The sequence below is a fragment of the Nesoenas mayeri genome (genome assembly GCF_963082525.1).
Source record: "Nesoenas mayeri genome assembly, chromosome: 3".
NCBI lineage: Eukaryota > Metazoa > Chordata > Aves > Columbiformes > Columbidae > Nesoenas > Nesoenas mayeri.
The window spans coordinates 7,217,278-7,361,456 of NC_137544.1; the positions used below are offsets into that span (position 1 = coordinate 7,217,278).

Sequence of the window (144,179 nt, forward strand, 5' to 3'; positions counted from 1 at the left end):
AGAGAGCACAGGGTCTATCTGCAAAGGGACAGCTTGATGGGTTTGGGGTATTTGAAGCTCTGTGTGGGAGGGAAAGATAGGAAGTCTGGAGAAGACATCAAGAAAGTGAAGACATAGAAATAACCAAGACTATAGCCAGACTGGGCATGTGGTTCTGAAAAATGGCTATGGAAAACTTCTTGGTTTGAACTGATGGAAAAGAGGGCACATTCTGTCAGGCAGAGAAGCTGCTTCCTCCTGTCTCATAGGTGAAAGAGGAGGACACTGAAGAAATAGTTGAATTCTTTATCGATTTTTTTCTGCCAAAAGATATGACTGCAGCCTCCAAAATTTGGTTAATTGCCAGGAAGGGAAAAAAAAAAAAAGTTAAAACTCTAAGAACAGATCTGCTACTCTGAATTTCTATCAATCTTTTTGTTGGCTGGTGTTGGCATTATACATGTAGGAAAGGAATGAGTTTTTCCCTGCCTTCTGCAGTTGTAGGTTTAGAAATACTCTGAGGATTGTGCAGTCTTTCAGAGTTGTTCTCTTTTAAGATGTACTCTGAGAAAATGATTAAGACCGCAAACTTCCAGCCATGTATTGAGAGATATTAGCAAGCACCTTTGAAATAAAATGCTGCATAACCTTGAAACTCTCTATTCTGAAAATGCTAGAGCCTGGAGAGATTTTCCAGAATAGCAGTTCTGTACTGCCACAGGTGCACATTTTATTGCGTAGCCCCAAGAAACAGATGTTTAGCAGTATTTTTCAGGGATTTGGCCAAATCTGTTTCTGCTGACCTCTGCTGACATCATTACCTTCAAACCCAAATACTTATTCCTTAAGTATTATGACTTTGAGCTGACACAAGAAAGCATTGGCTTCCCAAAATCTCATGGCCCTTTGGCACAGAAGAAATGAAACAAACCAGATAAAATTTGAGCTCGTCCACACACACACTCAAGGGATTATATTTTGTCAACTACTCAGAACAGACTGTGATCTGTACAGCACAACAGAGCACAGTCAGAGATTACCTTATCTGTGGACAGAAGAAATACAAACCTGATGTATATAAGTCCTAAGCTTCACATTTACAGTGATAGTTACTCCATCATTATCTTTGATGTTATTTCCTGGGCAAGAAAACCCCCTAGATACAAATTTTCAAGACTATCTAAAAATCAGGAAAAACAGGCTCCAGCATCACATGAGCTGAAAAAAAAAGCACTTCAACAAATTCTAAATTGCTTGGAGTTGTTTCCTTAATCTTATCCTCTGTACCCAGAAACATTTTTTCTTTTAACCAAAAGCCAAGAAGTTATGATATGACTGCTTCTTTGCATTGCTTAATTTCACTTTTAGCTTTATAGTTTCGTTGTTGTTTTTCTCAACCAAGAACAAAGCAAATCCCATTTGCAACTAGTATTTATTACTGCCTTAGAAGGAATTAAACATCCAGATACTTAGAGTTCAATAAACTCCTCAAATCCCATGTGAACAAAATGAACAAAGCTCATAAGCACATGCCTCTCTCCCACAGATACCAGTGAGGTATGAGCCTGTGCTTGAAAGATATGAACAAAAGTGGGAATATTTATGCTTGTAAAGCTATGCTGGGTGTAGAGATACCAGCATTACTTGTGTAAGATCTGTGTAAAGCTACTAGATTGTGCAAGATCTGTGTAAAGCTACTAAAGTGGCATAGTTGTGTTGGTGTGGTGTTACGTGGTAGCCTTATTATTGAGCAGGAGTAACTAGCTCCAGCATGATGCCATGCTTGCAAAGCTGCCTAGTCTTCTTATCATTAAAGCACTGCTCAATGTAGAAATACTCTATGCAAGGCTATGGATTTGTACAGATTTTGAATTTGGTAAATATATTCCCTTGCACACTGTAGGATCAGTCTTGCCAAAAGCAACAGCTGTGTTGTGAGACTGAGCTCTTCTACTTGCCCCTTCAGCTTGAGAGGATGGAAGAGTTTCCACACTGCATTGTTGATTAAGCTTTTAAAATGCCATGGATTTGGAAATAAAGGAGTAGTGATGCAAAGAGTGTGTTGCCTTGGCTCGTATCTGCCATCTTCTCAGTGCTCTTGTATTTAGTTCACCTGAATCGCACAAAGCAAGAGCATCTATCAGATAAAAGTAAAGGGCTTCTGCCCTGGATCCTGAACTTAGTGTTTTTGTGTTCCTCTGCCAGGAATTAACTGGGTTTTCAGTCTGTTCAGTTCAAGAATAGAAGAGATTTTAATGGTTCTGAATGAAAATGTAGTAGCTGCCTAATATCAGCACAAACTCACACAGTAGATAACATCCAGAATAGACATGACCTCCCTGTCTATCATAGCTCAAGAAGAGTTATTGGATTCCAATTTAATGTGATAAAATGTCATCACAAACATGAAATTCTAAAGCCATCACTCAATGATTATAATTAGCCCATGGCAAATTGCTCTGAATACTAAAGCAACTATAAAAAGTGAAAACTCTCTTAATTAGCAAAGATGCAGAAAATGTGTGAGACTGATTCACAGCTGCCAAGACTTCAATTAACCTGGCCCAGATTGAGATGATTAGGAGGGCAGCTCCAATTGTGTAAAGGATGTAAAAACTGCTAGCACGGTATTGGGTCTCGTATTTTTCCATCCCTGGACCTTTTCTTCAGTGCTGCCTTCGGGCACATCATCTGTTAACATAAAATCATTTCCTGAGCTGCCTGCTGAAAACCAGACCTAAATCCAGCAAGCCCTGATGATAATCTACAAACCTTTTCAGATTTTAACTCTTTCAATGACTATGATCTGTAGAGCAATTTTTCTCCCTGGGTGTTACACAGTCCTGTCCAAGCTCTTGTTCAATACCATTTCAGAGAATTCTAGACCAAAAGAATTGGTAAAATTACCATCCCAGTCTAATAAAATGCAAGAAAAAGTTTCTTTCCATATTGTGTGATCTTGTGGACACAACACCTCACGCTGGGTCTCTGATCATTACATTGTAGTTGAAAAGCTGCTTATCCTGGACTGATCTTACACCTGACAAATTCAGCAACTGCTTGTGGTTGACTTCAGCAAGGGAAGATCATGATACCTCCTTCAGATTCAGACCACAGAAGTACTGACCTGTCCTGTCCTGCAAACCCAGAGTGCCGCAATGTGTGTGGGAGACAGTTTAATTTAGTTTTAACAGCAATAGCATAGTTACTACTGATAATTTGGGCAACAGGGATTTCTGATTTTCAATCATGCAGACACTTAGCTTCTCAGAAATGTTTTGTTTGCATCCTGTACTCTAAAACTCAGATACGTCTATATGAGCTTCAGTCACATCTCTGTGATGTGCCTTAGGAAAGAGCACTAGATAATTGTATTATTTGAGATCTGAAATGGAGAAACACCCATCAGCACAACTGCAGTATTCCTAGGCAAAATGCACATTACATTTAGAAATCTAAAAGTGATCATGAATGTGATGGGCAGAGGAAAATATCCTAAATGTTTTTTCCAGTCTCTAATGCTTCTATGAATACATGCACCCACAATCAACCAGGATATAGCTCAGTTCATTGTAGATTATGGGTTCTTATAGTACCATCACTAATAATGTTTCTGAAACACCTCATTTGCTCTAAGAAACTATGCCAAACTTTTGAGTTGCAGGACCATATACATATTTTTGTCACATGATAACATGAGCTCCTAGAAATTTCAAATGCAAACAACCACTGCATCATTTTTCTGTACACTGCCATGAAGACACCACTTGTCTTTCACACTGTGCATTGATTTCTGAGGTATGTGGGAGAGAGCCAACAACTCAGAACACATCTAAGTTCCATCAATCAACACACTACGAACATCCATACAGATCCAGTGTTGAGAGTACAATGTAGTTATTTTCAGGAATAACAACGATGCAAATGGACATTTTTTGGGCAGAACTGAAAGTAAAAAGTCAAGCTGCATTATAAAAAAGAATCAATTAAAAATCTCATTAATTAGTGACAGTTTAACTTTAGTAGGTTCAAAATTAGGTATTTATGTTTTCTTTCATATTTGAATCCATGCTACCTTTTATTTCTCACAATATATTGATCTGCATTTACTTTTACTTTTCAAAAAATTACAAATTAAAATAACTGGAACTATATTATTGTCATCATTTTTAGACAAGAACTGGCTGAAATTCTGGAATGGAAATTGCAGTTTTCAGCAAGAATTGAGGAAAGACTAGAAATAAGCTCCTGCAAAAGACTAGAACTCAGGTTGGAACAACTGTCTTTATCACTGGAGGGCAGTAGAAGTACCAATATAAGCTAACATAGCAAACCCCCTCTATTCTCAACTAAGTGACTTTCTCTACCAGAACAGTAATTGCTGCTTCTTGATAGTGACCAGCTACAAACAGGAGATCCTATGGACAGCAGGTCAGACCTATCACTGAAAGACAGAAAGACAGTTCTCTTGTCATCGATTTTTCTTTATCATCAGAATTTCCCAGACCTGACCTGTGTTGGGAGAGAGAGAAACTTTCCTTGGTTGGAGATCTTCCGCAAGCTAAATTTGCCTGCAAAATTTGTACGGAGCTTTTCTCTGATTTTAGTAGAAATATAGTTGCAGAAGCCCTCATCATGTTATGGCCACTACCAAACTTGAATGTAGTCTCAAGCCTTTGTGGCATCTCTCTTATAGCCAGGCACACGATACCCTTGTTTCTTGGAGCTCAGTGGAGTTTAAGGCCTTGGTGGCTGAAAGAGACTCTAATTGTTTTATTTGTAACATGCAAAGAAAACTTGTCAAACTTTTCTACGCCCTTGACAATGAAGAATACAATTTCCTACCACAGTTCTAGACTACCTTTTCTTAATCGTAACAATTTATGAAGTTTCTGGACTAGGCATTCCTTATAAAAAATGAATTAAAAAAAGAGGAACATTAATTCTTTGGGGAACCTCTGTTACTTTGGGTCAAATCTGCATCCTCTCTCATGAAAGTGAAACTAGCACAGGATCAACGTGAGCAGAAGTGGCAGCATCTAGCTCAGGCCAAGAGAAATAATGTTGACTTCTGGTTTCATGTAAAACCAGAGCCTCTGAGGCAACAGTAGCTCTCTGCTTCATTCATTTTCGCTGCTGTGAACATCTAGTCCCAAGCAAGACTGTAAAGTTAGCTATGATATAATCAAGGAAAATTCTATTATATTTGCCCTTCAAATAAATCTGACAGAAGAAGAATGGACAAAAATGTGTCCATTATATCAAAGCAATTAAATAAAGCAAAAACTGCAAATGGAAGAAAATGAAAGTCTTGCGGCAATGTTAATAAATTGATTGGTTAAACATTTCTGATAATGACATATTTAAGTCAGATACAAACTTTAGGACAAAGTTCCCATTAGGTAGGGAAGTGCACTTCCTTTGCAGCTGTATGATTCAGACAAACTTGTATCAACTGAGATTCTTAGCTGTATATGCAGGAATCATTCTGATAAGCTAATTAACTTAGTTTCCAGAGGAGCCTCTGCAATGGATTTACAAGACGGCTTTTGACGTGGGATCAGCACAGATATGTATTTTGTAGGGTATAGTATTTGGTAGTCCTGAATATCTAGGGAGAAACTTGGTCAATTGCTGTAGTATGACTAATGATTTTCAACTAGAGATGTACAATTTTAATGACAAATAATATTTCAACTGAAGTAATTTCATGACTTCTTGCAATTTGATTGAACAACCTCAGTGTTATTCTACTAGCACATGTTTTTGCACTCAGTATTACCCATTTTTGACAGTGGAGATGATTTGCATCTCAGAAACACAGTTACCAGTTCACCATATGAGATGACAACTAACCACTTTCCTTTGACCAAGGAGCCTTTCCTCAGCAACACCTAGCAGAGGCAGTTTTATAGCAGTATCCTTTTTTTCGGAACTCACCTGGGGAAATGGTGATTGATTTAGAAACAGAAAATAAGTGTATCTGTGGAAAATAGCCGGACAAAAAGGGACAGGCCTACATCCTAGATCAGGCGCCCTCTCCAATATGACTAACAAGGTTGTGTTCTCTGATCCTGTACCATAGTCTCCTTTCCATTTGAAAGGAAACCAAGTCCAAGGATAAGGACAGAGTCTTAATCCAGTAGGGTTCTGCTAGACAGGATACTGAGGACCAGGACTTCAGGATACAGTCAGATACTTCAAGGCAAATCCCAAAGGTTACCATTTGCACTGGATGGATGCAGAGGGATTTCTGCATGTGGAATACATTATTTGATGCGTCCCTCTAAGCTCACAATCTGCTCAAGGATCTGAGAGATGCTTATGCTGCTACCTTCATTATCAATACCAAGACAGGTGTGATAGCACAGAGACGGAGTCAGACCTCATAGTCATGGGGCAGCGCTGAGTGTGACATGGGCACGTTGCCTCAGGCTTCCCAGAAACGGTTAGAGAAAACCTGAGAAAACCATACCCCAGAGAAAATCTGTGCCTTTCCATTGAAAAGGCTTGAACCCCTAACTCTGCTACAGAAGGAAGAGGAGCTGAGACCTACCAGGCTTGTGGAGAAGAGGAGACAAGGCTGGATGTGAAAGCGCGAGAGAATTTGGTGAGAAATGAGCTATTGATATGAGCAGTTGGTGAAGAAAGGAAATAAGTTATGTCCTATAGAGGCCATTGTCTAGTCAGCTCTGTCTGGGAAATTTAAACGTTTGGTTGTATTTAGCGTAGCTTCATGGCAGCTGTAAATTGTCTGGCGATAGCCTGTGAGGGACAATATGCCAGCTGAGGGTTGCCAATTGCTCTGATCTTTTCTTCCCAAGCCCTGAGATTCCCTGAACCACTTGTGAGGAAGGAGGTGCCAACTCATAGTGCTACCTGAGGTTTTAGCACCACATCTTCTCTTAAAAGAAACTCTGTTTTTTTTCCTCTAAAACTAAATGTAAGGGAACAGGCACGTGACAAAATGGTCATGTAATATGCATTAATACTGAGTATCTTTTTGTTAAAGAAAGGGAAAATTCTAATATTTAAGAGTAATATATTTTATTGAAGATTTCAGTCTTTCAAAGACATAAGGATTTGGTATAGAATTTCAAGCTCAGTAAAAGGCTCTTATACAAATATGCTCATGGTATAACCTTGAAAAATATTAACAGTTTTCAGCAACAAGGGAGCTTTATGAGGGAGGATAACCAATGTTGACTTATGCAGTTTATTCATAGCATAGTAAAGTTGCCTACACCTGAGAAATTCCAGTAATTAAACACCTAATGCTAAATTCATACAAAGAAAAGTTAAGCAAATTCTGCAACTTAAAAGGAGATAGAAAAGTTGACCACTATGAGCTAAAAAGAAAGAACAAACAATATGTTAAATTAGGGTGCAAATGGACATAAATAACAGTTGGAAAAGAAGACCTTCATCTTCCCTACAGTACTTGCTTAATTCAGTCCTTTTTGTAGTGACTCTTGGCTGCTCACAATGTGTTGTTTGTAATGCTCCAATCACCCAGCTGCCACCCTGGAGCCCTAACAACCCACCTTAAGCCCCCAACGAATAAAGTGAAAAGTCAAAGTGATTACTGCCCATCACCTGAAAATTATTTATCAACATTTTCATTTCAGTGAGCTGAGATCCCTCAGAGGGATTAGTCTAACCCCACTTTAGAAGTGTGCTCTCAAGCATATGAACTCGTTATCCTGGGCTGTTCACCAGATCTGGTAGCTGCCATCATGCATTTAACATCAGGCATGCAAGGGCCCTCATCTTAAAGTGTCTGTCTCAGCTAGAGGAATTGCAGTACCTATTTATCTCCTTTGACTACAGTAGCCAGGAGGGGATTTCTTTGATATGTGATTTTTACAGGTCACTTTCTATCTGGTTGTGTGCTTCTGCAAAGTATTGGCTACAGACATCACATGGGAAGACTTATTTCATGAAAAGACATTGTTTGTCATTAGAGTCTTAAATGCTTATAGAGCCTGGGTTTCTATTGAGACTATGTTTCAGGGCACAGTATTTAAAAAAAAAAAATGTTTTAAGGAAGAGAGGTCAGTTATACTGAACCTTTTTAAGGATGTTGACAAAATGTCTGATTTAAGACCCTCTGTCTCCTTCTCAGATTAGAATGTCTGCTTATCACGGTCCTCAAACTGGCAAAGACTTACGGGCATATATTTATATATACATCCTGATGACTTCACTGAAGCCAATGGGATTATTCACAATGTTTATGGCTTGGCAATTGCACCTGTTTCTGCTGGAGTGGTGACTTGATTTCTTTTCCTGGTGTACATAAGTGTCCCTCACCAAATGCAGCCCAAGGATATATATATCATTATTCTCCACTTCTGCCCCATTCATGTCACCATTCACATTTACTTTAATTAAAAAGCAGCAGATGATGCCAAGGCAAGTTTTACACTAGACACAAAGCCAGCTTTTCTTTTTTTCTTTTTTTTTTTTTTTTTAATTGGTGAAGCTGAATTTAACTTCATCAAACAATTCCTCTCTTATCCGTAACAGAGGCATATCCAGCCCTTCTCCAGAGTATCACTTGATAGAAATAATGAATTACATTAAATGAAAAGTTCCAATTTTTCTTTTAAAAATGAGCTTTAACGTCATAAAATACTGTATTCTCATTCTGAGTCAAATATCTTCTTGTTATTTTTCAAGGAAAATGCTCAGCAAGGCTTTGTTCTTGCCTGAGTGTTGTATGACTGTAACAAATCACTAAAATGTCCCTGAGATGTCTCACATCAGGGAAATTGAAACCCTGAAAAATATATGGACTTGGCACAAGCTTTGTACATATTGTGAAATTGCTACTATAATTGTAGTATTTAGTATGTTATGGGTAAAAAAGGACTTTTAAGGCCTCTTTTTCTGCAAAGCTGATATTTAACTTGAAGCACAGAGATAAGTATATTCTTGTTCAGCTCAATCCTCTAACATGCATTTAAATTTAAAGGTGTCCCAAGCCATGAGACTTAAGAATTTGATTAAACTAAATCATTTACTGGAGTGTTTTGGCAGATTAAGATCTTCAGAAATAAAACAGAGTATGAATATAGGCTGCATTGGTGTCTGAAGTTATAACTTCGCTAGTAAATAAAGCAATGTCAAGGGTTGCTCTGTGTCCCTGAAAGAGGCTGGCATGGTCTGTCAATATCTGTACTATTAAACATTCCTGTAGTTTAAAAAACAGGTAACTGTAGACAAGCTGTTTGATGGGAATGCCCCCTGTGCCATGCCAGCACCTGGACTGTGTCCAGGAATTGCTGGGGAGAGACCTGGTTTTCTGGACCAAAGCTGTGCAAGGGTCTTCCTTAGATATTTAATAGTTTCGAAGATTAAATTCCAATACCTGTGTCACTATAAAACCTGGAATCACCTCTAAAAGTAACTGCCTTGTTCTTAAGAGGTTGTACCCTAAGTTCTATGTTCCACTGGCTTTATCATGCCCAGGACACAACTTTCATGGTGCTGATCAGTAGCACTTTATTTTTACACACGTGGCTCTCTGAGGTAGTGAGAAGATAATAAATTCTTGTTCAGGGCTACATACTTTCACGATTTAGGCTTTCACAGCTAAATGAACCCACTCTGAAGTTCTCACACAAGCACAATAACTGCAGCTAGGTTGACACTCTTTGCTTTTCGACATCATGGCTGAAAATCAATCTGATTGCAGAACTGAATTTTGCAACTACTTCTTATTTTTCTGTAGAGGCAAAATCACACATCCCACAAATCCTACATATTTAGTATTTGGGCCTACACGTTGGGAATAAAGGTCTTTGCATAGGTACATACTAACACTTCTGCTGTGCCAGAGGTTGCAAAATCTCCTTTGACATGGAGTTCAAACAAATGGGATTTCCTACAAGGGAAAGTCTGCTTCTGGTAGACAGGATGCTTTTGTGGCTCAGAATTATCTTCGGTGTGATAAGTGTGAAAAAAGTTCCGTTCTTATTGATGAAAGGAAATAAGATCAAAGAAGTATCATGCCAGAATTACAAGAGAAATAGAAATGAAGATGTTTTGGACCAAGATTTCTCTATTCATGGAGACTTTTACTGTCTATTCAATTGACATTCCTACTCAAACTCCCATGTAAAAGAATATATATATCCATGACTGAATCTGAAATAATTCATCTCTTATTCTCAAGTGGCTTATTGGAATGAAAGCGATGCTTTTCGTACTTTATGGAAGAACTCCATACAACATTCAAAACACAGCTGGGAAAGTGAGAAGCAGTTTTGCAGCAGAGGGGTACTACACTGCCTTACCCTGGGATATATTCCTTCTCCAGCAGAAGCTGTGTTAATGTTTTCATGATTTTATTACATAAGCAGGGTAGACTCTGATGTGTGCTCAGGAAGACTATACAGATGATATTGCCAAAATGGTCACATTGCAGGTAATGGGGAGACCATTACCAGTCTACATTAGAAATACTGCCTGGAGTACCCAGGAGGCTGATGCAGAGGGGTTGAAGTTAAGCATTAATAGGACACTGTTGAGGTGAAATTAATTTTTCTCTAGTTAAGGCTGTATCAGCATTTTCAGCAGAATAGTTGTTTCCAGAGGCTTGTATAATTCAGCCTGGAAAATGTGCTCTGAACAGAAACTTGGCACAAAATGTTCCAAGCAGGGGCAATATTTTCTTTTTGAGGGCATGAAGAAATAGCCATTTATTTTTGTTTCCGAGAAAGAAAAGAAGTGAAAAAGTAGGCATTTCTATTACAAAAGTGTGCTGAAAATAAGAAATGGCTATAGCAAAAAGACCTAGAAAGAGCAGAAGTTTATGAGAGAAAAAGTAAAGAAAAATGAAAATTTAGGCTTAATTATTTTCAGAGTTTTCTTACAGACACTTTCCTGTCTGCAAGAAGGTTTTAGCTATTTGAGTGCTGTTATAAATTAGCTAGTTCTGTACCAGAGTCTGCACTTTGATGCATCCAAGCATCTTCCATTTATTTCAACAGAGTTATGCTCTTAGAGTTTTCAAAAATAAATAGGAAAATTTTGAAGGGGTTGAAAGCACACACAGAAGATTAAAGTACAAAATAAGTTGAGCTGCAAAGGAAAGATAGCCTCAGGGAATGGGAGAGAAAAACTTAATTTTCTTTAGTGAAGAAGCAGGAAGAAAATGGTATAGAGTGTTGTGGACACATTTTAGGTAAACCCACATCAACCCTGTGGTTAAACATTGACTTTTCACACCACTGTGGCTAGGATGAACCTCTAAGTTTCACCTTGGGTCCTTCACTTTTAAGCCATGGAGGATACAGAAAACTTGGAGAAAAGAAAGCCTTGAGGATTAAACGCAAGAACTTCTGGAAAACTTTCTTTTACCTGACGGATGTGTCAGAAGCAGCAGCTGCAATTCTCCAGTTTCGGGTGGGTGAGTTGATATGTGGAGCTCTGTAGTGAGAAATGTTCTCTCAAAGAACACCTCTAAAAAACCCCTCAAAATCTTGGTCAGAGGTGTGTGCGTGTGAGCTGCTGTGTTCACCAATTTCAGATTACTCCTTGGGAAATTATGAATGCTGGCACTAAGTGGTAGGTAGGTACCTCCGTGCATCTCCAGGAGATTGTGATGCTGCTACTAGTAAGAAAGAAGAGAGCAAACTACGGGATTATGCACCGTCTGTGTTTGCAGCCTGGTGTGCACCTTCCATTTCTTGTTCATGGCTTCCTCAGGTAAGGAAGCAGCTCTGAATCTCTTCCCCAAGGGCGTGTGAAACCCAAGATGGAATCATTTCCTTGCTGTACATGGGAAACAGGTCACGGAGTGGCCCATACTGAGGTGGGGGAATCTGCTCTAACTTGGTCTGTGGCATTGCTTTATGCAAGGCTACAGGGAAAAGAAGCCTTTTGTGATGAGCTTCTCTCCATATTCATTTTCCTTCCCTGTCCAAATGCCTTCTTGTTTGTGTAAGATGGTATGGAAGAAGAATCAAAGTTTTGACTGTCTATAATGTGATTACACTACCCTCCATACAACATTTTGCAACTGGTTTCCACTTTACCTGCATCTTCTGAAACAGCCGAAACGTCATTTTGTTTTTTTAATTTAGAGCCTTGCTGGAGGATACGCTGCCTCTTTGTGAAGTATCCTTTTTCGCCAACAGTACAACGTCTGTTTCTCACTAACTGCCTAACTTCCTTTCAGTATTTCCTAGGACATCAAATGAGAGCTTGAGGTACTCAAAAACCTAGTGTTGCAGTGAAAAACAACTTATTAAAGTTTATAATTACAGAAAAATTAATCAAAGAGGCTTAGCATGGTACTTGCATAAAGACAATAAGCCAAGCTCTTGTCATAGTGAAATATGGAATAACTCCATTGAAATAAATCTTAATTATGCTAGAGTCGCTACTCAGAGTGACTTAATTAAGAGTAGAGCAGTGAGAGCCTTTTGGGAAAAAAGAACACTGATTACACAACTATTTTACTTCATATTTCTTCTTTATCCCTCTTGTTCTTTTCCTGCTCACTGGAGAAAATTTCAAGACTATTGTTGTTCAAGTGAATTTGAATATTGATATCAGCATGTGACATGTTACACCCTAAATAGAAATTGTTTGAAGTTAAAGGTTGAGAATGATAACCCTGAAGATAATCTCTTTAAACTATGCATGCAAGGTACCATGCATCCATACTTATCTTGGCCATAAAGTTTGTTGCTTTGTTAAGCAATAAATTTATGAAACATCAGGTACTGGTCTACAGAGGTGAAGACTTAATTCTAATTAAAAAAAAAAAAAGCAGAGGAACAGATTAATTAAGGTTAAAAGAACCTGTATGGAAAAATGTAAAGTAAAAAATTACAGAAAGAAAATATATCTTCACTGCAGACTTCAGAATGCAGCATGCAACAATGGCTATAGAGTATAGACAGATATATTGTTCAACAAGCATATCAATAACATAAGAGGTTCATTTGTCATGATTGCACTTCTCACCAGATAGAAAGCATGCAAAGCCAGATATGTCATGGCAATAAATCTGTTGACTTCAACAGAGTTATCTCAACAGTGAATTCATTCCAATATACTTTGAGGGAATGAAACCAAACCAAGTAGGAAAATGCTCACAGGGTTCTTGGCAGCTTATATAGACCATATATAAAACCAGACATGAATATACACAATATCCCAAGGGACTTATGATAACTGTAAAAAAAAAGTATAATGAAGATCCAACACGCAGCATGTATCAGAGTGCCAAATCGCTGTGTGTGAGCTGTGACCTTTTTTCATAGGTACCTATGTAGCGCCATTTGAGCTGAACAGGTGCTGCAAAAAAGGGTAGAATTTATAGAAATGGACTGAAACCCAAAAAGAGCAAAAGAAGGAGAAGGAATTAAAAATTATAGACTCCCAGCCCCCAAAGGAGTTCAGTGTGAACCAAATTATAGAAGAAAATAATTTATTTTTTTCAGCTTGAGATGAAAGTATTCCTTGGTTCACAGAGACTGGTGCAGGACTAATGGCTGCAATGGTTTTCCCTGGTAGATCTGGAAAAAGGTTGATAAATAAAGTAATCAAATGACATCCATGAAAGGTCTGGTTTGTTTTCTGCTCCACTCCCATATTGACATAGAAATAAAAAACTTCTATTCCCAGAGCGTAATCTATATATCTGGTGTCTGGTATATACAAGTGCTACTGTGCATGCATGATATCAAGAGACATCTCGTCATACTCTAGTTCATTTGTGTGAGCCCACCCTCAACATTAATATCTTCTGATTTCTTAGTTCACCATTTTCTGCTATGAGAATTCCAGTGGCAATTTTTAAACAATCTGTTCTGCATAAAAGCTCATAACCAAACATAAAATTTGAGCTGAGTTGCTCCTAGGAATTATCCCTAAAATAGATGTTGGGAGGCAAGTTTCTAAGCTTTTCTTCCTTCCTCTTTCACTTGATATTCGGTCATTTTAAGTGGGGTTAATCTCACCAAATCTGGATGAGTCTGCGTTGCTGATGTCTGTGTCTGAACTAAGCGCGCTGAGATTCCTTTATCATCAATGGACAGGAATATGCATTTTTTAAGGTGTGATTCATTTACTCCTGATGCACAGCTGTAAAATGTGTGAGAAGTGTCTACCCCTCTCCTGTGGCCATAAAGGGAGCTCAGATATAAATATCTACTTTGTCAATGTCCAAAGTTAGATGAGATGAATCCTGGTTTTGATGGCTTTGGAAAAAGCTGCTTTCCTCAATATAATGCGTGACAGAGATCCCTGGTATAGATTTGGGCAGTACAAGAAAAGACCAGCAACTTCTCCTGTGATCCATGGAGCAGATGTGAAAATGGGCACCTCCAGAAATGATACCCAAGGGTCACAGTTGTGCTGCAACAAGCCCGGTTTTGTATAGACTGTGGAGGAAATGTAAGAAGAGGTATGGAAAGCTTAATATTCATAAACAACCGTTCTAAAAAGGATGGATATTGCACAATGTCTTCAAGATGCAAATCAAGGTCAGTAAATACTTCCCAACTAGAGACATGCATCTGAGCCATAACCCAACATTAAAACATCCAAGTCTTACTAAACTATTTAGATCTCAGTTTTGCAGCTCGTCCTTGAATGTCTTGGAACCAACCAATAACCTTGATCTAGCTACACCTGAAATTTAGATCTGGATTCAAACTTTGGAAGCTTTATCTATCTAGAAAGTTTGTCTTTCTCTAAAACCTGTTGCTTGCAAAAGGTCCCTCAAATAATCAAGATCTTTGACCACTCCTAAAACACAGAGGTCATTTTTGGCAAATGATAATGGCAAAGTACAGAAAGTACAGAGTATATGTGGCACTGCATTCCTTGGAAACAGAAGCAGCTAATGAACATTAGAACTGGTGTTCAAAAGGCTTTTTGTGCTGCAGGTGAATTTTCTCTGACTCTCCCTAACCATGAAAGAGTAGGAGGAGCTGAGATGTGTCACATAACAGAGAATCAACTTCTTGTAGAGAGCTTTTTAGTAAAACGTATGTACACACCCTCATCAGCAGACTCTGCACATTGAGACTGAGATAAACAGCCACAAATAGACATGTATACACATTTTGGAAGGCAAACAGCTTTCAGACATCTTGTAAAGGTACCCACAAGTAATACAAAGTAGACATAAACACTCCATGTAGTGACATCTTTACATAGTGTCCTCATGGGTACTATATATTCAGGAAGACATTGCTCATGTAGGTGATGATATATCATATTCCAGAGTTTAGAAAGCAAGCCCTTTTAACATACTGAAGGGGAGATGGGCATGGCAAGCTCCAGCGCAGAACTAGGCCAAGAGCAAACTGAAATGGCTAGATCTGTTTTCATCCCTCCTCTTGGGCTACTAAGCTGTATAGTTTACAAAGCAGAGAAAGTCATTCATAGTTCTTTACAGTACAATTTCTAGTGTCACATAGTAACTGTGGATTTACTGCACTCTTCTGTGAAATTTCAACTGCCATAACAAAGCTTTATGTTGCAGACGATCAACACTCAAGTATAATCATAATAAAGACATTTCATTTTTCCCTCCCCTTCCCACAGGGGACTGATATGTCTTTTTAGAACCAGGGGTTGATTCAGCCCCCTGCAAACATTAACAAGATATTTTTTTCTGTGTGTGGCAAATATTTGACTGACATTTTGCTTAAAGAAGGGGAAAATCCCACTTTCTGCAGCATATTGCAGAGACCAGCAAACATATCCCTTTGTCCACTGGACTCAATATAATGATAATACAGTGCGGGTGCTCCAGAGCTCATTCAGCAGCTCCATGATCACATTATGTCTATGATACGCAATCTATCATTATGTTTAAAGCATCGGTTTGATTAATATTCAGTATTTAATGTCAACACTGAGAAATTAGAATTCGAAAGTGTTACACTGCAGGAACTGCAAATATTGCTGCAGTGATAATGGTCTGGGTTAGTTCTGTGAGATCTGTTAGTTCAAGGGGAATTTTGTAATTCAGAAATATCCAGACGTGTGTATGGTATTGAGTACCAGCTGTGACCTCTTGGCATAAAGGTCAGGTGTCACATTTAAAGAAACAAAACATAACATTTCCAAATGGTTATGCTTATTTCTTCTCCTATATAAACAGTACCTCTACCCTTTAGCAGTATAGCTTTGCCATCCATACTCACAATAACACTCTAATTGTGGTGTTACAGTTATACATGGCATACTAGAATTGGGAAGTACTTTGGCTTAGTTTGTTTTAAACATTTACTTCCCAAGTGCATAGGTTTTATCTTAACCAACTTGCTCAAAAAAATAAGGAAAATATATCATGGCATTTTTTCATCTCTTGGTCTTGTTCCCTTTTCTCATTTGAAATGTTTTTTTTTCTTTTCCACAGACAATTTTATCAAGCAAATCTGCCCTTTTCCCTACTGTTTACTCTTTTTTTCACCTTCACTTCAGTCCTACATACAACAGATCAAACAACTACCATTAGAGCTACAGGCTGAGATTCAGGAGCACTTAATGGTCAACAGACTCTTCCCTGGTGGGGCATGAGGATTCAAAGGAAACAACTGAGATTATTTTTACTTTCATTATTTCTGTTAAAAAAAAGTTTGCACCTTGATGTGTCATGAATACCCCTTCTTGATCTTCCTTTGCCTTGTCAGACCTGGCCAGCACAAGCAGCTGAGATCTTTGCTCTAGTTTCCCTGCATCTCTGTGCAACACTTTTTTAAAAAGAGAATAAACTATTATTTTTTCTAAGCCTTTCAGACTGCTGTAACGTGATCAGGATTCTCCTGAATCTCTATGCATTCAATCTCTTCTCGTTCCTTCCTTTTGGCCCGTTTCTTTTTCTTGTGGTGCTTTTTGGAAGGTGGGAAGAAGGTTAGAAAGACGGGCAAAATAACAAAACAGTGCAGAAGTGTGCAACTGCCGGCAAGCAGCAAGCATTTGAACAGTGTGAAGGTCAAGTTTGAAGGCACAAAGAGAAGGGGGACCAACCCAATAAGAAAAGAGGAAACGTTCTGCAAAATGGCTGTCCCATGCTCTTCAAGGGAGTTCTTTATACACTGAGTTCGGGTGTGCTCAGTAGCTAGTACAAATGTATAAAGCAGGGGTGCACAGTGATCTATGGCAAAATTCAAAGTGTAGATAAGGCACAGTATAGAAATGCAATCCATGTCTACATTCCATAAGGTCATCAAGCCAAGGACACCCAGCTCTATCGAGGTGACACTGAGAATTAACCAGAAATTTCCCAGAGGATGGATAACCAGGAAAAAGGTCAGTATTAACACCAGGAGGATGCCGAAACCAGAAATCAAGACAGGCATAGTTACTGATAAACCATAGTGGTCCATGAAAACAAAGGTAGGATTGAACACAATGAACTTGATGCTCTGGATAAGAGAGAGTGGCCTCAGCTTCTCCAACAATTCTACTGCCTCTCTCTGTGTGTTTTCACTAGTCCTGGCCACCAGGTACAAACGAGAAGCAATTATGTTGTTCTCATCTCCAGCTTTGGAGAAAATAATGTCGTTTTTGAAGTGCTGGAATTCTGGCTTTTTTAAAAAGGAGCTCTGGAGGATGCTGATAAAATCACTTTTGTTGGTTGCACTGATGTTAACAACTCGAAGATACTGGTAAAACTGTTCAATCCAGGACACTGTGTTGAACCCCTGGCTTAGTGTTTTTAGGTCTTCTTGCACAGTGCCATTCCAGTACTCCAGAGGTTCATAAATGTAGAAACCTATCACTGGGCTGTAGTTACTGAAATACTTTTGCTGTATGAGGGCATAGGAGACGCTTGGAGACTCACTGGCAAGGAGGTTGATAATGTTGGCTCCATCATTAATCTGTAAGCACCCCATAAAGGAGAAAGAGGCATAGATGAGATACAGTATCACCACAAACGGCTTGACGTAGATGTTGGTAATCCACTCATTGTAATGCTCTCGGAGGAAATGCTGGATGAAGTGATGCTGGTATGGGTTGGTCTCATGATGAGAAGTATGCCGGTGGCCATCATTCATCATGGTCTGGAACCACACAGGTTTCCGGTCCAGGTATTCTGCTGAAGGGATTTTACAGCAGAAGATGCTGTGATAACGGTTCTGCTCCAACTGGCCAGCAAAGACCAGGCAGGAGCCAAAGAAGGAGAAGATATAGAAGTAATTTAACAAGATGGAGACACACATGTTCTCGCAAAAGACTTTTACAGCTTCAATGTTAGTGAAAGGGCTTGCCCCCATACCGAAGGCTATGAAATACAAGGAGCTTGTCATTGTATAGGAGACCATGACATCTGAGTAGGCATCTGCTACTCTGTCTTTGAATGGCAGATTCTCTCTCGTTCGACGCCATCCTGAAAGAAGTTCAAACACTCCTTTGGTTCCATGACCTGAAATGAGAAAACAAATTATATACATGTCCATATATAAAGTGGGTCCCATCATCCTCCAGGTTTTTCTTCCTGTAGCAGGCAAAACATTTTGGCAGCTAAGTTTAGTTATAATCTTGTCACTAGTTAAACAAACACAACATTGTGAACTGCCTGTCTAAAGCTAGATACCTGAATTTATATGCAGATGCTTAAATTAACAGCCCAATATTCTGAGACTCTCCATGCTCAGTAATGAAATGGTAAAATACCTACTAACTTGCACTCATTGATTGTAATGGACATAGAATTAGTTCCCAAATGGACAGCCTATATAAGACAAAGGAGAACAGTAAGTTTAGTTCAAGTCTGCGGTTCATTCTTGAAATTCTTTGTGACATCCACTACACCTTTCAATGCTTAAGGTATTTTGTGTGAAACACTAATGCAACTAATAACGTTTTCTTCCAGAGAGTATAAATTAAAGTCATTATTTGAGAAATGAGGAGGTGCGACCAAGAAATGGGCACCTTGGTTCTTCATGCTGGACAAAGGAAAAAAATATACTCCCATTAAGTACAAACAGCCAGTATAATTTCTATTATGATTGTCTACCTACGGAATGAAATTGGAACTTCTCAGTGGCAGTGCACAAGTTTCCACACTGACATGCTGGTGATAATGAAAGAGAGTACAGTACTGGCTAAATCACTGGTCCACATCAATTTTCTAGAAAAGTTACGTGTTTTTTTCATTATTATGTCTCCCTGTCTTTTTCTCTGTCCTATCCAGATCTCCTTTTAAGAAGGAATTCTCTGAACTTACACGAGAGGACATTTAGAAAAGAGCCAGATGTGATCAGTGCTCCATGACAGGTTCTTACTTTGTGTTCCATCCTGAGAAACATGTTTGGGTTATGATTTTTTAATAAATCAAAGTCTAATACAAACCTACTTTCATTTTACTCATTATAGTCACAGTCTGGGAAGTCTACAGCTATTAAACTTTGGAACAGAGTGATAAAGTTGAAACTAAACTCACTGGAAAAAGTAGTAAAAGTTACTCATTATATACATATTTGTATAATTTATATGTTGAGAATATTTATACACACATTAGAATAGACTTTATAGTTCTTTTTTATTTTATAGATCTATTTGGCATTAGAGATTTTCAGTTTGGGGGGAAATATAAAAAACTAACATTAAAAAACATAGCTAAAAGGGTTTGGATTTGAAATAAAAATTTTGGTCAAAAATTAAAACCACAGATTTAGACTTGAATGAGAAAGTGGAAGATTTTCCGTACTTTGAATCAAGCCCTAACGAAATTCTGCACAGCGTAAGGAAACACACTACTCAGCAGAGAAAGAAGTAGAAGCAGACTGCAGATGCTTGTGCCTCTGTTTGTGTGCCTTTGCTCTGCAGTAGGAGACTTGTATGTAACAAAACTTGCACAAAGGTAATTTTCTTGTCATAAAACCAGAAATACGACAACAGGAGATTTGCAAATAATGAAGTATGTAATACTGAAAAAAATGTCTTTTGAGTTTGTCTTCTGATTTAAATTGTTTGGATTCATATAGCTGCTTATATTGCCCAAAGCAGACTCCTGGCAGCCATTCTAGACAAGGAAAATTACAGCATAAACTGTCAAGTTCTGTGAATGTTACCTGTTTTACTGCAAATCAGTGTCCCCAGTGCAAGATAAACATACAGTATTACAGAAGTCTTGCAGTTAGCAAAGAGTCTGTGTGGAAATGCTGCTCAGTTATGAATCAGCATCTTGACTCAGGAGGGACCTTGAATTCCCTGGTAAGTTTAGGGTGAGTCTGTTCAAATTCTCAAGGCATGTCTGTCTTGCATGCTGTCAATTTTGGACCATTAGGCAGAAAGAACTGGCTCCTTGGACTGAGAAAAGCTGCAGAATCCAGTGACTTGGATGCAATTTTATATTATGCCTAAAGCAAGTGTGCAAATACCCTGCAGGGTGTGGATGAGGCTGGCTGGTCACCACTTACAGTGCCCACCTCCTGGCATGGCTTAATTTAATGTTATAGGAGCTGTGTTCCATTCTCTTTTAGGGACTGTAGAGTACGAAGATCTGCCTCAGATATCTGTGCTCACTCTCTCTCCATCTACCGATTGATTTTGGATAGTTTTTTTCCAGATGTTTCTGACAAAGGTCCCTTTGATGTTTGATTTTGCCACTTAAAACTTGTTCGTATCTCATATGCTAATAACACCCCTCTTTCCAAGGCAGCTCTGTGCCTTCTCTTCCAGCTTTAGGCACCCCTCTTCTTTCTCTCTCTCCCTCTCTTTGTTTTCTTTTCTTATGAGGAAGGCTGAGGCGATGAGTGCAGGATTTCTGCTCTCATTGCTGTTGTCATTCTTCCCATCTCCCCACCCCATCAAGACTTTTCCACTGAGAACAACATGATCTCACTGAGTGGAGATGCTGTTCTTAAATCTCATTTTCCTCTCTACCTCCCCACTCTCCCAGTATAATTTCATTACTTGCTGAATGAAAGAAGAACTGGCTTTTATTTGTTTCAGATTCCCAGCCAGTATAACTTTATGGGTGAATTAAGCAAAAAATAAACACCTTGGTCGGTAAGCAGAGTCTTTAATAAAACCTGTTCTTTGTCCCTGGGATTTCCCATATGAACAATCTCAGCATCCCTCACCCTTATGGCACATCTCCTTGACCACATGTCCGCAGCTGGGTCTGTGTTCCCTATTTGTCTATCCAAGATTTATATGCTAATTTACCATCTGGATGTTACCAATTATATATAAAACAGGTGAGTCCTGCCCTTTACCTCCTCTAGGAGATATTAACCTGGGATTTTTCCCCTTTCTAAGCATCAATTTCCACAAAGCTTCCAGGACTGCAGTAGTGTCTGAGATTTCTATCCCTCTCCTAGATGTAACTGAAATGGGTCCATTATTTTCAGACTGTTATATGTGCAAAAGTATAATAAAAGTATATAAAAGAATAAATGTGGTAGGCTCTTGCTAGGAATCAAAACAAAAAGTGACTGGCAAAATCAAAGGAAAAATAAAAGATTTTGAAAATGTTAAAACAGTGTGGATCATTGTAATATTTTAAAATTGAAAATTTAGCAAAAGCAGTCCTTTTGCAGAAATGGCTTAATTTATGATGGACTGACACTTTTCAAAGAACCCTTAGGTGAATCAATGCTCCACCAATTCTATCAATAGTTTACAATAATATTAACTTTTCTCTGCTTATTCTAAAGTCTCATTTATGTGCCCACCTGAAAGGATATGTTCTCAACTGTGTTTTTATTATGGTTTTATTGTTATTAATCTATACATTTTAGTGTATCACATTCTCAGTGACTACTATATGAGTGCATTTAATCTTAGGGTAGGTACATAAAGGTGATAGAAAGGGGTTTTATAGTGAAACATATATGCATGCAAAGACTACCCAAGAGCATATATTGATGTGTATGTACTAAATTGTGTTAATACTGAAAATTAAAATACTGTAATTAAAATCTAGACTGTTTTTCTAATAGAACAGGTAGTATCTTAAAATATATTGATATTTATAACATCTTTAAGTCTGAAAACTGGCACTAATTTTCTTATGAACAGAAATGTAAAACTTCAGCTGTATCTCACAAATACAAGAACTGGGGAATACAATGTGGTAATTCCCTTGCTGCCACAGGAATAAATCTTTCCCTGACTGGTTTTGCTACATCATTATTCTTATACCAAGTTTTCCAGTCTGCCTCTGTTGTTCTTCCCACATAAGCAGGTCCATTCCCCTTTCCCACCAAGGACACAAATCCATTTTTTTCAGGATTGGACAGAAAGCAATATTTCACTGTCCTTTCTGATGAGTCAGACACCACAGTCACTCTGTAAGTTCTGTTCCTTCAGCTTCATCACTAATGTCACTGACAACACTGACAGTGGAGTTAAGTTCACTGAGCAGTTCTAGGAAGGTTCACAGGGCCTTTGGCTCTGGGTCAAAACTGCCAAGTTTCTCTGGCACTAACATGACATGAACGAAGTACAGCAATATTTTATTTGTCAGACAAGCAATGGCCTATGACTACTTAAGAAGAAAGGAGACAAGATAATTTTTTATTCCATTACTTATGAAGTTAGGAGAGCAAATAAGGGTGGCTGCAGAGCAGACTGAAATTTAGAATGTTTTTTCTCCCTTAATTTTCAAAACAAAAGTTTAATTATGAGCAGATATTTAAAATAAGTTTGATGAGGATAGGGATAAAAGTGTGAAGAGTGAAATAACAGATTAAAGACCACTTGATTCCATTAAATTTATTCAGGTTGGAAGAACCTGGAGAAATGAATCCATTAAAAGCTGAAGCAAAGTAACCTCTGAACTATTATTCTAACTATTAGAACCTCAGAGAATGAATATAGATGGGGTGGTCCAAGAAAAACGGAAAGGACAAACAAAGTATCTATCTTCAAAAAGGAAAAAGAAGACCTGTAGAACTTAATGTCCATCAGCTTAGTTCCTATCTCAAAAGAAAATAGTATAAGCAATTGCATACCAATTTACCATCACCAAGAGGACAGGAAAATGATCAGAACAAACTGATATCAATTTATCAAAAACAAATAATCTCAAGTCAACCTAATTCTTTGCTTTGAAAAGTAACTAGTCTAATGCAAAGAAAGAGGAGCAGATATGCTATCTGTCTCAGTAAGGCTTTTAATATCTTTATACTGAGCTTAGTAAGTTTTTTAATACTATTGCACTTAGTATTCTGACAAAAATTTGAGGAAATACTGTCTAGAGGAAAACATAGGAAATATGTATTCAACTGATTGTGTACATACAGAGTATTTTTCCAATGTTCTATCAATTTTCACAGTGAGATTGCATCAAAAGTCCATCTTGGGCCTGGTTCTTTTTCATATTTTCCATTAATGATTTGCACACTTAAGGAATTTGTGTGTGAAGATAAACTGGAGGTCAAATCCGCTACAGAGCAGGACTTTAAACTTGGAGGAGTCGTCAGGAATCAATAAGATGACATGCAGTGAATATGGATAGAAGGCACTTTGAGGAAATCAAATTTTAAAAAAGCATAATAAGGAATAACAGCTGAAGGAGAAGTGAGACAGAAGATTGCTTAGAGGATGTGTGGAACTTCAAATATTCTGTTACAACATATAAAAATAAGCTGAATTAATGATAATAACAAAAATTTGGAGGTAACAAATTTTGCCTACTCTGATATGATGGAGGAATACACTGGAACACTCTTTTGAAATGGGGAATGATATTTTCACATAATCATAGAATCATGGTTTGTGTTGGAATGGACCTTTAAAGATCATCTAGTTCCAGTCCTCCTTGCTGTGGCCATTAGAAAAAAAAGGAAAAATTGGTCTGATTGGGGAATGGAAGCCGCAAACAATAGCGTGTTTGTGAAATATGAAAAGCACAAAGAAAAGATGAATGAGTTGGCCTTTTTTTCCCCTACAGACCACAATGCCAATGAGGACTCAATAACATTCAACATGAAAAAGTTATTATGAAAAAGACAGCAATCGATTCTTTCTCCTTTCTTCTTGGGATGAGGAAAAGGAATCATTGCTGTCCTTTGCAGAAAAAATTTAGGGTAGATCTCAGGAAAAACAAAGCTTTCTTTCTGTAAGGTTCATTACACACTGGAACACACTATCTAAGGAGGCCATGAAGTCTTTTTCGTTGCAAGTTTTAAGAAAAATTCTATTTTATTAGTAAAAATTGAGATGGTAGGTACATCCTGTCTTAGTGCTGTGTGGTAGATTCTACCCAGATTCTTAAGATCTCTTACACCTCTTCTTTTGTACCACCATACCTAATTTTAACTTAAGATGTTTAGGGTTACTTAAACATGAAAATGAGTCTACCTTTTGTGTTGTCTTAACCAAATCATGTCTGTTCAGCATCCTTCTGTTCCTTCTGCTACAACTTGTCAACCTCTTGGGACAGGAATTTGATCTGCATTTATTACTCAATATTGACTGGGACTTCAGTGTGTAGCCACTAGGTACTGCTGGAAGGAGGGGCTGGGAAATACCAGTTTTTGTAAACTTGCTAGGAAGGAACACCGTCATTTTTTGGGTCAAGACATATGAAAGAGGGTTTGCTGCTACAGGTCATAACACTCAGTGTGGTGATATCTGTGTTGTCTATACTACATTTCAAATCAAAACTGTAATGGATACTGTAATGGGGTTTTCAATCAGAGGGGAAAAAAACACATGGTTTTTAATCATAGAAAAAAAGTCTTAGGAGTAAGTGCCGTAGCACAACTTTACTCAACATTTCTGCACTAGGAAACCCAAGAATTACATTCAGTTTTCATTAACAGCCACACTTGTACTCCTGTAATGTATATACAGGATGCCAGGACAGCTTTCTTTGAAAAAGAAGTGGTGCGCAGTAAGTTTATTTTTACATTAAAATTCTTTGCTGTGACTCTACAGGGAAATGATCTTTCCATTATTTTGCATAGATAAACAACCTATAACTCCTTGAGGGGGGAATCACATTTTTTTTTTCCCCCTGGATACAGACAAACAGGGTACATGGATATTTTTTTTCTTCCTTTGAGCTGGAGAGGCCAGTTCATCTCCTGGAAAGATTGGGCTTGCTTTATCTAATCAGTGTCCCATGACATCAGAGGCCATGGCCGTTAGTAGTATATTGACACAATCTCTTTCGTTTTTACTAAACACATGATTTTTATCTCATTTGAGACATCACATTTTGTAATATTAATAACATCTAAACAGATAAATTAAGTAATTTAAAGGTATATTCTCCTGTGATGACATGGCATACACATTTTTTTCTCTAACCAGATTTATGAAGACATGTTGTTAGAGAGGTTTACACCCTGCTGTGCCTTTCTATCTTGAAAATAATTCAGGGTAGAATTGCTCTTTAAAGCAACAGATCCTTATCATAATAAACTGGCTAATTTACAGAGCTGTGTTCTATAATTGGACTGTTTTACCAAGTGCAATGAAGACTCAGCCACCTGAACTATGTGCCTTTAGCAACCAGGACCTCAGGGAAATCTCCAGTGCTACACAAGGGATTTTGGTATTGTTAGATTTTGGCACTTTTGATAAATGCAGTAAATACATTTAAAGCTAGCACAAATATAGTAAATGAAGTCAGTTATGCCTAGTAGATATTTCAGTTTACTTGGAAATATTTCTGCCAGCCTATGGCAAATTTGGTGGAATGAACATATTACTGTATTTCAGCTCCTAGGTTTCGTTGTATCCCCATTACAATGTGAATCCCATTATGAAATGACAGCACATCATGGAATACTCCTATTAACCATACAGACTATAACTGTTGCCTTCATGTGTGCTCCAAGTGATTCCATTTGTTTCTGCTTGCATGAGCACTCTAAAAGCCTTTTAAATAATTCTGGGAATATCTAATGAGACTGAAACATAAGAGTCAGTCTCCTCATGGGCCTTTCAATGGAGCCTGGCAGATAGCAACCCAGTGAGTATTTGAGGTTGAAAAGCAATGAGGAGAGAGGCAAAGGTTTGATTCTATCTGGTGTTTGCTGTACAAGGGTATTTCAAAAGAGCCCAGCATCAGCCTAACATTCCTCCAATAAAATATCGCAAAGTTCTCAACTACAGCCATAGCTGTGGTAGCTGATGTCCCTGCAGTAACTACAGCAGGAGATACTGGCTGCTTTATCCTCAGGTTACCTGTTTGCATGAATCTCCCGATGAAAATGCCACTCTCTTTTTACCTGGTAAAAAGGGGGATGAGGCAACTGGTTTAGCCTAGAAGCCTGACTTTTAGACTGCTAAATTTATGTGAGATTAACCATATTTTCTGTCCCCATCCTGGTTTCTTAAATTGCAGAATGATGTCTATACAGAAAAATATGCCTTTGGAAGAAGAAAACAAGGTAATGGTGTACCAGTCATAATGGACCCCTCCTCAGTTTCCAAGATCCTAAGGATCCTACAGATCCAAAATCCTAAGGAACACCAATCTGTAAATTACATAATGCTAATCTGTTGGAAACTCAGATGAAAAGGAATGGTTCACTTGCTCTTTTGGTCTCCTTTCATATGCTCCCTTCAGCTAATCAGCTCCACAGTCCTTGACAGCACCCTCACTCTATCCTTCCCCATACACCTCAAAAATAAATGTTGTCCTAGACAACATAAAGAAGCTCAGACATGAGCAAGCATCTATGGGAACTGGGCTAAATCTCATGGTGATCATCTACTTACACGTCACATCCCTTCAGCACGTCCTCAGTCTTTCATCAGTTTCTGTTTCTCATTTTTCAGACTCTCCAAAGCAAACACTATTACCCTTGTTTGCGCAGAGACCAGTGTAATGGGACCTTGATCTTGATTTAAATTAAGAATAATTAAGGCTAACATGAATTTGGCATCTCTGATATTGAATCTTATCCAGTTTTGCATCCTTCATATTGAAAAGGCCTTCCCAGAGCTTTATCATAAGCAGCCCTGGGTGGAAGCCCAGAGTTGAGCACGAGCCAAAGGCCTGCTAGTCCAGACACAAACATGTTTCTAACTGAACCATAGTGACACTACTTCATATTCAAGGTTTGTTTGCTGCAGTTCATTTTTAAGGTCAAACTTTACAATTTTTCATGCCTAGAATCTCTTTTTTTTTGTTAGAAGGAACTGAAATATTAAATAACAACCCTCCCACCCCATGCATTAAAACAGAGCTGAACATGGAGAACATTTCAATGGATGTGATTACTCATCAGGCTGCACACCTCATTATGTGAGATTTATGTTTGAGCTAACGTATACTGCTTGCAAATTGTATATAAAGTTGGAATCCTGCTTAGTTTTCTGCTGTGCTTAGCAGTGAATTAAAATGCTTTTTGCTGTTTCTCATCTAAGCCTTTTAATGAACATTGCAAACAAGGACAACACATGGAAATTGCTATTCATCGATAGGAGTTTAAGTGACATATAGAAGACAAGGGAATGAATTTAGATTAAGCTATTAATGAATATATTATATATTCATTTATGCTAAAAGCATAGGATGGATTTGTGACACTGATCAGAACACACTTGTTTTATCACCTGGATTTGATAATTCAGTAACTTCCAAAAGAAAATCAGATGAATAAGGTACTATTGAGTTTCAAGAAACAAAAATGCTTTGGTCAGGTGTGGATTCTGACATCCAGAATAAATATTCTATACTTGAATCATTATAGAAACAATGAGTTTGGTCATTTGCTGCTTTCTGGCATAGAGAACACAATTATGAATTCTTCAAAGAGAAGCGACAGAACAGTTAAGTTTTGTTTGTGTAAGGATACGCATCCAAAAAATGACTGGTGCATCTGTAAGCCTGAGCAAACGAAGAGAATACATGAGTGTTTAAAGAGAGTGGGATAAGTTCCTAGAGTAACCCCATGAGGGAAGTGTACAACATTTTCAGTGGTGGAACCCAGTTATGTAAGGGGAAAACTTTTACCTTTCAGTGACAAGATGCATTTGTCTCCCATCTGCATTTTCTAAAGTGCAGGATGCCAAAGTATAACAGGCAACAAGCAGCTTTCTCCAATGAAATCAGTTGTCTGTCCAACCCACCTTCCCTTGCTTGAACAGCTGGAAGGTCTCCTGGACAAAGCTTTGTGGGGCTTTATCTCCCTTTGAAAGGGATTTAGGCTGCCTGATAGAAGAGATTTCTTATATGTTCCCAAAGCCAGATGGGGCACTATCTTTTCACATTGGCTGAAGATCTGGTCCTGTGGTTAACTCAGTTTGTGGAGTAGGTAATTACACTATAGAGCAGAAGTACTGCATCTTGGCTGAAGTAACTCATTTTCAATTGCTTCCCTAGTACCAGGTTCTAGCTGAGAAAAGCAGGGCTAATTTTTATCTTGATAGTTAATGCAATCAAATCCCTTTCTCTTCTCATAATTTGGATCTGGAAATTACTCTAGCTCTTCACTCGGCCACTGGGGTTTCCATCTAAACTACTTATCTTGATGTAGAAGCACACCTTGTCTGCAATGAAAAGATAGCTCCAAACCGAAGGGAATTAACCCATCTGCTGACAGAGTGATATTTTTAACAGTGCTGTTAGCTTAGAATTTGCTGACATTTGTTTACTTCAGAAAAGGGATGGGAAGCAGAGCAGGAGGCAACATTAACCTTTCACTTCTGTTTGCTGGGAGTGAAGAAAATACAGAGGACTGACTCAGCAATTTGAAAAATAGGTATTAAATCTCCCTTTCCCTTTCCAAAAAGCCCAGGTTCTGCATTGCACAAGGCTGTGGAAGGAAGCTGCTCAGCTGCCCTTGCTAAGCCCAAGATGCTGCTAGGGAAGGAGGTGTTGGGTGTTCTGAAGCACAGGGCTGCCCCTGCCCCACCATCCCATCAGTGGGACTGGTCAGGGGGGGAATCATCCTCCAGTTCAGCTGCAAAACACATGCAGCTGCCAAGCAGCTGATACAGTGGCGTGGCTGCTGCCCTACATTGTGATACATGAGCTGTGCTGCTCAGACAGTAACATTATAGGGGAGCAAAAGCCCAGCTTGTCCCTATAAATTTTCCCTGGAGATCCCAGGCTGCTGATCTAAAATGTGTAGGTTACATATATAACTTTTATCAAAGAATAGCGCCAGGGAATGCTGTGCATGCAGGAATTCATTCAGCTGAGCTGCCAAATTGTTATTTTAATCCTCAGCATGCCTCTGCATGGACAAAAGCCCATTCTTGGACTTAAGAGTTTCCTCTCATTAAACAAAGAGTAAAAAACAAAATGAACCAAAGAGAGAGAAATTACTTATCGAAGTGACTGGAATAAAACCCTACTCCTTACTTTTCATTATGCAGCTCTGTTGAAAAGTTATAACTGCACCATATTGATGCAATGCCTACTGCTCCATGACTCTCAGTTAGACACATATCAAAATGATTCAAAACCTTATAACACTAATATGGACCTTTCAAGAGGTTAGGAGGACTTGCATGCATTCATGGGGGAAAACTGCATGGAAATGGGTCATTTAATTCAGAGACAACACATTTGGATGAGGAAGCCACTAAGCCAAGAAGCAGCTGAAGCCTGCAGAAATGTTTTGGGAAAGTGTGAGTTTATGCTTGACCTATTGAAATCCTCATTTTTAAAGCACTTTCCATCGGCCACTATCAGAAATGGGATACTGAGCTAGATAAACCTTTTGGCCCAAAAAAGTCTGAATGCTTTTACATCCCCATGTATGCATGGGGCTGACTTCATTAAAATCCACATGCACATGAAGAATGAATTAAAGCTATGCAACTCTTCCTGCTCCTAATTCTGTCATGTAAGTTTTTGACTTTATTAATTTTAGTCTTATATTAATATAATTTATAAACTTTACTTTGAATGGATATAAATACTTGCCTTATTCACTGCATGGTCTCAGGTCTTATTTACCCTCACTATTTGTACACAGCACAAATCGATTATTTTGCCATGGGTTGATACAGCAGTGCATGCATCAGTTCCCACATGTACTACATACATTAATGAATATCATGACCTCTGTGAGATTGTTATAGGCATTACCTCAATTTTATGGTAGGGAAATTGAAGCAAAAAGAAATCTAATTTTAAAAAATCACCAGGATCCATCAGTGAGTACTTAGCCTTGAGCAGATCTTGCTGTTCTCATATAACACAGGATATTTATTGCAATTGATATCCTTAAAGCCTGGTATATCAATCAATATATGCATATACCGTACTTTGACTATTCATATCTTGAGTTTTAGACCAAGAAACATAAGAAACAAACCATGCAAACTAACAGACATCTGTTAAAATATTTTGCCTTCCCAATTTGGAAGATAGCACACTTGCTGCATTTTCCACAAGCCCTAGACTCCTTCCCTTGTTGCTTTTCAGCCTTTTCAAGAGGCATGGCTGTCACCAACAAAGGTCTGCTTCCCTGCATAGCCCTGATTCACCCCCCAAATCCCTGGCCAAGGGAACCTGTGAAGAGCTGGAATTACACCAAGCAGCTCCTTCCCAGTTTTGTGGTGCATGGCCTCATCTTCAAGCTGCTTCTCATAAAACCTGGTGAAATGGTTGTAAATAAAGCACAAGATGAGCTTTCTTTTCATGACAAAACTCCCACAGATATGCCCAGAGTTGGCATTAAAAATATGGGCAGGCTGGCTTGTGCAGGACTTGAAAAAAAAACCTTTCCCTGTTATCAGCATTTAGCAGCTCATTAATGCATATGAAACCCGACCTTTAGCCGTCTGTCCCAGGGGGGTATAATTAAGCTTTTCACTTAATTCTTATTCTGGCTAAACTCACTGTGGCCTTAAAACTGTATACAAGAAAAAATTATGGTTTGGGGAGGGAAGGGAGCTTTTTGGTAAGAATACCAGAAGCAGTGAGCCAGTTGGCTGCCCACCCTTTTCCCATTATTATTTTGAATATCCATAATTTCAGGTATGAATAATTGTGAACATTAAATTAGACTGAATGTGTATTTCCCTAGCACCTCAAGGAGGAAGACAGTGGTAGGAGTACTGAAGAGGGAATGCTTTGTCTGATGAATCTTTTGTTGTGCATCAGTCCCTATAGAGGTCATTGGAGATTCCTAATCTACATCCAGTCTAATGAATTACATATTTCTAGGGTCGATTTTGTGTTACTGTGGCCAGGTGGTGCAATCTGAGCATTTCTATGTTATTTTACTTCTTTAGCCTCCAAAATACAATAGCCACATCCAAACCCTAATTTGCACCTGGGAATTTATTGAGAAAGTGCCATGGACAGGGAAAAATCATGTCAGGGAGTGTGCAAACAGTTTAATACTGAATAAGCAGCTACAAAGCCGGCCGTGCTCTGTTTTCTAGTAAAGACTTCAGACAAAGGGTGATGCTGCTCTGACACTGTACATGCACAAGAATCACATAGATGCTTAATTTCTTAGTTCTGCTGAGTTGACTTTCATGTTTATATCTATAAACATTGGTGAGGGGTCTTAATCCCTTTGTGAACAGGGAGAAAACACAGTATATCATTATTCTGTAGAGATGGATAGATGGGTTGGACATACTTACAGCTATACTGCTGGAAGGCCGAGGGGCTGCCTTGCTTTATACAATAGAATCATAGAATCACAGAATCATTTTGACTGGAAGAGACCTTCAAGATCATTGAGTCCAACCATTAACCTAACTCTGGCACTAAACCATGTCCCTAAGAACCTCATCTATACATCGTTTTAACACCTCCAGGGATGGTGACTCCACCACTTCCCTGGGATAACTGACACAATACCATGTCGCTAGTACCAGCTTTAGGACCAAACCCTCAGCTGTTCTGAGACCATCACCACTACCTGACTTTACTGTGTGCATTCATTAATTTCTCTGACCATGAAGAAACAGCTGAGTTTTTCGCGATAATAGGAACTGTAGAGATGATCTCTGCCTCTCTTTTCGTCTGAGGTGCTGATTCAGGCATCCTTCTCTAGAAAGTCTGACAAACAGGAGATTATCCCTTATAAGAAGCACAGTACTGTGAAAGAAAAAGGAAGAATGAGGAAACCGTTCAATCAGACTCCTTCAACCCTTTTAGTTTTAGTCCTTTAGATAAATTTTAAAATGTTGCATTTTGAGTCATTGCAGTATGTGTCAGGCAGAGATAACCTGAGCCCAGGCTACAGACCACATTTAATTGCTTGGTAGCTGTAACTGAGAGATGTAAAAAAGTTGGAGAAACAACCTGTTAGTCTATTAACAAAAGAAGGTTTTGCTTGCTAAACTGAGAAGAAAGAAAACTATAATCTACACCAGAAGCAAGGAGCTGACTGTTCTCAATGGATCACTGATCTCACGGCATGGTTTTTTTTATTACTTTTATGTTAGCAAAGCTTTGTGAGTAGCACTTCATAATGTGCTAGCAGTACATTGAATTTACTCAGAAAGGCAAATAACAATAAATATAAAATGAAAAAACTGTATCTATAAATCACTACAATTTAAATGTGGGACAGAATGTAAAATTATGTTTTGTTTTAAAAGGAGATTTAAAGATTGTTTGCCTCCTTCCAGAACCTATCCATCAGTTTATTTTAGATGATTGCTTCTGAGAGTGTTGCCCATTCATCCAAACTATGACATCACAAATTGCTGTTTCCTCTCAGTTTTAAAAAACTAAAAGTGATTTCAGATATTGTTATGAGTTATCACCATGAGACTGAGCCAGAAGTTTGTACAGTTTCAGTCTATATCTCCCAAGCTGATAAATGATTGTTATAATGGTGTTTTCTTTCATAAGGCTCCAACTGCTCTGTACAAACTTAAAAAGATTACTAAGTAGAAACTAAAGAGCTAGGGTAAAAATTAAAAATATATCAGCAAGGAATATTAAAATTCACTTTCTTGCATTATCTGGGGTCTGTAAGATGTACCCTATGTCTTTCAAAGTGTATTTTTCAAGAGATGCAGTAAGTTACTGAAACAAATGTTTACCCATAAAAAATTTAATACGTAATGTGCATGTTGAAACCTCTTTTTGGACACAATCTTATTGTTACACATGTGAACATATTATGAAATACATATATATATATAAATACATATAAATGCATATATATATATATAATTAAATAGGAAGAGGAAAGCTTCACGTAGCCACGTTCTCACTAAATATGGAGTTCTGCTGCTCTAGCAGAAACCTTGTGCTGTTTTCTTAGGATTTACAACAGCACCTGGGATTCCTCTAACAGCTGCAACTTCTGGTGTCCCAGGACTGTGCAAGAATCCTGACCCTCGGCTGAGCAAAGCAAAATTTTCTACACCCTTACTCTGCAAAGAAAGCCCCCACGTTCTGATACCAGACTACCAGGAGAGCGGGAAAAAGCCATAAATATTACTTTATTTTTCCCTCTTCTCTTCCTCTTTGCCAGTCACAGAAATTTAAAGCAAATGTCGTGGTGAATTCTGCTACAAGACTTTCACCCTACTGAACCTTCTCCTGGGCAGTTTAACTGACTTGTAAACACTTCTCATGCTTCTGGATAAATTCCATGAAATCAGAATTATCTTCTTTCTAATTAGCAACTTTTTACTGACTTAAAAATTATCTATGGAATGTAAGATGTCTCCTTCTTCTAATATATCTTTTTTTTTTCCTGAATGTTGGTAAAGCAGTAAACCAATCATCAGCTGCTACGATTTAAGCTGATAATGACCCATCACATAAAAAGCTTATTAGTTTTATAGGATACTACTCTCAATGATGGAGATTGATCTCACTGAGTAGAGATTACGGGTTTCCTCAGTGCCTCCTCCCAGGGCAAGGCAGGAATGGAGTTTTCCTCCTACTTACTCTGTCCCATAAAGCCTGACAACTGGCCAGCATGCCCACAGTAGCCTGACAGTGATTGCCCTGAGTGACTCACCACGTCACAGAAGGAGAGGTGGAGGCTTGTGGGGTAAGGATGGGATTTGGGTAAAGACTTTGGGGAGATATTCTGTGAGTGAACAACTGAAAAAAAGGTTATATTTAATCTGTTAGAGTCAACACATTGCTAATTTTGCTGCTGCGGCCACTCTTGCTGTTGCCAGTGTTATAGAAAAACAGCTACTGCTGGAGGCGACCCTCCCCTGGAAGAGAATCATTGAATCATTGAACGTCCTGAGTTGCAAGGGACCCACAAGGATCACTGAGTTCAACTCCTGTCCCCGCATAGGACAATCCCAAAATTCACATGTGTTTCAGGACGTTGTCCAGTCTCTCCTTGAACACTGTCAGGCTTGGGCCCCCTCTTGGGGAGCCTGTTCCAGTGTCCAGCACTCTCTGGGTGAAGAACCTTTTCCTCATGTCCAACCTAAACCTCCCCTGGCACATCTTCCTGCCATTCCCTCGGGTTCTCTTACTGGTCACCAGAGAGCAGAGCTCAGCCCTGCCTCTCCTCCTCCCCTTGTGAGGAAGCTGTGGCCACCATGAGCTCTCCCTTCAGTCTCCTCTTCTCCAGGCTGAACCAACCCAGTGACTTTAGCTGCTCCTCATATGGCTTCCCCTCTAAACCCTTCACCAACTTTATGTGCCTCTTCTGGACACTCTCCAGAAGCTTAGTATCTTTTATATCCTGTAGTGCCCAGAACTGCACATAGTGCTTCAGGTGAGGCCGCACCAGTGCAGAACAGAGCGGGACAGTCCCCTCCCTTGCCAGGCTGGCAATGCTGTGCTTCACACACCCCAGGACATGGTTGCCCTCTTGGCTGCCATCAATGATTTGGACAAGGGAACAGAGTGTACTATTAGCAAGTTTGCAGATGACACAAAGCTGGGAGGAGTGGCCGACACGCCAGAAGGCTGTGCTGCCATCCAGAGACCTGGACAGTCTGGAGAGATGGGCAGGGAAAAATTTAATGAAATATAACAAGGGAAAGTGTAGAATCTTGCATCTGGGTAGGAACAACCCCAGGTTCCAGTATAAATTGGGGAATGACCTATTATAGTGCAGCGTAGGGGAAAGGGACCTGGAGGTCCTGGTGGACAGCAGGATGACCATGAGCCAGCACTGGGCCCTTGTGGCCAAGAAGGGTGATGGCATCCTGGGGTATATTAGGAGGGGGTAGAGGTTCTCCTTCCCCTCTACTCTGTCCTGGTGATACCACATCTGGAATATTGTGTCCAGTTCCGGGCCCCTCAGTTCCAGAAGGACAGGGAACTACTGGAGAGAGTCCAGCACAGGGCAACTACGATGATTAAGGGAGTGGAGCATCTCCCGTGTGAGGAAAGGCTGAGGGAGCTGCGTCTCTTTAGCTTGGAGAAGAGGAGACTGAGGGGTGACCTTATTAATGTTTACAAATATATAAAGGGTGAGTGTCACAAGGATGGAGCCAGGCTCTTCTCAGTGACAATCAACAATAGGACAAGGGGTAATGGATTCAAATTGGAACACAAGAAGTTCCACTTAAATTTGAGACGAAACTTCTTCTCAGTAAGGGTATCAAAACACTGGAACAGGCTGCCCAGGGGGGCTGTGGAGTCTCCTACTCTGCAGACATTCAAGACCTGCCTGAACACATTCCTGTGTAGCCTCATCTAAGTGTTCCTGCTCTGGCAGGGGGATTGGATTAGATGACCTCCTGAGGTCCCTTCCAATTCCTAACATTCTGTGACACTGTTGGCTCATGTTCAACTTGCCGTCAACCAGAACCCCCGGATCCCTCTTCGCAGAACTGTTCTCCAGCATCTCATCCCCCAGTCTGTATGTACAGCCAGGGTTGCCATGTCCTAGATGCAAAATCTGGTACTGATCAGCTCCAACCTGTGTCACTGTCACAGGCTGCAATGGTGTAGGTCATCCCCCTGACCATGGGATGTCAGGGCTGGCTTGCACTCCTCTCCCAGACTACTTATTTCTGCTTCTCTGTTTTCTGTGGGGGTTAGAGAAGGCTCACTTGCCCTTGCAGGGACACAGAAGGTAAGTTATATAGTGATATTTCTGGAACAATTTATGAGAAGCAAGAACATGGCTGACGTTGTTGATACGGTGACAAAAGTAAGATATAAGGGAAAGAACTGGAAGTGTTCTGGCATGGGCACTTAATGGACCTTGGAAGACTTTGGAGCACTGTGGGAAAAAGTAGAGAAGAGAAAGTACTTGGATAGGGTGGGACACAGGGAGAGTTAGGCATGTTGTGAGAAGGTGTGGGGTTGCAGGAGGCCACAGTCATTGCCATCTCTGTGTGTGGTGATTTGAAGATGTTCTGCCGCGCATCATGCTGAGATGTCCCAATGCCATAGTCATCAAGCCCTACTTATTGCAAACTGCTTTACAGCAGAACAAATATTTCCAAACTAGAGTGCATCTGACAAAGCTTTTCTCTATTTAGACTTCTGATTATTTGCAGTCCAGCTTGCTTCAGTCCTCCAACTGTCTCTATAGATAGTGCCGTCCACATTGAATGAAGAATTCAATATGATTCAATCTATGCTGTTAAAGAAATGAAATCAGGTTCCATTTCCTGGTCCAGAGGCCAGCTGCGGGACCTGGTCAGAGCCTTAATACTAAACTTCTCTTCTTAGATTGAATACCTATCTCTAAATAATTCTTGACTCCCAATCTACGTCTAATACTTGGTTAGGGAAACGTGAGTTGTCCCTGATCAAAAGCATGCCAGGGACTCTGTACAGAGAATGGGGATCCACTGTCCTGCCCTGCCTGTCTTCTGGCACAGTGTTTTTACTAATATAGTTGCAGCCTGAAGATCATCCCAAGGTTATCACAAAAAAGTTTTGGTTAGAAAAGACCTTTAAAATCATCAAGTCCAACTGTCAACATAACACTGTCAAGTTCACCTCTAAACCACATCCTTAAGAACCTCATCTTGTTCCACATAGACATCCTGAGCAGATCTCTTTCTCTCAGTTGATCCATCTCTCTTTCCTGTGTAACTTTATGTATTTATCTGAGGTGTCTAATCATCCTAAGCTCCCCTGGTAACCAGAGAGAAAGGAAAATGCACTAGCTTGTCTATCTGGAGATCTATAGATGTCTGCCTCCTTCAGTTGACTTAGAGGGACCTCAAGAAGACAGCTTCAGTTGTAGACAACTCACTTATGCCAAGTGGGATGAGTCCAGGTGTGTGTAAATAAAGACCAAGATTACCTCCTCAGAATTGTCTCATTGACTGAGGTAGGGACTTGTACTGAAGCCAAGGAGGCAGCTGGCAACGCTGGATTTCCACACCATGAAGTGGTCAAGCAGATTGTCACATTTTGGCTGTTGCGCATTGGGGTTGTCTCCAAGGAGTATTCTGAGACCTTATAAAAATATGTGTTGATATGAAGAGAAAGTTGTCATGCACTTGAGTTATTACTGCTAGGAGGTCTGCTTGCTCCATGCCAACAGCTAGAAGAGATGTCCTTGCATAGTAAAGAGAGCAATATCTGATTAGCGGGGAATAAAACCCTGGCGTCAGCAGATCATACAAATATTATGGTTGCAAGCTGCCAAGAAGCTTGTCATCAATTAATTTTCTTGCAAACCATTCCACAGAAAATTCTTCTTTGCCTTTGGCACTAGCAGAACAATGACAGCAGATTTTATTACTTCTGGAACAGGAGAATGGCAGCTGGTTTGTCCAAGCAGACTTGCCAGCAGCCCAGATGAAGGCAGGGTGTGTTCCTATATTTCCTCTCTTCTTCCTGGGCTCTCAGGTATGAACTGAGTAAAAGAGTAAACAAAATGCTCATTCTCACTATTGACTCTTTTATCTCTTTTTATCTTTCTTTTGGCACAGGCAATTGTGAGATCTTTCTCAACTTCTTTTCACAGATTTGCTTGTTCAGGTGTAACTTTCTTCTTCTGTGGCATCTACTCGCTGGTGGCAGGGTGCTCAGTGACACATGCCCATGTCCCCTGACACTTGATGACTGCAGTGATTCCTGTAGTGTGGCAGGAAACCCAGTCCCAGCTTTGCTGTGAACAATTGCATTTCTGTGACCCCAGTTTCGTCTGCAAATGCAAAGAGCTTAGTGCTGGTCAGTTGGCCCTGAGCTTGCCTTAAACAAAAGACAAATTTCTGTAGGAAATCACAAGTTCTTGGTCAAAAGAAGTGACAATTTTAAGTTCTTGGGCTACAAGGGTGAAGAACACAAACTGTAAAATACAAGTATAGAAGTTACTGAAGACAAGGTTCTTGTTTTGGCTATTTCACTTTTGTTAGCTGGAGAATTTGTTCACACAGTATTTTACCTCATAAATACCTTGAAGAAGGACCTTGCAGACATTTTATAACCTATACAGGCACAGTTTCACTTGAATACCTACTCAAAGATGCAGCTAATCAAAATAAGCTATCTGCAAACCTTTTTATTGTGGTTATATTTAGTAATTTTTGTCTCTGCTTTTGCAGTATCCCATCATGTCTCAATAATCCTTCTTATCCACCTCTTATTTTTTACTGATAAAGATGAGTTACTTTTGCATTGTTGGTAAATGTTCATCATTCACAAGAGTGTTTTGGGCTTATTAGAGAGTAGATTTGGAATTATGAGGAATCTTGGTGGGAAAATTTTTCTATCATTCTTTCAGGCAGCTGATTGAATCTTGCCATTATATTTTACTGTGTTTGCTGTCTTGTACCATAAAGGTTGGATTTGGTTTGCTATAAATTTATAGAGTAGAAATGTAACCAACTAACATTTTTTGTAGGAACACATTGTTCTTTGTCCCCCTGTTCTTAGGAGTTGGCTTTAAAGATGCCTTTTAAATGAATAAACCAAGTGAGATGAGACAAAGAGGGAGAACAGAAAATGACGGTCTTGTTTGGGGATTATGTCACTCATCTGGGACCAAATCCAGTGACATCTCAATTCCATCACTGATTCAACAAATATTGTCCAGGCAGACTAATGGTGCCTAGATAGGCGCTGTCTCACTGAGCCTGTGCTGGACGATGAACCAAGTGGGCACTGATGCTCTCAGGCAGACAACAGAATTAACCCTGGACCTGGATCTAAGCAACTGTAGGTGCTCTTTCCATTGATCTACTGGCAGGAAAGAGATGCTTTTCATCATTTGTTAAACACTTCTTGTCTAAAAAAGTGCTTTGATTCAGGTGGAACTGAGCATTTTATATAAAAGTATTTTTTTTTCAGCATTTTGGCAAGAAAAGAGTGGTGAGTTAGATGCAGGTTTTTTAGACTGAGACTTCCCACCTTGATCCTGAATTTTACAAATCCATGAAGAAGTTGTCTTACAGAAAATCCTTTGGTGTTTAAATGTAAGTTGATAGACTTCAAAGAAACTTTGAAAAGAACTTCAAATAAATATTTAGAGGACTGTAAGAAGAACCCAAATATTTATCTATCAGAAAACAGCCCCAGTAAACATTAACTTTCACATGAATTTTAGATGCTCTACTTCATGCTCTCCCAACTTCTTACATGCTCTGCTTGTTCACATTCATTTTCCAGTCCATAATTAAGCAAAACAGGAAACAACCAGCCTGATACTCCCTCAGTTCCCACTCCCAGCTATTTTCTCTGCAATGTTGTACATAGTAAGCCCTGATACTTCTTGTTTAATCTTCAAAGACACCAAGCCAAAGATAGGCACCTGAGCTTTCTCTTAAGATAAAAACCCCTATTATTTGGATCTTAAGATAGGTGGAATGGATCATCCTCTGAGGACACCTGCCTCACATCACTGACTATTGAAGGAGTCTAGAAACCTAATTTTCAGATTGCTAACTGTAGGTGAGATAACATAGAGATTTTAGGCACTCATAACACTAAAAATGCAATTTAAAAAGTATGTAGACATCTAAACTGACTGTTAAACATCTAAGTAATTTCTCCATCTATCTCAAAAGCATTTAAAAAATCCTGCTATGTATGCACGTGTAGACATCTTAATATTTGTCATTTTTCCCTTAGACACTTCTGAAATTTGATTTATGCTTCACTTCACAAATACCACCCTATCAATTTTCCTGAGAATTATTCCAAACTAAAAATGCTGAGAAAATACTGGCAATCTATATACTTAGAAAAATGAGTGCATCATGATTATTTAGTATTTATAAATCTTTCTAGCTGCTGAAAAATTTACTAGAAGCAAACATAATTTGGTGCAGGTTTCATGTAATGAAGTACTATGATTAGGAGTCCATACTAAAAGTCCACCATGATAGTATCAGGGAGAAAAAAAAAAGAAAACAATTGAACACTGTAGACATTTAACTTATATAATCTTTTGCACAAAAAGCATTAACAGCAAAGCCTTAGGCTTTGAAGAATACTAGCCAATAATTTTCATACTAAATCCTAATGACTTTGGACCTTCACAAATCGTTTTATTGAAGACTTCTTTTTGCTTTAAAAGGCTTTTGCATGTGGTGTTGTTTCTGTAACCCAAGAGACTGATCCATATCTCTTTTACATCAGTGTAGTTTAATGATCTCTGCATTCTGAGTAAGAATATAAGTGTTGGGGAAATCAGGCTGATAGCATCAATGCCAAATGTGATTAACTGAGAAATACTGACCATGATAGACACAGATGTAGAACGGGGATGATCCCCAAGGACATGAATAATTTCTCATAGTAGCAATACTTCCATTACAAATTCTAGTATATATGCCTCATATCACTCTTGCCAAGGTATGACAATTACTGCAGAGTGTCAATTAACAAAATGACATTTTCCTAGGAAAGGTACCACACATTAAAAGATGCATTTGCCACATGCAATACATAAAAAGCACATGAAGAGAGACTAATGATCTGGCATCCATTATTTATAGGAAAATGAAAATAAATACAAATATCACTAAAATATATTGCTTTATATGCCTTTATATTAAGTTTATGCTTCTGCTCCATCAGGAAAGGATATCATATTGCTGGATGTGACCTGTTCTTGACAAATACATGTTAACTGTTTCTTGTCACCTGATTATCTTGTCAGTCTTTGCAAAGTGATTGTTCAACAATCTTCTCTGTCTTTGCAGCTTTCACAGTTAGGTTGCCTGGTTTATAAGTTTCTGGATCCTTTTTTTCTCATCCTCTGGGACCTGCTCTGGCCTCTTCAAGTTCTAAGAAAATAACTGCTAAAATTTACAAGATTATTTCAGATAGTTTGTTGAATGTTTGGAAAATAAATTTAATCAGACTCTATTGTGTTGGAGACATATATCTTACCTGACAATGTCTGGTTGACCAAAATCTGAATTGATTCAGATACCTAAACATAGATGTCCAGGACTTGAGTATTCAGGATATTTGAACATGGCTGAGAGGATTCATGCTCTTAGAAAATTGAACTGTGTCCTGAAAGAGGAATTTATTTGATTTAGACACCCGCAGAAAGGGGGAGGATTCAGATCCAGCTTCAGGTACATAAATTTCATTATCTGCAGTGTAGGTATGCACCTAGGAGGTAAGTATTAATGCAGTGGAAGACTTTTCAATAGTCAGTAAAATGTATAAAAATATTCAGCACATGCTGAAGTGGACAAATATATTTGATTAACTGAAAAGCATTCTTGACTATGTTTGCTTACTAGTGATGAAACGCAGTTATGCAAACATAGACATTCACTGACATTTCAGATACCTTTGAGCATCTGACACATAGACAAAGGTATGGCAGAATGAAACAGGATCTCTTGTCCTTTTCATTTGGCAGCTGAAGGCTAGACAGAGTCTATCCTGAGACTTCTTAAATAGTACAAGGTACCTTTATTTAAGCAGCCGAATTCCACCTTTGACCTCTGTTGATACAATGGGAACCAAGAAAGCCTTATTTTATTCAAATGTCCCTGGACAGGCATCTCATGCCATTGAAGATATCCTAGGGTAGACAGCCTGCTGGATTTCTACCTGTTATTGAAGAAAAGCATGTTTTTCCCATAGGTCTCTAAAATTATGTCCCTTAGCATCATTCAGGCAGCAGTAGACATTGTTGTCTAAGCAACTGAATCAACTTCCTTTATGTAAAATATGTAAACATTTACTATTTCTAAGTATAATTATTACAGTAATATTATTCCTACATAGGGAAAGCTTATCTTTTGCAATAATCTTACTGTACCACTTACTTAAAATTATGGTGGCACTAGCGAAAGCCTGGTGGTAACCATACAGGTCTTGCATGTTGCTCCTAAGAGCCCAAGCTGGCTTTTAATCATCTTGTCACTCTCTTTTAATGGCTGTATTTTCAGACTGATCTAGATATTTTGATAGTGTTACAGTTGGTGGCATTCTTATTCCACCTATTCCACTGAGATCAAGTATGAGTTGTCCAAACATACCCATGGTTACACTGGAACACTTGCTGCTCATCTACCAATGTGTAATATTGTGGAACTCCAGATTTATCCTCTTCTCAGCTTAAAAAATACGCTGTAAGCTTAGCTCTATGTTGTTGTGATCACTTCATGTCCTTATATAAAGTGATCAGAAATAAAGGATGTAGAAATTCTCAGTTCCTTTGGTCTGCTTTGACTTCAGTTATTTGCTAGTGATCATTTTAATGCTCGTTTCCCATTGATTGTATCTCTTATATTCACATATACTTAGGTTACTCAGCAAATATTTCCCTTTATCTGCACCAGCTGTCATTCATTCTCACTATATTATGACCTTCTTTGATAGCTTCTAAATCTCTTTTTATATTTTATTGAAAATGGAAACAGGATAACTTGGAGCTAGATCCAACATGCACTGAGGTATTTTCTTTGACACTGCCTCTGCTAAGTCTGCTACAGGTTGTTGAAACCCAAATTCTTAAGGCTGTGGGGTACTTCTATATCAATACATTAAGCAACACCCTGGAATGGGCACTGCAAATGTATTTGCCATATTTCTGGTTGCCAGAGGGTTTCCTGGCATAGGTTTGGTCAGGGCCAAGTAGCATTCTCACAAATAGTTCCCAGGCACAGTTTAAGATGTATTATAGACCAGGAAGCATTCCCAATAGGAAATTTGGGTACAGTCACTCTCTTTTGAAAGTTAGGAGAACTGAAACTTATGGATGTTATCAGATAATGCCAACTGGCCTCCAGGGTGGAAAATAAACAGTGGCACAGTCTTGGTAATTGACAAAGATACAGCCATTACTTCCAGTGGTTATTGGGTGCCTAAAACCTTAAGAGAATGGGAATTCAAGCTACAAATTAATTAATTATTTATTTATTTATTTATTTATTTATTTATTTATTTATTTATTTTTGCCCTCTTTGCTACATACAGATTCTAATTAGAATCAAATAGACTATTTTCTTCCTTGGAATTTCATGCATTTACAGAACATCTGGAGTCAGGTACATCTGGAAACAGGTAACTGAGCTGGCTGTTCAGACTCTTCTTAGTCTACGAAAGAGGAATATTTTCAGGGAACAATTCTTTTCTGTCTAAGAGGACATTTAAATCAGGACAGATGAATTGGCCCAGCAGTGCATATTTCATCCATTTGATTGCAAAGGAAACCAACTCAGACAGCTAGCTATACTGTGCATGGCTAAGGTTGTGACAGTTGAAACCCACCCTTTATTTCTGGCTTCTGTGACTTTCAGGATTTCAATTTTGCCTTCTAATTTACTTTTTACAAAGATTTTACTGCACAGCAAATGTTAGTTGCCATCATAATGCTGAAACCAAGAGATTTAAACCAAAAGAAACAAGCTCAAGATCAGCCTGTTGTGTTGCCTTTCTGGTTTTCTGTGGTAATAATGTTTTCTTCTGTGTAATTAATTTTTTGTCTTAATTAAACAAACAAACAAACAAAAGTTCTTCATCTAGTTACTTGATTTCTTTCCTGTTTATCTAGTTTCCATTTTGCACAGAAATGATGATCAAGGGACATTTTATCTGTACTCCTTTAGGATTTTTCCTCTAACTTCTGTCTTAATGATTTTATGTTTCAGAGTCTGCCTAACAATTCTAAAGCCTTCTAAATTATTCTTTTCTGTAGATGAAGACCAAAGAGTTGCAACAAATTAATAAACTTCTCCTTGGAGTAGTAAATTCAATCATGTATTAATAAACACTCACTCTCAATTCGCTCCTTGCCTTCAAGCTCCTGAATATTTCTCCCCTATTAGTTAACAGAGATTCCCAAACTGTCTTAATTCAATTGCTTGTTCAGATGGTCTGACTAAATAATTAACACAGTTCAGTAATTGTGTTAACATTTTCTCCCTGTAACTGACTTATAGAGGTGTCTTATGAATAAAAAACCCTCTGATCTTTCCTTAATCTTCTAAGGTGCACCCTAACCTTATTCATGGGATAAGATATCCAAACACTTTTGAAATTCTGAGTTTTTGTTATATTCAATTTCTGTCCTGGACTGAGTGACATTTCCTCTGTGACTTTAGATATTTATTTTATTCGTGTGTTTTGCCTGCAAGTTGTGAAATGTACAAATAGTAAACAGCTTTTCAAGCTTATGCACAGCCCCTTGGCTGAATTTAAAAAGCAAGTGAATACTTCTGCAAAGAGACTAAATATTCTGCAACGGATAAACCATTAAAATGGAGGAAAGGATGCAAATGTCATCTAATACCTAACTTTGCTTCCTCTGGTTCATTTTCCCACTTTCTCAACACCTTTTCTTCCCTTGCTGGCCATAATTCTTCTCCAATGTCAAGAAAAGGTCTTCATGATTGCTACCATACGGATATCATGGTCTAGCAATGAAACTGTATGTAACTCCTGCACAGGGTGCCAGACAACACCAAAGCACCACTGCAGTTTTCCAACATCAGATTATCCTCTATAGCAAAAGCCCAATGTAAAGTTCTTTGCCCATGAGGTAAACCTTTCCAACTTATATATCACATATTCCAACATTTATCAGACTGGCATTAGGAGCCCTGGAATGTTTTGAGTCGCAGACCTGGAACCAGACTGGATTTTTTTCAACAATTGAATTGTTGGAATTGTTTTGCCGTCAGGAAGCATTCACAGAAATAAAAGCCTTCTTCCTGGAAGATCCTGCTCAGAGTCTTATCTTCATCATCAGGTCTACCATGAGAGACATGACATTGGACAGGGACTTATGTCATCTCCATGTGTAAATTAAATACTTAGGAAGAGGAAAATACATATGATAAATAGATGACAATGACTACAGAAAGCACCAAGTGTACAAGCAGATAAAGTAGATAAGAAGTTAATATTGACAACAGTAGTCATCAACCAGGAAACAGTAGTGTGGTGTTTTTGTTGCTGTTATTTTTGAGTTTTTTTTGTTTTTAACTTTGTCATGTTCTGGTTTATGCCATATTAAACAACTGTGGGGGAAAGAACTAGATCTTTTGTTTCCAGAAGACTGAAATGATCCAAAGGCTCACTGTTTGATGGGGACAGTCTTGAACATGCTTGGAAGTCACTCTCAACAGCACTAGCAGTTACCAAGTTTCATAAATGGTGTTTCTTCAACCAGCCCACTCATAGGCAGTGTTCTGCCACCTGCATTTTCCCATCATTGTAACTCAGGGAAAATTAATACATTTGGCCTTTTTCCTCAAAAGTTAAGAATGATTTTTTCCCCTCCACACTTTTGTCCTGAATCTTGCCTTTCAGCTTGCAGAATTAATTTTCTCAGTGCAATACATTCTTAGAAAAGCAGAATAAGGATGATTGTCAGTGCAAGAACAAATTTTTTGTGCAATATGATGATTTTCCGAGGTGACTTTTTTAAAAAAAGTATTGTATACCCTATAATAAAAACAGTATCTATCTTAACCAGTTTGTCTGGAAGTCAAGTTTTTCAATCATTGTTCAGCAAGAATTTTCTGTGAGGTCAGCAAGCATTGACAGAGTTGTGCACGCACCAGGAAGAACAAAAAGAGTAAACATAACTTGAAAAGTTTAATTCAGAAAATGCAGGCTTTACTTGATTTGTAACTGTGGAACAAGAGATCAAAGAACATTATTTTCTTCTCCCTATCTTTCCAAAGATGAGATGGAGATACGAAATAACATAATTTTTCACATCTCCAAGCATTGACTTTGATCTAAACCTGTTGTTCACATTGGAGACAAATTTACAGCACCTTATAGTCGTTGTGTGGTTTAACATGAGTTCAAATAAGAAAAGGTCACACATTTACCGGAGAGGTTGAAGCTTGAGAGAAGAAGAAACAAAAGATGTCCTACCAATATCATGGTACAACCCTCTGTATGCATTGTGTCACATGAGGCAGGCAAAGCTTTGCAGCTTCTCTTGTGCTTTTTGCTTTTCTATCTCTATTGGATCAGATTGCCAACATTGTTTAAAAAGAGAGCATGAGGAAGCCCCAAAGCATTTCTCTCAGATATAATGCCAGAAAAACATATTGCAAGCTCTAATAAAAATGGGTTTAGAAAACATGCTTTTTGGATTTAAACGTCTTTTTATTTCACTTTGTGTTTCTCCTGCAAAATGGATCTAGTCATATTGAGCAAGAAGGTCTATATTGAAAACTAAAGAAGGATACCACTCATCAGTTCATTTTTCTTTCTGATGAGGTTACATTCTTGCACAGTGAAGTGTCTCAAATTCAGAAAGAACTCAAATTACCATGAGATACCATTTTTAACAATGGACCATTAACTTTGAAAAGGCATTTGGCAGTAAGTGTATTTTGTTAAAATATTGTCCACAGACACCTGTCAGGATTAGAAATGCATTAGCATAGGTTCTTTATAGCTCAAAGACTATAATATATGTTATTTGAAGAGATTCAAATGCAGGGGAAGAAGTTATATTCTATGACATTAATCTAAACAAAAATCCAATTGCAAAAATAACCAAGATTATTCAGCTGCAGTGTAGTGGTGGTGACACCAGTAATGCTTTCAGTTCAGAAATGTGAGGGTGTAGTGAACACAAAGAGCCTGAAGCGTGAAGAAATGTCAGCCCACTTTTTTTTTCTTATGCAAGATATCTAAACAGATGCAGGTGAACACAGTAGATACGTTTCCACAAAATTAGCTACATACTCACTGCAGATCTCATTCAAAATAAGACTGCACAGTATTTCAAGAAGCCGTGCTTGTAAAAAATGTTCAGAATATCAGAGTTAGTGAGAAAGAAACAAGTTATTTTTTATCAGAAAGTTCATTTTTGGTTAAGTTTTTGTAGGGATGTCTTCATTTCTTTACTGTTTCAGGTAGCTGGAACTTTTAACCAATTACAGATAACTAGAAACCATCAGATGTGTAGCAGTCAAAATGTGCTAGTTTTGCCTAAAAACAAGTGTTTGCTGGAAAGCAGAGTCAACGGTTGTCTTTTGTTTTTGTCAAATAAGCATTACCTCAGGGGGGAAAAACACGTACTTTCACACAGAAATTCTTTAGATGAGAATGCTTTCAATGAATTATTTTCTGATAAGTTTTACTTTAGAAGGAAAAAGTGAGGAAACATAAATGCAAATCTCAAAACCAGGCTTGCATAAATGCCATAATGAAGAATGACTTTATGTCACACTTTGTCAGCTACTGCCTTGTGGTTTCAGAGAACCTAGAAATGTCTAGAAATGGAGATGCCTCTTCTGCAGTAATGGATCATTCCATAGCAAAGATAACATTATGGACACCAAGGGTTGTTGGGGGTCATCTTCCCTATCTTCAGCCACAAAGAAAGGAACCCAGTCCAAAATTATCATCTCTGCTCACTCTTTGGTCACTGGAGAGAGAAAAGAGACCCTCCAGGTACCTAAGATAGGTATCTCTGCCAACTGAGAAATATTAAAAAGTGATTTGATTATAATAATTATGGTTTTTTTATTTTAAAATAATATTCAAAGACTTAATTGTACTAGACAATACACAGGATATAAAGAGATTGTTTTCCCTCCAGTTCCCCAGCCTCTTTCTCATAATGACTGATCTTCTTAAAGAGATTAATCTCTCAAAAGACTCTTTTTGAGGATGGATGTGTGGGTGAGATCTGAAATTTTTAAGTATCACAAACCTTGCAATTCAGAGTCTGAAAAAAATGAATAGTGAGTGTTTCAAGAGAGACCTTTGTAAATGTTTGGATGTGAAACAAAGCTGTCTATCTCAGTAGTTAATATTTTTGACTTGTCAAGATATTCCAACAAAGCTTTGAAATTCCATGTACATTTTTCACTATAGAACCTGATTTCACTATAGTCACCTGATTTTCCTTATAATCTTTCATGGGGCTGTTCAGACATACTGACTAAGAGTTCAAAACATAATAGTGAAGTAACTGAAGCTCTATGGAAAAAAATAAGGAATTTAGATTATTTTTTTGAATTAGAAAAGGAAGTCAAGATGGCGTTAAACACAGAGCTACAAGCCAAAACTGCATAAAAAATGCTAAGGTTTTTCTAAAACATCACTACCACTTTAAGTTCCCCATTCTGAGTGCCTGTGAAGTGTGACATTACCTAAATATACTGCACATCGTAAAATGGGAACATCACTCTACACTCTAGGCTAGAATTTCCCATTCAGGAAAATACTTAAGCATGTACTTAATTGATTGGATTTAAATGTATGTTTAAAGCTGAGTATGAACAGAAATGGAGTTATGTCTGTGCTTAAATACTTTTCTAAATTGCCATCTCAATTATAGTGCCTTAAACACAAGTACATCTGCTAAAATTTCTTAAATTACTTTGGATTCACTTCTGTATAAATGACCTCCATTGGTTCAGCTCCATTTTATACGAAGTAGATCTCTAGTCATCTAAGAAACAACACCAAGGATGAGGCTGTCCTGATGGGAATTAGGGAAGTGGTGATTTTTATCTGTCTCAGCCCTGAGGAAATATAAATTCACTGTCAGCTATAGTAATTCTCCACAGAATTCTTCAAACATGCCCATGGTGGAAAATGGAGGGAAAACATTACTGAGAAACATCCTAGAGGAAACCCAAATTATTTTCAAGCACATTTAAAACTGTTTGGGGTTTGGTTTGTTTTAAAGACCCCTGAGAATAAAAACATTCAGTATATAGATTGGTTACTGGAAAAAGCTCTTCTTTTGTTTTTTTAAATATATTGGATTTAGCTTGCTTATGAGACGTTTGCTATGTTCCCTGTTCTTCTTTTGAGCCCACAGGGATTTTTCAACCTCGTTAAAATGTGCCATCTGCTAGAGACATCCGTTATAAAATTACAACAACATAAATTTATATGCCTGCTTTATTCTTTGGAGGAACACCAACACCTTGAAGTTTAAAGAAAGTAGCATGCTTTCACAAAGTGAATTTCTTCAGTTTTTTTTCCCCTGTTATCAAAATACACAAATAAGACAAGTTCTCACTACTACTAAATAGAGAAAATAATTTCCCTTGTGATTCAGCTAATTTTATATAATTACTCCCATCGCACTTTCCAGTCCAAAATGGTATAAAGAAAAAAAAAAGGCAAGAAGATATAGATATTCTCAACTGCATAAAATATTGTACCTTTACTAATATTCTTATTCAGTGATATGACAGTCAAAGGCTTGTGCTATACTGCATTAAGGAAGACATTTCGCCGAAGCATTGCTCTTGCAGGACCACAGATGTGTCAAGGTATATTTTATTTCATTGCATTAGCATATTCTTCCATGAGGGATAGATAACACCAGATCCACCACAGGGTGTTGGAGAACATAAGCCTACAGAGTTAACTGGAAGTATTCCTATTCACTCAAATAGCTAATCTATAGATTTTTTTTTCCTTTTGGCAAAAACTGGTGACAAAGAAATAGATTAAAGTGATAAATCATGGAATATTCCCTGGTGGTGGTGAATGATGCTGGATGCAATTACCACAGAAGTCTACTGCAAAGCTTAGATGAGATTTTGCTCTCATATTTTAGCCTCCCAGGCTCCGGCTTCATTCCTTGCAGCTGCCCACGTGATTCAGGAATTAAAAAATAGAGCAAATAAAGTTTTAGAGAGACTGAAAAATAAAAGACCATCTTGAGTTTACCAGGAATGGTGAGGGCTCTGTCTCTTTGTAAAGGAAATAATCTCTTTTCAACCTGTGTACTCTTAGCATGTCCTATAACAATGCAAAACTCCACAGAATTATATTCATGGACAGAAGAAATCACAATGAAAATAACAACCTAATAACAAAAAGGAAGACAAGATCCAGATACTTGTGTAAGTATTGATGGAGTAATTAATGGTTGTTACTGTTGAAAAGGATCAGATCAAGCAGGTATGTTTTTGTATTTTGTTACTTCAAAGAATATGGAATATGGCATTCAGTTTTTGATTTCTCTGCCTAGCTTCATCCTACCTAATTTTAGGCAATTAAAAGATACCTACACTAGCAGATTGTTACACCAGGCTTCCTCATAATCACTAGGAAGAGAGATGCTACTGAGATCAGAAACACCTGCTGGAGATCCCTCTTTCCCTTTGGCTATAGAAAGTGCCTTGGGCAAGCCAGCATCTCAGCTGAGTGCCTCAAATTAGGATAGAGCAGTGGGAGCCTCAGGCTGCACCAAAGAAAAATGTCAAATAGATCTTTTGATGCACTTCCAGGAAACTAATCATGAGTTGAAGAAAGGAGTCTAATTCAGAGGCAGTTCCTGGCAACTTTCTGTCTCCAGAACCCAGTCAAGGAGGAAGTTTCTATATCACACTCTGATGAAAATAAAAAATAAGGCAAAAGGAATGCAGTAATAAATACCAGAAGGGAATGTACACCAAGGAAAGAAAAATATCTGGTCATATCAACTTTACACTGGTGAATCAATTTCAATTTTTTTCCACGTGCTATGATTCAGTATTTCTTCTAAGAGGTGGTTTTCTGTTTGAGTAAGGACTGTGTAATCACTAGAGGAACGAGGTGTAATTCTGCACAAGTAGGAATGAATGAGAAATGAGCTTAAAACAGAGAGACAAAATGCTCTTCCGAGCACGGACTACGTTGTCATGATAGTGCCATCCCAGCACACAGTGCTCTCCAGCCTCCTTCATGTCCTCTACAACCCAAGGACTGCAGGGAAGATGCTTGTTGCAACACACGATGGAATTGGAGAAACATCTAAATGGTGATGACAATGGTAGGCTTTTTTCAATATGTGGGTGTTGGCTGTTGGTATTACAGGCTATGAGGTTGTTGCAGAGCTTGGAACATGTGTTCCCACCTCCATCTTGCTAGAACATTTTTTCATCTCTATCTTTTGGAACATCATGGCCAGTCCCTAAGCAAACTCTCTTTTTATTTTCCTTTGGCCTCATTCTTTTCCACTTTATGCAAGTTCCTTCTATACTTTGTATTGCCTTTTTATTTGTTTCCTCTTCACAAGAGCCATGTTTCATTTGGTCTGCCATTACCGACAAACTCCCAGGAACTGTACCTACTGAGAAAGGCTTCTCCCTCCTCCTATACCCTTCTCATGAGTGTTTTCACTCCCCATGGTCATATTGCTTACCAGATACCCTCTACGTATTGCCTGTTTTCTTTCTGTCTGACCCAATGCCATTGACTTGGGGAATAACATGACTGCAGACTACATTTTCAGAAGTTTTCACTCACTTTGGGGTGCCATCTTCAAAAATCTCCATCTGTGCTTTTCACCAAGGCTCACATCACATTCAGTGAAGTAAAGGTAAGTAACAAGGCAAGTAGGATGAGAATGTCTTGTCTTTCATTCTTTTCTTGCTTTTATGTAGTTGGTTGCAGAAATGCACTAATTTCTATTGTCAGTCCTAGAAGGGAGTTCATATCAGAAAATCACAATGGTCTCTTTTGTTATTCTGTCCTGCAAAGATTTATACTTCAAAACTGCCAGTGTCAGCTGCTTTTCCCCATGGAGGAAGGACCTCTTAACACAGGCCAATGCTGCAATAAACCCATCATAAAAATCCCAGCCCTCAGCAAACCTGAAACAATTCTTTCCCACCTCTTGGGAATGGAGCACAACACCATTGCTGTATCAGGAGACCTTCAGGCCTCATCTGCTGAGACTTTGAAATTCACTTGGTTTAATCAGCCCACAGAACATGTTCCTACTTCATCAGACCTCAGATTCAGCTGCAGAAAAAATTGCAAAGCTCTCACAAATGAAACAAGACACTTTAATTCCATCCTCAGAAATGCAAACATATATTTATATACTTACTTCTATTTTAAGATCATTTTCCCAACTAAATGCCAGCCTGGTTAGGGAATTTTGATATCTAGTTGCGCTAAGTGTGCTAAGTTTATGGAAATTAGAGAAGAATCATTATTTTGCTCTCAGGCAGAGCTTAAGCTCAGGGATGCCTGGACTTTTATTCCCAGAGATGACTTTTACAGTGATTTTAAGATGCCAGAGAAAGACATTCTTCTGAAAAAAAAATAAAAAAGGAGAGAGGATTTAAGGGATAAACTTCTGTTCTTTTTTGTTCTCATGTATCTATCTCCTGAAAGTAAGTTTCTTAAGCCACCAGCTAATTCCTTATTACATTCTAGAACCAACAGTTTTTCTACTACCTTTCCCCGCCCACCCGGTGTAATTTTCCACCACTGTGCTTAGAAAATGAAGCCTATTACAATTTAATAGTTATGCTGCTGTGAGTCAAATGTGGACCCAGTGCCGATGGTCTATGTGCCTGTGTCTGTGAGCCTGTACTGTGTGAAGCAATGGGCTCCATCGACACATCACCAAGGGATGAAAATAATGCTTGGGGAAAAATACTTGGGTAAAAGAGCAGAGCTCAATTCATTGTAAGCTTCATTGAACTGAGACTGATTTATACTAGCTCTACTACACATTTATGTGCTACTATGAACTGGAAATTTTAGCCTAATGAATCTGGAAAATTTTATGTAATTCCTCAAGAGCACAAGAATTTAAAACAGCAAGGCAAGTATGGAAACATTGTTGCAGAATTTTGGGTCCAAATATTGCATTATATTTCCTGTGTTATTATAACAGTAGTTAGACTGCTACTGAAATTTGTTGGTTGCATTTTCCTTTTTGTCATGATCTAGCCCTACTTCATTATCTTTCTGGCAACTAAGCAATTCAGATCAAAATCTAATTCTCAAAAGTTCCCACAGATAATTATTGAACTTAGCTCAAGGAGACATTTAGAAAACAGAGGAAGTTGGTGATTACCCTTAAAACTGAGTTGAGACTTTTATCATCTTTTTTTCTTGTGTTATCAGATGGCCCTTGTCCTCCCTTGCACAGCACTAGGGAAACCGAGGCTGCAGGCCCATTTTTCAATGAAGCCAAGTAGGTTTTAAAGCCTGTGTTTAGACATCTCTTTATCTCTTATGTCAGGTTTACATGGCATGCCATGAGAGTACTATTTATCTCATGATCATGAGAGCTACACAGATCCTGCATTATTCTCAGAGAAGTCACAGGTGAACAGTGGCTTGGTGTGCACCAAGTTATTTAACCCACACTCTGCCAGAATTAAAACTCAGAAAACAAATGCAAATAAAAATATAAAGGAAGGATCTCTCCATTACAAACAGTAAAGCATGATCAGATGTTTATGATACGGATGTTATCCCAAACACTTGCTGCTGGAGGTGACACTTCCCTGTCCTAATTTAGGCTAGAAGACTAACTTTTGAATAGTTAAAATACACAGGTTGAATTTTTATGTAGACATCTCTCTCTGCTGTGTCCTGAGATAGCTAACATTTTCCTGCCCTGGATAACAAGGAGCTCAGATTGCTCCTTGAGCTTCATTGTTATGTTAGCTGTTAAAATTCGTATTAGACACAAAGGTAAATCATCTGCATAAAATTCCAAATGTATTTTTAAAATGGTGGATTAAAATCAAGTATAACCACATTCATTAGATCAAAAGATCATGTGATTTTATTTAGATTATTCCCTATGATGGCTTTAACAACAGAAAACAGACTTCACCAGTTCTGTTTTATTGCAGGACATACTTCCTAAGCACTCTTGGTGACTCAGCACTCCAATTACCATATTTCAATATATGACCCAGTGTAATTAGGACAATATTTTTTTTTTAGCTGGTTGTTACTTTTATGCTGTAGCTGAGCTTCCAGAACTAGTAATTTATCTCCAGTGAATGGAGTCTGCCCTCTTTTCAGTATTAAATGGCTCGAAAGTAGTAACTGTTACTTGAAGCAGCAGAGATTGGAAGACTATAGACTGTTCTTTGGAGAGCTCTTTCCTGCCAAATCCCCTAATTTCTGCAATGGCAGATGTTCGCATTTTAAGACCTAGTTTGTTTCATGAGTTTTTGTATTTAATGACACTTTTTCTGTGCTTGCATAGAGCATGTAGGAGTTTTTCAGAAGACCCTAAGGATGAAATTAATCTCTCCAAACTTTAGCCATGTAGAGTTTTGTGTATAAGCTAAATTTGTTGTCTTTGGCTCCCTCTCTTGTCAACAGAGAAGGAGGGGAGAATATCAAAGGAGAGATTCAAACCTGTTTCCAATTCCCACCTCAGGATGGGAAGAAGCGGTCCCTGGAGGTACTGCTTTGCCTGGCCACTGCAAGCTCAGCCTGGACAACTAACTGGCTTAGACTGGATGCCTTGGTTTTAAATAGCTAATGTCAGGGAAGATGTGTTCATGCACAAATTATCTTTACATGGCAAATCAGACCCTCTGCTGCACAGGGCTTGGTAAGGTCTTGCAGAAAATTGTCTAGGTCTTTTCCTTGAGGAAATTATGTCATAGCTCTCCCCTGACAGATACATGGGGTGCAGAAACATCAAGCACACACTGACAAGAGGATGGGTGGATTGAGAAAAGGCAGCCCGACACAATGGGACCGAGGAGTGACAAAGAGAGGGAAGAAACACCATGGAACACAGAAGATGTGATGTAAAAATGAGGCAATAGAAGTAGTAGACCTACCACTTTCTGCTTGATATTACTGACCTGACCTGGCTGTCAGTTTACAAAGTTATGTTCTGCCTCAGGGTGGTGGTATAATAGAGCAGGAAGTCAAGAAGCTGAGAGACAGGAAGGTACAAACTACAATATCCTTCTCTTTGCCTCCACTCAAGGCTATAGGACAATGTCAACATAGAAACATAGAATCATTTTGGTTGGAAGAAACCCCCAAGATCATCAAGTCCAACCATAACCTAGCACTGGCACTAAACCATGTCCCTAAGAACCTCATCTCCACATCTTTTAAACACCTTCAGAGGTGGTGACTCCACCACTTCCCTGGTCAGCCTGTTCCAATGCCTGACAACCTTTCCAGTGACAAAATTTTTCTAATATTCAATCTAAACCTTCCGTGGTGCAACTTGAGGTCATTTCCTCCCAACCTATCAGTTGGAAGAAGAGATCAGCACACTCCATGCTACAACCTTGTTTCAGGTAGTTGTAGAGAGTGAGGTCTCCCCTCAGCCTCCTTTTCTCCAGGCTAAACAGCCCCAGGTCCCTCAGCTGCTCTCCATCAGATTTGTGCTCCAGACCTCTCACCAGCTTCATTGCCCTTCTCTGAACACTCTCCAGCACCTCAATATCATTCTTGTGGTGAGGGGCTCAAAACTGACCACAAGATTCAAGGTGTGGCCTCACCAGCACCAAGTACAGGGGGATGATCACTTCCCTAGTCCTGCTGGACACACTGATTTGGGACCTCACGCAGGTTACCCATCCGCTGTTCCAGTGCAGTAGCTGGACCTTGGAAATGGTGGGTTAAAGGTCTTGCCTTCCTCAGGTCACAGACTTGTTTCACCTGTACCTTGATTTACAAGCTCTCAGACCAACAGGAGAGAAACATCCAATGATTTCATCTACAGATTCAGCCCAGCCAACTTCATTACCTTATTAAAAATGGATTGATGCAAAACCTCTCCCCAGTGCTCATCCAAGAATCTATGTGGATGCAAAATATCATGCAAATTAGGTAATTAACTAGGTTTTGCTTCATTAATAGATAAATCAGAGCAATAAGAGTCTTCCTAAACACTAGCTATGCATTTCTCCAAAAATAGGACATCTAATGCAATTATTTTTATTAGATCTTTTGTATGTGATCACACAGCATAAAAAGGAATTAGAGTTCCATGTTTATGATTATTAAAAAATCCCTCTAGCCTCTTTTTTTCATTTGGCTTTTTCATAGAGCAATGTCTCTATTTTAATTCATTAATTATCAGACTCACATTTTAATTCATAAGTCAAAGAATCCTAATTTCAGCTTGTTCCTGTTTAAACTGAAGTTAAAGGTATGATAGAAGGACAGAAAGGTAAAGCTGAAATAGTATTAAAATACTCAGTGAGTGAAGAGGCCATATGCTGTATACTAATTTGTAGTTTTGAATAATCTATTTTAAACAAATAAAGATGAGTGAAGTGTTGCTTATAAACATAGATGCTTCCATTGAACTGATGCAAAAACTGAAGAAAAACATGCTAATATTTTTTAACATATCTGTCTTTGGTTTCCTACCAGATCTGCCACTTTAGTATCTGATCACTTCTAAAGTTACCAGTTATACATTCATGGTAGTACACTTCACTGTACAAAAACTGCTGGTAGAGGGTAATAGCATTTCAATTATGCTGTGATTTTGAAGTTGTTACTGTATAAACCTATTTTAGATTAAAATGTTTTTTGTCACTATTTCTGTGCCACAAACTGTTCTTGTATGGAAGAAATAGAGAAAAAAAAAATCAATAATTCCATCATGTAAATGAGCTGTCAGTTATGTGAAAAATCAGATTGAAAAGTATCTCTAAGTTAACTGCAATGTAGCTATGTTATAGTCTCATTGTAACGACAGTGTAATTATAGTAGCTGAGGATATATCTCTTTAGCCTTTTTATTCTGTCAGAGTAGAAATTTATTTTTATAGAGAGAAATCACAAATATTTTAACTAACATAAAGTAGAAACCTAAGTCATTAAAACTTCATCAGAATAGATAAAAGAGTCAGAATGTGTGGTAGTTTCATTTGGGCTGTATTTTTGTTTTGTTTTTTTCTCCTCTCCTGAGCCTCATCTTGAATCTCTTCATCCATCCAAGGACATCCTTTCATCTTAATTATTTCTCCCCACACTTCACTTTCTCCACATTAGAGAAATGTTCCATTTTTGTGCAAGAAGATGTTACTGGTGGAAGAACATAAAAGTGCTTACGGTTGTTTGTTCCGTTCAGTTCTCAGATCAAAAACCTGGTCAGTAATTTACCAAAATGTGACCTTCTTATCTATTCAATAAGCCACGTTCAAAGGAGAAAATCTGGCTTTAATTAATGCATATTTATGTGGTGAATTTGGGGCTTTTTCTTACCTAAAGGCATTGCAATGCTGCAGGATGAAGCAGGATAAAGCCTTATCAACAGTCTTGCAGTGATGGCTGCTGTTTGCCCATCCTGGATGTGGGGCTCCTCATAAAATAACTACACAAACCAGGAACAAGTATGTAAAACTACCTGCTGGTGTTTCCTAGGGAGGTAGTGTCTTCTCTGATGTTAAAGCACAGGACAACTGAACTGTGTATTAAGGATGAATACACCTAATCAATAGTACTTGGATAACCATAGTTAGGTACATAGTACAATATTATTTCTGTAACTATGAAAGGGTGTACCTGAGCCTCATCCTGCTTGTGACTCTGGATCTCTTGCAAACAGATGCTCAGGCCTTACATCTCATTTTTAACGTTTCATTCCTATAAATGCTCATCTGGTAAGATTTCAATACGAATTTCCTACTCATGTATGTGACAGTATATATTCATTCAGTGCAAGTCTCTTCAGGACATTGCTGCTCTGAAAACCCTGCCAAGGTTAAGTATGCTGTGACTTCAGCTAGATACTTGAACAGAAAGATGCTGATATCAGCTAGGGATTATGAAAATTTCTTGCCATTGCTGTTGCTGCTTCTCCGGTGAAGCTGGCACCTGTAGCAATTCTGCTGGCACAGTGGCTGATACTCTTGTTCATTTATCTTTTCATTGAGCAAAAGAGTTTTCCTCTTTTCTCTTTTATCAGCCAATGTCTAGTATGTCTGAGGTATTTCCAGCAAGGCACTGACCTTCCCAATATCATTATAATTATTCTTACTTGCTTGTAGCTCTTTGTGTGGGCATGTCTAGCTGCAGAACAGCAAATGAACAAGCTGCTTCCCTTTATCCTCTTTCACCTTAAATGCTAATCTGCACCTGAATGAAAGTCCCAAAGTGCATAGCATAGACATATATAGCATTAGAGCAGCTGTCTCAGTCCTCTTGACAGAGTTTTGGTGATGGCTCATGGCCAAAACATCAAGCGAACAGCTATATCCCAGTGGTGCAATGCACCTCCACCTCTGCAGCAATACCCTCCTTAGCCAAGTAACTTGTGACCTGATTTCAACCCAGGTCAGTTGCATCTATTGCAAATAAATGCTTTGCGGTAAGATAAAATATTTCAAACACAAGAGTAAAATTAGAAAGTAGCTTGAGTGTCTTGTTCTTTTCTCTTTTCACATGGTGATAACAAGCTCTGGATACCTTCTCGAGCAGATATCTGGCCTCCTCCATGGTTACTCCCACTCATGTTTATAGCCAATGGGTGGCATGATCCAAAAACAGACCATGCAAGGAAGACACGAGGGCTATGTTAAGTTTCTAAAGCCAGGTCTCCTCTGTGACATTGGTCAAGTCTTTCTGTTTTCCTTTCTCTCAGTCTCTGGACTGAGTTTGTGTTGCAGGGTCCTCAGGGCCTGGAATGGATCTCACACAACAGGGCTATGCTACAAACACAGAAATAATAAAAGCAGAAGCCAACAGCACATCTGTTGCAAGGTATCCCAAACAAATTAATTTCTGAGGCATTTCCATTGACTTTGATACACTCATCCTATGAATTTAGCCATGACAATGAGAAGCCAGGGAGAAAAGGGCATGATTTCTGCCGTTTCCACACTGATTTATTGAAAAGAGTTTTGGGAAGGGGAAAGATTGATCGAGGCTTAAGTAGAGAAGCTCCTTGTCTGACACACCACATCCATATATTCTGTCACTACAAAGCCAACATTATGTATATGTGGGGTTTTTTTGGTTGTTGTTGTTGTTGTTGTTGTTGTTTTTTAATAACAGAAAAATACAAACAACATCTTAGTCAAGTATTGGGAAGTATCTGGTACAAACATCTCTCCTGTTTCATGGTGCTTCTGTTCTCCGCACATATGAGGGCCAAACCAGCAAGTCCTTCCTCACACAGGCATTGTCGGGTTCTTCAGAGCTCCCTCCAGTCAATGGAGGTCCTTAGTGTAGGCACTCAACTGCCTGTGATCAGGTAAGATCAGGGTCTGAGACACAAGTGAAACCAAAGAGCTGGACTCTCCCTGAAGGAGTATGAACAGACATCACGTAGCATCACAGCTACTGCAGTCCATGGCAGATTTTCACCCATCAAAATCCAAAAAGTAAAGTGCAGATGAACAGTGTAGCCTACTTCATTTCACCCATACATTTTCTGAAGAGCTATGAGATAATTTCAAAAGATGTAGGAAAAGGTGACAGAATGCTGAGAGCCGAAGTACCTTCTAGTTAGTCAGGTCCTTCGATGTTCCTCAACATGGTCTTACTCCCAGCCTCTACAAGAAACTGTGTTCTTCCAGATCCAAGGAACTGATGTGGGGAGCCACTCAAAACCAGTACCTGGGTGAGCAGACAGCATGTATTGCAGGCTTCATGGAACCATAAGATAATTTGGATTGGAAGGACCTTCAAAGCTCATCTGGTCCAACCCCTGCAATGAGCAGAGAGATTTTCACCCAGATCAGGTTGCTCACAGCCCCGTCCAGCCTGGTCTGGGATGTCTCCAGGGATAAGGCATCCACCACCTCTCTGGGCAACCTGTTCCAGTATTTTACTGCTCTCTTTTACCACCCATTTTTACCACCCTTGCTGTGATGGGGCTGGAAGCAAATTCTCCTTCTGGCCTTATTTGCTGCTTGGATCGTTCTCCACTCCATGAAGACAAGATACAGCCTTGGCTGTAATTCGAAGTATTGTTGTGTTTGACTATTAGAAGAACAGTTAGTAAGTATGAAGAGGCAAGATGGAGACTATGGATTATGGTTCAACAATGTCACCTCATCTGGGGATTGCCAGCACATGCAGCTGGCAGAGACGGATTTGTGAGAATGTTACCTCTAAGAAGACGACATTGTGAGGAAATGATATCCTGAATTCTTTGGGAACCATAGAAGAGATTTGCAAAGTGGTTAAAGGAAGTTCATAGTCACATCATATTCTTGATAAAATAGGAATCAAATGCTATAGCTGGAAACAAAGAAACAAGAAAGACCACAGTTTGATCCTGAAGAGCCAAGGACATGTAAGGTTGTTGGAAGAAAAGGTAAAGGAAGAACTTCTGATTGACTACATGGACCAAGCCTGGAGTATAGGAGCCAAAAATACAGCAGAAGAAAAATGTATGATTAGATGAATCTGTGGAAACAGGAAAATGACATAGCAATGTCTCTGAAAGATGGTCAGCTGCAAGTAAATCTGCCGTAATAGACATAAAAAGCAAAAAGCAATATAGCTGCTTTACTTCAATTTCCCTTATAAATTGTTCTATTTTGCTAGTAATTCTAACCATACATTGCTTAAAGCAGCAGTTCTGATTTCCAGAAAGTGTTAAGTTCCCAAATGATTTGGATATTACCTTAATTTGTTATACCAGAAACTTGGTATCCAGCAGTGACCTGAGGAATTAAAGCTACTGAAAGAAAGCCATAGATGGATAGCTCTGACAAGAGAAAACTTCAAGTGGTCTATTTCTGCCTTGTGTTGCAATCTGAGTCACTGTGTATGGGCTTTATGCTGTTGTGAAATCCAGATTGTGATTATCACAGAACCAGCAAGTTTGTTAAGAAGCAAGTTCAGTAACTCAGATCAAGAGGAGCTTGAATTTCAGCTCTTACCAAGACTTCTTCCTTCACAGTATTTTGTAAAGCCAAAATACTCAGCCTTTTCCTCTACCGTACAAGTGTGAAGGGAATGATGTTTGTGACCAGCTTCACCCAATTCCTGCCAGCTTGTGTTGGAAAGATGTAAAAAGGGGTTTCAAAGGACTGAATATATGAAGAACTAATTGTGGTGCTGATCTTAAGAGGTAGAGTACAGCATTGCTAGCCACTGAAACTAGCTTTTATGCCTAGGCAAAAGGAAGGATAAGTATTAAATAGGAATACTGTTAACAAGGTACCAGATAAGGGAACCAGGTGAAATTAATGCCTCTGCTGAGAGCCAACCGTTTAATAAATATACGAGCATTTCACTGGCTCTCTGTTGGGACTCCACACTAGCCACAATGTAGAAACTTTGGATGGATTTATGAAAGAGCAATGTTGTTAAGACTAATATGTAGCCAGCACTAATATATAAGTAGAATATAACAGAAGCGATGCAGTAGGTCTTTGTTAGAGAATATCCTTGTGATGTAACATCTCACGCAGTCCTGCATTCAAGCATGAGTTCAAGCAAAATGTACTCAAAAGCCAGGGGGCCATGAAAACAATAATAGCTTTCCAGTATTTCTTACATACACTGGATTTATATGAGCAAAAAGACATGTAGGCCTCGAAGAGTTTGCCAGATGAGCCATAATAGCCCCGAAGAGCGTAAAAATTAAAAATGTTCTAGAAAAACAGAGGAAATCAGTTTAGAAACCTCTCTGTATATCAGATATGTCCATGGAGCTCGGATGCTTATCAAAATGTACTAAGAAGAAAGTTTTGGAAATGATTTTGTATTTTTGATATGCTGGTTGTAATGTGGTAGCTTTACAAAATGCCATAAAATGTCGGAGCAGTTTTTATTATTGAGGCCTTGTAAATTGAAATGTATGTAACATAGATATATGAACAAAAGATTATTCTGTATGAATATTTGTAGAAATCTGGTGAGGAACACAATTATCTGAAGGTCCCTAAATGTAGGCCTAAAAGAGGAATAGTGGGATAAGGCTGAGAAGAAAAAAATATAGGATGAACACAAGCAAAGTTGATTTGTCACACAGATGGAAGACAAAATTTATGTTCTATGACAGAAAATTCATAGGTTTTAAGACTAGAGAAAACTATTATGATCACATGCCAAAACATTGTAGTCTGTCATTTCTGCATCAAAATCACAGGTTTTGAGGTATAGCCTATACATTGAAAAGATGCAGTCTTATTCTGAAAGTTTCCAGTCATACAGAGTCTGTCAAGACTTGAAAAATTGTCCCAGTGGATAATTGCTTCTGGTGTAAAAGAATTGCACCTTTATTCTGTTATGAAGTGGTTTAACTGTAACTTCCAGACACTGTACCTTGTTATGTCATCTCCACCTGCCCTACACTGCCTGCTGTGAAAAACAACATGAACATCATATTCCTCCTGGTGCAAGACTCCAATTTTGTGGTCTAATTTTGAAACATACTCTAGGAAGGGCTTGACAGTGCCATAGATACACTGCACAACATAGACATCCACGTTTTATCAAGGTGAATCTCACTCAAAGTGCCAATCAGCATCTTCCTAAAGCTGTTCACCTAACTGATGTCACCTTCCTGTTATAACACACATTTGCAATTTCATCCTCCCATGTTAACAACAGCAGCGCACTAGGAATTCATATTCGATGTATTATCTACTGTAGTCTCATTGTTTGTGCTTTTGGGGATGCGATTCCTCATCTCGCAAATGTGAATACATTCTTTGTTTCTAGATGTATAATCTAGCACTTAACTGTGATGAAGCACATGTTGACAAAATGAGCCTGCCTGATGATGTGCTTGGGCTGCATTTTCATTATTTTTATCTGCCAAACCTTGGCATAATCAGAGAATGTTGCTACTATTGATTTCTTTTTCACTCCAGAACATGAAGAAAGGTGTTGAATAACATTGAATAAATTCTTTTTGTCCCCATTATTTATATCTTCCCAGAAGGAAGAGTGCACATTTAAAAACTAATATTTCATTATTACATTGAATATAAGCTACAGTGATTTAATATAGTACAAATACCTCCATGCATCAAAATGTTATGCAGAAGTAAATCATATTACTATTATTTGAATATAGTACACCAGCATGGTTTCTTTTCCTGTGTAAACTTGGAGATTAATTTTTTAAAAATCAGGTTTATCTAATAAGACCTATTTTCCATTACATCATGGAAATACATATTGCATCATTTAAAAAACCAAAACAAAACAAAACACTTAAGGGGATGATATTTACTGATTTTTTTCCAGATAAATATTTGATCTAGGGTATTAAAACATCTGTTGCCATTGTATTTAACATTAAGGTTTTAGAAGATAAAGTTGTTAGAACTTTTTGTTTAAATATTTTATCTACTAAAGTATGTTCTTTTCTTTTCTGTATGTTTACAATTTAAGAATCAAAAGGGACTTCTGGGTATTTTCCTTTCTCCATTTCCTCACACCCTGATTTTTTCTTCCCCTTTTTCTTTATTTCCCTTTTTCTCAGAAGAAAAATAAAAGAGAAATGAGGCTTTAGAGTGGAAAGTAAAAAAACCCTGAAGATTATGAAAACTAGAAACAGTTTTAACTTTTTCCTTTTTTTTTTTTTTTTTTTTTTCCTTTCCAGGAAATGTTTCCTACACTTTGAGCAATGACAAAATTTTTACTAGTTTATTTTCAGAGGAATTTATGAAAAATAAATTTTGCTACCTTTTGGTGAACAATAGAAAACTTGAAGGTACATGAACGTTTCCAGAGAAGGACAACAAAGCTGGCGAAAGGGCTGGAAGGCATGTCCTGTGAGGGGCAGCTGAGGACTTTGGGTTTGTCTAATTTGGTCTAAAGGAGGCTGAGGAGTGACCTCATTTCTCTCTACATCTTCCTGAGGAGAGAACATGGAGAGGAAGGTGCTGATCTCTTCTCCCTGGGATCTAGTGATTAAACACCAGGGAATGGTTCAAAGTGGCACCAGGGAACGTTTAGATGGACATTAGGAAGTGTTTCTTTACCAAGAGGGTGGTCAAACACTGGGACAGGCTTCCTAGAGAGGTGGCCAATGCCCCAAACCTGTCAGTGTTTAAGATGCATTTGGACAATGCCCTTAATAATGTGCTGTAAATTTTGGTCAGCCATGAAGTGGTCAGGCAGATGGACCAGATGATCATTGTTGATCTATTCCAAATTCAATTCAATTCAATTCAATTCTATTCTATTCTATTCTATTCTATTCTATTCTATTCTATTCTATTCTATTCTATTCTATTCTATTCTATTCTATTCTACTCTATTCTATTCCATTCCATTCCATTCCATTCCATTCCATTCTATTCTAAAATCTCTGAAGGTTCTTTGAAATGTAAACCCTAAATTGATGGGAGAGTAAAAAAAAATATAGAGAAATATTTTTAATTGTTAGTTGTCCTGAAATCTAGAGTGGATAAAGATCATGTAACACTCAGTAACTTTGTACTAATCCAGATACTGTCAACAAGGGTCAATTTGTTTTTTTCTGACTACAGTAGTTAATCAGGGGTTACAAAATCTAAGGTCTTCGAGAGACTTGAGCAAGTTCCTTCTGATGATGCTCCATTATGCCTTTGGCTACCTAGCAATTGGCAATCAAGATTTAAGTTGGCTATTGCAATTTAGATTCCAGCTACATGTCTAGATTACAGTGACGTTTTGTCTATCGTTCTGTGAACTTCCTTTTCTTTTTAAGGAACTCTCAGAGAGAAATAGATATTTCTCAGTACATTGTTTTATACTAAAACTTGTGTATGGGCTGGGTGCTATGGCTTTGATCAGATTTCTCTTTCCCTAAACTGTAAATTCTTTGGGCTAGTAGTTTTTTTTGTTGGTGAACTTGAAATTCCTGACAGTATTTGGGTCTGGCTTTTCAAAGTGTTTTCAGAGAATTGGGTTCCAGGTGTCATTAAAAGGGCATCTAGCACAGCCAAACCCCTAGAGACTGGCTTCATGTGACAGATGTCTAAACAGATAGGACTTCATTATAAAGTCATGAATGATACAGGGAAGATCTCTAGAGAAGACCTGCACACTGTCTCTTCCAAGACAAGAACGAAGGTCATCAGTGAAACTAACTGGTGATATAGTTATGACAATCTCAAAGAAGTAACTCTTCACTAACACAGAGTGAAGCTGAAATTATGGATGCTACAAGTTTATGTGACAAAAACAAACAAACAAACAAAACACCAACCAAACAAAATCCTGGATGAAAAATCTAATGGGAGCTGCTAAGTGTAGAGGCATTATCTATGGCTCCCTGAACCAGAGGAACTGTGCACTTTCCCTGTCCTGCTGTTCTTTTCAAGGCATCTGTTACCAGGCATTGCCAGAGATAGGGTATTTTAATTAGATGAAACCTTGGCCTGACTTGGTGGAGTAATTCTTAGATTCTTTGTCCAAATGTGACAATAAATTACCCTCAACATTAGAATAGATGCCCAAATTTTAAAAAAATTAAAGTTAGCTGAAATGATTCTTGTCTGCAGAGCTTCAGATCTAAGATATCCTAAGATGGAGACTTCGCAGTCACAAGAAGTTGGATTCAATGACCTAAAGCTTCTTTTGAATTTCACCTATTACTCAATATACAAAACTAAACAGAGGGGTATTAAGCCAAAATTTATCATCCTGAAACATGTTATCTTTGTTTTGTCATGTAAAGATAAACCAATCCTCTTCATGAGAAACAAAAATAATTCTTAACAACTTCATTTTTAAATTAGCTTGTAAGATACTTGCAATATGACCCATAGATTTCATTTGCCTATGTAAGTTATCAGCAGGTCAGTAATAGATTTACACACACTGTTAAGGGAAAAGTTATGGAAAAATGTGATCTGCGGGTTAAAAAAAAACCAAACAAACCTATTTTTACAAGTGTTTATGATCATTTCACTTTTTCATACTAATGCCAGGTCAAACAATCCTTCCTAAAAGTTAAAAAACCTTGCAATATGTTCCCATGAAAGGCAGTAAGTGGGACATTTGTGTCACTGATGAATGAAACTAAAGATATTACTTTCTTTTAAAATAAACATGGAAAAAACTCCAAGGAAAATTTATCAAGGAAAATTTAGCTGAAACAAAAAGTTCCATAAAGAATGCATAATTTGATGTGTGTTTTGCAATACAGTGTAAGGTCCTGAGGAAGTGGTATGACAGGGTTGAGTAAAAGAGGTCACAAAAGACAAGCAAAGGTCTCCTGGAGCACTGACAATGTTCTTCCAATTTAAAAGTTGGCAAAATATCTTTTCCAACGTGTGAATAAAACTCCTGAATGGATGAGGTTTAATGATTTAATGCTGTGAAAGCTGAATAACGACTGTTTACCACTTATAAGGTTTTTACTTTTATACTGTATGTAAGGAAAATTGATTGACATTTTTGCTTTGTTTTGCCCAATGTTCTATGTTTGTATATGCATTTGGGTTTGTTTGTCTGTCCTTGACCACCGATTGCTTTAGTACCTCCTGAGAAATTTTTTAAAATTGTGACAGAGCAGAAGAGATTTTGATCACAATAAATTTCTGCTTTTTTTTAATGTTCTGTAAAAAGAGTCTATTACTTTACCCTGTGGGAAAGAGTAAGTATATTAGAGGTCAAAATCCACGTAGGAGAGATGTTTTGAGACTTGCTTCATTAGCTGCATTGTTCAGAGCTTGACTTCTAATAACCTAGGAAAGAGGTAGAACATCTGTATCTATGATTAGTAAAGCCTTCTCTCCCTCAACATCCTACCAAGGTTATTCAATTTAAATCAGGCTAACTGCATGATAAAGTTCTCACTGTTTCTTGGCTCTGATGGGAGAGATGGTGAAAGCCCATGCAAGGGATTACAAAAGTCACTTAGCTGTACTTTTTCAGAGAGCTGAAGACTAGGTTAGTACTACAGCTCTCAGTCCTAAAAGTTGTGCCTTGAAGATGACTGGCAGTGTGGTGGGAGGAATATTTGCACTGTTATTGTTGCCTTTTCTTTTTTGTATAGCCCCAGTGTCACACCTCTGGTAATGCTTTCAGTAATGTAGTTAGCATCTCTCCTGTGGGGTGTTTTCCTATTTTAGCTGTCCCCATGAGAAGATTGTGCATTAGAAGGGTTTTGCGGTTGCTCTTCGCACAGTTTCTTATTGCTGTGGTATCAACTCTAAGCACAAACAGACTTTTTGTTCCCAGGTCTCTCTGTCTAGTTTCAGAAGGTTTAAATTGCCCTAACTGGAAACTTTGTGCTAAACTGTTCTAAGTTACTATAGGAGGACAAAAGCTTTCCCTGCTCTGCACTCAGTGTGCAGAACACCTCTCCACCTTCACCTTCTCCAACTCTGTATCCTCCCTGAAGGATAATTTCCCAACAGTAACCATAAAAATATCAACTAGAAACTTAAAGAAACACAGAAAAGTTCACCTGCTAGGGTGTCACTGGATGTGCCATAATCTACCCTTTGATCTTCTTTATAAAGCAATGTAAGTGCTCCCTCTACTAGATTATACCTCTGGTTTCTGATTTTATGTAAAGTTTGAAAAATGATACAGTACTGATTTGTTTCACAGCTATGCTAGCAAGATATTTTCCTTCATATCCTTCATATCATCAGCAACGGAGTTCATAACACCAGGAAAACCTACAGCATCCAAAATTTCTGTAGCAGATCTGCATTTGAATATGGCTTGGGATTTATAGGTTGGGCAGGTATATCAGGCTGTAAAAAGATGCTTTTCTTCCTTGAACTTTAAGAACAGAGTATGAGGAAAAGATTCCCTGCTGTTGAAATACTACAGGAAATTACAATGACAACTTGCCAAGACACAGCTGCATATTCTCAGGGAATGCAGAATGCTTTTAGAAACTGCTGAGCCACATAATGGGACTATTGCATTCACCAGTGAAATACAGTCATGTCTGGGCAAAAACCAGCAGCTGTTCAGCAGAGCACCACCTATATAGCACTTTGAGCCTGGCAGTGGTCATCAACCCTGTATCTAACTTGTATGTCAGGAGGAATTTGAAGAAGGTAGAAATGTAATTATCCCCCATGAAATTCAGCCAAGATAATGAGGACAGTATACCCACTCTTGCAGAAAATAAATAAATAAATAAATAAATAAATAAAATAAATAAATAAATTAAAGAGTATCTACAGTGATCCAAAGTTGCAAAGCCTGAGTTTTTCTGTCTCATTTATTTGGTGGTACCACTTGCAGTCCTGTGCTGACATCTGTTGCTGGTGGAGCTCTTACTACCACTTTGAGCATCCAAAATATCCTCATCTTGCAGTCCAACAAGTGTGGATGAAACATGACCTGCTTCACCACATCCAGCAGGACTAATACATGGAAAGCCTCAGCTGTAATACCTGAGTATACCTTTGTCTGAAGGCCAGTAGCGTGGAGTTATGTGAATGACACAGGAGATACTTGTTGAACAATGGAGGCTTATGCTAACATTTAATGGAATTATAGAATCATAGAATAGTTTGGGTTGGAAGGGACCTTCAAATCTCAAATCTAGTCCAACCCCCTGCAACGAGCAGGGACATCTTCAACTAGATCAGGTTGCTCAGAGCACCATCCAGCCTGACCTTGAACGTCTCCACGGATGGGGCATCCACCACCTCTCTGGCAACATGTGGCAATATTTTACCACCCTCATTGTAAAAATTTTCTTCCTCATGTCTAGCCTGATTTGTTACTACTCATGGAGCAGTGAGTCTGGAGCCAATGCAGGTTCAGCATACTGTGTGTTACTGAAGGCAATTTTCTTGAGAAGGAGAAGTCACTTAATTGGAAACAATTGAAGTAAAAAAAGGAAATGGAAACGGAAAGTTGTCAGGCACTGATAAAGATAATAGCTGAAACATTGTGGCAAAACGGGTTCATCCAGCCACAGGAGGTGATACATTCATAGGGTGAATAGGGTGAATTGTGATTTACATATCAACGACAAGCTAAGGAGCGACAGCCCAGGCCAGCTGGCCCATACAGGAGGTGGGGGATGTGCCGGAGGACTCACAGCTCCACCTTCTAATACACCCAGCATGGCACATAGGGAAAAGCTGAGACCCTTCAACATGGCCCGAGACTTGTCTTTGTCTTTTGCAATCACCCCTTCCCCCCAGACTTTTCTCTCTTGCACAATAACACCTCCACAAAAGACCAAAAGTTATACAGGCAGGCAACCCAGAGGGCTATAAAGGCCCACCTTGTGCAAGCTTTGGCAGCGCCCACCCACCATCCTGAGGACCTCTGCCCACCAGTCTCACCACATGAACTGAACACGACACCAGAGGATGCCACACATCGCTGGACCTGAGACTGCAAACTCCATCACATGTAGAGCAGAGCCGTAAGGATGGTGAAATCTTTCTTTCTCTGTTCTTTCTTTCCCATACTTCTATCTTTTTGTTTTCCCTTTTATAAGTAACGTAGTAATATAAGATTTACAGCCCTGCATATGCCGCAAAATTTTTATGTTTACCAGTTGAACCTACAATAATGTAAACCCTTCTGCCACCGAATCATGTACCATTTGGGCCAAATCTGAAAAATAAAAGCCTTTTGTTTGTGGACCTTAAGTACCGTGTGTACTGTTTTCCAACCAAAGGGGACCCACGAACCTGAATCACTTCTCCCCCAACTCATACCTGAGGGAGGGACATGATAAAGGTTGAAACTGAATTATTCAAATCTCAGCTGGCTAGTGGTTGCACAAAAGATGACATAATTTAAATAATATTGAGTGGGGTCTATTGTATTTTCAGTAGACTCTTTAAGCTTTTAATTCTATGCAAAGTTTTTGACATTGCAGATGAATATAGCAGATAAATACTGATTTGGAACATTTGGGCAAATATTATACTGAGTTCTATATTCTGTTCCTAGTTATTCAAGGGGAAATTATCAGACTGAAAGACTACCTATGTGAAAATTTCTTTACAAGTGAGATTTTTTTGTGTCTGTTTTTTAACTGGACTTCTGAGCATGGTCATTAATTTTTATACTTCTTCCTTACTGTTATGTTTTAATGTTGCAATAATATTCAAAATACTGAACATATTTTAGCTAGCTGTGTAAAAATCCAGCTATTTCTGAACTTTTGAGTCACAACCGTATCTTGAAACAGTGAGTTCCAGGGGTTATTTGCACACAAAGTGTATTCTAGGAGAAAGTAAATGCATTTGCTGCCTTTCATTTTTTGCTTAAAAAACAGAGGCACAAACTTGGATTTCCCTGCAGGGGAACCAGGTACATGAGGACAGCAGTGTGCTTGACAGAGCATGGAATCATTCACTCTATTCTTCCTCAGGTAGCAGAGCTCACCTTTGCTGCCCAGCAGTAAAAAAAGGACAATGCAAGATTGAATTTTTCCACCACACACCAAACAGCATAGGACACATCTTTCTGAAGCTCAGTCTATCCCACATCTGCTCTTTTCTGAAGATCCGCAGTGCTCCAGCAGAGACCAGAAGCCACCATCAGTCCTCCCCTGTGGATGGAGTTCACAGAAATGTGTGAACTACAGTGAAAAATCTAGGGAAAAAGGAATCTAGTAGGAAATCATATCCAAGCTGAAGTATGCACAGCTCTACATATAAAATATCCTAAAAGTATTTGCAAATATACAGCTACTGTGAATCATTACACTCCACAGTCAGGCCAGACAGAATCTAAAGTTATAGGCATAAGCTGCAGCAGTGAAAATATTAAGAAATATCTTTATAAATGTATGGCTGTTTAAGCACTGGAACAAGCTGTCGAGGGAGGTTATGGAACCGCTAGCAATGGTGCTATTCAAGGCTGGATTTGACATTGCCCTATTAGGGATGATATATATGGAGCTAAATCATTTCTGCCATGATGCAGCTCCTTTCCAGCCCTAATGAGCCAAACGTAAATGTGATGTGCATTGATACATACTAAGTACAAGGAATGAAACTCCTGCTAAATTAGATCAACACGCAGAAAAGGTGCATCCAATAAAGAACCTTAAATAATTCAGTCATTGGAATGAGCACTGCCATGAAAGGGTAGAAAAATGAAAGCAAGAGGAGTTCAGAGAAATGTGTGAGGCATCTAAAAAAGAAACATCCTTTACTATGTGAACAGAATTTGTGTATTGATTCAGAGTACTAAACAGGCACTTTTGAGGGCAAAAGAAAATCATTCCTTCTAGCCTTTGACTTTTTAGCTCAAAACCTGCTCTCTCCTCCTATGAAACCACTTTTTTCCAAAGGACTGCAGAAATACTTGCAGCAAATTAGAAGCAGCTCAACTCAAAGCTACAAGTCTGTTAGCTGCAGATGGAGAGCTGAGGAAGCTGGAATAATGATAATAATAATAATAATAATAATAATAATAATAGACAACTGTATTTGGAGACTTCACTTGGAACAAATGGGTTGAGTTCCCGCTAGAGTCAGAAGGAGGATGAATTTAGCTGAATGTTCTCATGTAACAAACCCAGCCAACATCTTTTGTATTTGGTCTGTCATTATGGAGGGTCTGGTATTGATGGTTTGTGTTTGGACAGTGGTCCAAAGATAAATGCTTTGACCTGACCTAAGCCTCAGAATCACTGACCAGCAGACCCACCTCCTGGGGTGGAGCAATTGCCTTATGGGGTGATGACATTTGAGGTGATAAAAGACCTTCTGCTAAGTCCGTACAGGAAGAGGTAGAATTCAATGTGTAAGGGATTCAAGTCAGTTTAGGCATATATCTGCATATGCATACATAAGTATATATTATCTGAGATCTTATGTATATAATCCTAGGTGTTAAAGCCTAAGCAGTCACCATAGCTTTTTCAGAGGTGGATAGGATGTTCCAGAGATTAGCACAGCTCATCCCAAGTATGTACTAAGTGGTGGTCCAAATGACTTTGGAGCTACCTATTTGTTTCTATTGGCTACAAAGCAAATTGAAATTGCATCACTTCAGTTAAGGGAGGAACATTTCACACAGCTGAAATTCGGTGCTAAAAACCCTGTTGTTAGGACTGAGGCTGGCTGTGCTGTTGCTGTATCCCTTTCTGCCAGGTGTGGGAAGGCCCAAAGGACCCTTGTGGAGATATTATCATCTTGCCTCTGTTTCAGGGTATGAGGGACCACCTCAGTTCTGCCACCTCTCCCTAACCATGATAGCTCCAGGGCACAGCCGTAGGGCCACACTGCATGGTGCAGGTATAGCAGGGCATCCCAAACAGACTTGGGTTTTCTACTCAAAATCCAGGAAAGACTGTTTGTGGGAGGGTTGTGCCTTCCTAAGGAAATGAAAAAAAAACAACAAAAAAACACCACCAACACCACCACAAACAAAAAAACAAACCAACAAATAAAACCCCAAACAAACAACCAAAAAATCCAAACCAACCAACAAACAAACAAACAACAACAAGAAACCCCCATTTTTCTGCAACTGGGAACAGACTTGGTAGGAAGTATATACCAAGTTATGGGGAAATCAACCTTACAGATATGGAGTATGTCTGAAGCCATTAATATAAATTATTTATCTTATCTACCTATCCAAATAGGTAATTTTAAACATTTTTATACCTTTCCATTTTTTTTTCTCCTGCTGTCACATGTACTGTGTTTGTTTGTTTGTTTGTTTGTTATTACCATTTCCTATTGTAAAATTCAGGAACAGATATTTTCTAGTTAAGGACAAGGTATTTCCAAATCCTTAATGATCTGCTGCGTGGGTGGGGACATGAACTGCTACAACATATAAAATGACAGATTCTCTGTATTTCTAAGGCATGGAGTGACAGGGCTTTATGTCAATAGGTCTCTTTGGTCCAAGAGGTCAGTTTCTTGTTCCTCATAAAGATAGGAGATGATCATATAACATGAAATTCATATGGGACTTGCTTTACTGCTGCATCAAAAGGACGAAACCAAAGTCAGAGTCACTCCTGAAATATTTCTAAGTTGCAGTTGTAATCAGAAAGTCCATTGCATGAAGCAAAGGCTAGAAACACTGTAATACTTCATGTACAAGTAAACCAGCAATTGTATGCACTTTAGCATTTTCATTTGTATTCTGAGGTTTAAAAAATTTTTTTCCTCCTCTGCAATAGGATTTTTTTCTGTAATTTTCCACAACTCTACCACTAATGGTAATACTGTGACATTTCAAATTTACTTAAAGGTGATGACCAGCCATTATTTTAACTGCCATCCAAAAGCGGTTAAATGGCTTCTGTCTGAAATGCTAATAACTGCCTGGAGTCTTGTCTTCTTTTGCCTTGATTCCTTCTTCGATTTGAATAGCTCAGGGGAAGGGATAACTGGGAATTTTAACAGAAAAACTCTGCACTGTAAGTACAGTCTTTGCCATCCATCTTGCGCTCTTACATCAGGCATGGGGTTACTGCTGGAAAGAGGTAGCTTATTGCTTCTTAAAGTTTTTGTATCACTTTACTGCACCTCTACTAACAGTATTGTTATTGGTAGTAGTAGTGATAGTAGTGCAATGTGTTGTAGGACATCCATTGAGCCTAGTGTTCTCTAAAGACTCCATAAGAAATAGCTGTTCCCACAATCTTATGGTCTTCATAGTCTGAACTTACAAAGGGTGGGAAATATTTCTTACAACCCCTCACAAGGAATCCAGCTTTCTAAAAACACATACACTTCATAATACAAAAAGGATAATTGCACTCTAATTACACTGTAGTTATATTTTTAACCTAAGATTTCCATTAATATATATAATGAGGTACTTCATGGACTGCCCAGAATAATTACGGTGTAAAATGACACAATGAATACACCTGCATTTAAAAATATACAGATACTCAGCTCTAAGTTAAATCATTATCTCTCTGATGTCTGTTTCCTGTGCATTAAAAAGCAAATCATGGGAGCAATAATATCTCAATTATGTAGTTAACTTCTGGTTATATTAATTAGTGATGATTAGTCATGGGAAACCATAATTATGTCACGTACATAACATCACTTTGAAACTGCATTGTGAATCCAAACACAAAAGGCAGATGTGAAGATCTAACCAGGTCCATTTCCAACATCTAGGACAAACCTGAAGCTCAATGGTTTGACTATCTTTTCTCTGAAACACATCCAATGGTGATAGCTCTGCTGGTGTCAAACTTGCAGAAGAAACTTCAGTTTGCATTTGTCCCAGAAGAGAAATGCAAGGTAGAACTGTCCCATATTCTGATTTGACATGGTGGTTACTAAAACCCAACTCAAAAAAAAAAGGAGACAAACAAAACATCTAGGTCCGGTTCAGTTCCTAAAGCAGGAAGCCCTGAAACTAAAGCAGCATCTCTTCTCTAACTTGCCACTTTTAGCTGGTTGACTGGGGTATGAACAACTGAAAATCAGCACCTCTTGCTCTTGTTTGCAGGAGATTCTAGCAGGCAGAGTATTGTTAGCACACAGCCTTTCTGAAGAGATGCTCCTCACTGACTCCAAAAATGCAGTGGTAGACACTGTACTGGGGAAACTGGTTTTCCTGAGGCAGCTGTCTGAGAAGACTTGTCATATTGGGTAGAGAGAGTAAGAGCAAGCAGGATTTTCCACCACTGTCCTGATGCTTAACTTAAGGCTGAAGTTTCTCACCTTCAAGGATAAAGAACACAAAAGCCAGTCTGAGTTTAAACTCTTTCCCCGGTACATCAGAGATACTTTTTATCCCAGCAGACCTTTACCTCTCAGCAGGACTACAGCCAATAATTAATGTGCAGGTCATTCAGTCCAAATTTAGAAAAATATTAAACATTTCACTATTATATAGGCTTCTATCACCTACTGAAAGTCGCAGAAGCTCTGCACTGGAATAGGAATTACGGACCTAAACATTTGTACAAGTCCAGGGTTATTCCTGTCATTGAGATGGCAGCATCCTGCCACCTCTGCAGGAAAGAAGACGAGTGCAGAGGAACATCACAAAATTTCCATTAAAATTAGTCCTTTGAAAAGTGAATGTCAGAAGAAACTGCATATTTTTGACCAAAAAAAGTATACTTTAAATGAACGCTTTGGAAATATCAGGCTGAAATGTTCCAAAGTTAGGAGTTGCCAGAATTAGGGTTGCCTGTGTATTCTGTGTAGCATTTCACTTGCAGGCACTTTATGGCTATTATGCCTGGTTTGTGCCCTTTGCTTTTTGTTTGTTTCTTTGTTTCTTTGTTTATTTGTTTTGTTTTGTTTTGTTTTTAATCTAAGCAACCTGACTTTGAAAGACTGACTTGCAAATCTGGCATTTGTAATTCTGGGAAACCATTGCACAATTGTTCATTTATAATTGCTCAGTTATTGATCTATTGTTTGAATTTGCTGTGCTAGCAGCTAGGGATGCTGGTACAACATGGGCCACAGTTACTTATTGCCCGATAAAATTAACAGCCTTGGGGTCTTCAATGAATCTACTCTGATGGTTAAACCAGGTTCAATAGAAAATCTTGCCCTGTGAGGACCTGAGTTCTGTGGGGCCCGGGGCACATCATGGACAGAATGAGGTGTCATTAGGTGACACTGTTGTGCAAGGGACTAAAGGCATGTGGCACTTTGCAGGATGCAACCCAGTATTACTTGGGTAAGACAGGCTTCCTGTCTTTTAGTTCACCAAACTGCAAAATTGTTGCTTAATATTTACCAGCAGCAGTTCCTAGGCATTGCAAGCTGTTGTTTAATATTTTCAATTCAATCTGAGATTCCTGAGTGAAATTTCTGTAGAAGGATTACTTAAATGTTTTCCTTTTCAACCTGAAGTTCACTCAATATAATGTTACAGAAGTAATTCTTGCAAATATCTCACTTCAAGAGAGGTGTTTTTTGGTTTGGTTTTGGTTTGGTTTTTGTTTAGTCGGTTTGTTTTGTTTTTTTGTTTTGTTTTGTTTTTGTTTTTTTCTTTTGCTCTTGGCAGTGACTGTGACAAAAATGACAGCGCAAAACACAACAGAAAGTTATAAACCATACTTTTCTTCGGACAGCAAACAAACTCCTGGTTTCCCAGCATCCTCAATGGGAAACTGAACCACTGGGAAAAACTCCCACCCTTGTCTCATCCTGGGGCTGCAACGTACGTATATATTGAGTGCAATGATACTGTCTTTTCAATTGATGCCCCTGGTCTATACAGATGCTGATGCTGTTGAGCTCAGCCTAAAGGTGAGCTTCACCTACAGGCATTATTTGGTCTTCCTTGGGAGTGACAAATTTGGGACCTGTCAAGCAAAGATGGGTCACCCTTCTCTACAGCTGTCTAAAAAGGCACACCACCAGAGGAATAAAAAAATGAAGGAAGGTGCTTTTCATCACTTCAGTGTTTTTTTTTAATCTTTAGTAAAAGTTGCTGCACAAGCAAGGCAGCACCATTTGGCCCCACTCTTTGATACACACCTCCCGGTAACTAACAAATAGGTTGCCATGAGCCTTGCCTTCCCCACTGTCATCCTTTCCTCCATTGTGCCATGCAGATCTCTTTTTCCCAAGTCCTCATTCAGGTGAGGATCCATCCCTGTCACAACCTGGCACATTCTCTGCTCCTCCTGTTGGCCTCTTCTCCCTCTCCGCACTTTCTTTCCAGCAAACCCACTTACACTGCAGAGCTCTGCATGGTGTCTCAAGAGCTGGCATGGGGCAGCCCATGCCAGGGGCCATTGTCACAATTTAACAGTGCAAATAATCGAATTAGAGGCTTTGGCACAGTTTTGTTTACCAGTATTAATGAGATTGAACCAATCATGCAGTTCCTTGGGTTGTTTTTCCTCATGCCTCCCTTTCCATTCTGGAATCTCAACTGTCCACTCCATTCCCCTCCTTCCCACCTCAGTCAGCTGCTCAAGAGATGCTGGGTGCAGGACTCATTAGGCCACCGCTCAGTCCCCTTGGTCAGTAACATGGATGCATTAACAGGGAGAAACAAAACAGGGGGCTTTTCTTGAGGGGAAGAGCAAGCAAATGTAGTTTTTGGGGGGTTGAGAGTTTTCAGATAAAAAAAAAAAGACCCTTCTCCAAACCTCGACTCTAGTTTGTGGCTTTGCATATCTAGTTATCTCTCACCGTAGCACAGGACTTGGGCTTGAGTACCAGAAGCATGAATGGAATTTAAGAAATTCACTGTAAAGATACAGAGTTCTGTCCACAGGTAAGGCTTCCTGCCATCACAAAAATTTTTGGGTTGCCACTACTGAGATTTTGCCTAGAGTAATTGCTGGGACTGAAACTCATGGTACAACGAAACTCTGACAAACTTGGATGTGATAGAATCGAACAACGCTGCCTCAGCAAGCCACTGTGGGCACATTCCCCTCTCCCTTTCCAACATACCTTTCCAGCAAACTCATTAACCATTCAGATGCACTAAAATGCTTGGAACAGAAATGAGGAGAGAAGGGATGAAAACAATTCTTCTGCTAAAAGAGCTGAGTTTTGTATTTTTTCTTTGTCTGCACCTTCCCCCCAAAGGAAATCTCTGCAGCTCATCTGGGACTTCACAAACCAAGGGATTATGCGCTACAGATACTGACAGGCTCCTTTGCTTACAGCCTGGCAAACACCACAACAGTAATCTCCTCTCTGAGATAAAGTCCATCAATCTTATTCTTACACCAAGCCGTTCCCCTTTGCCTCTCAGACAAAGCTGGAAGAGCAGCTCTCCTCAGAAGGATTCTAAAATCTTTCCTTCTGCTGAGCCCTCCTACTTTAACTTATTCTTTTGACTGGCCTCCCATCAAAGACAGGTCAACACATATCCATTTTCTGTGCTGAGCTGACTAGTTTTCAATAACAATTTCTCCTTCGTTTTGTAACAGAGATCAATAAAACTGCTCCTTTCTCATATTGGCTGAGATTCCAGCAACGTCATTTGCTCCTTATTGTTGCTACTGCTTTGTTTTGTTTCCTTTTTTTTTTTTTGGCAAGGCACAGATCAATTTAACAAGATAAAAACAACTTAGACTTTCACTCAAGGTAAAATCTGCACTTTATAACCCAAGATGTAATTTACAATCCTGTCATTAAGCTCTGTTAATCCTATTATTATGAAGATAAATAATTACCCATAGCGAAGAAAGGGATTCCCAACAGAGTAGAATTATATTTTCCATCAGTAATGAAAAATATCCCTGCCGCAGTGACACTGGAAATACAGATAGTGAGTACTCCCAAGAGTCCCAGGAAAGGTTTGCTACGCAGGCAGTCCTTCATGGAGCTCGAGAGGGTAGCAGTCAGGAGAATCAGCATGAGGCTCACCAAAATCTTGCCCCTGGCCAAGAGACTGGTCTGGTGGAAGTCCTTCCAGAGGCTAAAGGATGCTAGTGAGTAGAGCTGCAGATCTTGGTGATCCAGCTGCATCTTGTGCATCAGTTTACAGAATTCACTCTCCCATTTCTCCCCAATGAGGTCCTGGGTGACAGAGCCATACGTTTGGAGGTAGTAAGTGATTTGGATGGCTCTGGCTGATTTGACTCTCTGGTCCTTGCTGTTTGGCACTTCCATGACCCCTCCGAGCTGGTGGCCAATAAAACTGCTCCTGCCATCCTGGGAGGGAAAGTAAAAAAGATGAGCATGTGGTTATCCTGTGTAAGATGTGATCACAGTGATACTGTACGACTCCACCTTCCTTCCACAGACATGCCAAGACCTAACTCAAAGGCCACTGCAGTCAACAGGAGTCATGTCATTCACTTCAGTGGGCTTTGGGACCCATCCCTTTTCCTTGCCACAACTCTGTTTCTTACTCATTACAGAATCATTTTCAGTTCTATGCTGCAGTTCAGGGACTGCCCAGATACTCATTGTGGTCACAGATGTTTGAGAACTAAAATGAAACATGCAAGCTCCTTGCCCTACAAGAGAGGGTCACTTCCCCACATTTTAACTGAGACAGACAACAACAAATCTCCAATTACTGAATTAAAAAATATTTGAGACGAAGAATCGATTTCTGGAAGATTTGTGATTTCCCAACACTTTGGAAATGCTTTTAAAAAGTTGGAAATATGCAGTCTGGTTCCTCAGCACACAGATGTAAATGTAGATGTATCCGCAAAGTTTAACACTTACTCTGGCTCCAGAAAAGTATAATTCAAATCATACTTTTTGGAGTGTTTATTTGAGATTTCATGGGTTTGTAATGAGTGACATAGGAAGAGAATCTACCTTACACCTCAATTTAGCCAGTTTTTTTATATATATATTTCAAGAATAAAAACCATATTCTGGTCTCACTTATTTCAGTGTATACTAGGACATAAAAAACTCCATGACAATCAGTAAAGGACATATCAGGTGCACTCAGGATCAGCCCCTGTCTATTTACAAGACTCTTTTTTTCTTTTTTTCTGTAGAGTTATCTGGTCCCATTTAGATATGGTGGGTTGGTTTTGTTGTGTTTTTTTTGGTTGGTTGGTTGGTTGGTTGGTTTGTTTGTTTGTTTGATTTGTTTTGTGGTATGGTTTGGTTTCGTTTGTTTTTTTGTAAGACAAGTTTATTAATAAAGATCCTGTAAGGAAGGTCCTTGCTTTTAAGCTGCTTGTTATTCTAGTTCTCTATAATAACTGCAATGTGCCCCTTTCAAGACAGGAGAAGCCTGAGTGGATTTAGAAGATCAGACCCAGTTGCAAAGTGAGGAAGAAGACTCCAGTAGATTGAACAAAAATGTCCTAGCATAAGTAATCTCTTTGATCAAAAAACTCTAAACCCAGGGATTAAATGTCTGTTGCATACCACATAATGTTTCTTTCTTTTTTTTTCCTGTAAATTAGATTATAAGTTTTCAGATGTCTTTCCTCTTGTATTTAATAAAAGCACAAAATTCTCAAGCCAGTTAGTATAGAAAACATCTTGCAGCAGGGAGTTCACATGAGATAATGCTCTTTGCCTAGATGCGTTATGGAATGAGCTGACTGACAGCCTGAATTTGGGTGACGTTCTGACCTATATACACACATGCAAGCAGTCATATGCAAAAGGCCAGAAGCATTTGGGGGAGACATTTTTAACATCTTCAACATCTGACATTAACCATTTCTAGAAACACCTGTGCTGCATGCAGGTCGTCATCTGAAATTACCAGACCTGTTTGCCTTAATGATTCCCATCCTAAGGAAAAATCAATGAAGCAAGGTACCCAGCTTTATGAAACATAAATGTCTTCCAGCATTTCTACTCATACAGCACATAAATATCAGAAATTGAGAGACACCGCTGAAAATGTTTTATATATTCCTCTTGCCTTGTCTCTGATATGTAATGGAGGAAATCCTCCCACTGGGAAATTTCTGCCTATACCTGCTTTCATGGCAGGAGCTCACACCATCTCCGGCATTTGCCTGCCACAGCCCAGGGAACGTGACAAAGTGCTTTTCAGAAGTTCATTTTTTCCTTATTCCCAGTTGTTATTTCCTATTGAAATAATGGCTTCTGGCAAGGTATGCTGGCACAAACTACACAAAAGGTGATTTGCAGTTTAATGCCAGCTTCTCAAATCACCTGAAGCCTCATTGCAAATGTCATATAAGCAGAGACAGCTAGCACTGAGGGGCAGCTGGTGCAGTTTGAGCTCCAAAAAAGTCCTCGTGTCTAGCATTTCATGTTAGAATCCTACTTTATTTCATTATTTCTATTTATTTTTTTTTTTCTAAGGAGGCGTCATTCATACCCAACACTCACACACTCACAAAAGGTAAATTTCCAGTCTGATAATTAAGGTTTGAGCAATGCAGTCTCTGCTCACATGGGAAGCAACTTTGTGGTTAAAAATTCCTTTTGGCACTGCTTTGAAATATTAGGGAGAAATGTTATATTTTCTTCGTATATATGCAGTGTTGACATTCAAAGGTTTTCAGCCACTGCAGGATACTTTAGCAGCACAGCTCCAAACTCAGACAATGGACTGTAATTCAGGATTCATTGATTCACTGTGCTGCAAGGTTATGGGAAACTTTGCGATGACCATCTGCCTTCCTCTGCGTAAGGTGCACTGAACAACGGCAACATTTCAAAAGAGGCAACAGAGCAGGCACAAATAAATCATGTTCCCCCGTATCTCTCATGAAACAGAAGATAACGGCTATTTGTTACACTGATGTACAATAGAGCATCCAGCTCATATGTCAGCAAAATAAAGAGCGAGCTTTCGGATGGAATTGAGGAAATCAGAGATGCTGAATTGTTTTGAGGTCATTTTGTCCATCTCCTCCCTTCCAAAGGCAGATTGCGTCCTATTTACGCAAGGGTTTTGCCTTTGCTGCATTTATAGCATGCAAACATGAACCTGCCACCAGGGCATTTGGGAAAATGTCCTTTTCTAATACAGCTCACATGCTGGCTTGGCCAAATGCTCCAAGTGAGATAAAGGTTCTGTTGTGCTAAGCAAAGCTCACAGACATGGTGACAATCTCAGCAAGTAAGACAGAAGAAAGATGGGGAAAAATACTGCCTTTCATCCAATTTTACAGGTGGAGACTGAGGTGTGGGAAAATGAAGACCCAATGCTGTCAAATATGACTTCCAAACATTTCCTAGAGGCCTCCAAACCAGGGGCCTAATTACCTCCTGGTGTCTCATGGGCACTTGAGGGGAGTTATTCAGCACCTCAAGTTCTCTGTTGTCTTACAGGACCATCTTGGTGAAAGAAGAAAGCATGGATGGTTCAGCTCCTGTTCTAAGCCTAAGGTTTGTGAAACAAAAGGAGGACACAGTGACTTGTAGAAATGAGGCCTTAAGACCAGGCAGGTTTTGAACAAGGTTCCTCATTCTGCCTAGTTCTTCAATAAAAAAAAACCCACTTAATTATTGCGTCCTTCCTGGTGTATGCCTACACGATGCCATTTTCAATTTCATAACAATAGTTGCATGTCTCAGACTACAGATCCCTTGTACATTTTACCTGCATATGTCGCTATTCTCCGATCCTACATGCAGAAAAACAAATTCAAAAATAGAATAACAATACTTATTGGTCATAAACCATTTTATACCTGTGTGTTTCCAGAGCTTCTACAACACAAGATGGTAACTGTCTTTAGCAAGGTTACTAGCACGGCAGAAAACTAAATTTCAGATTCCCAGGCTATGTCTATATGTCTTTCTCTCTCTCTCTCTTTTTTTTTCTTTTAATATCTAGTGAAAACTTCACAGTGTCTATTCTCCCAGAGGACAAAAAGGGCCATCATCCATTCTGATGGCAGTTGACTCTCTCCAGACCTGACCATCTTTAAAAATGACATGAAATATAGATCACATAGATCACTTGCTGAGGCATGTGATATTTGATCTTAAACAGAGGACAAGAAAAGTATTTTTGCTTTGATGCATACTGTTAAATTGTGCCACCTGCATTTATTCAGACCTGGCCTTGCACGTACCATTCAACAATAAAAATCATTAATAGTGAATGGATGGATGCAGAATAAATCCCTACCATATCTCAGGCTAGCAACTTGTCTGTCAAGGATGCTTGAACCCTTAATAGTCTAAAAAGATGTGTAAATGGCACGGGGATATTTGGCTTGCTCCAGAGGTGAGTGCAGGACCTCTCAGGTTAAACAAAACCAGCTGTTTCTACTGAGATAAATACCTTTTGCTGGTGCTAACACAGGCATAGACACTCCCTGCATGCAGCCCAAAGGGATGTTAGCAATACTCCTTTACTATTACATTACATTGGAACTTTTTGGTTTCCTTAATATTTTCAGTGTGGCTTCTGAAATTCTGACCCCCATCCCTGGGTCCCATGTGGTCACTGCCTGCTGCCACCCCAGCCCTGGGCAGGTCACCTCCTCGTCCATGCTTTGAATGGCATCAGCCTCCACTGACTTCCTTTCATAGGAAAAATAGAGGGTTTCCTGTATTTTTTATTTGGCATGTCTACTGCCTTCACAGATTCCTGCTCAGTGGAGGTTAAGGCTGCTGAGAGGACCAAAAGTCATTTCAGATCCCTGGCAACAAGGGGAGCCCCTGTACCCTACTGCCAGATCACTCTCTTTCAAGTACATTTGCAGAACCTTTGCCAGCAAATTGATCTCTGTTTTTATTTTTCTTGAACTGCTACCTCTTATTAACTGAGGTGATGGATAATCATCAAGCTACATTCTAGAAAAGTCAGGATAAAGCATCCAATCCTGCTTAAACTCTGTTTTATCTTACAAGCTTAAACATGTTCAACAGAGGGCAACCAGGAATGTCTGCTGAAATATATTGTGTGATAAACATCCTAATGAGATCAATGCAGTTGTTTCTCCTCATGATAAGGACGTTCTAACTCTACCAAACCTAGGTCATAGAAAGTATTAGACTAAAATCCAGAGAAGTTAGAATGAGGTCAGTTGCTTTAGTTCACCTAAAGTTTTCAAGGTAAAATAGCACAAAAATCCCCTTTCTTCAACATGTTATTTTAGGTTTGACATATTTGGTTGCTTTTACCTCCCTCTAGCTCACTGTAAAACTTTGTAGGGAGATTTTTTCCTCCACAACTGAACTGATTTCTCTGTCCCTGTCTCTAGTATAGTTATCCATGAAAAGCTTATACCAATTGATCCTTGTTGCACAGCCACTGATTACCAACAGTTCCTGAAGCATCCCTTTCAAACGGTCGCATGTAATGCTGATTTACGTCAATGCAGCAGTTTTCCTGCCCTCAGAGCTGTGTAGATGCTCTTGCATACCCACCAGACTGCTTGCTGTGCTTGTCCCCATGCAGCTATTTTGTACAGCTCACTGATGGAGAGAAAGTCCAAGGCCAGTGAACTCTGAGGGTATCACATTAGAGCTAAAATTACACCTTGTCTGGCTGTGAACAGGAACACAGCAATGACCATGTGGTCTGTTCACTCAGTAAAAATAAAACGTATAAAAGTGGCCATGAGAAACTATCCAGGAAATAATCCTTTAGGTCTCTGCTGCAAAAGAGAGCAATTCAGTTATTTCCAGCTATCTGGCAATGCTGAGGTTCAACTTACCAGCTGGTCAAGCAAATTTGTTTTATAGTCACTGAGAAGAGTCATGCACATCCAAAGGATGATCCTCCCACCCCCAAGTATAGGTAAAAACCAGACTTTCCCTCTGCAGTTGCTTTACTCTCCCAGTTTACAGCAGAGGTACAAGATAACTTAAGGCTCAATCTTCTCTTTTGTTAGGTGAAAAAAGTCAGGAGATATTTACTCATCCTCAGTGGCAGAAGCAAACACAAAACTAGCTGACCTGTCTTGTTATCCCTGGCTCATATTTGCCCCTTCACAGACACATCCTACACGTTTATTACTGTACAGACCTTGACCCCCTTTAAGGGAAATCAAGGATTGCTGGTGTGATCTTTTGGTGCAGATGTGTACCCAGAACACCCCAAATTCAACCATAACTGTCTGGTACCTCTTTCTAATGAGTTTGATATCATGCTGAAGTCCAGACTCTTATTGTTTTGGGTTTCTAGTTTTTGATCAGAGAATTTGAAAAGAGACAAGACCAAGAGAAAGGTATTTCAAGAGAATTATATACTCTAGGATCAATGAGAATAAGAGAAATGTTCCTAACACAGATCTATTCCTTCCAAGTAAATCAAATTATGGAGGAATTCATAAGGGTACAATAGCAGAGTGTGATTGCAACTGGAGGCCTCTTCTGTGTGGAGGAGCTTCTGGTGCTGGACACACTGTATTTCTAAATGGTCCTTCCCACTTTGCTCCTTCAGTATCACCCCACCAGGTTTTCAGCTGTCTAAAGAGGGGAAGGCCAGAGATGGAAAGCAAAAAAAGGCTGCTCCTCCAGCTTTGCTTCCCCTGCACATCCCTCAGGAATAAAAGTACAAGATAAACCCTTGCAGACCAGCTCACTCCACACCAAACCTTCCCACCTAGACTATATTTCAGCTTTACACTGGACTGTATTTCACCTTTATATCCTTTTCAAGCCTTCTTTGTTCTATCTTAAGCTCTTCATTGCTCAGCTGACTCCTCCACTGTCAAGGTCAGATTCCCATTCGGTCCATATCAGATCCCAACCCAGTTCTTCTGTGAAAAGAGGAATGGATTTATTGCCCAGTTCATTCGCAGCACAGCTTTGTCCTCAGATGTCTTGAACTGCACCTGGCCACCCAAGGACACAATGGTATCCTTGAAGCTGCTGAGTAATACTCTGGTACCTGCAATTACACACATTCCCTTTGTGGGGAAGGGTATTGCTGGGAGATCATAGAATCATAGAATAGTTTGGGTTGGGAGGGACCTTCAAAGCTCATCTAGTCCAACCCTTGCCATGAGCAGGGACATCTTTATCCAGATCAGGTTGCTCAGAACCCCGTCCAGCCTGGCCTGGGATGTCTCCAGGGATGGGGCATCCACAACCTCTCTGGGCAATATCCAGATCTAGATGCAGGACTACAGAGTAGAGGGGCAGCAAATGAACTGGTGGCTGCACCCCAGGCTTGCAAGTTGGATCCAAGGATGAAGGGTGCAGATGGCTTTGGGTGCCCAGTGGCCCGGGGACTGTTGAAACTGGTGAGATGGCAGGAGAGGAAGCCCTGCAGCGGGTGGCTCAGTAAAACTTGCTGTTGGTGACATCGGTTCACTTTCCACAGGCGATTCATGTCAGTAGGACCTCTCAAGTTGTAGGTAAGCCTGGCTGTGTAAGTCTATCAGGTCAGGACTTAAAATACTCCTGTCCTTTTGTTTCCAGCAGGCACAGAGCCACAGCTCCCTCCTCACTTTATATTGTCCTTTGAGTTTGTGCTCTGCCTTGTCCAGAATCAAATCCCTTAAGACAGTCACCTTGGGCTCAGGCCTCTGCTTTTCACTGCCTGTCCCTGTCAGTGGAGCTTCCCTGGTATCACAGAGCAAAAAGTCAGACTGCAGGTAGCCCCTAAATCCTCCAGGATGAAGGATGATGTAAAAATAATCACTGCAGACCAGCACAGTTTCCATCTATGAAAGGGTTCTTGTCTGAGGGATGGCTGTGGACAAAATAAACAAGCAGGAAGTGTGCTTTGTGGGGGATTTATGTAGCAAGAAAGTGGTCAGTGATGCAAAAGTGGAGTTTGTTGTGAATGTGAAATAAAAGTGGGGTTATGGAGTGGAGTGCCCTGAAGTGACTGGAGGTGTGAGAAAGAAGGAGGCAGAGAGGAGAAAACACAGGTTGAGGGGTAATGGAGCAGCAGTTCTCCCAGAGACAGGACAGGAGAATGCAGGTGGGATCAAAGTTTCTCTGACATCCTCCTGCAAATAGCAGAGCAGTGTCTCCCGTCCCCTGTGCTGCCATGCCAGTGACAGCAGTTGAGCTCAGCCCTGCACTGCACTCCCTGCTTCAGACACCTCCCCATTCCTCTCCAGCCTCCCTCCTTCCCACCTCCCCATGGGGACCCAGGCAGAAGGTAGCATTGAGCAGAGAGGCAATAACTCAGAGCTGGGTTTAGATACCCTAAACTGATCCTCCACTCCAACAGAAGAATAGGAAAGCATTTTGACCCCAGAAGTCACACTTCAGGTTGGGTAGCACATTTTTTCTTCCTGCTCATGTCTATCATCTCCTCTTGGACACCTGGTTTGCAAGCCCTGCATGGCCAAACTGTGCTGGCCTAGATGTCTGTTCAAGGACCTGTACAGCGCAGGAGGGTTCAAGCCCCATCCCCAGCTCTGGGGGTCTCCCCAGTGTAACAGAGCAACATGCAAAGGGTGAGAGATGGGGGAAGAAGGAATGGGTGGCATGAATAACTCCAGCTCTGTCTCTGGCCTGGAAAGAAACAGGGATTTGGTTTACAGGTCAGTGTCTTCCTCTCACCATGTACAGGACCATGCCCTGATTACTGCAGATACTTGGCTGCATCCTCTTACCTGCACTATTTGCAGGTCAGTTCCTAACACAGTGGGTTGATTCATCTAACCAGGAGCTTTGTACTGAGGTGTGGTAATTTCCTCCCAAACTGTTTTTCTACTCCAGGACCTCCATGTTTCTTTACCAAGCACGACAACATTCATGTGTTTAATATTTTCAAATCCTGCTTTATGACAGACTTTTGCAAGGAGGTGTCACTTGGCTTTAGGAGGGGAAACCCAAGCTCCTGTACACCATGGTACAGTTCTGGTCTACCTGTGCAAACTGGGACTACATTGAATAGGTTTGCCCAGAGAAGTGGTAGATGCCCCATCCCTGGAGACATCCCAGACCAGGCTGGCTGGGGCTCTGAGCAACCTGAAATGGGTGAAGATGTCCCTGCTTATGGCAGAGGTTGGACTTGATGAGCTTTGAAGGTCCCTTCCAACCCAAACTGTTCTGTGATTCCATGAACATCTAGGTCTCTGCCAGTTGCTAAGCCATGAAGAACACCCAGGTCCAATTAAACAAAAGCTGAGTTTGGCTCCCTAGTGCAGTTATTGTTCATTTCAAAGGATTTTGTTTTGCCAAGGAGAAATATAGGAATGAATGGCTAAGGAGGCTGCAGTGCCCCAAGGGACATGCAGAAAACACCAATATTTGGATATATAGAATTTAACACTCACACATGCAGGCATGTGTGTGAAGAACACTTTTATCATCTTTCATATTTGGCAAAGTCTAAGAATCTATAATATGAATATTTTATATTAAAGAATACTCCATGGTTTCATCCACAGCTCAAACTCAGTGTCAAAAAATGTTCAAAGGAAAGGAAGACAATTATAAAGAGAGCAAGAAGACAAGAAATGCTTTCTCAGTGCAGGCTAATGGTCTATCTAGCACAATTTTCAGTCTCTGTGCATTTCTAAAGCATGACACACCAAGATAGTGTCCTCCATAACACGGCTAGAAGATGCCTTTGAGAGTTCCATAGTTATCATGGATTTTCCAGGTCTTTAACAAAAAAAAAAGTGAAATGGGCTCCTGGGAAGGGTGAGAAAGAATGTAGCTGTCCAATTTCTAATGAAATTCCTTCCCCAAATGCAGGAATTGGCAACAAAAATAAAATTGGCAACAAAGAGTAAGCAAGATTAATGAAATAAAGCCATCTTGTGCCATAGTGAAATCCAAGAGAATTCTGCTATTTCAAGAGGGTAATTTCTTTCTCCAAATGGGAGTAAACAGGATAATATTCCACCAGAATGCTTTCTGTCTCTTGTGAAGGTCTAATCTTATTTTTTTGTGAAGTCCATGGAGATAAAGTCTAAACAAGAACATAATTCCTAAAGTAAAAAAAAAAAAGAAAAAAGAGACAGCAGAAAACACTAAAAAATTAAGAAAACTCCCTTTCTTGTCTGCTTTCCATATCTAGAAAAGCAAAAAAGGCACAATACTGTTTGCAAAACTTCACCACACACTTCATTTGACCAAGCTGAAGGGTTTTGGGAAGACAAGAGTGGCATCGAATAATTGTCCCTAAAAGGACATCCTAAAAAGCTGTCACACATTTCCACTGACAGTTTTGTAGGCCTTCTCGCTTTGTGTGCATCCCATTGTGTATCTCTTCTAATTATTTTCCCTACACCACTTGAAGTCCAATACACACACAAGAAATAGGAAGAAAACCTGCCAGGAAGCAAAAGGAATTGGATTTGCCTGGTTTCATTACTCCATCTAAAGAAAATGTTAAAAAATAAACAGCAGAGAATAGGAAGTGAGAAGTAAAGCAAATCCACAGGAATCATTTAGGCTCTTACAATCTGAAATTTCAATAATGACACAGAAAAGGGTGTTTTTTTCTTTTTAAATTATGTTTCATGTTGGCAAACATCTTTTTAATTTTCTCTTGTCTCTGCTTTTCCTGGTTTCTCTGGGGACCAGCAGCCAAAGTACTGAAAGTCTATGATAATGTTTTATCAAAGGCAAGAAGTAAAGAAATAATGAAGAATCAGAGCCAAGCATGAATGTGGCAAGATTTGGGGGTTAACATAGTTTTGAGGTCAACTTCCAGATACGTAGTTCATAGGTTTAACTAAGCCCAGGCTTTGAATCCAAAGTTGTGCTATTCTCTTACTCCAAGTTCTATTCAGGAACTTAACAAGGCACTGTGTGGAGCAGATACAGTTAAGGACACTTAACACTTCCAGGTAGAAAGTCTTCCTTTTTAAGAGATAATTAATCAGTTTTCTTTGTGTGTGTGGTTGTGTGTTTTCTGTTTTTGTTTTTTTTTTCTTTTAAAATCTCAAACTTGGCATCATGAAACAATTTCTTTACCCTGAAACATCCCTCCCTGTCCTCCAGCACACACTGGTTTTTAATGAGTTTGGCCAATCATTAGCTGGAGAGAGCCAAAAAAATGTCTAGTTTCAAATGTATTTCCTTTTTTTTAATCATAACTTTGGACCAAAATCTAGAAAAGGGGAGTGGAAATGAGGCATTTAAGTAGGCTTGTATTTAAGCATTAAAATATAACTGAAGCTAGGGTTGTGGATCTGCATATGAGATGACTGACTCCCACTGAAGGTACTTTTGAAGTCAGTACATTCAAAGAGATTTTTCACACCCACATATGCAGGTAGTTTTTATATTTAGAAAATCTCGCTCAAGATCACCTCGTATCATGTGCCCTTCATGAATCTGATGTTCTTAGTAGTCCATAGAGATGAAGGTGATGACGTGTAATTCTCTAACAGATTTTCTTTAATTCTTATTCAAATCAAAAAGTAAAGCTCATGGCATCCTCTCCACTTTGGGCTTCTCATTGCCTCCTATCGCTGGAGAGCTCTCACACTGGAAGTTTGCTGACATAATGAGGGCCAGCTTTATTTTTTTAAGCCATACTCTATGGGAGAGGGTGTCTCGTGCTGTCTCAGATGGCCCACAGCACATTTGCAATGAAAAACAAGTGCTAAATAACAACGTACAGAAACCTGAAAATTCTACACCAGCCCAAATCCTTAATTGAGAGCTTGCAGGAGCTGCTAACAACTGCCACTGATCAAGCTCCATGTGCTGGGAGCAATTAATCTTTATGGAGCCTTTGTGCTGTGGTCTGGGAGGACCCACACGAGGTCCAGTGACAGGACCGGAGGGAATGGCAGGAAGATGTGCCAGGGGAGGTTTAGGTTGGATATTAAGAAAAGGTTCTTCACCCAGAGGGTGTTAGAGGATTGGAACAGGCTCCCCAGGGAGATGTCACAGCTTCAAGCCTGACAGTGTTCAAGAAGTAACTGGACAACACCCTCAGACACATGATGTGAACTGTGGCGTTGTCATGTGCAGGGACAGGAGCTGGACTCAATGATCCTTGTGGGTCCCTTCCAACTAAGGACATTACATCATTCTGATTCTATGATTCTATGAGGTACAGCAGATGCAGAGGTCTCAGTTCAGACCATTATCACTGCTCACCAGTGAGGTTTAGGCATGGCCCAGGACCCTGCTGTGCAAGGTGCTGTGCACATACAGCTAGAGAAGCTTCCCATGCTCCAAAGCTCTTCTCATCTGGAGTTTCATTAGTCTCTGTATTTCAGAGTACAAACTGGTGATGCTGCCAAAAGAGGAGCCCCTTCCCTCTCCTTCCTGAGCCTGCACCTCCTCCCTGCTAAGCTTGGGGAGCAGCAGTTCCTGTAGCATGTGGTGAACTGGATTGGAAAACTAATCCAGGTTTATGCAAACTCAATGGGTAGGAAAAAAAAGAAAAAACAAAAAAACCAAAAAAATATTTAATCCTCTCCTTGCTGCCAGCTGGCTCAGGGTTTCTTTAATTCCTGTGCTCAAAGCCCATAGTCCAGTGGTGGTGTCAGCTGTGCAACACCTCAATGGCTTCATCCCCAAGGTGGCTGTATTTCACAGCTGAGTATTTGTCCTTTTGTGCGAGTACACAGTTCCTATTAACTTCAAGCAGAGTTTCTGATTCGGATGTGCCTCTCCAGCCAGAACAGAACTCAAAACACGAAAAGTCAGGATTTAGACTCTGAGGTCCTGCCTAACCAGACTTGCCAGGTTAGAAATGCCAGGACTCTCAGGCTGCCTGATCAAGAAGAAGAGAAAAACAGGGCAGCCCTAGGGGGCAATTCTGATCTTAAATAGACTGAATATAATTCTTTGGGGTTTTAATCCTTCTAAAGCCCACAATGTCCTAAAACTTGATTTAAACACTTTCATTAAAATGCTTAATATAGGCTATATATGTTCTTAGATGTACATGTTAATTATTACATCTATTATTAAGAATGAGTTCAAGATACCAAATAAAATGAATATTTAGTTACTGTGTATAAGCACTTCTGAAGAAATACAGTATATTCATTGCAAACAATGATATTAACAATAATTACAACAACCACCACCTTTTCAGCTTATCTGAGATGTTTCCCTGCAAGACACCAAAACTTTTTTCCCCAGATAGACATTTTACAGTTACTTTAATGTAATACATGGGGTTTTGGTGGTGGTGTTTTTTTGTTTTTTGTGGTTTTCTAAAGGTTGTTCGAAGTCCCCTGGAATGCAAAGTGATTTTTCAATTCATGTTAGTATAACCTATCTGGAAAGGTTTTGGCTCTGGTAGAACAGAAAGGATTTGACTTCTAATTTTAAAACAAAAGTGCTACAGATGCTGGGACATTGTGGTATCTAGGCATCTTTGGATTTCAAACAAATAAATATTTAGGAGAAAATTCTGATAAAGTAAGCCAAAGTGTAATCAGATGGTAAAGCACCTCCAGATGATAGAACCTCAGCATTTGTTTTCCGCGTACTCTGCAAAATTTTAGTCTCCCTGCTGCAATAAAGTGCCAATATCTGACAATCTGTTTTGCAGGAGGATGGCATTTAATCCCATTTAATTCCTCAGATTAATGTATTTTAGTTCTATTGCAACAGTCTAATAATAATTTCCAAAAAGAATCTTTCAAAACCCTGCCAAAGATTTGGTGTGAGGCAAAGCTGCAATGAGCTTGAGAAGAAGCTGTGATTTTCCCCATGGAATTGTTACAGGAAGCTTTTTCTGATGTCAGTGCAAATGTAGATTATACCCTAGGTTATTCAGAAACACTTCATCTGACTTAAGGTTTTGCTATAAAGATCTTTAAAAGTAGCATATTCTCATGTTTATGAAAATGTCATAGACTTTTTTTTTCTTTTGGTGATTTGAAATGGAAGTATGGTGGGATTCAGGTCACCTAATTTTAACCCGTTGAAATGTGAATGCGTAATCTGAACATTCTTCCTCTTGCCCATGATGTCTCTGAGGGATTAATTCATCCCCACCTAATGCAGTTGTTTAGAAAAAGTGAAATGCATTGCTTCTGGAGGTTCACCCTTCTCTCCTCTGATTGCACACTGGGGCCAGTCTAGATTAGATGCCAAACATGAAAGAGTTCAAATGAGAAAAAAAACAGCCCGTCTTTGGTTGTTTTTGGGTTTTACCGTCATGACTTTCTGCATGAACACGCACAAATATCTACATCATGGGCCCTCTGTGGCAGGGCAGGGTCACAGCCTGGCTCTGCAGACCAGACCAGGTACCATCTGCTGCAGCAAATGGCCTGACATTGTGGACATTTGTTAAGAAGATGAGAAGAAATGGCCTGACTCCACAATCCATTTCACAAACATCAGCAGACTGTTCCTGATTTGGTCTGCCATCACACTCAAGTTGGATAGAAAATATTATAAATGATCCAGCTGAATATTTTTTATTCCTACTTGAGCTTTAAGACTGTCTGCTACAAGAACTTTTCCCTGGCACAATCAGAATATAATTAAAGAATGACAAAATTAAACAGGGACAAAATTGAGCCAATTTGTGACTTTAGGTGTATGAGGCTATTCAAATTTGAAGTGCTGGGGAACAATCAGATGATGCACAATATGGCAAAACAACTTCAAGGTTAGCCCAACCAAAATCCACACAGCCAGCACAAAACTCCAAAAGAAGACTGATTTCACTCTAGAAAGATAACAAAAGTACCAAAGCAAAGCAACAATCTATCAAGGCTTCACTGACTATTTAACACATCATCTACAGCCTTCAAAGCACTGTTCAAACTCAACATATGGAGCTCTCTTTGTCCTGCAGAACTTGATCTGCAAGAAGGTGAAGAATGAAGGACAACACTGAATAGCAAAATGTCCGTACCTGCAAAGCAGTATCAGAGTCAGAAATAAAACTAAGTGCCCTTTCTTTGGGGGTTGAAAAATCCCAACTTTAACAGCAAATTTGTCTTTGACCTTGGTTCTATAATTTAAACACTGCATCTTCAATTTGACATTTGCAAAACTCAGCTCCCAGGAATATGTTTCAAAGAAGGACCTTAGATTGCCATTTAGGGGCCAGAATGAAACCAAAACTCTTCAGAAATGTTTTTTTAGTTTTCTGTTTGGGTTTCTAACTGCTTTGGTTCCATCTGTGTAAATTCTCTGACTCAGGTGTTGCTGACATCTCCTCCTTGTCTAATATTATCTGTGAATTTTATTTCTGTGCAATTCAATTCTACTTCTTGATAATTAATAGAGATGTTAGATGAGACCAGACCTAACACAAATTCTTCAGATACCCTGCAAGATACCTTCCATAAACTTGTTACATTGTCATTTATCATGATTCTTCGTTTACAGTCTTTCAGCCAGCTTCCAACCCACATGACTGATTTCCAATCCAAGCCAATTGAATTAATTTTTATATTAGGATTTCCTCGTAATCCTGCACAGGCCAGGGAATGGGCTAGACTGACCTTATAAATATTTATGTCTTTGACCTCTTGATGTTACACAGAAAAGAGATGAGATTGCTCATAAAACACCAACAGCTCTTCGACTGAATTTCTCCAGCTCCACCACAGCATTCCTTTATGACAGGAAAATCAATGTAAGGGAGAGAAAGATCTGAGTTGCAGCAGAATATGAATTCTTGAATATGTGGTGTTGCACCAAAATCACCATCTGACATCCCAAACTGCTCCTTCACAAAGCAACATAGGATATGTCCTTTCTGTCCACACTATCCTCATGAAAAGACTGCAGGAAAGACCCAGTTCAACTGGCACTACCATTTCAGGATGCACTTGAGTTTCTTTGAGTTTCATTCTGGGCTGTTCTCTATCCTGGTTACCTTTTATTTAGTTACTGTAAAGGAAGTGAAAAAATGTCCTATTTTGCTTTTATTTTTCCTTGTCATTTTTGCTACTTCAAAGAGTAATTGGGTTTTCCACACAGAAAAAGTATCAGAATCATTCCTAAATAAGTATTGTTCAGATCTGTTAAGTAGTGACAAATGACCTGCTTTAACTTTCTTTTGAGGTGAATATTCTGATGAAAAGACCACTGAAAATATGCAATTACAGTATTTGGCATTTATATAACACTTTTTTTTTGCTTCAAGGATGTCCTCTCCTTTCTCCCACCTTCAAAATCTCACACTAGAGGCAAGAAGATGGTAAAAGTTGTAAGGATGGAACTTTTATTCTTTTAGCAGAAGAAAAACCAAACCAAACACATTTTATTTAAAATCAAATTCTTCTCAAAAATGTAACATCATTAAATACTTAACGAGAGCAGGGGAGCTCTTAACCTTGTCAAGCTTGTGAAATTTATTTTTGGGTGTACACCTAAAGCCTAATACTTGTGCTAATCTCAAAGCCTGTGAAAAGAGACATTTGTAAATGTTCAGAAACATTTAAGTTTCTCTGCTGGTGTCTCAACTTTCTGTGCAATTAACAATGATAAATCTGGTTTACATCAACTGGGTGACCAGTGTTTTTTACATGCAGGTAGAAAATCAGTTATGGACAGAAAAAAAATAGTGTTAGCTAACAAAGAGATACCACTGATAGAGCATTTATTACCATACTTTCCAGCCACTTCTGAAGAGAATTTGCTTTATCATGTTTATCCAAAATTCTGCGTGGAACAGGAATCAAGAAAATGAGCAAACTGAAGTGTGGATTTTAAGGAGAAAAATGCACATGAATTTTTCCATGTTGCATTTGCTCAGCACTGAATTTGTTAATGTGTTTAGTTAATGAATCAAAATCCACTCTAAGAAACCATCCTGGAAAATGGTTAGGAAAAGAGTGATTTATAGTTAAGTGACAGCCCCCATCACACAAGAGATTTTGTTGCATAATGAAGTACTGTTAACAGCATCTTTCTTCTTAACGAACTGTAAATAGTTTTACAAACTAAACCTGCTTGGAAAACTGGAAGTGAGGATCATTTGGCCCATCAATACAGTGCATCAGTCTGCAGTGAAAAATGGCACTAACAAGAGCCTGTTGGGGACACATTCGAGTCAACAGGGACTGCGCTGTGTCCTCCTGCCAGGCCGAGCTGGTGGGGTCACTTCATTTCTCAGCTATTTTCAAACCAGAGTGACTTCTCCTTCCACAAAGTTTCTATATGGGAAAACATTTCCTTTTAAAGTTATGTTTTAAATTTCTCCTTCATTTTCTAATCTATAGTATAATGCGAGAGCAAAATATTTTTGAAAGAATACTTTCAAAGAACCATTTCAATACAGAAAAACAGAAGGATTTTGTTAGGTCCATGTCAAAATGAAACTACAGGTACGCGCTCTTCTCTTTTCTTCCTCCGAGACAAAAATTAAGAGCAAGGCAGACATTGTTGCACAAATGCTTTTGATTTCAAGAATACTGTAATTTCTGACAGAAAAAGATTCAGCTGAAATTTTATGTGCCCACCCTACCTGCAGCACAGATAACCATGTGATTTAGCACAGGTAATAAGCGATTTAGCACAGAAGTAACAAAGCCCTCCATGGCCACCTCTGAATCGTAGCACCCTCCTAAGAAGCTGTTGACATGTGCAAAAACACACCATGTATGTGGTAAGAATAACACCTCCCCATCAGACTGACAACACTAGTGTAATGCTGGTAGAAACAATTATGCAAGGTGTAAAAAAAGCAGGACCCTGCCTTATGCAAGGGCAAGTTTTCTGTCTTGTTTAGGTACCTAACTTTGTCATATAGGTGATGTTTATGTTCCTTATACATTGCAAGAGGAAACGTTAGGTGTTTGGGTGTGAAGGTATTCAATGACACCTCCCAGGTGTACCATCGACTGCACAAGGAAATTAATTGTGGCTGTCTGGCCCATTAGGAGCTTGATCTTTAATGTAAATTTACATACCCTGCGATATGGGCTGAATTATACTTAAAGTCTCTGCAATGTGGCGTTGCCTTCAAAGGCACAGGACAGGTAGGCAAAACAGGCTTTAGGGCTTGTAAAATTTGTGGTTTTAATGAAAAATTTATCTGGGAGATGCCAAAACATTTACCGTCATATGTATTAAGGAAATGTTGTACAGCTGTGGTTCTGACTGACTTTTCTCGTCTTAGTTATAGATCATTATCAGGCCAAAACCTTGCTGCAATATTAGCTGGGTAGTGACATGCAGATCTCACAATGTGTGATCTTCCCAGCAGCTCCCTGGCTGCAGTACCAGTTTGCCAGCTAGAGTGGGCTGGGGGAAGGCGTGTTTGGTGTCAGAATGCAGAATGAGGGAGAAAACCTGATCTGGCCAACTCAGGGCTGTGGGATGGCTGTCTGATGTCTCAGCTGCTGCTGGGCAAGCAGAACTGACATTGTGCAAGAGCTACCTGTCAACATGTGAGCGAGGTTAAGGAAAAGAAAAAAGCTTCAGTAAAATCTCTTTGCCGTACCAGAGCTGCCCACTAACAAACTATTCCCACTTTCCCACAGTAATCCTTTTAAGCTGGAAATCCTCCCACTGCCACCAGATCACACTTGCCAGGGTCATAAAAGATCTCCAAGCACTTACCTCAAAGCTCCTGCTCCCAAATAGCCTAACCACTGTAAAAGAGACTAATTCACACCCAGTGAATACAGAGCTGGGGCAATGACATGTGCCACTGCACGTGATCATCTCTGCACTGCTCCTTCCCTTTGTAGGATGCCTCAGAGCCCCACCACCAAGAACTTCCTTTGCTATCTGTTCTCCACATGAGCATCTTGCACCTCAGTAGGTAGGAAGACAAAGAACAGGACAAATGTAGTAAGAAATAGAGGTATAAAAGAATTTACAGCTTGCCCTTTCTGCCTCCCATTACCTTCTCCTCTCCACTACACACAGCACTTGCTTTTCTACATTGTTGAAGACTTCGTTTCATCAGTATTTAAAGCTGCTTTCAGCTCAAGTCCTGGTCACGCACAGTATGTCTCACTGTTTGCACTAGGAGTGTGCAAGGGATGTGCGGTCTGCATAAATGAAAAGCTTTCTGTTGAAATGTGAGATCATGATTGTAATAACTCAATTCCCTCCTCTTAGAAAACCATTCAGCAGGTTATTTCACCGTGGCTTCTGTAATAACAACTGTCCAGAGCTCTGCATAGGGGTCTTTTATCTCTTAATGTCTTGAAAGGCTTAATACTGACTGTGTTCTTAGATTACTGTTTTCAAAATGTCTAGCACAACCTTACCTACATCATTGTTAACCAACTAAGAAAGAAGTATATGTAATATGCATACTGACATTAAATAATTTAGGAACTTTTAAAAACATATTTATTAATCTAATTTTCTCCTTACAAACTTCCTCCCACTTCTACTGCAGAACATATATTTAATCTTTTAGCGTTGGTTTAAAGATCTCCCTTCTTCTTTCCTTTCCTCTCCTTTAAAGCATCTTTCTCTGGCTGGGAAGATGACAAATCTTCTTTATTAAGGCTTGTCAGTTGTGTTCTCTTGCCTTGTTAGCATGGCAGTTTCTGAATATCTTGTTACAGATAGTGAGAATACCCATACATTGTAAACCCAGAGGGAGAAGTTCAGAGCACTCCAATAGCTTACACAGTCAGTACAGTAAAGGGCTTCAAAGACATTTTGGAAAGGCATAGGGATGGTTGAGATTAAAAGATGTTATGTCAGCATAGAAACACTGCAAAGAGTTATCTGAAAAATTAGTAAAGGAAATAAAGTATTTTTTTCTGTCTCCAGAAAAGTAGGTATTGTAGGAAGACAGCAAAGTGCTACTGCGCTTTCTACCTTTGGCAAGTGGTTGACATGCATCCCAGATCCACAGTGATGAGCAGTTGTTACTAACTGAAGGGGCTGGCAATTGCATCTTCCTTTTCTCTCTACCCAAACAAACTTCCAATTGCTTCTTTATTATTATTCACATCACGGCAAGGTCTCCAGAAGGCCTGGCACTGCATAAAAGGCCATGTCTCCCTGCAAACACTGACAAAACTGAAGAGTGGAATAGCTGGGAGGGAAAGGCATGAAGCAGCTGACCAAGGTCATCTCAGAGGTCAATGGAGAATATTTTCTTTGTAGTCTTCTGCAGGGTCACTGCTATCAACTGCTCGATGGGAAGGAATGAGCTTCACACCCAACCAACCTCTCACCTACAGCCCCAGTGGAGTGAGGGTAGAATTCACCCCAGAGGCAAGGAAACTTGAGTTCATAACTGAAGAACAGCAATGCAAAAAGAACGCCCTAAACCCCATCCTTGCTTTTATAGATTCCTGCTGTCTTTCTGTTCTTTGTTTATATGAGGACAGCTTGTCCTGGTACAGGTTAACCTTGTTGCATGTCCTTGATATAGTCAAGGCTCATTGTCTCGCCTCCCTCTTGGGCAAGAGGGTTGTCGTAACACCTGGTCTAACAGGGCTGAGAAAGAAACTGTTCCTAACGTGCTAAGCAGAGGAAGGAGTGGAGAAATTTCCTAAAAATGCAAGGAAATGTTTCATTTCTTGCCCATGAGAAGCAGGCAGGCTGTCTGATATGTCCTCAAGAGCTGATAGCTGCAGGGACACCTGCCAATAAGGGCACAGTTCACCTACTGCAGATACCAGCTCCGCCAGGCCCTCCAGGTGAGGTGGGTAAGGAGCCCTTCCTAATCCTGTCAAACAGTAGGGAAACACAGTTGGAAAAACAAGAGGGTAATTTTTTTTTTTCTTTAAATAAGTTTCCCAGCCTGTCAGCCAGAAGAGGCTTTTTGCCTTCAAACACTTTCTGTCTTGCTTTCATGCTACTGAGCAGCTACTCCTGCCCAGTCCTGAGAGGATGAGATGAAAACTACCTGCAGCCTCCATCCTTCCTCTTCTGATCTTCTCCCTGCTCATTTATCATTATTTTGCTTTGACTCAGCAACTTTTGCCAGTCACAGAGCACTTCATAGGATCCTGAGCCACAGGCTCCGATCGAGATGGGTGGTATCACAAATACGTACAGAGCCACGTTGCCTCTGAGGAAGCAGGTACTTGGAGTCAGAAAAATCTTATACACGAACCGACTTTACTGAAGAAATAGTCAGTTAGTGGATATTATTGATATGCAGATACTTGCTTTGATGTAAGTGGGCTTTGGTTTTATATCCTGTCTGTCCCATGGAGGTGGTTGGTGCCTCAGGGTCACGTAAGAAGGAATTAATCTTAAAACAGTGGGAAAGACTTCACGAATGCAAGCAGAGAAAGGCTTATTTAAAAGTACAGCTGTCAGCGTGAGAAAAATTGAGAATCTGGCCAGTGGCAAGTCCGCGATTACAGATTTCAAGCTGCTAAGTAAAAGCAAGTAACTTTTCCACTTAAGCAATAAAGGATTCAATATCCAGCTCATGTTCTTATCACAAATGTGATAACAGAGACGTCTGTTTTACTGGCTGCTGTTTAGCCTACTGTTCATAAATGACTGATACTTAATTAATTGAAGGCAGATTTACAAAAAGCAACCTGCTTACAAAGGCTCCTTTCAACCTGCAATTTTCATGTTCATTCTGATCTGAGAGAGATAATTTCTAAGTTATTATGCTTTGTCTGACAAACTAGCAAATAAACATGAAAAGAAACAGTAAAGATGGAATACCTGAAAAAATGCTTTTTTTTTTCCTCTGGGTAACGACTGTGCTCAGAAATAATTTTTATTCCTTGTAGGGATTTTTTTTCAATTTTTTTCCTGACAAGGACAGCAAATTTGTTGAGGTTATTGGACAATCAGGGTCATAAGCCAATTTCCTTCCTCACATCTGATAGTACACAAGAAGTAATCCTCATGTAATCAATAATTCTGTCTATACCAACCAATAAAATGTGCCTCACACCATATTCTGGCCCTGGGGGCTGGGGCACAACATAACCAAGAAAATACACAGATCCCCAGAATGAAGTAAATATACCGACTAGGAATGCACCCTTTTCCCATGCTAACTCCCAAACCATGCTCAGGCACTCCCCTGAACCTTTAATTTACAAAAATGATGCTGGGATTTGTTAAAACTTGTGAATTAACAGTTTGATGACCTAGGGTCAGAGCTTAGTGTACATTTGACAGTCTGCATGGTTAAGGCACAATCCAGACCCCGAGGACAGGAAGATCTGTTTTGTGCCACAGGCTGGAAAGCACAAGCAACCTTGCTCCAGGACATATCTCAAAAGTCTTCATCAAGACTTCATACATCCAGCTTTGTTTTCCTGCTCCACCATGGTCTGTCTGCATGACCTTGGGCAAGTGACTCTTCTGGCTGGGCTGCAGACTGCAGCGTAGCGTAGCAGTGACTGTGAACGGGCTAGAGAGTGTTCCCAAAGCAATGGGAGGAGACAGCTTTGTACAACCTGGTTCACCTGGCCTTTCAGAAGAGTAAACTTGCCTACAATGACTCCAGTGTTGTCAGAGTGGATTTTAAACCCAGTCGTTTGAAACCACACTGCAGTCTGCATGCTGGATGTGTCATCTCTCTGCTCCTCTGGTGAATGGAGAGACCAAGAGTTCCCGATTCACAGGAGACAATGAAGCCAAATGTGTTCAAGAATATAAGGTCTTTCAACACTGCAGCAAGTAACAGTTAACCAATCATAACCGTTCACAGACAGATTTTCTTAAGAAAAACTAAGCAGTTTCATTAGATCTTGCAGCCCAATAACAGCTGTTTCTAACCCAGAACCGTTTGCTGAAACTTGCTCATATGGCTCCCACAAAGATCCTGTGAGAGATCTGGCAAGAGGTCACCCAGAGCCAGCTTTCAGTCATCCTCACCTGGGAGAAACAAATCGATTTGGCCTCCAGCAGGAGATATAAAGAGGGATAAAGTGCACACAAGGCTTGAGAGAAAAAACAAAATCAGAAAAACAATCTACGAGATGTTTCCTCAGCTCCCAGATAGAGCAGGAGAGGAGGTTGAAACAGCTCAATATTGTAATTGTGGTTCCCAAACCAGTACAGGTTGGCACTTGACCCATTCCAGCTGCAGGCTAACACAATTGGGACACCTTCACAGTTTGTAAACCCACCATATTGTTCTTAGAAGAATTTGTTCAATCTGAGGACAATATTAAATGAACAAGACAGAGAAAAATCTACCAGTATTAACCAAGTAATGTGTACTATCAGATCCTGGTGGGGGAAAGTTTAGCTGACAAAGCTCCCAAGGATATGGACGCATGAGTGTAATGAACACTGGTCCACACTGAATAAGGGCAGGTAGGTTTAGCCCTCTGTTTTACATTCCCATGCGGTCCATCCACAACTTCTCTTTCATGTCATGACTCAAGTAAAAAGATATTAAAAACTTCATAGCTACAAGCACAGGGGTTGTTCCCTTTGCTGAACATCCAGAGCCTGAACCACTGTTCCATTTCTCGTTAAACACATCTAGACACCCCAAAACAAGCAGCACAAGCCCTGACTTCTACGGCCTGTGCTCAGAGGTGCAGAGAGAGGGAGGCTGGTAAATAGCCTGGGAGCCTAGATTAAATCAATATTTTGGCTATGGCTTGAAGTAGCAAAAGAGATGTTCGCCCGCAACTTCCTAAGCTTGTAGTTTGGTAGATGGGACAACAGAGATGACAGAGAGGAGGCTCGCCTAATGAATTAACCTATACAAAGTAGTAATTTATTCCCAGCAGCTGCAGCCGAAGAGACCAGAGGAAGTGAGTCTCTGAGGACATGCCATAGCTGAAAGCTGGTCCCAGGTTAAGGGCTGACTCTGGTCCTGCAACAGAGTCCTTACTGTACCAGAAAAAGAAAAACCATGGTGAAGTGTGTTTCTTTTTCTCAGCAACACCAAGGACTCCCCTTATTCATAGAAATGGGCTGCAATCATTAGCTTTTCTCTAAAGAGCAGTCACAGATTTTGGTGGCTTTACCTCCCTTCACTGAGGAGTGGGTAGATATCTGCTTGCGCTCTCTGACTTTAAACCTAGATGCTTAAGGGCATTTATTCCTTTATCCTGAGGATGATACACAACATCTTCTTGGCTGGAGGTGTAGTGGCGCTATTTGGAGTCAGACACCAATGCTTTGGGAAAGTCTTTCTCTGTGTGAATTATCTACCAATCACTTCTATTCCAATAAATTGCTAATCCAGACCATGTTATTTTTTCCTTTCATTTTATCTTTAAAAAAGAAGGAGCTGTAGGTGCTCTCCTAGAAAGAAAACACATTGCAAGTGACCCCATCCTAGTTTTGCCAAGCTTACTTTAGGTTCCTCTACACAAGAAAATCTGGATTGAGAGAGTAAAATGACTGTTTCTGCATAGAGCTGGTTTATAATGATGTTAATCTAGATTATCGGTGTTCTCCACCAAACTAGCTTGATCTTCTCTTTAAAAATAAGAAAAATGGAAAGAAAGCACTTTAATTCTGCAATAGCAGGATTGTCTTCACTGTGAACTTAAAGATAATTTTTTTTTCAAGGATATTTAATCCAGAATAACTCATGTTTCTGAAAACTCTTTGAGCTTAGGATTTAGCAGCAGCAGCAAGGACACCTTTTCGTTTCCACACATGCAACTCAAACAGCCACAACTCTGCACAAAGCTATTGCTGTTACACCTAGGGGAATGGAACCAAATCCCAACTGTCCTGGCCCTTTTACTGAAGAAAAAAAAAGCCCTGATAAAATCAATGTCCCCGCTTCAGTTTTTGGGGCATGAACTGGCTTTACTTTTTTTCTTTCTTTTCTTTTCTTTTTTCCTGGTAAATTGAACAGTAAGAAACAAACAATAATTTCAGTATCTGGCAAGTGCTTATGAAAGCACTACCTTCTTCATCCCTGAGGATCTCTTTGAAAAAAAGGGGGACAGATAACCCCAAAGGTCCTCTCCGGTTTACAAGAAGGACCATATCCTCTTTCTTATGACCTGAGCCATGAGTAACTGGTGTGCTAGCGAGTTTGCTACACTCTATTAAATAAATCCTGCCCCTGGTGCAATGCCTGGGGGAGCATGGAGATATACTGTAATTCACAGAAACTTCTCTGAGCAGCCACCTGCAAACTTTGCACCTTATTTGCTCATAGCAGGTTAGTGCTGGTGAACTGAACTGCTCCAGGTGAGAGGGAAAGCAGATGGGTGCCTGTATGACAAGGAAATATTCCTGAGATCATTTATACCAAGTTGTTTACTCTTTCAATCAGAAGGACTTAAACTTCTTTCACCTTTTACCTTGTTTCCCCTTTGCTGGAAGCCTCTAGCTGATGAGATCTGTCCCAAAACTCCAGCCCATCCATCAGCCACAGAGTTAATTATTTTCACACAGAGAGAAAAAATTCCACCTCCCTTCCCCTTCTTTGTATGCAGCTAAAGAAAAGAAGGCAGGACACTTGAAATCACTTTTGGCCCAAACCTTCTACTCCTCCTATGGCACTCGCAGAGGCAGGGAGATAGAGGAGCTCACTGTGCATTTGAGGAAAGCCTTTTCTGTCCATATTAAGGATAAATTATCCCACCACAGCAGTGGAGGTAGAAAAGGTGACAGCGAAACCCAGCTCTCAACCCCTCACCGACCTCTTGTCCCTTTTCCCCGATGGATTAACCCTTCCAGGCATTGCAAGGTCTCCCAGTCCCAAGGCTGTTCTCCACTCCCTGCTTCTCCCGGTGCCTTAGTGTACAGTCCCCCCACCCTCCCTCCTCGTACAGAACAATTGCAAGGCACCAGTTTCAACTGCTTCCCGAGGAAATCCCAGATCACATACATTTAGATATATAGAGATAGATATGATTATATTTCTCTTTGCTGTTTAGGACAAGAAATGAAGTGCTGCCTCTTTAATTGGCAAAAGCATGCAGTAAGAGCATACCTTCAATTTAGTGTTGGGATAGCTCACTTGCACCCTGGCTGTTGTCTTATTGGAGAGGGCAGCCTGCCTCAGATCCTCTAGCACTGAAATAATATCATCCAGCACGCATTTCTTATCCTGATTTCTCAACACACACAGATGGGAAAAAGTATAATTATAGCCTTTGTAGTTCACCTTCATTTCCAGCACGGCTCGGTGGATCTGCAGGATCACATCAGCCTGATGCAAAATATTGCCTCCGGGTTTGGAGAGGAGAATCACCCTGCCATACCTCCCCGGGGTGTGCAAGTCCGAATACAGCTGGCTTTTGGATTGATCGAGGGAGAAAAGGCTGCTGGCTAAGCTCCTCTCGATCTTGGCCAGGCTGTGGCTGGGGGCTACCAGGCTCTCCAGGTCAGTGTCAGGCTGGAAGCGGTTGAGCAGGCTGAAGCCGAAGATGATGGTCAGGACTGCGGGCACAGTCAGGAAAAACACCGGATGCCTGCTCACGAATAAACCCAGCTTGTAGAAAAACGACTGGAGCCCTCTGTGTATCACCTGCCGCAGCATCCTCCACCAGATCCAGCCTGCAGATGCTCCTGGCCGTCTTAGAAAGCACATGTGACATGTGTAGCTCCTTACCCCTTCCTGTCAGTTTCCCTTTCTCTCTCCCTCTCTCTCTACTACTCCTTTAAAAGACTGCAGCAAGTTGCAGCAAGACAGCCAAATATTGATCAATGGGGTGTGTGTGTGTGTGTGTGTCGGGGGTGGAAGGGACCGGGCAGAGGAGGGAGGAGAAGGGGGGGTCCTTGCCTTTTTTTTTCTCTCTCTCTTTCCCCCCCCCGCTTTTCTCTCCTCCCCCCTCACTCTCGCCTTCCCCCCGTCCGAGTGCCCCCCTTTCTCCGGCGAGGCTCAGGCGTTGCACCGGGAGCGTTGTCGGCTCTGCAGTGCCCGCTGGGCGCCCGCGGCCGCTCCGCGCAGCCCCGCGGCGGGCACCGCTTCTCCGGGGCGGTGCAGCCAACGCCAGCAGCCGCCCCCCCTGCTCCTCTTCCCTGCAAAGCGCCGCTGCTCGCTATCCTCCCTCCACCCTTTACACACACACACACGCGGGGAATTTGCCGGAGCGGGAGGATGATGCTGCATTTTAACATCCCACCGACCCCATCGTGCCCCTCCCTCGCCCCCCCCACTCCCGGCCGCAGCCGTGGGGCCACCCTGGACTCCCCCGCTCCCTGCCGGCTGCCGAAGGAACGGAGAGCTGTGTCCGGAGACTTTGGGAAGAGCTTTCTCACAGCAGCAGCATCCTCCGACCTCTGCTTTCTCTCCCCTCGGTCCCACGGCTGCTGCATCCCGCCGCACCCAGCCCTGCCCCAGCCGCGCTATGGGTTTTGATAGGGGGGCGAGGGGGGCACAAGCACCACTCCAGGCAAAGCAATTAGCCCAAAATTGTCACCTTTCTCCTTTCTCTTATTTACAGCCCGAGGTCGCCCAGGGGGAGCTGCTCTGTGTTCCTACAAGGGGGAGAGTGAGTACGAGACCAAGCCGGGGGGGAGAAGGAGAGTGAGCTGCTCCCTTCTTCTACCTGCCAACCTGACACCTCTTCCCCCCCGTCCAGCAGCTCCCTGTCCCACCCAAGAGGGGCAGGACAGGGGTCCTGACACTCTAGTGGAAAAAAAAATAATAATAATAAAAAAAAGAGGTTTTCCAAGCAAAGACACCAGCAGACCATTACATAAGAGGAGAAAAATTCTGCAGCTTCCCGGACCAAAGGAGAGCAGCAGAGAAATGCATGCATTTTGCAGCAGGAGAGCTGCCCACTAGCTCTCCAGGCAGCAAGATCTGCTCCACCAGGAGATTCAGCCAGGACTGTTTGGGACAGCAGATCCAGCCTTAGCAGACCCAATAGCCACTTGCAGGCAGAGAGAAAAGACAGGCTTGTTTTGCAGAAGCTTTGTACTAAAATGCAAAAATGTAACTAAAAACCAAAAGCCTAAAAATGCAGGTTTCTGCTCAGTGCCTCCACCTCCACCAGATTCCTGCTGTATTTTCATTAGTTTTGTCAACCAGAAATTGATTTAGTTTGGGACGGGACCAAAGATGTTGTGCAAAGCCTGAGAGAGCAAGGTTCTTCCATAATAAACTCTTACTGAAACAGAAGAAGGGAGACTAGAAACTGAGGAGCTCAAGACTGTCAGTTATCAGACTGCCTGATCCAGGACTAGACAAGAAGCAGGCTATGCTTGGCTTCAAGTAATCACGGGTGCTTTGAAGAAAAACAGCTTACTCAGCAATCCCTTTAATGCTGACACTCCCCCCACACACACACTTTTGTGTGCATGGACAGGGCATACACAGAAGGAAACCATCTTTGGGGGTTTTGGAGTACTTGTGTTAGGTCTTAGAGATAGTAATTCAGATTGGGAGCTTGAGATTCTGAAAAAGTGCAGAAATGTGAACTTCTCTCAAATGATGCAACAGAGAGGCTAGGGGCTTTGGATTGGAAACATATCTGACTGAAATCAGTGGCTGAGATTTACAACTGCGTTGGTGAAAATGGTTTAATTTTTAGATATTTGAATGGGTGCTGTAAGCACATCATGCCTTTTAAATTCAGGCTGTTTTTTAGTGGCCTAAATACTGCTGATCTGGAGTCACTTGCAAATGTGGGCTGGAGTTCTTACAGGCCACAAGGAGAGGTTGAAGGTGGGAAATTCTGTAGAAAACACACTATCAGCTTCCTGTTTGCTCACCTTAAACTATTGCTCATGATGGAAATCTGCCTCAATCACCCCAGGAAATGCTGGGCTCCATTGGTACAAATTACAGCTCTTTGTCTATTTTATGACGCACTTATGCTGATGGTTGAGTGCTCCCAGTGAATAAAGTCTAAGTGCAAAGGCTTTATTGAGCCTTTGTACTTACACACATAAGCAAGACCTTGAGCGGGAAGTCAGAACCTGATTCCTCATTTGTACACGTGCAGGCTTATAATAGCCTTTGACAGAATATGTCACCATATCTAAGTGATAGGTGCTACTGGCAGAGATATCTTAGAACTGTGGGCTTCAGCACAGGCTGCAGAGTCTCTGCCTGGAGCCTCTAGGTCCTTGGTACCCATTGCCTCTGGGGCTTATATGGTGCTGGTACCTGGTCTGGCAGGGAGAAAGCTGCGATTGCTTTTCTTGGTTACTGTGACCTTGCCCAGTAAGCCCTCCAGAGAGCTGATCATTGCTCAGGAGGTTGGCCAGATCTTCCTGTTGACCACAGGAAGAGTTCAGCAACCCAGCACAAGCAGTCTGGACCACCCTAGGAAAAGTAGGTCCCTCTAGTGCCTAAATAAGATACGGCAAAGGATGTTTTTTTGTCTGCAGCTTCTCCGGGTCTTGGACAACTTCTCTCTGCCAGGATGCTGCAGTGGAGCATTCAGACATGGCACTGCTGAATCACAGGCTGTGCAAAGAGAGGGCAAAGAAATATGTACAAAGAAAGGTGTGAGTGAGCACACGCTGGTTCCTCTCTGAGCAGGAAAATAAAGCAATATTGCCAAAGGGCACTGGGAGCTGGTCTTGCCTGTCCATTGGAGTACACAATAGCAAAGAATAAGAAGGATGAGGACAGACTTTTTAGAACGGCGTGTTATGACAGGACAAGGGGTGATGGTTTTAAACTAAAGGAGAGAAGATTCAGACCAGACATGAGGAAGAAATTTTTTACACTGAGGGTGGTGAAACACTGGCCCAGGTTTCCCAGAGAGGTGGTGGATGCCCCATCCCTGGAGACATCCCAGGCCAGGCTGGACGGGGCTCTGAGCAACCTAATCTGGTTGAAAATGTCCCTGCCCATTGCAGAAGGTTGGACTGGGTGAGCTATGAAGGTCCCTTCCAACCCAAACTATTCTGTGGTTCAATGAATCAATGATTCTATGATTCTATGACTCTATGATTCTATTATTCTATGATTCTATGAAAGTATGATCTGGCATCAGTGCCCCCACGGGTAATGTGGGTGTTGAAGTGATCAATGCATTACGTTAGTCATCTCAAATGGCAAAATCAATGGAGGATCTAAAAAGCCAGTTTGGAGTACATCTCGGAAACAAGCAGGGCATCAACACCTTTCCTGAGAGTGGTATTGGGTTATGCTGATATCACAGTATCACAGTATCACAGTATGTTCTGGATTGGAAGGGACCTCAAAAGATCATCTAGTCCAATCCCCCTGCTGGAGCAGGAACGCCTAAGTGAGGTTGCACAGGAACTTGTCCAGGTGGGTCTTGAATGTCTCCGGAGAAGGAGACTCCACAACCTCCCTGGGCAGCCTGTTCCAGTGTCTGTCACCCTTACTGAGAAGAAGTTTTTTCTCAAATTTAAGTGGAACCTCTTGTGTTCCAGCTTGATCCCATTGCCCCTTGTCCTATCATTGTTTGCCAACGAGAAGAGCCTGGCTCCATCCTCATGGCACTCACCCTTTATATATTTATAAACATTAATAAGGTCACCCCTCAGTCTCCTCTTCTCCAAACTAAAGAGACCAAGCTCCCTCAGCCTTTCCTCATAAGGGAGGTGCTCCACTCCCTTAATCATCTTGGTTGCCCTACGCTGGACCTTCTCCAGCAGTTCCTTGTCCTTCTTGAACTGAGGGGCCCAGAACTGGACACAATATTCCAGATGGGGTCTCACCAGGGCAGAGTAGAGGGGAAGGAGGACCTCTCTTGATCTACTAACCACCCCCCTTGTAATACACCCCAGGATGCCATTGGCCTTCCTGGCCACAAGGGCACAGTGCTGGCTCATGGTCATCCTGTTGTCCACCAGGATCCCCAGGTCCCTTTCCCCTACACTGCTCTCTAATATGTAATTTCCCAACCGATACTGGAACCTGGGGTTGTTCCTGCCCAGATGCAGGACTCTACACTTTTCCTTGTTAAATTTCATTAGGTTATTCCCCGCCCAACTCTCCAGCCTGTCCAGGTCTCGCTGGATGGCAGCACAGCCTTCTGGCGTGTCAGCCACTCCTCCCAGCTTAGTGTCATCAGCAAACTTGCTGATAGTACACTCTATTCCCTCGTCTAAGTCGTTAATGAATATATTGAATAATACTGGCCCCAGTACTGACCCCTGAGGTACTCCACTAGATACTGGTCTCCAACTAGACTCCGCACCATTGACTACCACTCTCTGGCTTCTCTCCTTAAGCCAGTTTGTAACCCACCTCACTACTCTATTGTCTAGACCACACCTCCGCAACTTAGCAACTAGGATGCTGTGGGAGACTGTGTCAAAGGCTTTACTGAAGTCAAGGTAGACCACATCCACGGCTCTGCCATCATCCATCCACCTTGTAACATTCTCATAAAAGGCTATGTATATACTCTCTGGTGTCATCCAATGAATCCTCTTCAAAGGGGAATAACTGACATGTCAGGGATGTTGCTGGGGGAACTGAATGGTAGTTTATGGATTCTGGCGCCCAGAGAAGTAACAAACCACAGAGCGATTCAGAACACCCAGAAATCTTTGAAACAAGATTCAGCTTGGAAAGAATGCAATGGTATCTGGGGAAAATAACTGGAGTTCCCTCCTGTCAGAAAGGAGGCATCTTTAGGAACAAATAATACTTCATGAAAAAAACAAAACAACAAAAAAATCCCAGGATTACTGCACAAGGTAAGGTGACATGGTAGACATACATAGCAGAAACTCAAAGCAATACACGTTGACTTGCAGAGATATCCTAAAGCAGGGAGGGAATAGTCCCAACAGTCCCTCTGTTACTCTGATGTGGCTGCACTGGGGAACTATGTTCTGTTCAGAAGGCTGGAGACACAGTAAATCTGTCAATAGTTTAGATAAGAATTATCAATGGACTCGAGTGGTTCGCACAGGGGCACTGATTCAGTACTGAAGAAGGCAGAGTAGGGTGCCTGAGACCCAGATTGCCATAGTTGATTCACAAACAAGTAAAGTTGCAAACAGTCCTATTGACATAGTGATTTTTAAGTTGTTATGGTTTAATACCTGGGTGGATCTAGTAAAAATTAATGGTACAAAAAGACATTAAATAGTGAAAAATCAGAGGAATAATTTAGAATAGCCACAGAGTCTGTGTATATAAGAGTAAATCAAACAGGTTTCAGACTGTGGTTCATGTTCATACACTGATATGATTTTCTACTTAAAATGGGAAAGAAGAACTCTAGTATGATATAGAGTTTAGTTTAAAAAGGTGAATTTAAGAAAAAATCACTTCTTACCAATTCTTATTTCAGTTCTCAAGTTCCTTGATCTGTAGGGCCAGTGCTGTGCAGGAGCCAGGCAGGGAGGGCAGGGATGGAAAGGGAGAGACAGAGGAGGTCTGTGCACAATATTGGGGGATGAGGGCACTGGAGAAATGACGTAAGAGATGGGGTGACCCTTCAAGGGGGGAAGAATAAAATAATTGTGGTTACTGTAATTGAATTTGCTGTTTTGTTTTTGTGCTCTCTGGTGGTTTTGAAAGTAGTTGAGAAAACCCTGCCAGCTGCAGAAATGGAAGGTATGAAACACTGAGGTGTTTCGTGCCTTTTAGGGAGTAAGACAGGTCCTGTATCACCAGAAACCTTCACTCAGAGACTTTGGAGATTTTAAACAGAAACACCTGAGATGGGTGAAAAGCAGGGATGGTCAGGCTGTTAGTAAAGACACAGGCTGTAGTAATAATAACAAAAGCAACAGGTGCTAAAGAGAAACTCTTACATGGGAGGAAGTAAGTATTGGATCCTTTATGTATTGATATATTTTCAAATGTTCTGATTTATTATTAAGAGTTTTAACCACAGTTAGGTGTTATTTGCTGAAGTAGCTACAGGGTGGTTGGTGAAATTGCTAAAATGCTACTCACATAAGTAAAGACTGTCAAGCCAGGATTTTCAAAGGGTTAACCTTCATTGAATAAAATGGGTCAATATTTTCAAATAAGGAAAACAGATTTTGAAAAATATCAGATATAGAACCACTGTGGTTTTTTTTCTACATTTATGGGATTTTTTTTTTTCCTATAACCGGCAAATTGTTTCAGTTTTGAAAAGCAAAAAAATGCAAATTCAAAGACCAAGCTTTTGGAAACAGGTTAAAAATAATTTTAAAAATACTTTTTTTGTCTTGTTTTGTTTTTTCTTTCCTGAGTAATTCTCCAAATCTTTTTAAATTTCAGTTTTTCACAAAAAATTGGAAGTTTTCTTAGAAATTTCCTAGATAGAAATAAGCAGATTATGCTCCTGTTTAGGTTGGGTTTTTGATTGTAAAGATATCCTTGTCATTTTCTAAGCAACTACAGCTAATTCACACTGCTACCTGACAAAAGCCTCCAGTGTTAGCAAGGAGCTGTGAGATCTGTGACAAGTAAGAGAATCATAAAATGCATAATGTTAATGTATTGTATTTCTTGAGAAGACTGAAAAAATAAAATACTGAAAGAAGACAGCTTGCAAAGATAGCTGGGAGCAGCAGGCAGTTAAGTAATATGTTTTGTGTAGGTGGGGAGGTTAAGTTTTGGTTTTGATTTCTTTTGTTAGAAAGAAAATATTAATTCAACTGGAAAAAATGGAAATGACTGAGGAAGCTACCTCAGATGAGCAAAAATATCAAATAAATACACTCCCACATGTGCTTCTCCTTATCACTTCAGCAAAAATTAAACCTCATCTTTTCAGCGCTTCTTACTGTGCTTCCTGCTGTCATAAATGGTTATGAATATTCATTTCTTCCATCACCATATGTCTTTATATATGTCCCTGTCTATTTGGAAAAGTACTTTGAAAACAAAGGTGTCTTCTACAACCTGTCTCTAGGTGGAGATATGTGGAACTGTAAATTATACCTGCTATTTGTGTCTTCCTTAAGGGCTTTATACAAAGACCATGTCTATCCTGTGGTTTTCAAACTACTGCAATGTATTCTTAATGCTATAGTTACCAAGGAAGATGGAAAAGACACTCTTAAGCACAGGAATCCAAATAATAAAATAGATGGTATCAGACCTTGATCTGACAACATCTTGGATACTTGCCTTGCATTATTTCACCTTCTCATTGAGAATGGAGGGTTGTGTTGTTATTTAGCCTAAATCAAAGGGTGTTGCCATAGGTCACTGTTACTTTCTGTTTACAAAGGAGTGCTCAGAATGGAAAGACAATCCTATAGGTATTGTGGGAGAGACCACCTTCATAAAGCATCTTCCTAAGAGGCTTCCTGCTTCTTCATTATTGCAGGCTTCCTCTGCTGATTTTGTCAGCCTTAGTCTGCCTTTCTGAAGGTGGCCTGAGATGTACTTTGCTGCAAGTCCTGTGAGGACAGGGCTGAATGCAGTAAAACAAGCTGCTACAGAAACTGATGGGAGGGAGTAAAATGTAGTCAACTTCAGGACTTTATTTCTTTAGACAGACATGAAATCAAGAGATATGCAATAAATCTCACCTACTGGTGGTGTTGGCTGTTTAATGACATGGTGGTTAAAACAAGAAGTAAAAAGGAGCATGAAAACTAATGGATTTGTTACCATTTTTTACCTAGGAAAAGACTCTCAAGATAAAGTACTGTATTTTTCCTAAAAGCTGCATTGCCTTAGGATATTTATAATAGGGAACTAGTGAACATGTTTCATGAAGAGCAAAGAGCAAACCTACATTGTCATGAGTCCATGCAAAATGTCTCAGTCCAGCTTCTTTTTTTTTTTGTCTTTTAAAGAATAATGCAGAATTAAAAAAAAATACAACAAACAAACAAAAAAAACCCACAACAACAAAAAACCACAAACCAACAAAACCACACAACAACAACAACAGAAACAACCACAAAAAGGACCAAGCAACCAACCAAACAAAAAACCCCAAAACAGTGGGATGATGGCTGCAGGAGTGGGAAGCATTTGAATGTTGTCTGAAGAGGGTCTGGTCCTGTTCCTGACTCTGCAATGTTGTTCCTATGGGACGCTAAATGGCTTAGATCCAGGAGGGTTGTAAGTCTTCTTTCAACTTGGGATCATTAGGTCTATTTTGGTGAATGACTGACCGTTCCCAGCCACAGTTGTGACAGGCATTGAGCTGTGGATATGACTATATGAGTATACTAAGTATCTCCAGGGCGCATTTTGTAGCCTTGGATCCAACTGGCACAGCCTGGCTGTGTCTATAGCGTTAAAGTCTCCCAGTCTCTGGAACTGGGTAGTTGCATCCAACCTGATAGCTCAGAACTGTCCCTGGCTGGTGCTGGATCCTGACCCATACTCAGGAATGCATTGGGAAAGTGCTGATTGTTTTGGGCCCAAATCATTCCAGGCACCATTCTAAAAATTGTAGAATATAGATGATTGCATTCCAGTGCTTGGGAATGTTCCCTGGCACAGTTAAATCTACTGACAGAGGTAATTATAGGATGGGATTTGCCTAATCAAATATAGATGCCTACATCTGAGACAGTTGTCTGGGTTTACCCGCGACTACATATAGACAATGAAGAGAAACACTTGGGTATAATTTCTCTCTTCATGTGAGATCTACTTATCACTAAGTGGATGTCTAATAACAGTCACATGGATTGCACCATAAAAGCTGTATTAGGTAACATTGGCTATAAGAGTAGCCCGGAAAGAATAGGTCACCACATTGTGGACAATATACATCAATATAGACAACCCAGAGTAATTATACTCTAAATGTAGGTATTGTAGACAGTGCTAGAAGCAAAACTGTGTAAAACTCTGTGGAAGAACAAATATTCAATCTTAAACCCCAAAACAATCCCCAAACCATCTTTTCCTATACTTTATTAAACTTCCATTTTACTACATTTCCTCAGGTTTTATCTTCTGGCTGCTTTCACAAGATGTAACTAAATCTGTGTATGTCTGAATATATGAGGGCCTGATTCTGTTTGCAGGTCCCTTGGCAGCAGTGTAAGAGCAATCGTAACAATTTGCATTTATACATTTCCTTCCACCTGATAGCCTCAGAGTGCTTTACAAATACTGATTGATTATGTTTCACATTACTCCTGTGGGATGGCTATAAAATAGAAAAATAGAAGAGTGAATTATGAATGACTGAAACTGAGAGATAGGCGAAGAGAAAAGAGAAGCATACCATTAGAAAAAGGAAGGAACATTACTTCTCCATAAAACCAGGAACTCAGTGATTTTGTCCCAGTTTACACCAGCTGAAAATTTAATTTTCATGCCCCAAACTCCTGGCAAAGCATGAATTTGATTCAGGACATATCTTGGCCTTAAAGAGAGTTCTGTACGCTCTTAACTTTTGAGACAATATATGCAAAGGTGATTCTCACGTATGGTATCAGCTTTTTGTTGCACTGGCCTAATTTCATGGGCTTAACAAGACAGGCTGCTTAGCCAAAACTTGTGAGTGAACAAGACACATTCCCCTATCAGTAGAGACAATATAGATTTATATAGGTCAAGTAGCTTCACAGGCAACGTTATGCAGTTTACCTGACTTGGTGTCAAGTTCCTCCCAAAAGAAGAGCTGAAAATCCCTATGTGGCCAATGGGGACAGGCAGGGTGTTCTGGAGGCATCTGAGGAGAGATCTTGCCTGCCTAAATTTAATAATCTAATTTAGATAAAGCAGATCTTCCTTTCAAACCCTTCAAGGCGTCTGTCATCACTACTTGCCTGGGAAGTTGGATACTTACTGTAAGACTGCTCCAATAGGAGACAAAAATACAGGTGTTGCTTAGAGCATCAACCCAAGGCAAACTGGATCCCTCTCAATGCAAACACATATTAAAAAAAATCAAGTGCAAACATTGGGGTAGCAGTGAAAGGGAAAAAGCATGTCCTTCAGCAAAGACTTGCCTTCTTGCCCTATTTGCTAGCTGGCTATCCACAGAGGTTGCAGTCCCTGTCTTGACACACCACTGCTCACCTTGAGTGATTGACGTGCTAAGCCCTGAGCATCCTTCTCCTCACTCCTCCTCCTCGTTGATGGCTAAATGACCTTGTCTGGGATCACCTCTCTGAGGGATGTGGATTGCTGTGCAGTGTTGCTCCATTCTCTGCATTATTTAGCACGCTGACAGCCTTTGTGTTATCTGCAAATATTACCAATGGTGATTACAAACTTCACTCCAGAAATATGGGATAGCAACAGACCTAGCAACAGTCTATGCAGAACCCTACTAAGAACATCCCATAATGGTTTCCCATTGACAAACCCTTGTGGAGGTTTGTGAATTAGCCTGTTCTTAATCTCCTTAACTTTTGCCTTATTGATATTATGTGGAACTAATTTTTAAATCAAAATGTTATGCAGCAAAAAGTCAAACAACATACAGAAGTCTAAGTAGATTACATCTTTGTTGTTACCTTAATTAGCCAGCTTTGGAAAATCATCAAGTGTTTAAATTGCTGTTGTTTTAGGAGATAGATTTTCTGTAAAAGTTTGGTGGGTAGTATTAATTATATTCCTGATTACTTATATATTTTTAAAAAAATACTAATTCTGTGCTAATTTTGCCTTTTATACCTGTATCAGTTCTGTTATTGATGTTACACTGGCTTTCCCAGGAGATCTCATTCATCATTTGTTATTATTGACACACATCAGCAGGTTTCTCACTCTTCGGAACATCCCCAGGATTCTGTTATTTTAGAAAATGATTTTCTAGGAACTCTTGGGGCATGAAAGTTGCCTCAGCCTGCATTTTTTCCTGTGTTTTGATTCATAGCCTCTCAAGTTTTTTATGATTTTGTTGAGTAGCTCTGTCAAAAGCAGGGATACAATTTCAGACAACTTCTATGGGAGATGAGGAATACAGAGGAAAGGAGAGAGGTGGCAGCTACAGAAAAAATAATGGTAGTTTTGAAATATGAGAATGAGTTCAGAGAGCTAGAATAGGGAGAAGACTGATAGGCAATTACAACCTGACATGAACTGCACCTATTCATGGAAAATTTAATGGTCATTTCAGTCCCAGCCCATTCTGCTACACAAACACTTGCCCCTCTCCTTCTTCTTTCTGCATATGCATTTAGTGGCTATCAACAGTCTATTTTAACTAGGTTCTTCTGGCTTTGGTGGATTCTAGCCCTCATCAAAGGCCTCAAGTTTTTTTAGGACCAGTTGTACACAAGGACAGAGTCCTTCTTCTCAGCTCATATCCTCTGTTGCAAGAGGCTGGTACTTTCCTGGACAGGAGAAGGGAAATCCTTGGAGGTTTAGGTCATCTCATGAGGGAACGGACTCTGCTATGTGTCATACTTATTAACATTTTCTCAGACTGGATCCTCAAGCAAGATGTGTTTTCTGAGGACACAGCCTAAGGACCAGACGCTGTTTGAAAGATCTTATCTCAGTCGTGCTTCATGATAGCCAGTCTACTCTGAGATTAGATTTATACCTATTGACCAAAAAAGGTGACCTCTACTTCATTTGTTGAAAGATCGTTTCCATTGCTTATACATTAGAAACCATAAGGAGACAAGATAAGTCAGGTGTTTATCTAATGTGACTGTCGCTCCTCTCCCACCCTGAAGGCGACATAAATCACTGTCCCCATGCTTTCCTCGAATTGCAGGAATCTTTCTCATTACAATAGTGCCCTCTTCGTTTATCCCTTGCAAATTCATGTATGTATAAGAAGTTTCAGGTATCAGTGCCCACTCTTGTAACACCATTTACCCAACAAACAGCCACAGCCACAATGCATCAAATTGACTTCACTACAAGCAGGGTCCACTGCAATGTATGAAATACTGTACCTTAACAAGCCATTAATTGGTGCTTCAGTCAATATTTTTCCTCTGATGTTCTTTGCTGAATTTAATTATTGGGTTTGACTTCAAGATTCTGTCATCATCAGCATGAAAATGATCGCGTGAGTAACTTACTGCAACAGAAAACTCATCGTTTGATATCAATGGCTTTCAATCAAATTGCAGTAAAAAGTAAACAAACCTTTTCAAAAGCAAATTTATCTCTTTTTAAATATTTCTGTCTCTATCTCCTGTGAAGTCAAGTTGTCCAGCTGAAATGTCAGTCACTATGAAGCTCATTAGGCACCTCTTTTACCTTTGCTGAGCTGATTCCAGTGACATACTGTCCCATGGTGAGGGAGCATGAAGCAGAATTTCAGTAAACTAATTGCACATGGCTTTGCTATAAGCTGACCTGATTGTCCTCTGCTGTGAATGGCTTCATCCTGCCAACAGGAGAAAATTAGGTTGTGTTTGAGAAATGTCATGCCAAGATCACAAAGTGCTTTGTGTATTAGGACCAACTTATTGAATATGATGTGATACTCTGAGAACAGCATAGGATATCATGCTACTTCCCCTTCCCAAGTATTTATGAGATTTCACCCTAATCCTAAACCTTCTTCCGTCTGCAAACTTCTGAGTTTTTCATGCTTTACCCACTTACTTTCCTCTTGATACAGTACTACTCCCTTTAAGAAGAATATTCCTTGAAGTATGCATATGCAAAGAACAAAGGGGACATTATGGGCTTTTTCAAATATATGGAAATCAGGTGTAAAAGAAAGAAGAATTAATGTGTTTTGCATGACCTTGCTAATTATGATAACGTAATAAACTTCAGTAAGCAGGTTATTGGATATTGCACCAAAACAGAGAACAGATATGCACTAGCACTGAATGCCCACAAACATGGTCTAACCTTCAGCACTGAAAGGTTTTATGAGTCTGCTATGAGTTTCCCAGTAGTCTCTGTTTGAAGTTCCTTTTGATGGAGGAGTATGGGTGCAAAGCTCATCAGCTGTGGAGCCGATCATATTTCTCCAATCTCATCCTTCTTGCGAATTAAAGAAATGAAAACCCAGATTGTACTAGATTATACTTTTATTTTTTTTTTTCCTAAAGCAAGAAGAGCAAGAAAAAGAACCCCAAACTATTTATAATATTAATGTTCTTGTGTTCATCTTTAGTTATCAGAAAAATCTGAGACACGCTATAGCAAATCTTGGATATTGTCTATCTATACGTATTTACAGAAGAAAACACACAGAATAACCCAGAATAACCTCAATTATTTTCTTTATTTTTTCATTTCTGTTTTGCTGAAAAAGTGTGAATGACAAATTTCTTATTTTCTAAAGATGTAATTAACTTCCCCTCCTCCCACATAGTAAAGTGCCAAATAGCTTTCACGTGGCTCCAGGAATTTAATTACAGTACAAAACCATAGTTTTAAAAAATCATTTTTATTAGTTAAATAAAATGATCTTAAATGTCCTAGATGCATAAGCAGTGTTGGAGAGCTTTTAAATACATTATTTGCATCTAGGATGAAGTTAAATAATGATCTGTACAAATAAATGGAAAAGATTGCTTCAGAACGCCGCAAGACTTCACCATAGCATTAAAATAGGAGAAGTCATCCTTCCAAATGGGAATAAAGAATTTTGCCACTTCTTTGATTCCCAGTTGATATCTTTACTTTGGACATGTCAGCAGCTAAGCAAGTTGACTGTATCAGTGGTATAAACAGAAAATATTCCACACTGAGACAAATTCTAGTGGCATCAGCATTAATTTAGCTCTTTAACAAATTCCATTTCCTGCTGCTTGCTCAGTGCTTTTCACAGGTTAAATGGTTTCACATTTTTATAACTTTGGTAAGAACCTTGAACTGCTTGAAATTGTTTTAATCTAAATGATTTATATAAATGGCAGTAGTGATATATTTCAGTTGTAGCTTATTCTAAGTAGATTAACAGAGGTGTCAGAACTTAAAATTAAATGTTAAGGAAACTTATTAGTAAAATAAAAACATAATTGAAAATCCCATCATTTCATCTGATATAATTGATTTTTAGCATTTCATTATCTATCCATTTTTCCTGTGATTTCCGTTTACACAGTGTATTTTGTATTGCAATATTAAAATAATATGCAATAAAAAGTAATGAAATTCATTTATGGGACAGGTTACAACTCACCTAACATTAGCTGTTTAAAAGTTATGTGCCTAGTCTCATATATTTAGTTAGTCCCTTAATAGTCATCAAAAAGACGTCTTCACTGGGAGATTCTTCTCTAAGATTTATCTTAGAGCTTTTGCTAGGTGGGGATGAAATAGCCTTTGGACATGACTGTCTGTCTCCAGGGACTGTTGATGGCTCCTTGATGGTTAGTTCAGACCAGACACCTAACCTTCAGATGGCTGAACTCAGGTAAGATGAATGTACTCGTAGAGACTATGAAGGTCACTTGCATTGTCAGCTACCGTCATTCATCCAGGTGGTCCTACCAAAGACATCATTCTGTGCAGTGGGGCAGAAAAACCCAGTAAGGAAGGTCAGGGAAGCTTCCTGCTTGGCAGGAATCAGTAAGTTCAGTAAGTTTGTCCCCCTTCTGTATTGATGTTAATCAACATGAATCTGCAAAGGGCTGCAGGATTTTTTTTGCCAAGAAAGGTTGGACCAGAAGATTGTTGTGGTCCCTTCCAGCTTGGTATTCTATGATTCTATGACAGATGTAATTACAATTCAGAGCAAATGCAAAGGGCTGCATCCTCTCCACCATGAGACAATCCTGAAACAGCCTCATCACGACAGGCTGGCACTTTCCCTTGGTGTCCAGATCAATCTTCCCCCTGGAAGTGCATTTTTCACATGCTGGCTGTTGGATGTTAAGGCATTCCTACACAGAACATGAGTCAAACCCGGGGTGCTATCCAGGGCCCATCTTCAGCTGAACACTCCTCTGTGGAGAGTTTTTATCTTGAGTGTTTTCCCTTCAGTCATAAAGAAAGAAGGAAAGTAAAAAATGTCAATGAAATGCCAATCCCCCAGAGAAGGTGGAGCAGCCTCAGGAAAACCAGCAAAGGAGGAGAAAAAGACCAGCGGGAATTCTGAAGGTTAATACCATGCCCTTGGCATTCTAGGCATAGGAAAGCTGCCAAGACTTTCCTCTGTCACGCTGTTCTTTCTGGAGGCCTTTCGACTTCACTTAGTTGGTGCATGAAAGGCTGCACACAAAATAAACAATGTTTGTGAGACCAAATGTCACCACAGCATTCTGCTTGCATGATGGCCTTTCATTCTCAGTGTATTTTCCTTTGGAAACACTCTTTTCACCCCATTTCAGACATTCCTAATTGCTGTCTTTCAGATCCATTCTCCAGATCCACACTAGCATGGCTTGTTCATGATATCTTTCCCACTACAGCTCTGAATTTGCTTTGTTATATGCAACAGCAAATAAAAAACACAACCAGCTCCTTTTCCCTTTCCCTTTTCTGTTAAGCAACACACAAAATTTCTTTTGGGCATCAGATTATTCTTACCATTCCATTCCATAACACACATACATACAGTTAAATAATAATAACAAAAAAAAAAATGACTGAACAATGCAAAATGCTCAGCTGAGGAAACATGTCAAGATAAGAGATCATATTGAATTTACTCAACCCACATCTACTACTAGTGTGGATATAAATGAAGGCAGCTGTTATCGCCTTCTACATTCTCATGGCCACTGTACCTACAAAAATTTACATCTGTTTGACTCTGCCCACAACCCTCATCTACGACCTCTAAAAACCCATTTAATGCTCAGCTCTGACAAGCTAATACCAAGTGCCAGTAGTGTGATGCAGTGATAAATATTTTCTCCTTGTTTCCTCTACATGTGCCCCACTTCACTGAAGATGGTTTAGAAGCACCAAGAACTTTATGGTTGGCAGGTAAACACCTCCTGGAAGAGATGGAGGGATTTCTGTTTGTCTGAAGCTCATGTGTCAGTGATCCCTAGCAATGCAGCTCCTCAATAAAGACATATATTGACATGAGCTAACGCCTTGTTGGAGTTGTTGGGCTGAAGGGGATTGTGATTGGCCTGCGGGATATCTCATTCCTCACTGTTCTTCATTCATTTAGTATAATGGAAATAAAGAAATTGAAGCAGGAAGGTCTGACAGGATAATAGCTTGTGATGCTCTGTAAATAAACATCTACCTCCGTCTTGGCATTTATTATCTATAAACTGCTTGGCTTCTTTTTGGCAGTTTTATTGTGTCAGGAGACCATTATCCTGTCACAGCACTGCATAGCACTGACATTATCTCTTAAGCAAATTTTGGTATTGAATTTACAGTTCCGTGGGTATTTCCAGCCTTACACTTCTGAAGGCTCAGAGCAAGGTAGGGCAGGTCTTTGAACACACAGGTGATGGAATTGCATCAAGGCTCATGAGATGGGCCAGCTCAGGCACCTGGTAAGGAAGTATGGGTGCTGGTGTGAAAAGTGCTGGCAACTGGATAGACAGGAGGCCTATTTCCTTCTTTGCACTGGAGCAGGACTTGCTACTTGCATGAAGAGCATGGGACAAGCTGACACCACAGAATCACAGCCTCTCAGTGGATGTTAAAAATCCTTTTACTGTGCCTGGAAATAAAGTAAGAGAATGACCTCGTAATACCATTCACTTTATTGTTCATTATCCCCCTAAGCATGTGACCAGTAATATAATTTTTAAATGTAATGTAAACAAACGCCAGCGTTTAATAAGCTTCAATTTACTTCTTCAAGAAGGTAAAAGATTCTAAGATCAGCCGGATGTTACAGACCAAACCAACCCAATGCAACATGAAAATTACACTCATTCTGCCATAGTGTTTTGTACTGTTTCAATTGCCAAACAACAACAACAAAATCTTTGAATGCACTTATTAAGTTGTGGATCCAATGAAAAGCCACTGTTTACAGTCTTATAACACCTTGAGAAATATATGCTTCCTGGAAGAAACTACAGAGATAGGTTCTCAATATCTTAAAGATTTATTTTTTACAGGAACTGGTAACTCCAGAGACCCATAAGAGTTGTCCCTCTTGTTATCTTAGCAAATTATTTCTCATGTTGAAACAAAAATAAATCCATGAAAAACAGTTCCCATAGGTTTTTGCAACCCGGTAATAAAACTCATAGACTTAGCTCCCAGGATAGAAAGCTGATCAAAATCTTCCAATGCTGAGAGTTTGTAGCAGCATTTTGACCATCTAGTGGAATTTCATTTATAAAATGCACCATAGCTCCTGTACAGCAACTCCAGCCTCCTCTAGTTTGACCAATTTTATTTATGCTTTACCTGCAGTCTGTTTCCTGTTTCTGTTATCCTTCATTATCTAAGCATAGAAGCTTCCTCTGAGCCTTTACCCAGAGAACATAAGTCCTACCATTGGGATTTTGATGGTCTTTAGAAGCAGACACAATATTTTTAGTTTTATTAAGAAGGCTTCCCTTCCAACCAAGGGACTGAATTTCTAGTGTATGATGTACAGCCATAGTAAGGAAGCTATGGGTATTAATTTGACAGCTTTACAGTCTCTTCTCTTTAGAGTTTCTTACTATTCCCTACTTGCAAAGATGGCAATCTTGCCATGTTTGCCTCCATCATTTCTAGTTTTCAATACCTCACGTTTTGTTTGACCACCTTCAAATTGCTTATCTGTAATTTCAGAACAGGAAAGTTTGGCACTAAGGGCTTTGTGGTGTTGCTTAACTCTGACAAATATACACATTTCTTGATGTATATCAGATAACACTTATGTATAGCCACCATAACAGACATAAAAATCTATCTTGTTTTTAAATGACAAAGCAGGCATTAATCTAATTTCCATTTTTTTCCTCATCTCCTAGTTCTAAGCACATAATCATTCTGCACCACATCCCTGTCATTTCCTGTGTTTCAGACTGGAAGAACTTGTGAATGTTAGATTCATGGAATTGCCTTTTTACATCTAGCCATTTACTTCTAAAATATTCAGGTTTTTCAATCTATAGTGTCCTATTTTTAACAGCTTTGCTATTCTTAAAACAATATTCCTTCAATTTTCAGCCATCTTCCCTTCTGCAGCACACTAAGGACTCATTCTTAAGTAGGTGTCAAATATCAAAAAACATTCCATGCTAAGGGAAGAAAATGTTCTGAAACGTATTTCCAGGAAGAAGGTATAATGCTACATGAACATGGCATTCAAATTTGATACATGCATTTACTTCTGTTTCATCAATGGAAATTTCAAATAACTTATTGATTTTAAAGTTTCACTGTCAGTCATTTTCTGACTTTATTTTTTTTTTCCCCTCATTCACAAATTTTAACCTGGGCAATTATCCTCTCTCTGCCAGGAAGCTGCTGGAGCCAAGTAGCACATCTGTAATGATTAAGAATCAATTTGATTGACATGTTAGCCTGCCACAAACATTTGCAAAAGCTCTCCTGTTACAAGATACTTCTATTTTGCACAGTTCAGAGGTCTGATCTCAATTGGATTTTCTAGGCTCCTGATGTGACCAGTAGAGGAGCAAATGGCCCATAGGGGTGCACAGTCCACTTTGTCTCCAAAGCAGTGGGATAAATTTCCCACCAGAGACATCGTTTTCCTCCCTGTGACTGGAAACAGCACCGCGACATTGAGTGTAGCATCGGTCAAATCACTTTGTGGGTTGCCTGACAGTATTGACCAGGTTCCCACTGAGCATAATGGCAATTTAAACACTTTCATGAATCCACCCACATGTGGGTGCCAACATGTAGATATCTGATGCTAGAGCTGAATCCCAGACTCTACAACAAGCTGACAGAAGAGGCCTGATTTTGAAAGAAAAAAGGTGGGGTGAGGTTAATCCTGCTCTGTATAGTGAACCCAGACTTAATTTTTGGTCTGTTTCAGTCTAAAGACTTCAGTGAGCTTCTGAACATTATGCAGTTCCTCATTATTTAATTGATTGTTCAAATTAATGGATCATCTACAATTACTTCCATCAGACAAAATCCTCCAAGATCAGAGAGTTTACAACAAATACCTTTGCTTCATTGAAGCAAGTCAGAGCTTTGCCAGGGATTTCGATGGAGTCAGGATTTCACTTTTACAATATATATATTTTTTTTAATACGTTGAGGCAATCTGATTTTTATTTTCTCGGTAAACATCTGTCTTCAAAAGGTGATTCTGAAAACTTCACTCTTGCTTTCTTAACTTGGACCTGCCAAAAAGGTTTGGCTGGCATCCAACACTGAAACACATTCCCTTTTCTTCCTCTTTAGATTTCTAGTGACATTAAAGATTATGTGCATTAAAAAAAATGCCCAATACATAATGCAAAACACCGTTGGTGGAGGGTAGTGTGGAAGAAAGCAATTTAGCTTTAGGCCACAGAATCTCTGCTTTCTTCTACTTTTTTTGGCATGACAGTAGCATTAACACCAAGACTTACAGATCAATACATGTCAAAAAACTTAAAATGCAAAATTATGTAAGTATTTTAGCCAAAAATATAAACCATGGTATGTTTTCATACCTTAGTGGTGAGCATAACTGTAACAAATCACATGAGTTTGTTTTGTAACGGCAAATGAAGACCATGAAGATGTAAGACAGAAAGAAAACTGAGGGAAGAGAACATCAATACTTGAAATAAATGGTGGAGAAACGGATGAAGAGTGTGAAATGTATTTTTTTATGTACATCTGAAAAAATAGCTTAAAAATCTACTATTAAAATGAAACGGAATTAAACCGAGTGATAAATAGGTTTGGGGGTGGTTTTTTGTTTGTTTGTTTGTTTTATTATAAGGAAGAAACTATATGCTTTGACATTCTTGGAGGCCATGACTACTCTTCTTAGAATCAGTGTTTTCAACTGCTCAGAGGAATTCAAAATTTAACCTGAAAAGCACTTAGAAATTAAAAGGTTGATAGATTTCTGCATCTAATACCAGAGATGGGCAACATTTTAGTTGGAATATGTAGCTTTCTCAAAATTAACGTATAATCAAATTGAATCAGTGTTAAAACAGACTGTCACAGGATTCCATTTCAGTGAAAAAAACTAATCCTTTACTGAAAATTACATTCTCTTTAATAGCTTTAATGGGCCTGAAATTCTTGAGGAAAATACAACTTTCTTCTACAGGAACAAACTTTATCCAAAAATAGTCTTCTTTATAGATTTCTTCCTGAGATGAAACTTCCTAAGAAAGAAGGAACCAACAGAGCATGTAAGTTCTGCAGCAACTGTAGAAGTCAATAGCTCTGCTGAGCACATAAACTGGACACCTCAGATGAAATCTGATATTAATTTATTAACTGCAATAGTTTATTGTTTCAATCTTCACTGGAAGAATTCTCTGAAACATCAAGGAGTACAGTTTGTACATACTTAGTCTTCATGATTAAGATGCTACCAGAAAACCTGCATGACAAGGTTTGATTTTAATGGTCAGAATTAAATCCATTACTGATTCACAAAATAAAGTAGGCTCATAGGAAATATCTTCATCAGGGATATAGGCAGTGTCCATGGACCATGGACACATGTTGCAGGAGCAAAAAATCAAGAAATGATGGAGAACCATGGAGCACCGGAGATCTGTTGCAGGTATGCATCGAGCCTGGGGCAAGACCTTTAGCCAAGTGAGAACATTTTCCATTTCCCTTGATGGAGGACATAGTCTTCCTAAACATTTGTGCACAGCATTTGTAGAGTCTGCAATGGAATTGCAAACATGAGGCTCTATCCTGAGGAAACTACTGAGATTTCCACATTTGGAAACTGCTTTCCCAAAAGTTTTCATCACACATCAGGATGAAGAATTTTTAAAAATTATCATGTAACCCGTAACTTTTTAAATTTGGAATTGCCACTTCATTGAGAAATGTTAAACCTAAAATACTTTGTCTATGTTTTTTTTAAATATCTTAAACTTTTCTGAACAGAATTTCATTTATCTTTCCACGGCAAGGAACCACGTGCCACTGCACCTCTGTCTTTGCTCACTTTTAATTTTTTTTTTTTTTTTTTTTTTTATTTTACTGTTATTAATGATACCTTATGCTGGCAGGGATAAGGAAAAGCTTAAATCCTGTATGAGCTCATTATAGAAGCAAATTTCATCCAGCAGAGACCCAGTCCCAATATAGAGCCATCTTAATGTGTTCTCATGATAAAATATTGAGGAATAATGGTAATATATGTGTGCTAATGCATTCAAATAAAGTTCATATTAAATCTTGTTTTAATGAGGGATAAGCAAGGGCAGACTTTCTGAGCGTTTTGAGTCCATGTAATGTGCTGATCGTGATGTGCTGTGCCTGCAAAAGGAAATTCCACAACAAAGGTTTTGTGCCTTCAACAGGGGCAAGTATCAGGTATGTTGTTGCACTCTGCAAGTTACACAAGACTGTCCTTCCAGAGCCTTTCAAAGGATGAGACTTGAATGACAGAGGTTGAAATGTTTGCTTTCCCTTTATTGCTGAATTTCAATACTGATGAAGGACAATGTGCTACAGCATCTTCTGCAGGAGACCTGAGCTCCTTCAGTGTTCACACTTCAAGCTGACAAGAAGCTGCACAGTCACAGTCAGCAAGACACCAATTCTGATGCTCTATAGAGAAAAAAAAAGATATCAGAATTCAAAGTCAGTACCATGCTGCTGTTATCAATAGCTCCAAACCATTGCAGATTGTGGGTTGAACGAACCAATATCAGCCTGCAAAAGGCTGTGAAATCAGCTACAAACCAAACAGATTAAGAGCAGATGAATCAGGTGTATCTCCTATCCAATGTATTTAAAGTAAAGCTCCTAGCAACTCCAGTGATATTTGGATTAATCCCTAAAGTCTGTATTACTTTTCTAACGATGGTTATTGAGAATATTTCAGATGAGCAACTTTGAAGCTAATATTTGGAATATCATGGGCTATTTAAGGTAGATGAGCCCTGACTTATTAAGATGTAAGTTCTACTTTGATAAAAAAGTCTCCATAAGCTTGCCAAATCCAGACATCATCTTTTAATTGTGCTCTTTCCCCTGAAGCACAGTTCTCTTTTGGGCTGGTGATTTGAACAGTGTCTTGTGCTTCAGAAATGTGCTGCAAAACAAACTTTCCATTCAGAACTTAATCCAAAGGCAAATAAAGTCATCAGGAATGTTTGGATTGTGCCTTTTGGACTGAGCGAAGGAGTCAACTAATAATGTTGCTCTAAGTTTTTGAGTTTTCTTTTATTCATCTCCATTAGACATATGTTGGAGTAAATAGTCTTTTTTTGCAGAAATTTTTGGAAAAAAAAATAGCTTGGAGGAAGTAGAAAATATTTGGAACAGCAAATTCACAAACCTGTAAACATGCAAATTAACTTAAAAAATTCTTAAGGACCAATCTCACCCAGCTGTATCCACCGAAGAAACATAAAAGGTTTACTCTGTATAATGCTGGCAAAACTCCTATCTAAACCAAAAGAATAAAAATTCACATTCAATTTACAAAGCCAATATTCTACCAAAAAGTCATTACTTATTAACAGTGATTAGTATAATTGACAACACAGAAAGAAAACAATAATAAAAAATCTCGCCCTGCCATTGATTTGTTTGATCAAGCACTACAAATAGGGGAAAACCAACTAATAGACAATGTAACAATGAGAAATGAAGAAACAGATATTGAGATTAAGCCTGTGTTTGAGAAACAACCAACCTGTGAAGAAAAGGTGAGCTTTGTGAACATCAAAATCCAAAGCAATTGGATTATATCCCTCACAATGAGGGATATAACTTGAGTGCTGTGGTCCAGACAAAGAGAAGATATTTGCTGAAGCTCCTAGAAGAAGTGAGATTGCCAAACTTATTCTGTTTATTATGAGGCCCTTCACAGTAAGGAGGCAGAAAGGACCTCCTATCAACAGCCCTCTGAAACCCCACTAGATGGTCTCATCCTGTTTCCCCCCACTGGGCACATTAAAATCTCCTCCCAGGTCCCTTCACTTACTCCAGGTCTTTTGAGCCTCATAAAGTCTCCTAAAGTCATCCCAGTTCTTAACCTCAGATCTCATAAACACTTACTGGCCCCTTCCCTGGGACCACCCTACCACTGTCAAGAAGCCCAGAGCATGCCAATAATTAGTTGGAACCATTCTCCCAAATGTCTTGTAGCTGTCTTATCTATCCACTTTTTTTTTTTTCTGTGTGTGAGTCTTTAAACTGGCTTCATATGGTTGTAAAACAAAGAATGAAAATTGTCTTTGCTGTCAAAAGTGAGGATGGGATGTTGCTGCTGGGCTGAGAGCTGGATGACAGAAAAAGAGTGATGAGAGGACAGAGAAAAGGGCTGGGAAGAAGATTGTTGCAGTGACCTTAACAAAATGAAGACAGATCAAGAATAACATGAAGAATATACAAAAATGTGAACCTGCTTACAGGGAATTAATTATTGAATAATGCAAAGCAATAACTGAGCGAATGAATTCTCCAGCAAAATTAATTACACAACGAAGCAGTTTTTATAGCAAGAAAATCCAACGTTCAACGAATACGAAGAGTCTAGGCAAAGAATGGGAGCTCAAAAGAAGTATTTTCAGTGCAGCTACTGCCCTGTGACTATCTGAGCTGTATTCTTAGTGTAGATGGACTTGACATGAAACTTTTACATTTCTTTCCTTTTCATTTCCTTAGGATCATTTCATAAGACCGGGGGATGTCGGAACATTTTTTTTTTTTTTTTTGAGGGGGGGCAGATACTTAAGTTTTAATTTCTAATCAAAAACTTCTTCTATCGTGCAAATGAATGATGCTAAAAGCAGGGAATGAATTAGCGATAATGGGCAAAAAAATAAGAAAACTATGAACAGCAGGTCTATAGCTGCATGGATAGGTGACAGCTACAGCCCAGAAACAGGCATTATGAAAGATACAGTCTGGAAGTCTCTTCTGGTCTCTGAAATACTTTGCTACATCACTCTTTAATAGCAGAAAAGGGGGAAAGCCCTATTCACTGCTTCTGTGGTCCAGCATCCTTACACTGAGCACATCTCATCGTGCTTGAATTCAGCTGTTTCAGTACATCAAGTCTGACTCCAGATCATGTTTCTCCCTCCCATCCAGAAACATCTCCTGTGGGAAAACCTGCCCAGCACATGCAAGTACCTACTGCCTTGAAAAGATGTGAGCTTAATTCTGTTCTGCAGCATTTATGTAGTCCCTAGTGATATCTGTGGAGTGGAAATAGGGGTAATTGGAAACAGAATGTAGCCAATTATCTTTATGATTTCAATTCACGATGTGAATAATGGAAAAAACCCACCTCTGAGTTGACTCCAATGAAGGATATATTTTAAAAATTTCTTCTAGATCTATTTTACTGGTTTAAAGGAAGAAAAAAATGCATAGTGGAAGAATGTGTCTTGTGTACAAACAATAGCTGAGAAACTTTAACTACTTCCCCCAAAAAAAATTCATTAACCAGTGAAGAAAATCATCAATATTTTATCTCTTGCCTTCCATCTGATACATAGTTCTAATTGGGAAGTAACATTCAAGCTCTTCAATGTGACCTTATATGTTGATTAGGTTACTCCCTCAGCAGTTGAATCTCGTCATTTATTGCAGCTGTTTAGAGGGAACACTCTGCATAATGTGGAACACCCAGGTGTTTACAGGAATGCAGCTGCCTGAAGGGTCACTGGGAAAATATAGACATTGCAATACCACTCCACATACAACTTGTAGTAAGACAATATTGAAGAGGATGTTTTCTGCATTATCTGAAGGGAAAACCACAGCCAAAATGCATGCTGTATACTCTGTGCTAATTATACTTGAACATAAAGTGGCTGCTACCCCAGGAAGAGATAATATGGAAATGTAGAGGTAAGTCAGTAGAAAAACTGGTGAAGACACTCTTTGCATTTAACTAGGTGCATAGAAATGCACAGAAACGTGTTTTAATATTTATCTGTGCAAAAAAAAAAAAAAAAAAGAGTATAAGCTATGAACTTATAAGCTTATATATAAAAATATAGCTAGAATAATGTAATGTAATAGAATAGCTAGGAACTCTGGCACAGCTTGGCCTGCCACCTTGATTACTAATGTTTACCTGGGTTTCCTTCATGGAGGATGAGCTTTGGTAGGTTTTATATGCAACACAAAGGCCCTAGTAAGCACTGGGGAGCGTTGCTCCTGATTTAAACTCAGGGGTGTGATAAACTGTGCAATCAAATGTTGTCTCTGCATGTTGAGTGTGATCTCTCAGCTAAAACAACTCAGAATGCATCATTTTGCATGCAAGGAAAATTACAGAGTCTGTTGATGGGTCAGCCCTTTTTAACATCTCTTCTTCTCTCTGGAAACTATGACAAACCTAGATTCTGTTCCAGGCATGTTTCTTGTGTGAACTGAAGCTGTAAACCTAATTTCTCAAAAAATAGTAGTTGTGACAATTTTTTTCATAGATAAGAAGCAACACTGTGAAGTCCATTGATACAAGGGATGTATCTGTTAAAACCTTACCAAATCCAAGTTATAGCAGTTCTTCTAGAGAAGAGGAGACTGTATTTGTATTTAATGGAACAAGCTCTAAATTGGTGCAAACATCTTTCCAGAAGCCAGTTGAGAATAGCCCAACATCTGATGTGTCACCAACTTAGAGCCAAGATGGCTTCAGTTTGTGCTCTAAGAAATTGCTCTAATGCATCATGAGCTGCTCAGATGGGGCTGTTTTAAAACACCACTTCTGTTTTATTAAATACATGAGCTAATGTCAAAAGTAGCTTGAGGTAGGATAAAATTTGGGTCAAGTTCCAACAAAATATACACTCTACTTTGCCTAAGAATCCATGACTACCCTCCTAGTGTTTGGCAAATCAGAGTTTAATGAGCAGGTCTTTGAGAAAGTATTATCTGTGTTCTACACACCCCTACGATTCTCACTTTGAATCAGTGCCACTAATTAAGCCAATTTAAGGCTGAATGCAGATTTAGTGGTGTTGTACAGAGTGCTGGGAATAGGAAAGGTAACTCAAAGGAGGAGTTTCTTCCAATCATAAGACCAGGATCCTATACCAGCAGTCTGGCATGTACTGACCCTTAGCAGCTATTTCTGCAGCTCATTTGATAGGGTCATGTGCTTTCAGTGTTGATGAACTCCATCTCGGTCCATTTTCAATGTCAGTCATCAGATTTTATTAGATGAAAATAATGAGCTCCATTTCCTTGTGATTTCCTTTTTTATTATTATTATTTTTTTTTAATTTTATTTTTTCAGAGGGACACAAATAAGTTCCCCAAATTTTATTTATCTAACTGTTATGTCATTGCTTTAGACTGATCATCTAGATGTACAGATCTTCAGGGCATGTCCAGAGATCATTTAATTCCCTCTGTCTCAAGAGGAATGGATGCAGTTTCAGGGAATACCCCTTTGCCCACTGTCATTCTGTCAGTCAGTGTATGTTAGTCTAGACATCTTGAATGATATTCCAGTCTAGATTCGTATCTAATTCACATGAGACTTTGGTACATTTTGTGATGCACAAGAGCATCTGAAACACCCACCTGGCTCTGGCAGATGTGACAGGGGTCCTGTGGGACATCAGCGTCATCCTGCACCTCCCTCCAGGAGGGGTCTAAAGGGTTAAGGTCATCACTCATTTGTCCCTGTTTGAGTGCTTCTGGAGCAGGACCCAGAATAGCAGCGGGGCTGCAGATGTTTTCTAGCAACACAACTCTGTTTTACTGACAACTGAATTATACCTGATACAGCTCGCCACCAGGTTGCAGCTGAAGTTAAAATCACAAAATACGACATTTGCTAGAACAATCTGTGCAGATTGTCATTGCTAGCAAGTTATGTCCTTTAAACTATGCACTCGCAATTCAGCAAGTAATGAGAAATATTGCACCGACAGCTACCATCGCTTCACTTATTCATTTATGTAAAATTCAGGTAAACACGTCCAAGTAGCACAGCATTCTGTATCAACCATTATTAGAAGGAATTAGTTTCATTTTGTAGAGTAACAAAGGCAGAATAAAGTAAGTAAACAGTTCAGTAAAGATGTGAAGTAAGCACTGACCCCATTTAAGATGTTTGCTTTGGAGTCTAATAGAGAAGGATGACTCCAAATGTTTTCAGATATACCTTTATTTGAAGGTCATTACCTTCAATAAAGACGGGGATGGCTCCCACAAGATTATTTTGATATTTCACTAGAATTGTGCTAGCTGTTTAAAAGTATTTTTTAAAGCTGTTCACTTTTAGAAAGAGTTTGAGTAATTTGGTTTCAATATACTAGCTATCTTTTAAAAAAATTTAAAAAATCTTACTGTAGTCCCTACAGCTACTGTACAAATATAAGACAAAGTGATTCCTTCTTAAAAACTCCTTCAGCAGATATTTTTAGTAGGTGAACAAAAAAGGTAGTCGTGAAGAAACTGATGTATGTTATCCAGGTTTTATAGACATCACAGAAGACAGTCAAGAAAAAACATGAAGACAGAAGACACGACCTTGCAAATCATGGGCAGATGGTGCTATTTGGCTATTCTGATTCAGCTTCCCTGCATATTACAGATGGTCTGTATAGTGTTATGTTGCACATGTAATTTTATTAAGGGATCAACTAAACTTTTTCCGTTGCCTTTTTGCACAGTGGATCAGCAAGTATTCAAGAATTGCTGAATAATACTTTTTGTTGCATATCAGACCTACAGCCTGCATGCCTGTCACCCTAATGCTTTTTACTTTTGATCTTGACTTAGAAATGGAGATGGTATCATTCCATTAATCTCAATGTCATAAACAAGGTGAAAAAAATATTTTTGTCCAAGATAATTTCTTAACTGGTCTTCTTTTACAAATACTATGACACATACCAGATCAGAATTTGGTAATATCACCTATGCTACTAGTTAGCTGCAGTCTTCCCAGTACTAATCATTAAACTCACTGACTTGTGGAAAATAGTTATTCTGAATTCTTATTGATATTTAGACTAACAATAAACCCAAGGTTGCTTTGGATGAACTCATCCCAAGCACCTGGGACCAAACAAGAAAAAAACATAAAGCTGCAAGTTGGCATTATGCTTGAAGCAGAGGTCTGAAAACAGGTCTGTCTCTGATAAGTGACAGAGAATGAGTTAAGATCTAGAGAGCTAAGTAAAACCATGAGAAGAGAACTTTCTTATAACTGATGCAACAGAAAAGACTTCATTAAAAATATATACAATTCTTGCTAAAGAAATAGAAAAAAATAAATCAGATGATCAAAACAATGTGGTGGGAAATTTATTTTTGCACCCAAATTTTGGATAGACATCAATAAGACCAAATTATGTTTATTGAGGCTTAAGACATCAGGTGCTCAGAGCCTGGATACAACTTAACTGGATGGATTAGATAATCTGCATCTATTTTTCAAGAAACATCTGCAAGATTTAAAAACAGTTAGATGTGACGGAGACAAATCCATCTGGGTGAATAACATCCCCAAATGATAAGCTTGGTTGAAAAGGATGATGGTGTTATTTTTCAGAATGACTGAAAAAAGGAGAAGAAAGCAAATAAAAGGAAGGAGTGGAGGTTAGGAATGTGGTATTAGCAATGTTGAGTTTGAAGTGAGACATAAGTCAAACAAGATATATAGACATCTTAATTGGGCATGGTAGATGGATTTTGGCTCATTTATAGAAGAGTGTTTCATTTTTCTTTTCTTTGTATGAATGGAGTCTTTTCCATCCCAAATGCAGCAAAGTTCCTGCATTTCCAAACCTGTCTCTGTTTTTCAGGCTTGCAAATAAATGTATCATGACCAAAGGAAGATGCATGACTTGACTGTCAGGTGTCAAGAATGGTTCTCAGCTGCTTTGAAAACATGGTCCCCCAAAACTGCTAGCCTCCTTTAGAAATGTAGGCCATTATCTTCTTCTATTGGCATGACTCTTGGTAGAGCTAGTAATAGATACCAGGAATGCTTCGCTCATCCTTTTTTTTTGTGGCGGGCTTCCTATAATGGCTTTCATGTGAATGATCTCCAAAACCTTCTGAGAAACAGGAAACAAATGTACGCATTAAAAGCTAAAACTCCGGGGAGAAAAATCTTCACTTCTGGTTTTTGGCTTTAGAACTGTCCATCAGAGAACTTTTCCACTTCCACACACACAAATAGGCCAGTAGAGGAAACAGTTCTCAGACAGTGGTGATATTATAGGGTTTTAAGGGTCAACATCAGTCATCACTTGTAGGTCATTTATTTAAATGACCCATTTCAGTGTGTGCAAGAAAATTCCTCCCCCCAGCCTTCTCAGAAAGCAGCCATATGCTGCAAGATGTGGATTCACTGTTATAAGATCCAGCATTATTGACTAAATATGATGAAGATCAGAAAAAAAGAAAAAAAAAAAAAAGCTTTTGGCTAAATCTGTTATATAAAAGGAAATGACATGAAGTGATCCCCATAGTCAGCAAAGGAAGAAACAAGGTAAATACTAACCAGAATATTTTATTCACTCACCCCTATCAGCGGCTGTAAATTCTGACAAAACACAGCACCCATCTTTCCACTCTATCTAATCACAGAAGAGACAGACTCTATTTTTCTTGTAATGCAATAGAACACACTGCAGCTACCAGACAATAAGAGAAGATACCATAATGGCTACACTGTTAAGAGCAAACATTTTTGTTGTTGTCACACTATTTCTATGGGAGCAAATTGGGTATAGCTGGAGGTAATATGTAATTCTGAAGAGTCATGTAGCAGGCAGCACAAAAGAATGTTGTCTTAGGGAAATACTGAAGAATCATCGCTTTATTAGCCCTACAGCTCCAACCTCCTCTGATTCAATGTAAACCTTTAGTCAAGATCCTTCTTTAGATAAATCTGTAGACCTTTTCTTCTGGGCTTTTCTGTATGTGATATTTAATAGTGAACTATGTTTATCATTTCCAAAGAATTTGATAACAGCATTACTGTTTAAACAAGCAAATGGACAGCTAGCTTATATGAAATATAGCCAACCCCTCTATTAAAATTAGGGCTATCAGAATGAAAACACAGGAAATATGTGCTACATGGACTATCCTGATAATTCATTTCATACACAGGAAGTAGTAATTTCTACATCAGATAACATGTGCCTAATTTGCTATTCTGACTATTTCTGATCACTCAGAAACTTGACTGAAGGTGATGACATCTACAAATGGCCATCAACCATATATTTGAGTTCAGATAGAATTTTTTGGAAATTTAGGACATATCTGAAAATTGCTCCTGATGGATGGATGGATGAATCTCTTTCTAAGACAAAAGAGAAATAACTTATTTTAGAAAATGAGTTATATTGTAATCAACCTCTTTTTGGAATAGACAGGATTAAAGTAGTCAGAATCTTGTTCACAAATATAATTTGCTGCCTTGGTATGTTCCTTCCAGTTAGGACCAGGTAAGCAAGAAAAAATAAATGACAATGTTTTGAACACAAGGATTATTTCTATGTCCTCCTATAGACTAGCTCAGGATGCTTCATCTCCTCTCCTGCTTCCACAACTGAAGATCAGCCCACAGTCCCCATATGCAAGCACATACAGTAAGTAGTACACAATCATGAGGTAGGATTCCAGCTGACCAAGTACAGTGTCGGAATTCGATTTGAGATGAAGAGAGCAAAATCTAACAGTTTACATTTGGGGGTCTGGTGCCTTAGGGAATCAACTCATTTGCCAGCACATAAGTTCTTGATGACATAAGAGATGCACTAGAACACCTAAGACATTAGCACAGGGCTGAGAAATACCATGTTGGATATATAAGAAACCACACTCATTTTGGTCAGCAGCTGTACACCAGACACAGTATCTTAGGGCATCCCAGATAGCTCTGGACACTTATTTTCAGACAACTGAATTACATTTGTGTTCCACTGGTGGTGTGCATTGCCCAGCCAAAGTCAGACTGTAACCCAAAACAACTTTGCCCTTGGCTCACTGTCCCTTATAGAGATTCTGACCTTTATTGGTTTTAGGGTTTTTTTCCACTCAGAAGATTTGCTTTGGCATATCAGTGCCTCATTCCACTGGTCTGTGAAATACCATCCTGCAGAACATTCAGCAAAGCAGGTAAAGGAGGATGGATCCTACACTTAATGGTTCATCCTTCCAGCCCTTGTCAGCCCTTCATAGAAGCAAGGTTTCAATTTTTGCTTAAAATATGGATACAGTAGTACAGCCAACTTACATTTATCTTGGTCATTGAGCTTGTCAGCCACAGTATGCGAGAGCATAATTCAACAACTTCTCTGGTGTTTGAGCCACAGATCCCTTTATTTTAACATAGGATTGCTGTTTATTCCAGTGCATGGCAACAAAAAAGTAGCAAAATTTGAGCAGAGACATTTCACTGAGTGGAGCAGTTCTACATATTTCTTGGACAGTCATGTCCACTTTCCTGCTTATTTGTTAAGTATTAGCATCAGTTGAGAGGAGCTCTTCTTAATGTCACTACAGAAAGTCCCTGTAAGGCTTTATCTAGAATTTTGTCCTGGCTGTACATCACTAAGTGAGAGAAATTGCAAAGGTCTACAAGGAAGACCAGAGGAAAAGAGTTTGTTTGTTAAGAGCAGACTAGAGGATCTTGGTCTATTCAGTGTAGTAAAAGAAGCTACGAAAGGAGAGGGAAGATAATCCATTGGGGCAAAAAATAAACCTGCAGGAATGAGAAGAACTCATTAACATAAAGGTCCAAATAGTGACCAAAAATGGTTTTAAAGTCAGCTGTGGAAAATGTAAGCGTGAGACATGAGGAGCTGTGATCTTTTTCTTTAGGTTATACTTCATTGTGGTCATGAGGGTACACTACAGCTCAGGCTGCATTCCCTTAAGACTGGCAGAAATTGCTATTTATACACATATTTTACAGAAATCCAGTGTCACAGATTGCACATGGTCCATGTATGTTCAGGTCAACCTGTCAAGACCAAACTGCATAAAGTTTTCAAGGTCACACACAAGTTGACTCCTATTTCTGACAGCATAGAGGCCAATATCAATGGCGTATATTTCATATTGTATGATCTGATGTAAAATATATAGCCTTACTTAGGGAGAATAAGAGGAATATATTGGGAAAGGGAAAAGAGAGGATGGAAACAAAACATGGGATTTATCTCAGCTAACAAAATGTCTTACTGTAAGAGCTAGTAGTCTTCTTTATACTCAAAGAAAACAAATAGGCATTTGAAGTTTGATTCTCCTCACCAGCTTTAAACACTAATATTAGGATAAGAAACTGCGAGCTAGGCAACTACACGTCAGTGAAATCTTCCTTGGGAAGATCTGAAGGAAATGAGATACAACATATTTCTTTACAGAATAGGGAGTGGGAGGTTGCAAGATTTTACTTTATTAATGTTAGACACATATATATAGATAAGAAAGACTGGCTGAGATCTAGCTAAGACGATATATATATATCTAATGAAGCTAGCAGTTTCGGATAACATTTCTGGAAGATATGAGGTAGCTAGTAAATTTGGCTTTCTCTGAGAAATAGTTAGTTTTTTTATATAAATATGGGCTGGTTTCAAGGTTGGTAGGTATAAGTAATTATATTTTATGGAGATAACAGATTAAACTTTCAACAGCCATATCCAGTCAGCTGCAGTGTAAGAGCTAATAATAACTGTCCTTGGGAAGATTCAAAGTAACATCCAGAAACATCAGAAAAGGCCAGCACTGACATTCCTGAAATAGCCAAGAAAAAATAATAGCTATGAATAAACAAACAAAATAGCTTGGTGCACCAGAAAGAGACAAAGTAAAAGTCCAATTAAAAAAATAAATAAATAAAAATCCTTTATAGGTCACCTTAGAAAGGAGCAGCTCACAGTCATCAGTAAAATAAAAAAAAAATCAGTAAGGAGGAAAAAAATTTGAAAGGAAAACAGTATGAACTACAAATAAAAATTGCCAAGTTAGAAAAGGAGCAATAATTGATTTGCATGAGCTTCCAGGCTTTAATATCCAAAAGAGGGGAGTGTGATGATGGCAGAACTCGATAAGAAAACACACATCGCTTGAATGTGTTTGAAGCTGAAAATCCAAAGTGATAGAGAAGTTTCTGGTATATCATTTAGAAAAAGAAATAAATGACATTGACAATACACTTCTGAAGATGGCATTGAGAGAGGAAGATCTTGGGAAGAAAGCATAGAATATTTTGACAAATTACTTCTTTCTTAACCAAAAAAAAAAGCTAAATGTGATCAGAAACTAGTGCTAGCTGGTGTCTGTGACATTTCAGGCACTTAACACTCAAATTAATGGATTTTCCTCTTGGGAGAAAACTACATATTGCAAAACTTTATTCAGTGATCATACAAAAAGAATACTTTCTTGCTTGAAGAAAAACTATCCCCAAACTCAATAAGTTTTGCTGGTAGTTAAATGCTTCCAGATCATCGCACTTCAGTAACCTTAATGCACTTGCTATAAAAATGGGTAAGGAATAGGTATTTGGAGACTAAATAAATGTATCTGTGTCTTGTAGAGACAAAGCTACAGAGGACTTTCAGCCTCCTCTGCCAGCACTATTTTAATGACAGAGAGAACACAGATCTCAGATAGCAATGGAAGGATGTAAGTTTACACATGTATGTGACTTCTTCTAAAAATGTTTGTCTTGCCTTCCCAAGAATGATGAATACAAAGACAGAGGGATTTCTCTGGACGTCTCGGTCCATGCTTGGAACTCTGCTGCACTTCGTCTATTTTCCTACTGAACCCATAAACACACTGCACAGCACTTGCTGCCAAAGGCAATGTGTCTTCACTTCAGGAAATCAGGAGGAGATTCTCCCCACCTGTCTTCAGAAGTTTACTGTGCAGATACCTGCATGTGCATGATCAGCACTCTCTTCAATATCAGTGGAGAGAAACAGGCACTTTTAAGAAATTAGTCATGTGATGTCCGTCCTTGGATAAAATGCATTTCGATGTGCAGGCAGCTAATCCTTTCTCTATTGTTATAACGGGAATTTAGACAGCTGTGTCACATCTAAAAATCATCATTACTTCCAACATGGAAGGCAGAGGAGGACTTTGCTGTTGGTTGATATGCTACATGTGGGACAACACAGTGCGTAAAGGAGAGGATGCTCAAGAGCTAAATGTGCCTGTGAAACTAAGTATTCGTATTTGTAGCAAGCATCACCTCAGAATGTGAAATTAGCAGCACATCACTCCATGCTGACACCTTGTTTGCTCATTGTATTAATACTCAGACATGTTTCAGGGCTTTGACATGGTGTCTACCAGTAATTAAGATTAAGGCACATTCTTTGTTGACAATTCACTGACGAATTAACTTTTCTTTGCATTCAACTACGGATTCAGAGTTTGTTTCATTCCTTGGCTGGGACAGAATCCTTGTTATGATTTATTGCAATCTTTATTTTGATTAATAGAACTCCACATTGTTCATCTCCTGGGCAATGAATGCAGGATGCCTGCTCAGCCCAAGGAAGACCATGTGGTCTTGCTTTCAAATCTTCCGGCCTTCTTACAGGCTTCCACATAAGGTATTTTTGAAACCCTGTTTCTCACTGAAGGAAATTAGCTAACTAGTTTTGTGCTTGTGTTCTGTGTTTTTTAAATGCTCTTAACTATATGTTATAGGCCACTTCTGTCGGTTTTCTGATGCATCCCTAATGTATCAAACCTACCATTTAAACATTTTTCATTTAGTATACTTCAGTACATTAGCAGTATAATGTCAGAAATAGCAATCTGAAAAACACTTGATAAAAAGCCCATGAAAAGCTGCTACTTAGTTGGAAATAAAAAGGATGAAAAAAATTGGAAAGTAAAAATATTAAAAAATAACTAAAGTTTGGGGCGTTTCTCATACTGATCAGAAAGCTTGCTTGAGATGCACTTTTTTTACTATCTTTAGAATACCAATATCTGCAGTTATTTCCTTTATACAAATTAAAAGAACTTATTACAGAGAACACCGTACAGAGAGTCAGATGATTTTATACTAGGTGACATAATCCTGAGAGGAGGTTTCTGTGCTGAGATGCCATTGTGGGCACTAAACTGGTGATCAGGCTGAGGTTCCAAATTCTAGATCTCCTAAAACCTTGCAAAGATTTCTTCTCAGTACACTGACCACCTGCTTGTGTAAAACTGGATTTTTTTAATGTAAACTACGAACTAATTATCTCTGTAATTACTGATGTTATGAATGCCATATGACTGTTCTTCATGCCTACTAATAGTGCAATATACCCTATTTAAACACAAGTAGTGCACATTTATGTCTCTAACTAGAATTTTGTCAATGTAAGCCTAATTTCTTGACTTTTTTGATTTGTAGCTCATATCTGGAAGACTAAAAAGCTGCACAGATCTTCTTGAACCTATAGCAAATATACATAATGAATATTTGCGTATGCAATATTAGCTGGCTGCCATGAAACCACCCTGTAATGGGTAGAGGAGACCGGTAATTGTTAATTCCTGAGGTGTAGCTCTCAGATGGATCTGTACAAACAGTAAATGAGGTGACTAGCGCCACTCACCTCTTCAGCCTTAAGAGCTATTTCCTACCCTAGGCTGAAAAATGGTTCTTAATTGACTTGAGCGAGATAGGGACTGAGAAGACTGAGAGGCTTTTCTTTATAAAACCAGTTTCACTTTGCACTGGCATGGATTTAGGACTGCTCTAATGATCAGTTACCATTTCTCAGCTAACACAGGTAGAGGAGAGGAAAGCTCAAGGGTCAGTGACCTCTTCAACCATTCCCAGATTACAAAAGAATGCCTGATTTCGCACCAAAATCTCCCTTTCAGACTATCAGTGTAATGATGTGACCTTTGGGACCTTGCAGGAGGGTGGCAGGATGGTGATGGTGCTCTGGTGGCATGGGCTCTGTACCCTTGCAGTCCAATGTCATCAGTGTTGCTTTCAACCCTTATTTAGTGAGTCTGCCAAAAGGAAGAAAACCTAATTACAGTGTAGTCCTTCAAACAGGGCTGTGATTCACATTTCTTGATATGATTCCTTTTCATCTGCACTTCTGGTATCTTTAGAATGCACTAAGTCTGAAAGACCTAGTTTAAGGAGTATTGTGTTCCTGTTTATTTTACTCCTTCATCACATAAGCTTTTCATGTTCTTTTTATAGTTTTAGTAAATACAACTACTGTCCTATTATTGTACCCAAAATATGAATGCCAAACTATAATGAAAAGGAGTTTTATTTTAAGACTCCAGTGGAAGCAGAAGAGACCTGCAAAGGATGCAGACAGCACCATGGGATCAGGATATTTGTGTATTTTGAGAGACAGTATCAGTTACTTGGAGCACCCCAGAGACCCTGAGAAATTGAAGGAACACAGGGAAACTCAAGGGAAAGCAATAAAGGTCAATGTAGACTGATTGAAGAATGAAAAAAGCTTACTCTCGAACTCTCAGATATTTGGATGCCTAGAATCCTTTAAAATTCATAATCCTTTCTGGATTTTACTGGGCATTTGATGCTATTTGATGCTATTTGATGCTACCTATTGATGCTAAATACTTTAGACACATATTGTTGATATTTAGGCCTGGCTATCCACAGTAGATATTGGGGCAAAACAACAGCCACATCTGTCAGAGATAGAGTGGAAATATTCAAGGTCAAACAAGAAAATTCATAACCGGGACTGGCAATGGGAACATTGCTCCTGGGGATGCTCTGTAGAAATAGTTGGCAAACACAGCTGCAGTTATTGAAAACCATGTTTCTCACTGTTTCACCCAAGAACATTTGGGGGTGGCGCTGGAAGTTTGCAAGATTAGTTCTGGTAAGTTTTAGGCTTCTGGTAAAGATGAGGATATGCACTCTTGTGGGTGAGACTTGTTCTGACTGCATCTGTTTGTTGGTTAGTGCTAAAGAAATTGGATTACTTTACTTATTTTTTAATAGGGATGAGAAGAAACTCAAGATTCAGCGGGTCACTTGCACAAGCATGAAGTGAACACAATATCCTGCCCGCCCCACAAAAACAAATTGTCTGAAGGCTCGAGCATGCAATAAATTTTCTAGCCAATGCATCAATATAAGAGTGGGCAGCTTCAAATTCAGAGCACCCTGAAGAACATCACCCCCTCGTTTCAGGTCTTCATAATCATTGCAGAATTGTCTCTTTGGCTCTTTAAGAAGTGCCCAGATTGGTAAAAGCTCTCAAAAGAATTTGTGTTGAAGGAGAAAAACGCAAACTTGTTCCTTCCAAACATCCAATTTTGAGTGTTAGTTTGGTTTGGCCATGCTGTCCAAAGTATAATAGATAATACATTTTAATGGGACAAATCCTCACCCGAAGAGTTCAATGATATAAATAAATCTTTTCCTGGCTCTACTGTGTTTGACACAGGCTCAATGCTAATCTCATTTACAGAAGTCCGACCACGACTGACTGTATTGAAATCGACCGCATTTTCCTAGTGTGAAAATAGGACCAGGCCCCATAGCTACAATTATGAAAAAGAATGACTCTGAAATAAGAGTTTAAGTTGAAAGGAATCCCACTGACAGACTGAGACACAATGAACCTTATCTGCAAGGTGGAAAAAAAAAGAAGACACATTTTTTAATACAGAAAAGAAAGAAATGTTTAGCAAACTTCTTTGCTTGGTCTGTTGATGTAACCAACCTTAAGTTTCATAATACAGTGGGAAGGTGGGAATTAGATGCCTCTGCAGACTTCTTTATTTTATTTAATTACTTTTCATGCCACACTGAGAAATTATGACCAAAACATTAAATTGAATTAAAATGTTATCAATAATAGATATGTGGGTACAGGAGGATATAACCATCCTTACCCATTAATTGAATTTATTGGTTTTAACTTCTGTTCATTTTTTTTGTTCATTGCTTTCCTTTTACCACTGATTATGTGCCTTGGAGGCACAGATTCATTTACCTTCAGAACATGAAGAGGACAAAACAAAAATCTTTTCCCCTTTACACTGTATTCAAGTTACAATGGTTTGCTCACAGCTCTTTGCCCTGTGTGCTCACTCTTCTGAACTCCAGCTCCATCATATGAAACACTGCTACACTGTGGTGTTTTCCTTCTCCTCCTTCCCCCGCTCCTCCTTCTCTCCTTTTTACCTGTTACCACTAATACCATCGTCTTCCATACAGTACGACCATTAGTAGTGACTCTGCCATCCTTCCATCTCATTCCACCTATGTTTTGACACTTCTTAGCCCAGCAGGTTTACTTTCCAGAAATATTTGAGGAATCTACACTGGATTTTTTTCATCAACACAAGGCCCAATTGCTGATCAAAGCTATTTTTCCCATGAAAGGTTTCTTTTAAAGATAAATTTTCAAAGTAGTGTTGAGAAATTGAATGCCCTGAAACTCAGTGATTTTATTCTTATGGGTCAGCTATGTGAATAATGGGTCAGTAGCCTTATGTCTCTGTTTCCTGAGATCAGCTACATGCTGGCTTACAATTCCTTTGGGATACAGCTTCTACAAGTGGGAACATTATGGTGTGTCATGGGGATGAGGTCTAACCAAAAGCTCTAACTATGAAGGTGAGAAGGATTTAAATAATTCAAACTACTACTCCTGTGAGGAACCATAACTTCATTTCTTAAAAAAAATATTTAACTTGGAGGCAACCGCCTGGTAGTATTCATGCTAAATCTTTTTTTTTTTTTTTTGTGGGAAATATACAACAAGGTAGTGTTCCTTCATCAAAAGCATTGTAAGAACAAAACCCCAGATCTTTCTAATCTTTTTCTTTCACACATCCCCATCAAGTTTAGTGCAAGACCCACTTTTTGTAGACTGCTGCAGCCTTCTGTTAGACTGCTCCCACACCACATTGCCTCTTCAGAGCATGATTGCTCTGATTTCTCTGTCCATTTCTTTCGAAGTAGCTTTTTCATCAAGTAACCATGCAATCTTCTCTTACTGCATCATATCAGTGCTCAGCTTCTTACCCTCCAAATCTCAGCTCCTTCCAATGGTTTACTGTTTTATCCTGTCATGATTACTTGCACATGGCCTTCTTTCCTAGCTAGCTGCCAAATTCAGCTGCTAATTTTCCCACTCTTTTGACATACCTTTGTACCTTCTTCTATTCAGAGCAGTCACATACATTAAACAATCTCCATAATTCATGTTTTTTTGTTTCTTCGTTGCCGAAACAGTCTCAGTAGCAGAATCAACTCTTCTGATAAATATAGTCTTCAGCTTTTTCTCTTCTCTTTAGTTTTCAGAATGATCCATTTTATCTCTGTTCCTTCTGTAAGATCATAATTGTCATAATTCATTAGCAATTCAATCAAAATCCTTTTGCTTTTTTTCTCATACTCTTCGAATCTTGCTGATGCTACAGGATATTACTACCCTTTCACCACCGACACAAAGCAAACACAGTCTCTGCTGTTGCTAACTGAGCTTGACTTAAACAGACTGGTTTGGGTGCTGTATTGAACCCAGCTACAGCAATGTAGTGTACTGGTCTAAGTATTCATTATGCCTCTTGAGATTTTCATCTTGCTGAGTGCTCTCTGTGACTCCATTACATAGTCATTGACTTCCATGAGTGTTTTGGAGCACCTCATGAGCTGAGATCAGCTCTGGTCCTAATTAATTTATGCCTAAGTTTTCAAGGGT

General features: G+C 39.4%; 1 protein-coding gene across 2 annotated transcripts; it reads right to left on the reverse strand.

The window, feature by feature from the left end:
• Nucleotides 1–16,748: 16,748 nt before the first annotated feature.
• On the reverse strand, nt 16,749–104,310 carry PTCHD4 (patched domain containing 4; the record flags this gene model as incomplete). Of its 2 annotated transcripts, none has more annotated exons than XM_080342936.1 (3): nt 16,749–18,382; nt 77,843–78,323; nt 103,885–104,310. In XM_080342936.1, 3 exons carry the CDS (start codon nt 104,308–104,310, stop codon nt 16,749–16,751), a joined length of 2,541 nt encoding a protein of 846 aa, XP_080199062.1. The 2 variants fall into 2 exon arrangements, with proteins under 2 accessions (XP_080199062.1, XP_080199061.1); XM_080342935.1 differs by having other exon boundaries at nt 103,711–104,310.
• Nucleotides 104,311–144,179: the final 39,869 nt, after the last annotated feature.